The sequence below is a fragment of the Ochlerotatus camptorhynchus genome, unplaced genomic scaffold, assembly GCF_037179485.1.
Source record: "Ochlerotatus camptorhynchus isolate MF236.1 unplaced genomic scaffold, CSIRO-AGI_Acam_v1.1 ptg000569l, whole genome shotgun sequence".
Classification (NCBI taxonomy): domain Eukaryota; kingdom Metazoa; phylum Arthropoda; class Insecta; order Diptera; family Culicidae; genus Ochlerotatus; species Ochlerotatus camptorhynchus.
The window spans coordinates 790204-917500 of record NW_027041050.1 but is presented as its reverse complement, the minus strand read 5'-3'; the positions used below and the strand labels follow the sequence as shown (position 1 = coordinate 917500).

At 42.0% G+C, this 127297-nt stretch overlaps 2 protein-coding genes and 1 pseudogene across 2 annotated transcripts; all 3 read left to right on the top strand.

The window, feature by feature from the left end:
- The first annotated feature begins 11837 nt into the window (after positions 1–11837).
- On the top strand, positions 11838–12206 carry LOC135713582 (histone H2A-beta, sperm-like). The gene has a single exon (XM_065236713.1). It carries the CDS (start codon positions 11838–11840, stop codon positions 12204–12206), a length of 369 nt encoding a protein of 122 aa, XP_065092785.1.
- A 35949-nt stretch (positions 12207–48155) lies between these two features.
- LOC135713581 (uncharacterized) lies at positions 48156–51427 on the top strand. Its single transcript, XM_065236712.1, has 3 exons — positions 48156–48512; positions 48580–49136; positions 51343–51427. The coding sequence occupies exons 1-3, from the start codon at positions 48156–48158 to the stop codon at positions 51425–51427; spliced, it is 999 nt and encodes a 332-aa protein (XP_065092784.1).
- A 10532-nt stretch (positions 51428–61959) lies between these two features.
- On the top strand, positions 61960–113166 carry LOC135713580 (uncharacterized; annotated as a pseudogene).
- Positions 113167–127297: the final 14131 nt, after the last annotated feature.

The window sequence follows — 127297 nt, the reverse complement described above, 5'->3', positions numbered from 1 at the left end:
AGATGTCGGGATGCTTCACCAGTGATGGACATTTATTGATGAAAGATCAAAGAATTGTAATTCCTCGAATCCTACAAACCCAAATTTTGAAGCTTGCACACGAACCTCACCTTGTAATTGCAGCAATGAAACGTCGACTACGATCTAAAGTATGGTGGACTAGGATGGACTCTATGGTAGAGAAATTCGTCCAATCTTGCACAGGATGTACGCTTGTATCAGAACCTGATACACTTCCTATAACAAGAACCGAGATGCCTAACGGACCGTGGAAGAAAATAGCGGTGGATTTCATGGAAATTCCTGGCGGTTACCATTTGCTTGTAGCGACAGACTACTACTCCCGGTACGTTGAAGTTGCTATACTTACTTCAATGACAGCAAAAGTAACAGTCACTAAAATGAGGGAAATTTTTGCAAGGTTCGGCTATCCTATTGAAGTTGTTTGCGATAATGGTCAGCCATTTTCTTCAGCAGAATTCTTGAATTTTTGTCAGACAAATGCAATCTCAATCAAGCATACAGTTCCTTATGCAGCTTTTCAAAATGGATTGGTCGAGAGGCAAAACAGAACTTTATTGAAGACCTTGAAAATAAGCTGTACTATGGGACGTAATTGGCGGTATGATCTACAAGATTTTCTTCACTCTTACCGAGCAACACCTCACAGCATAACAAAGTTTTCACCGTCGGAATTGATGTTTGGGTGGAACATTCGGGATAAAATACCAGGAAACTCAAGACCAGTCAATGAAACTAAAGCAAGAGAAAACGATAGAAAGGCGAAAGAAAAAGGAAGAATGTATGCGGATTCAAAAAGGAGAGCTAAGCAATGCAATATCGATGTTGGAGATTATGTGATTGTGAAAAATTTTGTCAAGAAAAATAAGCTAACAACCACTTTCAACCCCGAACCTCATCTTGTGATACAACGCGATGGATCACGGCTCCACTTGAAGAACATTAAAAGCAGTGTGATCTCCAATCGACACGTGAACCACACCAAACGAATCCTAAATACGAATCCCATGATGAAACAGGAGAATGACGCAGATAATCATAAACCCTCTGAGGGCACACAAGAAGAAGATGACATGGGACCAGCCATTCCAACTGCTGCTGAACGTACTACGAATCCAACGGAACAACCCTCTACCAGCCAAACTACTACGGAACCTCAGATGGTCTCACGATGCGATGGTCGAAAACGCCCTTTTGAGACTAGCCGAGCTACCAGCAAGCGCTCGAAACATGTACCTAAATACTTAGCAGATTACAAACTTTGAATATATTAAATTTTTTAAATATTAAACGTAAGGAGGGAATGTAAGATCTAAGCAACCATTGGTTTTGTAACAACCTTAAAGCATGAGAATAAATATTCATTATCAGTTGTACCTCGGACCGAACCAGACGTTTCTACACTAATATAGAAGACAAATAGATTTCATTCGGCGTTGGAATTTTTAAAGTTGGTGTAGTGGCTGCTAAGGTTGCTCAAGAAGAGTAATAAGGATAAAAAGTACTATATTCTGAGCTAAATGTGTATCGCTTTCCCCATCCAAGTCATTGACTGGCCACCCTAAGCTCAGCTGATTATTGTTGTAGCTTATTTCCGCTGTTACTAGTTGATTTTGCGCCAAGATAAAAGGCTTGGGTTGAATTTGATTAGCTTTCCTCATTCCTTATGCCTTCATAATGCTTCGACCGACCGCAGGAGGAGGAACGGGAAACGTATCGAGGTGGCAAATAAAAACTATTAGGAATAACTAATCTCTCTATATGTTGTGCTAAATTCCTGCCCCTTGTGCCGTTGAGTTGAGGCAATAGTTTTTCGCTCCTCTCGTTGCTCAGAACTATGGTGGAACCGATGTAAGCCATTTATATCGATCCACAAGGCTGCCGCCGCCGCCGTCGTTGCCGTCGCTCCAATCAAGATAAGACGCCTTGGATTTATGTATGGCCGCACGACCCGTGTGGGGCCAAGTTATGGATGAGGAGCTATCGGTACGAGGAGGGCCTCTGATACGCGAGATTTTTATCACCAATTGTTGCTTGATTGGCGCGCTGTGTCGACGGGAATTTATAAGGTCGAATGTAGCTGCTGCCTGTTGTCGTACTTAACGTAACAAATTTCACAATGGAATGTCGCGTCGTGAGGATTGGTTTATGCAATCAACGATGTCCCAATAAAACATGGCAACAAAACAGTTCCTTTCTGGTTTGTTTTGAAGTTCCACTTAATCATGACGGAAGAATTTGGTAACTGATTTGAAAAAAAAGTAGGCCTAAATCATGTACTTCCATCACGTTTGATTAACAGCTAAACCCATTGAGAAAAAGTCCCACTTTTAATTGCTCACCAATTACACTGACGACTCACGATCAGGGGAGGAAAAAAGCTGACACTCACGAGATTCTCCATCGTCGACACTCTTTTGTCGGCGACAGCACGACGACGACGGCTTGCTTTGACGAACAAAGAAATTATTCACAATTTGTCGTCAATTTTATTTCACTCACTCGCCACTCGCGCGAGAATCAATCCTGATCCCAAAGCAACCGACGACATGGATAGTTGCCCGGAGTAACCTTAAAAGGTAAAGATCGATGTCGTGAGAGGAAAGATTTCTCACTTCATTACCAACCAGCAAAAGAGCAACCCGAGAGGCGGTATATCTGTAGGTAAGCGGCTTAAGTCCAAAGTCCCAAAGCTGATCTGATCCGATCCCCTTTTTTGGGATGCTCTCCCTGCGCGGTCCTGGTAGGAAAATCAAAAGGAAAAACGGAAAGAAGTGACTTGCCGCACTCCAGTGTGAAGGGTGCTAATGATTTTATAAAGTGTTTTTGTCCATATAACTACGTTTAGCGACGTCGCCATTGGAGATGTGCGAGGAATTGCGAAAGATTGATTTTAAATTGGTTGAAAGTGATACCCATGTCCACTGGGAGGTTCGTTTGAAGTGACATGTCTAAAGCCGGCGTGAATTACCTATTTGAGATTGAAATTGGCTGATACGGTTTCCAGCTGGTCAACGGAGAAAGTAATACTTATTGCATCATAGGTATACGTGAGTTTCAGGAGCATAATAGGTACTTTTATCAACCCAAGTGTAATGATGGTGTGTTTGAAGGAATAACTTTAAAACAAAAATAAACAGCGTTTCTGAAATCTTCACCATTTGAAAAAAAAAGCTTTTCCCTTCATTTTGAGGCATTTCTGTCACTCCATGAGAGCCATCCAACGCTTCGTCATGCAAGTTGCAGTCCTGTTCCAGGAAAAATATCATCAGCTGAAGCCTAACGATGTTTTTTTGACGTAGGACTACGGCTGTGATTTCTATATGGGGGTACACTTTGTGAAAACCAAAAATGGAACATGTAACAAAATTATGAAAGATTTTGAAAATTAATAGGTCAGCTGCCCCTGGACTAATTTTAATAATTTTATCACCAATCGAACAGAAATTTTTCCATGCATCAATAACAATGCTGCCGATTGATGATTTTTTTTAACAAGAAACTATTGGATAAATGGTAATGTCAAGCATTTTTTTTTTTTTTTTGCCATTTAAATGATCTTTATTTCTTGTGATTGTGTGGTTTACATGTATGAATTTGTTAAGTGACACAGATGCGTCTTTTCAACTTTAGTACATTTGAGATTTTAATTATTATTTACAGTTCCTAGTCCTATCAGGCCTATTTTAAAGTATGACCACCTTGGTGGGATTGGTTTGATTTGAATTGGAAAAATGAGACTACTTATAACTACTATTTACAACTACAACTAACCTACAACTACTATGTACACCTAACCTACTATATACAAATTGCTTATCAAAGCATGTTCTGATAAATTACATTTTTGTGCAAATTTAGTCTTAATTTCGTTAATTTTGGAATCTATTTTGGCAATGCCTGCCTCTTCATGTAAATTTGTTATTCTAGTGTCGAAAGGACGATCAAGAACCATCCTCAGCACTCTATTCTGAGCTACCTGAATTTTGTTCCTGTGAGTCTGTGCACATGATTCCCACACCGGAGCTGCGTAGAGGATCGCAGGTGCTATGATTTGTTTGTAGACGGCCAGTTTGTTCACCCTTGAGAGGCGGGATCTGCGGCAAATCAGCGGATACAGACACCTAACCAAGGCGGAACATTTGACTACGGTTTTCTCCACATGCGAGCGGAATAGGAGCTTTTCGTCAAACAACATCCCGAGATAGGTTACTTCGGCGGACCACTCAACCCTTGTGCCATCCATGATTACAGTACAAGAGGGAGCCGGTTTTAGTTTGGGTGATTGTCGATGGAGGAACATGATTGTTTGTGTTTTGGAAGCATTGATTTTGATTTTCCACGTGGTGGCATAATCAGCAAAGGCGTTAAGGCATCGTTGAAGTTTGTTCGTTATTTCGCGAGGCATCCTTCCTTTGACGGCTATTGCGGTATCATCTGCGAACAGGAAAAACATGCAACCGTCTCCAAGGGGAGGAATGTCGGAAGTGTAAATGCTGTAGAGCAAGGGGCCCAGCAGACTGCCTTGCGGGACTCCTGCAGGGATGGAAAACGTGTCTGAAAGACAACCATTCAACGATACCTTAAACGACCTTTGCTGGAGGTAGCTACGGGTGATTTTAACCAGATGTAATGGAAAGTTGAAGTTACAGAGCTTGTATACAAGCCCATTGTGCCAGACATTATCAAACGCTTTCTCAACGTCTAACAATGCCATGGCTGTGGACTTGGATACAGCTTTGTTACTTCGGATGTTATTCATCACCCGCACTAGCTGGTGATTGGTGGAGTGCCCCTTTCTGAACCCAAACTGTTCCGGAAGGAGAATGTTATTTTCCTCGACAAACTTGAGCAAACGATTGAGAATGAGTTTCTCGAACAATTTGCTCAGCGCTGAAAGGAGGCTGATTGGTCTGTAGCTTGAAGCTAGCGTTGGGTCCTTCCCGGGTTTGCGGATAGGTATGATTTTCGCTGTCTTCCAGATGCTTGGAAAGTAGTGCAGTTCCAAGCATCTGTTGAAGACAGCAGCCAGCAGAGAGTGAACCTTCATGCTGAGATTTTTCAACACTAGGTTGAATATTCCGTCAAACCCGGGGGCCTTCATGTTTTTGGTGCATTTCAGCGCTGAGCAAATCTGTTCAACTGTGATTCTATCCTACGGAGGGATGGCACAAGGAGAGGAATCAAGGTTGAGTACGCATTGCTCAACCTGAACTTCGAGCGGACTTTGGATGTTGGAGCCAAGCAAGTGCGATTTGGCAATATGCTCACCAATCGCATTTGCTTTCTCCTGAGGGGTGATTATGAGCCGATCGTCATCATTTTCATCTTTTAGTGGCGGAATGGGTTTAGGGTGCGTCTTTAAGACCTTGGCAACTTTCCAGAATGGTCTGGAGCGGTCGTCCAGATTCTGGACAAGCCGCCCGAAACTTTCGTTCCGGAGTGAGACCATTCTGGAAGCAATCTCCTTGTTCAGATCGGCCATTTCACGTTTCATCGCTTGATCTCCAGTCCTCTGAAACTGGCGTCTACGAACATTTCTCAGGCGAATTAAGAGTTGGGTGTGGGAATCAATAGCAATAAACTTACCCCTCACAGGAACTCGTCGGATGCACGCCTCGTCAGCCACGGTTATGGCTTGGTGGAGTCCCTCCAACGCTCGGTCGATGTCCTCCACGGTGTCAAGCGGCGGGTTGTCGATGATGTGCCTGTCTACCACGCGTCCAAACTGGGCCCAGTTTACGCGATGGTAGTCCTTGCGCAGGTTTGAAGCAGGAGCCACGTTGCAGCCCAGCTCAGACACCACCGGTTGGTGGTCGGAACTGAGTTCGTTCAAGGCTACCGGCTTGGACAAGCCGATATTTGTCAGGAACAGGTCTAGCGTCGATGGGTTGCCCGCCGGTGAGATAAATGTTGGCTCATCCGAAAACCAAACGGAGTACAGCCCATGCTGTGAGTGGTCGAACAGGAGACGACCGTTCTGGTTCTGCTGGTAGTTCCGCCAGGCCTCATGGCGAGCATTCAGATCTCCTCCAACTACGAAGCGGGAACCGGTACGGGTGATGGTGGACAGGTCCTTCTTGAATTTAGCCGCTAGTCCACTGCTGGCGGCACACTGTCGAGGGCAGTAGACGGCGATGAACTGGACGTATCCAGTCGACGACTCCACCTCCACACCAAGGGCCTCGATGATAGTGGTGCGGATATGGGACAGAGTGTGGTATTTTATTCCTTTCTTGACGACGACCGCAACACCACCCCCCCTGGAGCTGGTGCGATCAAGCCGGATAATGTTGTGGTCAGGCAACCAGAAGCTGTCACCGGACTTTAGATGGGTCTCGGTTAGAAGGCCCACGTCGATGCTGTGCTTGCGGAGGAAGTCGGCAAGCTCAATTTCTTTTGCTCTTACAGAGCAAGCATTCCAGGTGACGATACTTAGCGGTTTAGACGCCATACTGGATGATGAACTTACCGAGCACTTGGATCTGTTCGGGCTTATTGCGGCACTTACGAAGAGCACCGGACATGTTGACGAAGATTTCCATCAGTTCATCCGCTGAGAACAGATCGGGGTTGTTGTTTTGCGCTGTTGGTTGTCTCCAGAATCCAGGGGGGGATGGAGAGCTTTGGCCAGCAGAATCACCGGAAGTTGCTTGAGCGGAATGCACCCGCGAATTCACTTGCCTTTGCTGAGGAGCACGAAGGGGCGGGAAATCCTCCGTCCAAAATGCCGGGACTTTGTCCTTCTTGCGTCCTGGTTGGTTGTTAGTTGCCGCCTGTTTTCGGATGCGTTTGAAGTCCTCGCGTTTGGAGCACTGTCTGTCGGAACCTTGATGAGCACCACCACAGTTGGCGCATTTTAACGCCACGGCTCCATCCGCAGGGCAGTTGGAAGTGGCGTGTTCTTGAGCGCAGTTGCTACAGCGTGGCTTGATGTTGCAGTTGCGAGTGCCGTGTCCAAAGTTCAGACATCGTTGGCACTGGGTCACATCGCGATGGCCTCCACGGTATGGCTCCCATCGTACGATTATGGAGTAGATTGAGCGGATAGCCTGCAGCGCATTCAGCGTCACCGTTCCCTTCTGGAAGTGCACCAGGAAAAGACAATCCGGGTACGTCTTCACGTTTTCGTCTCGCCTCGTCATCCGAAAGACAGCGATTGGGGCCAGCTTGTACCGGTCCTTGAGTTCTTCTTCGATCGCCTTGGGATCAACATCCGGAAGACCCCTGATGACTACCTTGAAGGGCTTTTCACCGGGGATGTCGTGCGTGAAGTATTCCGCATTGGAATCCTTCAGGAATTTGACTGCGATTTCGTATTCCGCTTTCGTCCGGAGCATCACCTTAGTGCCGATCCTGCTGATCTTGTACTCAGCTGCGATGCCCAGCGATGCGAAATCGCCAATGAGCGTCTTGAGTGGCACTACCTTCACCACCAGTGGAGGAAGCTTGATTTTCGCCGCACTCGGGCCGGCAGAATTCTCGGTTTCGACGGCGTCGCCGAAATCACCGATGTCGCTGGCGTTCGTCGCGGTAACATCGTCGCGTCCGCTCGTACCATCGGACTGACCTTGGTTCTTCTTCCTCTTTTTCGTCCGCTTCACCGGGACTGGGTTGGTATTTCCAACATCGGTGGGCAGAGTAGCGTACCTATTTGAGGTAGGTACCGAGCTACCCTCACCACTGTTCTTCTTCTCCGCTTGTTCACGAAGTCGGCTCCGAGAGCGCTGTCTTCCCATCACGCGATGCGACCGACACTACTGACGACGCGACGTGCAGTATATCTGCAAACGTTTGTAACAAACTATAGATTTATCGAACAACTCGACAAAGCGAGCAAAGACCGAACTCAACTGCTTGACGTTCAAGCAGAGAATCTAATGTCAAGCATTGTCCAATGTACAAATAAAAAGGAATAATTTTATCATCGTTTCCATGAAATAAACGTTCTTCCCAAACCCAGTCGTCATAATCGAGGAGGACTTGGGTGCACATCATTCTGCTTTAACCTAAAAAGATATAAAAGAGCGCTGCTGTCTAGCCTCAACCCATTTTCGCTTCTGACGGCGTGGTGAGTAGGCTGCAGAAGCAGCAATTGCAGCAGTAGGAAGGTGGTGGCAGGTTAGGTAGTCCAGTTTTCTACTTAACAAGCAACAATGACTGGTCGTGGCAAAGGAGGAAAAGGTCTTGGCAAAGAAGGCGCCAAGCGTCATCGCAAGGTTCTTCGTGATAACCGCCATCTGTCGTCTGACTCGCCGTGGCGGTGTCAAACGTATCTCTGGTCTGATCTACGAGGTGTGCTGAAGGTGTTCCTGGAAAATTTGATCCGTGATGCTGTCACCTACTCTGAACACGCCAAGCGTAAGCGGTCATGGATGTCATCTACGCTTTGAAGTGACAGGCACACTCTGTTCGGTTTCGGCGCTTAAATCATCACCAACTTTGACAACAAAACGGCCCTTTTCAGGGCCAACAAGCTTATTACAGTAAAGAGTTGGAATAGAATTTATCTGTGCCTGTTTGTCCACATTCAGAACCACACGCCCTCAACGACAACACAAAATGCTCCCCAGAGTTGTAATCTTGTAACCAAACATGGAAGCAGAGGGGTGCAAGTGATTTTGATCGATTCTCCTCATCAATTTTCTCATTGAAAAAAAAAATACTACAAATTTGGTACGCCTACAATTCAAAAACGGAAATAATAATAAGATCATATATTAAATTACCTAAATCCGGAGAACTTTGAGACCTAAATCCGGAGAACTTTGAGATTTGGGCGTAATTGCTTTTGTAAACAAACACGTCAATCACCGATTACTGGCGAATAAAAGTTTAATCTTGCAAACAAACTATACCAAACGATAGAGTTAGTAATTCCTCTACCTGTTTGTGTTGTTAGTATTCGAGATTGAGCTTTAACTCGCGAGAAATCAGACCAATTTCACGGATGTTGTCTCCAGGATCCATATATAGAAACCATGACTTATTTATTCTGACTAATTATGAACATTTGTACCTATTAATATAATTTATAGATATTAGGCCACTTGCAAAACCCATAAACACTCCTTTAAAAAAACTGTGTAACGACTCTTTTCGCTTTTGAATAAAGTAGACGAACCAATTTTTAATCTTTTTACAATCAAAATAATCTACAGATCCTAGGATTTCTAGGAGTACCACAATTTTTTGAAATTCATCAATAAATGGCTAAGTTATGCCATTGCACAATTTGCCGTTACACGTTTTTCGGAGGCATCGTATTCGGAGTGTTAAGAAGCATTCAACTGGAAAACTAATCAAGTTTCATGGTTTGGCAATGGAAGTGACCATGGCTACCGGATACCGAAGATATTCCAGATTTTTCGGAGGGCATGTCGAAGTTGCTAAATTTGTGATGAGTTTTTCTCAGGGTGCCCGTTACTAATCTGTGTTTTTTGTTCATTTGCCAAAAATAGAACCATTTTCAAAGCGAATAACGCATCAAGAGCTAAAAGTGGGCCAAAATGAACCGGGATATGGCCATTTTCCTGGAATCGGTCCTGACGGAGGGTTCTGAGTGCGGTCAGTTCATTTATTCACTCAAAACATGCCATGCGACACATCTTTCTTCATGGTTTTTACCAATAGGCTTTTTATAGACTTTAAATGGATCATTGACCACATTAGCCACTTCCAGAGCCACCGAAATGCCCCCGGGGGAACCTGTAGTAGGGGACAATTTCATTTTTACACCAAAACATGCCGTACGACACCTCTTTTTTCGTGGTTTTTCATCAGTAGGATATCTATAGACTTTAAATGGATCATTGACCACATTTGCCACTTCCGGGATAACCGAAGTACCTCCTGGGAACCTGTAGTAGAGGACAACTTCATTTTTACACCAAATCATGCCGTGCGACACCTCTTTCTTCATGGTTTTTTACCAATAGGCTTTCTATAGACTTTAAATGGATCATTGACCACATTGGCAACTTCCGGAACCACCAAAGTATCCCCGAGGAACCTGTAGTAAGGAACAATTTCATGTTTACACCATCAGTAGGCTTTCTATAGACTTTGAATCGATCATTGACCATTGAATTGCTTGAGTAAGGTTAGTTGGGAAATTTGATGAAACTGTCACTTCTTGAAACGTAACCTAACGTATTTCTTTCATTCTCTTTTTGCACTTTACATATAACACCATCTAATCTCTACATTGATTAAATGATGTACTCTGTACCGCTCATTCAAAGTGCTCGCTGGAACAGTTTTTAGACCAGATGACCATGACAATGCAAGAAAATTTGTTTTCGTTGAAGAAAGTATCACAACACAGGTAGGTAAGGGAGAACAGCCCATAATGCACCCCTGGGGTAAAATGCCCACTTATAGAAAAACAGCGATAACTTTTCCTCAGATGCATTTTCCGGGTAACGGTTTGTGATTGTTTTCAACTGGAGGTTTAACAAATAATTCTTGATCATAAAATCATGTATTGACCTACTGATTCCTTAAAAAAATTGCATTTTGTGCAAAACAGGACACAGTTGTTAAAATCATCGACTTTAAATTAAGCTTTTATCATCATGTATCACAAAAAAAAATTAAAAAAAGTTGGAAGGGTTGTATACTAGATACGACCGCAGGGTTGGCGTTGGATAACGTCTGTTATGTGTTGTATTTAATTGTGTATATTATATTTTAGGAATATTCCTTAATAACTCTTTTGCGAAAGTTTGGTGGCCCTGAAAAGGGCCGTTTTGTTGGGCTGATTATGTTGGGTTTGCTCTACTCTGTCGCCCTGGAGGAGCTTTGGAATGATGTTGGTAGTTCGAAGACAGACAGCATCTCCCCTTCCAGCGTTCCTACACCCCAGTATAGTCCCCAAATTTTAGTGTAACTGTGATATTCTGGATAGAAATTGTCTTCAAAACTAACTCTTTGTCGAATTACAAATGATAGACTGAATAAATGATTATGTTTGAAAAATTTCAGTTTTTGCTCCGATCAACAACCATACGGGGCAATATGAGCACCCTAGTAAAAGTTAAGGTTTTGACAGGTTTTCACTAGAAAATAACATGCAGGAATCAAGTGAAATAGAAACATAAGTTCTTTTAGCAACAGTTACGTGTATTGCTCGCTGTAGAACCAGCGGATCAGTAAAATGTAATATAGTGAATGCGATGCTTGTTTTCTTGATTGCATATCTTATAATATTTTAGAGATTTTGAGCTAATGTTACAATTCCATTATTATCTTAGACATGTAATTGAATTTTGATACGGTTTTCATGGAGATGCATATTAGAAGCATTTTCAACAAGTTTGTAAAAAAAAATAGATTGAGTTAATAGGTATTATGCCCAAACGAACGGTGGCCCATCTCATCCCGTATAGTCTTCTTGCCCTCATCGCCTCTATTGGACTGAATTCGGAAACGCTCATGTCCAACCGGTTTTCGTTTTGGGCTGCAAATTCTCTAAAGCAACATATTTAAAAAATCTGGGAAAATCCGGAACATAATTAAAAATTCTTGAAATAAACGTAATAACATATAAGTGAATTATATCTGGGTAAGTATCTGGCAAGACGATTGAAAATCTGGAAAATCAAATAAATCAGGAATACTGGCAACGCTGTCTCGTTTCATGCCCGTAGAGACAACCGACACTCATCCCATTTTCAGTATTTTGCTACCCACAGTATTTATTGTACCGTCCCTGTATTCATAATATGCTACTCGACGCAGGTATAAAACCACTCTCGACGGTCGAAATGTCATCATTACAGTTTCAGCTTCGAACTGTTCGTGTCGTTCGCATTATGTCTGGACGTGGAAAAGGAGGCAAAGTCAAGGGAAAGGCAAAGTCCCGTTCGAGCCGCGCTGGATTGCAGTTTCCAGTCGGTCGTATTCACCGTCTACTCCGAAAGGGCAACTATGCCGAGCGTGTTGGAGCCGGTGCTCCCGTCTACCTGGCTGCCGTGATGGAGTATCTGGCCGCTGAAGTTCTCGAGTTGGCAGGAAATGCCGCTCGTGACAACAAGAAAACCCGAATTATCCCACGTCAACCTTCGCAACGACGAAGAGCTGAACAAACTTCTTTTCGGAGTGACCATCGCTCAGGGTGGTGTCCTGCCAAACATCCAATGTTGGACATCCTGTTGCCCAAGAAGACCGAAAAGAAGGCCTAAATTCGATCGAAGTTCCCACCCTTTAACAAAAACCGTCCTTTTCAGGACGACCAATTTGATGGTAAAGAGTTTCGTTTTCAAAACAGTTTCCTTCGTGGTGCGCAAGGAGTGATAAAATGAATCCATTAAAAACATGGTTGAATCTTTCTGTCATGCTCTCCCTAGTTAATTGATATCCTCATCGAGTAAGTTCGATGATGGTTGATTAGTGTAGGCGTGTCTTGAATTCCAAGAAATTAACCAGTGCAGTGTTATCATTCCATCCATATCTAAAATTAAACTAACGACTAAATTTTCAAGCGCCCTAAAATATCCATCAGTACCGTCCCAACGACGCGTTCATATAGATAAGATTGGTAAATAGCAGATTTTTAGCGATGGGCCCAATCTTATAGCGAATTCGTTTATTTTTCAGTTCCAACCTGGATCGGGTATCAAGATTGGATCTGCTTGTTTTCTGACAAACGTCAGTTTGCTCGTTTGTTTTTAAAACCTAGCTCAGGTTGAGGTTCGCACTGACAAAAAGTTCGGTTTCGCACTAATATACGCTAATAAACGAATTCGCTATTAGATCCATTTCCCCTACCTTGCAGAGCTGCGGTGGCCCTGGACTTATGGCCTACATTGATGCAGCGGAATGAAATTCATTAGCAAATTACGGTTGAGATTTCAGAAATGATCGTGGTGTGCGTCCAATTTGAAGTGTGGTGTGATTTCTGATAAGGTATTAGTACCTCTGGAAGTGAATTAACTACCTACGTGCAGCGAATCCAAAAACATAAAGCAACCAACGATACAGACAAAACGGTAGCTACGACTACCATGACAAACTGGCTCTGTAACATAGCTCGATCCGCGTGGTAGAAGGATAATGATATATTGCTTGCCTGCTTTGTTGCAATATACACGGATGAGGACATAGCTTGATATGAATCGAGAAAAGAAATAACAAAAAAATTCCCATTAACACACGTGTATCATCTTCGGCTTTGCTTCGTGAAGCAGCTTGCCAACAATTTGATCGTTTTGTTCTACCGCCCCGAGTGAGTTGTGTCACACGGGCTGCTAGTCATGAAAAAGAAGGAAGAAGATTATATCATTATTGCTTTCAACTTCTGACATAGCGTTATTATTCGGTTCGTTGATCGCTTGTCATTTTGTCATTTGGAGATATTTTTGATTTCTTGCCTACGTGACATCGGTTTACTGGATCCCGGTAAATGTACCTTACTCTCCGCTTTGGACGTGAACTGCTTGCCTTCAATAAATTGAGTGATTTGACTAGTAACTTCAAAAGAGGTTTTCCTCGGACCGCTGATTCTGAACTGTATTGTTCCTTCATTGCTCAACATTTACCGTTACCGTTGGGACTTCCGGTCTTCTTTGCTTAGTCAACCGGTTAATCGTATTGAAGCGATACTTCTAGATTATTATTACGCCTATACTGTGGGCTCATAGAACAATAAAACCGAGCCTGGTTAGTAGGTGAACACAAAATACTAAAGTAGAACATTCTACCAACATATAGAGTCCAAGAGATTCCTTCAAAAAGGCACAATATATGCGACCGAAACTTCGGATGAAATCCAAACAGATATTTTGAGAGGAACCAGTCGATCACAATCCTCTTATTGAGTTTAACCGGTATTAACAGAGAAATAAGACGCGTTAACCACGAATCCTTGGGAATGATCGTGACACGCTTCATATGGATGACGAATCGTCCTCATCTCATCCTCAGAAAATGGTACCCATTATTTTAATCGGCATCCTTTTGAAAAATTTCCCTAACAAAAAGGCTTTTTATGTACTGCCAGAGGGTAGGGTGAGAGGGGCAATTTAATTATTACTAAAATGAACGAAATTTACGATGTGCGCTTCCATCGTGCAAACTTTATTTTGATTGCCGAAGCATACACTCAAAAAATTTACCACATAGGTATCTAATGGATGAAAACCATGTGAATTTCACATAGCTAAAAATCCCACCACAAAATCACATGAATATCAGGAGGACGATGAAAGTCATGAAAAAAGTGTCGGAAAGGCATTAGAAAATTAATCGTTAAACTCTTTCTTGATAATGTTGTGGCCCTGAAAAGGGCCATTTTTCCAATGCGCTCGGCATAGTTGCCCTTGCGGAGCATACGGTGAATACGACCGACTGAGAACTGCAGCAGCTGGGCATTCCATGACGGCGGCCCAGTATACCGGAGCACTGGCACCAACGCACTAGACGTAGTTGCCCTTTCGCCCCCAGGCTCTGCTGCCGTTGCTCTACTTCCGCTGCTCTGGTACTACTGCTCTGCTGCTCTACTGCTCTGCTGCTGGGTCAACGATCGGATAGACAATGATGGAACGGGCGACCATGTTGGACACTTATATAGTAGAACAGAAAATATCAGAGGTGTCAGATACTCGCATCTGATGTCTCGGTTGGAGAAAGTATAAGAATATAAAAAATCAATCGATTTTCACCATCTTTAGACAATGGTTTACTTTTAACCATTTTTCAATAGTTTGCAGAATGAAATCAATAGTTTTGAAACATTCAGCAAATTGCTAGAAATATTTCCAATCGATTGATGCTATTATCTCGTAAATCTATCGAGAGACGGTTGAGTTATTATCGTTCAAAATCTTTTAATTTTTCGTAACGCATCCAAAATGACTGTTTTCAATTTTTTACCCCCGTATGTTGCCGAAAGACGTTATCCAACGTCAAAAATTACGTTTCGTATATTTTTTAGATATTTTACTTGATGAATCCCAGTTTAACATTCTATTGAGATTTTGAGACCTTATTTCTGATGTAACATAAAGAAATAATCATTTGAAATACCGCATCCCTTTGCATTATCTACTTGCAGGGGTTATGGTTTGTTTACCATGGGGTGCATTTTACCCCAATGTTGTGGTGCGTTTTGGCCATTGTTGTCGTGCGTCTTGTCCCAATGTTGTGGTGCATATTGCATCATGAATCAGGCGTTTTGCCCCGCTATCATTTTGGAAGCAATTTAAAAAATACCTTGAAAGTCATGGAAAATCATCCTTTTGTAGTTCTAAATCACTTGATCTTTGTAGAAAACATGGTAATGAACCAAACGCCATTACTTTCTTCTTAATTTTAGCTTCCATTCGCCAGACAATAAAACAACACCCTGGTCAAGACAGCTTTGCCTTTAATACATCCACCAAAACCTCATTAAGACTAGAATCTGTCTAGTTGGTCCACCCTGGAGAAGGTTTTGAAGGGCATATTTTCGAGGCACTTAAAGGTTGATTTGCTACAAAAAGGTGGTACGACGAAAGCATTGAGAACCATTTGAAATCCTTATTAAAGCTACAATAAAAGCCATTTGGCATCAATACTAGAGCCATTTGCCTTTGACTAAAAATAAAGCATCAATCAAGATAAAAAGGGGTACTATAAATATCATCCGATCTTGACAAAATCATTGTTCGTAAATGGATCTGTCAAAAATCCTCATAAATGTCCTCATCATTAAAGGGAAAGAATTACAAAAATCCTCGAAACAGTTCTCATATTGTGGTCTATTTTTAGATGACGGATTAAATCTAATGTGAAATGTGCTTCGAAAGATCGGAGAAAAATAAGTCCGCCTTCGGAAAATGAAGCAAAATATAATTATTTTTATATTAATCATTGTGCCCAGCCAAGAGAGCCGATTGATAATTTTCGTTATCTCTATTACTGCTCATTGATGAATTGATGAGAATAATGTTGTTTCCAAGGAAAAACCTTCTTGAAAACCGTAGGTTATATAAAAAAATGCAATTGTTTCAATATGGCGACAACATAAACATTAACTTCCCTTTACCTAAATCTTTGGTTTTTATTAGTTAATTGAGTTCCGACATTTGTTTCTGATCTGGAGAAGGATGGTCTGTTTTTATTCAGAACCACTTCTACTATATAACTATATCACCGACAAACCGACATGAAACTTAAACTTAACTCTTGATCGAGAATCCATAACGGCGGTTTCAAATGTGCAGCAATCTCATCTGTCAAAACCATAGAAATTTGTTATCTAGATAAAAATAATTTGGCCGGAATAGGGTCAATGACGGCTTCGGCATGACAGACTATTTTCGGCACACAAATTGAAACACTATTTTCACTGGATTTTTTTACGAAAACACTTCGCTGAATGCATGCAAACGATTCTTTATGCTTTCAGCTTCAATTTGACTATATTTTTACCACTTAGAAAAAGCAATCTAGCAAGGTTTTCTTGAAATGCAACACACGCACTACAAATTGTAGCTGATTTCGAGTTGCCGATAATAGAACAGCAGATTTACATGCAGTTCAAATGGAACGGTTGCCGAAGAAAAACTGGTTGCCGACAATACTCGCTCTCCCTAGAGAAGATTGAAGCTTTGTAAAAGCGTTTCAAAACAGTTTTTGACAATTCTTTCGACTAAAATTGTTAGAGCAGCTGGCAGCAAAAGATTGTAAACAAACCAATACTGCATATGTGTGCGTTCCTTAGAGAAAAAGGCTATATAAAGAAGGTCGCTGCTTAGGTTGCCGAGAATACGTAAATTCCCCTATATATTTAGTAAATACAACGAAAGGAGAACCATTTTTAAAGCGAATCATATGCCAAGAACTAAAATCGGCTTATAATCAACCGAGTTATGGCCATTTCCCTGGAATCGGTTCTGGTGGAGGGTTCTGAATGCGGGCAGATCATTTAATCACTCAAAACATGCCGTACGACAGCTCTTTCTTCATGGTTTCTCGTCAATAGACTTTCGATAAACTTTAAATGCATCATTGACCACATTGGCTACTCTCGGAACATCCAGTATGCCCCCGGGGAAACCTGGAGCAGGGGACAATTGCGTTTTTACACCAATACATGCCGTGCGACAGCTTTTTCTGCAAGCTTTTTCATGAATAGGCTTTTGATAGACTTTAAATGGATTAGTGACCACATTGGCAGCTCTCGGAATCACGGGATACCCCCGGGGGAACCTGTAGTAGGGGGCAATTGCGTTTTTACTCAAAAACATGCCGTGCGACAGCTCTTTCTTCATAGATTTTCATGAATATGCTATCTATAGACTTAAAGTGAATCATTTACCACATTGGCCGCTCTCGGAACCACTGGTATGCCCCGAGAGAACCTGTAGCAGGGGACAATTTCGTTTTAACTCAAAAACGTGCCGTGCGACAGCTCTTTCTTAATGGATTTTCATGAATATGCTTTCTATAGACTTAAAGTGAATCATTTACCACATTGGCCGCTCTCGGGACCTCCGGTATGCCCCCGGGGGAACCTGGAGCAGAGGACAATTGCGTTTTTACACCAAAACAAGCCGTGCGACAGCTCTGTCTTCATGGATTTTCATGAATAGGCATTCATTAAACTTCAAATGGATCAGTGACTAAATTGGCCGCTCTCGGAACCACTGGGATGCCCCGAGAGAACCTGCAGCAGCGGCAATTTCGTTTTAACTCAAAAATGTGCCGTGCGACAGCTCTATCTTCATGGATTTTCATGAATATTCTTTCTATAGACTTAAAATGAATCATTGACCACATTGGCCGCTCTCAAAACCACTGGGTACCCCCGGGGGAACCTGTAGCAGGGGACAATTGCGTTTTTACTCAAAAACGTGCCGTGCGACAGCTCTTTCTTCATGGATTTTCATGAATATGCTTTCTATAGAATTGAAGTGGATCATTGACCACATTGACCTTTTCTGGGATGACCACATTGACTGAACATCTTCTGATCCAAGAATGGTACAACATTCCACTAGAAGCCATCCAAAAACTTTATGAATCAATTCCCAGACGAAACCAAGCTGTTATTGAAGCAAATGGTGGTCCAATATCATATTAGACGGTGTAAATAGCATTCATAATTTATAAATAACAATTAATTAATAATACATAGCTTTGCAAATAGCAAATAGCTTTGGAACCCAGATTAAAAGCGCAACTTTTCAAATAAGAATGGTTTATTCGCACTGTCACTATTGTTTATTAGAAATGCAGGAAATGGCACTAACTGATGGTCACTAGCGAGCACAAAAGTGCTGGCGAACATCTCCAGAGCTGACGTCGACAGTCATTTTGTTTATTAAAGAGTTGTTGTTGTGCTCTTGCTACACCATACATTAATACAAGAGAGAGACTTTTATTGATCTACAACCAGAGTTTAAAGACCTAATCTCCCTATCCACTGCTAGTAGTCAATGGTCCATTTCAAGACTTCAGATAGTTCGAGCTGTCGAACGGCATTGTGAAGTGAAAATACAATTTTCCTCTAACATGTTATCCTGGGGCATCTGCTGGTTCCAGAATAAGCTCCCCAATGGCATTGTTTTGTGTAAAAATGTGATTGCATCCTACTACAGGTTCCCCCCAGGGCATTCCAGTGACTCCGGAAAGGTCAATGTGGTCAATGATCCACTTCAATTCTATAGAAAGCATATTCATGAAAATCCATGAAGAAAGAGCTGTCGCACGGCACGTTTTTGAGTTAAAACGAAATTGTCCCCTGCTACAGGTTCCCCCGGGGGTACCCAGTGGTTCCGAGAGCGGCCAATGTGGTCAATGATTCACTTTAAGTCTATAGAAAGCATATTCATGAAAATCCATGAAGAAAGAGCTGTCGCACGGCACATTTTTGAGTTAAAACGAAATTGCCGCTGCTACAGGTTCTCTCGGGGCATCCCAGTGATTCCGAGAGTGGCCAATGTGGTCACTGATCCATTTGAAGTTTAATGAATGCCTATTCATGAAATACCATGAAGAATGAGCTGTCGCTCGGCATGTTTTGGTGTATTTTTTTTTTTTTTTTTTTTTTTAATTATAGTCACTTTAACACTCTTGGGTCATTCGTGACTTGTCCGGGGGTGAGATTTGAACTCGTGACTTTGGCGTGAGAGGTAAGGATGTTAACCACTACGCCGGGGTCGCCCCCTGTTTTGGTGTACAAATGCAATTGTCCTCTGCTCCAGGTTCCCCCGGGGGCATACTGGAGGTCCCGAGAGCGGCCAATGTGGTAAATGATTCACTTTAAGGCTATAGAAAGAATATTCATGAAAATCCATGAAAAAAGAGCTGTCGCACGGCATGTTTTTGAGTTAAAACAAAATTGTCCCTTGCTACAGGTTCTCTCGGGGCATCCCAGTGGTTCCGAGAGCGGTCAATGTGGTAAATGATTCACTTTAAGTCTATAGAAAGAATATTCCTTAAAATCTATGAAGAAAGAGCTGTCGCACGGCATGTTTTTGAGTAAAAACAGAATTGCCCCCTGCTACAGGTTCCCCCGGGGATATCCCGTGATTCCGAGAGCTACGAATGTGGTCACTGATCCATTTGAAGTTTAATGAATGCCTATGCATGAAAAACCATGAAGAATGAGCTGTCACACGGCATGTTTTGGTTTAAAAATGCAATTGTCCTCTGCTCCAGGTTCCCCCGGGGGCATACCGGAGGTCCCGAGAGCAGCCAATGTGGTCACTAATCCATTTAAAGTCTATCAAAAGCCTATTCATGAAAAAGCTTGCAGAAAAAGCTGTCGTACGGCATGTATTGGTGTAAAAACGCAATTGACCCCTGCTACAGGATCCCTCGGGGATATCCCGTGATTCCAAGAGCCGCCAATGTGGCCAATGATTCATTTGAAGTTTATGGAAAGCCGATTCTTGAAAAACCATGAAGAATGAGCTGTCGCACGGCATGTTTTGGTGTAAAAATGCAATTGTCCCCTGCTCCAGGTTCCCCCGGGGGCATACTGGATGTTCCGAGAGTGGCCAATGTGGTCAATGATGCATTTAAAGTTTATCGAAAGTCTATTGACGAGAAACCATGAAGAAAGAGCTGTCGCACGGCATGTTTTGAGTGATTAAATGATCTGCCCGCATTCAGAACCCTCCACCAGAACCGATTCCAGGGAAATGACCATATCTCGGTTTATTATAGGCCGATTTTAGTTCTTGGCATATGATTTGCTTTAAAAATGGTTCTCCTTTCGTTGTATTTACTAAAAATATATATATATTTAACGAACATCATATATAAAATTTCACCAAAAATTTAGTAAGTTAGACAAGCCCTCCGAAAACCCGGAATTTCTCCGGTATCCGGTGACCAGGATTATTTTCGTGGCCACCCGTAGAACAATATTAGTTTTCCAGTTAAATGCTCTTAGAAGATTTAAAATCGGATCATATTTGACGAAGTTACAACACTCCAAAGTTGACCAAAAATTTGCCTATCCTAGTTATTTTGAGTAACCCCTGTACATCATAACAATTAAGGCTGGTAAGTTCCTCCAGTAGCTGGAGAACGTAGGTTAAAATAATATGATTTTCATGGAGAAAATAATATTATTGTGAGGAATCCTGAAAGATAAAGTAATTCTGAAGGCATTCTGAAAGATCCTGTGGAAAACCTTAAGAAAATTTAAGATATTCTGAGATAAGTTTAAAAAAAATAAATACATTTAGTCAAGTTCTAATGTTAGAATTTAAGTACAAAAAATTCCAATATCACATAAGATAAAATAAACTGTCAAGATCCTGAGACGTTAGTTACGAACACATTTCATGATTCTGGTATTAGAAACCTGTTCAAGATCGTGGGGCCAGATTTCAAAAAAAACTAAGAAAAATATTCAAGATACCAAACTTTATTGACAAATAATGCATTTAGAGTCCCAATCACAGTCCTGGCTATTTTCCAGCTGTTTACGATTCCTAGTTTTCTAAGTTTTCCCAGTTCATTGGCCATCTTGCTATACCATTTTTCACTTCTGCTTGAGTGCGTCGGTTTGTATCAAAGATTTTATTTATTAACATTAAAAGTAGTGTACAAAAATCACATACCCTTAGTCCCACTAATGCCAATGCCAATAATCAAGTCACCCACATTGAGACCAGCTCTAACCTTTTGCTATTGTCGATCCGCGGAACAAAGCGCAGCCCAAATATTCCAACTTAATTTCACAGGATCGTTACGCCGAACGTAAGTTCTCACCATGAAAGAAATACGACGTCCACGAAATAAACAAAAAACGAAAAAACCAATTCTTATTCCAAAAGTGCCATGAATAGAGCTTCAACAGACAGACTTGAAGCGTGATCCTTTAATTGTTCTGCTCCATCGTAAATCAACCGACCGCTTGTGCTCGCATAGAAAAGTGACCGTATGTTCCATTCCGAAATTTAGAAGATCGAAATAAAATTAATTGATGTCCAGCTTTGGTTTCATCAATGAAGTAATCTCTCCAATTCTCTTTTTCTCTTCTTGGATTCAATGAATGAAAATCGTTTGAGAAGAAATTCATTCATTGATAGAGCATGGTAAAACGCTGAGTTGAAAAGTAATAAAAAACGACCATTATGTGGCCACTTCGTTATCGGCAATAAATTTTTACGACCTGTCTCTTTCCGTGTGCTTTCTATTTTACTCCTCAAAGGACATTCATTGATCCGTTCGTTCATTTACTCATTGTGCAGACACAGGTTGGAAACTCAAAAATGCGAACTGGTTGCAATTTAATGGTAACAAGTTGATTTACTGAATCTACCTGGATCTGGATCATATTTTTTTTTTTAATAAAAAGGATCCGTGGGAAAGCAGATCAAATATCTAGTTCTTTTGTCAAACGTTTTCAAAAAAAAAGTCTAAACGCGATTCCTAATCACATAAAGGCAGAGCATGAGACGCTTGCTAGGAGGTAATTTACCACCCCTTACGAATCGGCGGAGAGGCCGCTATCTGTCTGCAGTCGATAAATTTCGAATCACAAAAGCCATGTCACGAGGGAAAATATTGAATTAAATGTCCGTTTTATAGACTATAGTATTATCACCATCGCCCTCCTGCTGCCCATCGTAAAAGATTTGCACAAGGATATCGGGCGGTTAAGTGTGAAGGCTGCCAACTTGTATCTCAATTTAACTTCATTTATCAGTATGGTTCTCCCTCCTTCGGGAAACGGATAGGGGATGATCACTAGGGTTGGAAGTGAATTTAATCCATTTAGACCAAGTAAATTTGATAATAATGACAGTGTTAGAAAAATAAACTACTGTTGCGTCATTAAAAAGGGGAATCGTTCAATTTAAAATGAAATGTAGAGAATTTGTGTTTTCCTAAAGTGGTTCAATGATACAGTGAACCGGTTGGCCAATTGCTTCTGCTACCGTTTTGTGTGAATGTATAGTACAAGGCGATAATGCTCTCGGCTATCGTTTTTCGACTTATTACCACGTTAACGCGTTAAGGATGGGCCTTATTACGGGTGTCGCTTTACGGAAGTTAAATTACAACTTTTTACTCACGGTGAAGTGAATCCCATTCGATTTCCCTGGGAATTACTTCGCCGTGAATGACAACTTGTCACTTCACTTCGTTTTCATCGTGAAGTTACATCCGTAATATTTTTAATATTTCATATATATCAAATTATTCAAACCAATATAACGCAAAGAAAGAGAGAAGAATTTGATTTGGAAGATACCTTGAATTAGTAGTGAGTTTATTGGTGTAATATCGTGGATTCGTGTGCATTGCTGAAAATTATGATAGCATCATAATATAGCGGGTTTGCTAATGTAATAGAATGCTTTGTTGATTATTCATGAACCCTTGATCGCTGGGAATGCTTGTGAATAGTTAAGATGAACAAAAGGGTGAACAAGGATGTGAACGCCTAAGCGTTTTCACATTTATATCGTTGTTTATCATTGTTTGCTAATCTGGTTAAGATAGCATACTTCATTATCTTAAATATAAATTGTCCAGCACAAACCTTTGTATGGGTAAGAGGTAGAGCCATTATCAACATCAGTATTAGGCACTGAAGAAGTTTTCACATTGTAGACGAAATACGTGAAATACCTTTCTTTATATCATCATCATCATCATCATCATCATGATCATCATCATCATCATCATCATCATCATCATCATCATCATCATCATCATCATCATCATCATCATTATAATCTTAGATTTTTTTGCCGAGATGGGCACCACCGTGCAGCTTGTCAATTTTTCCGAGATCTCAGCAAGCAAACATAAATGATGGAATAATGAAAACTTGAAGAATTTAAGTTGAAATAAAGGGTGTCCCACATCACATTGCATCACAAAAAAAAAAACGCTGTGGAAAATTACCTAGTTGACCGATCTTTTTCAAACTTTCCAATACCATAAACGTACGCTCACACATCACGCTTAACTCCACTCATTAGGTTATGTACAACATCTGGCTGCAGCTTCTTCTGTACGGAAACCCACTTTTTCTTCATGTCTTCCTCAGATTTGTCCTTCTTGAGATGCTTCCGTAGTGCCTGCTTAACAATAGCCCAGTATTTTTCGATGGGCCTTAGTTCCGGTGCGTGGGGGGGGGGGTCATGTCCTTGGGTACGAAAGTGACCCCGTTGGCTTCGTACCATTCCAGGACAACATTTGAATAGTGGCACGAAGCTAGATCCGGCCAGAAGATCGTAGGGCCCTCGTGTTGCTTCAACAGAGGAAGCAGACGCATATGTACCTAGACACTCCTTGAGGTATATCTCTCCGTTTACAGTCCCGGTAGTCACGAACGGCACACTCCGTTTGCCACATGAGCAGATCGCTTGCCAAATGATGTATTTCTTGTCAAACTTGGAAAGTTTCTGCTTCCTTTTTTTAACTTTATTAAAGAGATTTTTAGCCTTAGGCTAGTTCATCTCTAGTTTCTGCTTCCTTACTTCCTCCGGAACATCACACTTGTGCAGGGCGGTGAAGAACAGCAGCCCCGGAAGCTGCCGGAAGTACGCCTTGACGTTAGTCTCATTATCCATGATGAGACAATGAGGCTTCGTCAGCATCTGGGTATACAGTTTCCGGGTCCGTGACTTTCCCACGTATTTTGCCGTTCGTCACGATTTGGGGCCTTCTGAACTTTGTACGTATGTAGTCCCTCCCGGTCCTTGGTTCTCTGAACGAAAGACTTGGACAGATTCAACTTTTTGCCACATCCCTGACCGAAGCATTGGGATTCCGCTTAAACGCTTTCACGACACTCTTGTGATCCTGATCACTAATAGAACATCCATTCTGACCGCATTTCGACTCACCGTTGACCACCGTTGACTGCACGATTCCGAGTTGTTTTGCAATGTCCTGATGAGAGAGTTGAGGATTTTCCAGGTGCTTGTGCAAAAGCAATTCGCGACGTTGCTTTTCGGATGACGCCATTTTTTCCAACTTTCGAAAAACTGACAGCGATAAAAATACAGTGTAAACAATATTACTAAACTACTTCTACCCAAATTTTTAAGAGAAAATATCCAATGGGTAATTTTCTACAGCGTTTTTTCCGTCATGCAATTTGATGTGGGACACCCTTTATCAGTGGTGCTCATATTGCCCCGAATGGACGTGAGCAATATTTTTTTAAAGAAAATCTTTAATGTTTATGAAAATTTAGAAAAAAAACATCGTGTCATATAAGGAACCAATGATCATTTATGAAGCGAATACAGAAAAGTGTGTTGTTAGACTTAAACGAAATGGATAGTTGAAGTAGGCTCCAAGCAGTAAGTCTGCAACAGATTTTTTTGATAAAATATGTTCAATAAGTTAATTTTTAAGCGGGTGGCCACTTTCCCCTATTCTGCATAAAAAATACATATTAAGTTTTTTCTTTTTTTCCAATTTCCAAAAAAAAATTCTAAGCCCCGCCCCTGATAGAATTTCCCGCCGTTTTTTTGAGAATGGGATGGGGCAAACAGTATCTTTTGTGTAGAATGTGTAAAAAGGGATGGGGAAGGGATGATCTCACCGGTGGACTCACTGGCTATCTTGCAAAAGTTCCTCGAGAAATTGATCCGGTACCCTTTCTTTCAAATACGGCTCACTGAGAGCAGGTTGACCGCTAGGTCTGGAACGAACAGAACATCAGCGAGTATTGCACATATTTTTACATCGGCATCCAGTTTGACACTGCAGACGGCCGGAACAGGAACTTTGGTTGAATTGGCCACAAAAATGCTCTCCGAGACTTCTTTCTTGTTAATAAGCCCTTGCTCAAATTTACACATGTGCCGTCCTGCTCCTGAATCCAAAATCCAGTCTTCCGTCTCCAGCTTCGATTTCATGCACACCATCAAAGCCGTTTGCTTTCCATGGAATCCTTTCTCCGGCTTCGACTTCACCTGGCACTCGGACGCATAGTGCCCAAGCCCCCAATTGTCGCATTTGAAACATTTTACACCGGACTTATCCTTCTTCTTCTTCTGGAACTTTGGGCTACAAAATGGTGAGTTGACAACCTGGAAGGAGCGGAATACCTAGCCCTGGTCCTCACAAGTTCCTACTTCACGCCTCCTCGAGTCATATGATAACAAAAGACAACCAGCTGAAACATGGACACAGCTGGGTGGCGTAGCCTGGGCAATGTTGCCAGTCCGGCAATAGCAAAGTGAAGAGGTGCGACGCGAACACTGGCGCGGTAACCATAGTACGGTGATAGAGGAAATGCTTCACCAAACCCGAGCGTCTGTTCACCATGGAGGTGCGGCTCAAAACGGCGTCTGTTCTCCATGTAAGGAGCGGCTGATCACCGTCCTAGTGCCAGCGTGGGACTCTAAACAGAGCTGTGCACGATGGTCCCCCGGTGAGACAGGGGGTTGGGGCAGGCCCAACAAGCCACCCTGAAAAACAAAAACAAAGTTGCAAATACCGAAGAAAGAAATACGGATCGGAACAATCGGCACAGACCTACGCGACGAAATAAGGACTACGATTGAAAACTCGGAACATGGAACTGCAAATCGCTTGGCTTCCCGGGTTGCGATAGATTAATTTATGACGAACTTCAACCACGCAACTTCGAAGTCGTAGCACTGCAGGAACTTTGCTGGACGGGACAAAAGTTATGGAAAAGCGGGCATCGAGCGGCTACTTTCTACCAGAGCTGTTGCACCACCAACGAGCTGGGAACCGGCTTTGTAAGATGCGCCAACGCGTGATTGGTTTTGCAACCGATCAATGCGAGGATGTGCAAGTTGAGGATTAAGGGCCGTTTCTTCAACTATAGCATCATCAACGTGCACTGCCCACACGAAGGGAGACCCGACGACGAGAAAGAAGCGTTCTATGCGCAGTTGGAGCAGGTGTACGACGGCTGTTTGCAACGGGACGTCAAAATCGTCATCGGCGACATGAACGCTCAGGTAGGACGGGAGGCAATGTACAGAACGGCAATCGGGCCAAACAGCCTGCATGCCGTATCGAACGACAACGGCCAACGATGCGTGAACTTTGCAGCCTCCCGGGGTATGGTAGTTCGAAGTACCTTTTTCCCCCGCAAGGATATCCACAAAGCCACCTGGAGATCACCTGACCAACACACAGAAAATCAAATCGATCACGTTCTAATCGACGGGAAATTCTTCTCCGACATTATCAACGTCCGCACGTACCGCAGTGCGAACATAGATTCGGACCACTACCTAGTTGCAGTATGCATGCGCTCAAAACTCTCGACGGTTCATAACACCCGTCGAAGTCGAACGCCGCGACCCAACATTGAGCAACTACGGGACGCCGGAGTTGCCCAGGACTACGCGCAGCATCTGGAAGTTGCACTACCCACGGAAGAGCAGCTTGGCGCAGCTTCTCTTGAAGATGGCTGGAGGGACATCCGTTCAGCCATAGGTAGTACTGCTGCAGCGGCACTAGGTACTGCAATCCCGGACCGAAGAAATGACTGGTTTGACGGCGAATGCAAACTGTTAGTAGAGGAGAAGAATGCAGCAAAGGCGAGAATACTGCAACACCGCACGAGATTGAATGTGGAGCGATACAGACAAGCGCGGAACAGACAAAACTCGGTTTTCCGAAGGAAGAAGCGTCAGCAGGAAGACCGAGATCGCGAGGCGATGGAAAATCTGTACCGCTTAAACGACACACGGAAGTTCTACGAGAAGCTAAATAGTTCGCGCAAAGGCTACGTGCCGCAAGCCGATATGTGCAAGGACTTGGACGGTAACCTTCTCACGAACGAGTGTGAGGTTATTGAGAAGTGGAAGCAGTACTATGACGAGCACCTCAACGATGAAGCAGCAGAAAACGAAGGTGGCACGGCAACAGTCCTTGGAGCACGCGCAGAAGACGACCGGCTACCGGCCCCTGATCTTCAAGAAGTTAAGGAGGAGATCGGTCGGCTAAAGAACAACAAAGCAACTGGTGTAGATCAACTACCAAGTGAGCTATTAAAATACGGTGGTGAAGCACTGGCTAGAGTGCTGCACTGGGTAATTGCCAAGATTTGGGAGGAGGAGATATTACCGGAGGAGTGGATGGAAGGTGTCGTATGCCCAATCTACGAAAAGGGCGACAAGTTGGATTGCTGAAACTACCGCGCGATCACACTGCTGAGCGCCGCCTACAAGGTACTCTCCCAAATTCTATGCCGCCGTCTGTCACCATATGCAAGAGAGTTCGTGGGGCAATACCAAGCGGGATTCATGGGTGCCCACACTACAACGGACCAGATTTTCGCGATTCGGCAGGTTCTGTAGAAATGCCGCGAATGCAACGTGCCCACACATCATTTGTTCATCGATTTCAAATCCGCATACGACACAATCGATCGAGATTAGCTATGGCAGAAATAAGTACCTTTGAATCTCGAAGGGGGTTACGGCAAGGTGATGGACTTTCGTGTCTGCTATTCAACATCGCGTTAAAAGGTGTGATCAGAAGACCTGGGATAGACACGAGTGGCACGATATTCAGCTCCTTGGCTTCACCGATGACATCGTACGGGTTCGGCAAAAAGTGTGCGTTTGACTTGCACTGTCGCATTAATGGCCGCTCATTTTCAACTTCTATTCAATTTTCATACTGCCGTACTCTAACGGAAATATCTACCCACCCTCTTCTAATACCATTCTCTAGCTAATGAATTGTCACACTAATACCAACAATCAATACGAAACTAACGATTTTAAATTGGCTCACTACTTGACTAGCCTATTGGTCCCAAGCAAACGATTAACGTACCCCATTCTAGTCGAAATTCTAGTACTATGCAATGTTTGTTTTGATTCGCTATGAAAGTTTGACAGATAAAATGAGGGGTTATTGGTTTTTCCTATATTTCGAGGGGTGAATCGATTAGCTTGGGACCGAAGAGAGTACCAGAGCTGAGCCAATAAGTTGAGCACATTATTTCGGGACCTTCTAGTCTTAGAGTTACCTCTATGCTAATACCCCGGACAGACTATGGCTTATATCATGTAATATAGACTGTCTTGCAATGAGCACTCATACATAGGATTTCCAGTGAAAACTAGATGTATGAGTGCTCATTGCAAGACAGCCTATATTACATGATATAAGCCATATTCTGTACGGGGTATAAAGCTTCATGTTATACCCCGTTCACATTACAACCTATATCACGTAATATAGGCTGTCTTGCAATGAACACTCATACATAGGATTTCCAGTGAAAACTAGATGTATGAGTGCTCATTGCAATACAGCCTATATTACGTGGTATTGGCTGTAATGTGAACGGGGTATTATAGTAAAAATAGCATTTTTCGCGTTTCGTAATATTTGAACGCGACTCAAAAGGGAAATAATATTGTAGTCTCACTGAAAATCGGTCAACACCACTGATTTATCCCAGGAACATAAGTCTTTCTGTAAAAAATTGTGGTCCTCAGAAGGAACGATTGTTCGATCACCATTACGTTATTCGTCGCAAAAATTCACACCTGCTAGAATGTTCAGCACAACGGCAGAGAGAAAGGGAGAAAATCTACCTCTTGCTCTTGCTTGCTGCTTGCACCACACCGTCCGAAGCGAAAATGATCAGAGGTATTAGTAGTAAAATTTACATTTATGTGTTGATTCATTATGTTTTAACATTGGTTTTGCAGTACAATTGATTAGCCTTTGGCTCTTCATCTTTGTTTGGTTTAATTGATTATCCTAGTATGACGATTGCGTTAAGCGCTAATCCTTTAAAGGGTTTGTTAAGTTTGAGTTTTAAAAAATTGATAACCTACCTACTTAACCTAAAGCTTAACCTAACGTACCAGATCCCTGATGATCTGCTGATCGGATCGCCTACAGCCTTTGAACCTTTCGATGGTAGCAGTTCTCCGTAACTCCAGCGTCTGAAGACCAGCCAAGCGATGAACCTCAGAAATTAGAGTGCGTGGAGGACAGTTGAGGACCATCCTCAGGATCTTGTTTTGGATCCTTTGTAGTTTTAGGTGATGGCAATCCACGATACTCTCCCAGACTGGGACCCCGTATTCTATCATGGGAAGGATTATTTGCTTATAGGCAGCAAACTTGTTTTTCAGGGACAGAGTGGATCTCCTATTGATGAGTGGAAACTGGGATCTCATCAGGATGTTGCATTTGGTTTTCGTTTTGTCAACGTCTTCCCTGAAAAGCAGCTTGCTGTCGAGTGTAAGGCCAAGGTAGACTACCTCTTTGGACCATTCCACCACTGTGCCGTTTAAGTTGATCTTGGAATGAGGAAAGATGATGACCTGGGTCTTTGCTGCGTTGATATGGATCTTGTTGGATCTGTTGAAATATTCTGACAGGACATTTAGGCTTCTCTAAAGTTTGGTGGTCAAAGCACCGATGATCCTACCGTTAAAGATGATGGATGTGTCATCTGCGAGAACAGAGACTGCGATCTACCATCAGGGAGAGCCGGCATATCGGAGGTGAACAGGTTGAATAAATGAGAGGATGGATTTTTCCCAGGTATCCGGATGGGGAAGACTTTAACTGACTTCCAGCTCGAGGGAAGTAGTCAAGTCTGAAGCAATGATTAAAAATCAGTGCCAGATGGTTGAAGAATCTGGAACTCAGGTGTTTGAGTTCGGGATTAAGTCGAAACCTTGGGCCTTCATATTTTTAGATGATTTAGTGTAGGTTAACAGTTCGTCAGCCGTAGCCTCGGATTCTACAGGAAAGTTGGAATTCTAGTTCGTTTATTTGGAAGGCTCAATCGCGTTAGCTTTACGGAGAAGATAATTCATTGTAAAGTTGGAATTCGATGGAGGTTGGTTGCATTCACCGCAGTTTCGAATGGACTAGGCAAGTTCAGCCCGAGATTATGAGAGCTGACGAAGTGTTGACCTATAGCATCAGCCTTCTCTTCAGGGGTAATCAGATGGGCGATTAAACCATTGGGTTCATTCAACGGCACCAGTGGTGGAATGGGTCTTGGCTTATTTTGAGATGCGGCGTGAACAGCGTTAAAAATTTATATCTTTTTTAATTTTGTACTAGTACTCAACCTAAAAGGTGGAACGAGCAAAAAGAAATTAATCAATTCGTCCGACCACTTTCCACAGAGATGGCGCTGTTCCGCTGGTAGGAAGTGATAAAAATCCCCTTATAGAAATTGTGAGAAGTGGGAATAATTCGCTTTCGGTGCATATTCAGTTCAAAAAAAGTGAACGACAATCTAAAGAAATTAGTCAGGGACTTTGTCGTTCACTTTTTTCCCGGAAATTATTGTTAAACAAGCTACAACTAAAAAAAACGATTTTTCCCCATACAGTTTTACCTGCGTTACTACCAGTCCCCAGAGAACCAACAAATTCAAATTTGAGAGAGAAAATTTGCTCTCACGACCTCAATCTCTCAACATGCCATGTATTTTGATGACACTCGATTTGTCATTTCCCTTTCACAGATTACAAAATAGAGTACCTGACACTACAAAACATGTATGGTACCTCTATATACGCATTTACTTTAACATTTGTAGTCCCTCCTTTTTTACATATTCTCCGCAAAAGATACTTTCTGCCCCGCCTCATTCATAAAAAAATGGCGGGAAATTCTGTGAGGGGTGAGCTATTTTGTGTGCAGAATGTGTAAAAAAGGAGGGACATCGAATATTATTCTAAATGGATATATAGAGGTACCAGACATGTTTTGCACTGCAGTGTCCTCTGTGAACAATTAACGGAAAACAGATTCCCAACAAACAATTCAAAGTCACAAATATGCATACACATTGAATAAATGCTGTATATTTAACAGTGTAAAATGCTGAATAAAAAGAGTTGTCGAATTATGTGTTGAAAAAGCTCATTGTTCCACTGTTTGCTCTGATCTGATTAATTTACTTTTTAAAAGCTGTAAAAGTGTTAAATGTCTTCCCAATTCAACGCCAGAAGTTCGAGCTTATAACAAACTGAATAAGTGTAATTTGTACATACATTGACACTTCAATTCGACTGTTTTCAATTGATTTAATAACATGCTTTATTAGACGTCTAATAAATTTTCTCCAGCTCCTTTATTAGATTTCATTGCATTACTTTACAATATTGCTGATTAAAGGTGAATACAGTCAGCATAATAGCTCTTATACCACTATGCGTCCATGTTGTAATCACATGATTTGTAAATGCTTTATAAACGACGTATTAGATTCATTATTCGACAACACTGATTCAGTCTTACAACAAGGTGAAATCAGTAGAGTAGTGGTTACCGTTTCCGCTTTCCAATTAGAAGGTCGTGAGTTCAATCCCAAGCTCAACCGTTTTTTTATTTGTGTAGAACTCATGACTCACGATAATGAATGCATTGATCTAGTTTAAAATATAACCGAGCATCCTTTCTTTCGACTTGGAAATGTGAAGAGGCAACATTGGTCTCATTTAAAAAAACGATGAACTAATTAATCATTCCCACTGGGCCTTGAAGGAGCTAGAGTTGCGATCGGGAGTGCTGATAGGTATTTACTTTAACGCAACCTTTTATAGATTATTGAGTTGCCCATATGATGAATTCTAGGATAGCTCAGATGACAAGGCAAGCGGCTGGTAATCGGAAGGTACATGGTTTGATTCCCATACAACGGCATGTATTTATAAGTATTTAATAAATTTTATGATGTCTGTGTGGTGCGAGCCACGTCAGAAATATTGAAAAACAATACACAAGAAACAACACACACACCCTTCCCTTGTCCCTGTCCTCTTTTTTCGGGTTAATTTTCCCACAGTTGAATAATCGTTTAATAAATGTATAATAATGTCTAAATAAACGTTACTTCACACGAGAATCAAGCGTATACAGAGTATCACTGTTTTAAGGAAGCATTGATGTGTCTAATAAACGCTGAATAATCAAAAAATTTATCGTATAAACTCTGTTACAACACAATATAAGTCGAATAAAAGCTTCTCAACATACCTTATACAACACCAGTAGTTCAATGTTGTGGTTGAATAAATTCTCCAGATTTGTGTGAACAAAGCCTGAACAGAAGTTATTATTAAAAATAGTACAAGTACTATTAAGCATGCAGTTGAATAAAATGGCCAAGAAGTCGTTTCTTCAATAGACGATTGTTTGTTGGGTTGTGTGCATTTTCCGATACACTGCAAATAACAGCAGTGACATCTGATGGAACATGAATGCAGAAGCTTGACAAAATGATTAATTAAGTGTCGAAAAATTATATTAATAAATTAATCATCTGATTTATATAGTTGAAGATGCTAATTTCAAAAAACAGACTAAAGTGGACATTTTTATACGATAGATGAGGAGATGAAAGTATAGAGTTGATAGTTCCGTTAGAGTACGGCAGTGTGATCATTGTATATAGAGAGTAGAAAGCGAGCAAAGACAACTTTGAGGAAGGTACGAATCGGATTGATCATCTCTCTTTACCAAACTCCCCAGTTGGAGAGGAATGGTGAGGGGTATTTGTCAGCCTCCTGATGAATTTAGGCGATTTTGTCAGCCTCCTGATGAATTTAGAGCTGACAAAAACGGGTAACTGACAAAATCGGGACATTTTTTTTCGCTTAATTTTTTTAACATGATATCTTTAAATGCTGTTTGATAATGCACGATTTATGTTTTAGGAATCATTCACTATATACGACCGCATTTAGGGGGGGCGGGAGGAGCTGAAATTTCAAACTTTTCGTAAGTGTCATATAAGGAAAGACATTCTTACATTGATGGTGCGGACGGGGGGGGGGGTCTGTCTGAATGGACTTAGGTAAGAATTGAATGGCCACTCAATGCATGTGGTTATGCATTTTCTGTAAGAACAACAATAATAATACATAGTGCATAATAAAGACTTGCATATGTCCCATGGACCCTATATTAAAATTCTCTGAATGAAATGTGTAGAGATTTTCACACACACACACACACACACACACACACACACACACACACACACACACACACACACACACACACACACACACACACACACACACACACACACACACACACACACACACACACTTTTTCATAAAGTTATTGAATATGATTAAATAATCAATTGACCATTTCATCTCATGGGCGAAAATCGTCCCAAACTACGCTACCAACATTTCGAGCCACGAAATACGAGGAATTGTTCACAAAATAAATGGTTCTGCTATCCACTGTCGCACTCTTCTCTTTTGCTCTGCATTTTCTGCCATATAGGCTATAGGCTCTACCCCTTAGGGGTCATGCACAAAGTATGTCACGCTGTCGTGCATAGTGTGAGGTCATTCGCTGAGCTGTGTGTGTGAAAGTCCACAAATTTATGTTTCTGTACACCAATACAGACCAATTTTTGGAAGTTATTTTTACGATTGCGTCGTGTTGGGCTTGCATGAATCGTTGTGAACAGGTGTTGCTTTCGCTCACGGAGAATTTGTGGACTTTCACACTCTAATAAAGCGTATTTCGTTTGTATCGAAACATTCACAGTTTGTTCTGAGCCTTACATGAAAATTCAGTGGAATCGAAATCAATTTCAATAATTACAGAAAGTCTTGAGCACCGCTGAAAGAAAACAGAGGTTTGTAGTTTGTACATAGTGAAAAGAAAATCTATACATAAGTGAATTGTAATTCGAAATTTTAAACTGTTCTTCAACATGAAACACCCAACAAACAATTTTGGCTGCAGATTAGCTTATGCCGCCAAAAATTGGCTTATACAGCTAATGTTTGCCTTTATAAGCTAGTCTGCAGCGAAATTTGTTTGTTGGGCAGGTAAATATGGAGAAGAAGAAGCGTAATTCGTTGAGCCTCATGGATAAAGTAAGCATTCTTCGAAATCTGAAGGACAAGGGAACGACAAAGGCAGCCATCGCTAAAAAGTTCAACATCCACCCGACAACTGTATGAAAAATACAAAAGAACGCAGAATCCATACTTCGAGCAGCTTCAAACCGGAACTTTCGGTGAACTACCAACTTCAAATATGTTTCGTCAGGTGCGTACAAGGATTTGGAAAACACTTTGTTCTTGTGGTTCCTTAATCAAAGGCGTGCTAACAAAACTGTATCCACAACAATGATCATTTTAAAAGCCAAGTCATTTTCTGCACGTTGTGGTGTTCCTGAAACTTTTAAGTTTCCACGGCACTGGGTTCAAAATTTTAAGGTTAGATATGGAATTCGAAAACTTAAAATCTGTGGGAAAGTACTGTCAAGTGATTCAGGAAGCATGATCACGGTGTACTTTTTGCCTCCAAATGTGACAGCCATGATCCAACCCATGGATCAAAATGTCTTTCAAAACTGCAAGCTACGATATCGTGAAAAGCTTTTGCTTAATGTTATGGCTCACAGTAACGAAATTGACATAGACCAATGTTTGAAGCAAATTTCATTGAAGGATGTATGTTTCTGGATGCACGATGCCTGGACTGAATTGCGAAGTACAGTGATCCAACAGTCCTGGAAAAAATCGGTATTATTTTCGATGATAAGCTTGTTCATGAAGACGATGTTCCCTTTTCATTTTTGCTGAACGTCAAAAATCACGAGAATACCATCATCATGCTACATAATACGGAGGAGCGCTATGCTAGTAAACCATACACGGATGAAGACATTTTGAAAATGGTGCTGGATGATCAGTCAGCAATGGAAGAAGCACTGGAACCAGAACTAAACCTGTCGGAAACAGCACCAGATCCAGAATCAACAGCATCGACCTCTCATGAACTAAGTGAATCACCTGGAGTTATCAACGATATTGAAGCAGTACACATGTTTGACAAAATAATTGATTGGGCTGATTCCTCAACTCTCTCAATCGAAGACATCATTTTCTTACGACGCATTAGGGAGCTTGCTATGAGGAAATCGATTGAAGGTTAACTTTCAAGTGACTCGTCATGCACATTTTCGGTTATGTTTTTAATAATGAAGTGTTGTTTCTTTTATATCATTGACTGAAGGTTCGAATGTAGTTGAAATTTCATCTGGAGAATAAAACATAAAATCTCATTATTTTTGTATTACATCGCAATTGTCACTGGTTTCTGCTAAAATTCATGAATCTGTTAACCTACACAGTTTTGCACAAAACGTCTTTAGAATTACAACTCGACAATCTAAGGCTTTAGTTTTAATCAATTTTCAACCATAAACTATCCTAATTGAACTTTTCTAATCTTTTAAACAACTCAAGACCCTCATGTGGAATGGGTGTACACCTACATTCACTGAAAATGTATTTTCGTTATTTCTCTGAAAACCGTTTCGTAAAAATGAATATCGTACATACAACACATCTTTCATAAATGGTACGAAACATTCGTTTTTCCTGTCATCTGGCGCAATGTCAATATTACGCCTTATTCGTATAATATACAAATACATCTTCGTACAATCAAACCAACAACTTCGCTTATTGTCTCTTAAAGTGCTGATTGTGTGTTGGAGATGGGATATTTTTTTTTTAGAAATATTGTCGGTTTGACCAATACATGCAAGCTACCACAATAAATCAAATTACTCGTCGCGGTGGTTTTATGTTAGAGAAAAAAAATACATGCAAGCAGCAGAAAAAGCAAGAGAAATAGAAGTACCGCTCCATGAGTGCTTCTTATTTGTCTTTAGCTTTACCATTTCTAATAGCAAAGATAGAGCGATGGATAAAGCACAGATCTAACGATCGCGCAATGTTCATGAGTCGAGTCCGGTCTGAAGCTTATTTTTATTTTTTGTCATATTTATTCCTTCCAATGATGAAGTTATTTTTACCCAGCCTCACTAACACACTCCACATTTTTCGGTGTCCACAACCAACACTTTGAGGATCGCTGGTTGGGTGTAGCGATAGCGAGTGTGGCAGTTCTAACGAAACTAGCTTCATCCAATGTACAAATCCATTTCGTTGCAGAAAACAACGAATAAATTCGCAGAACAAACGAGCGATTTCGTTGTATAAACGAAATTTTATTTTCAGTGTTCTAAAAGATGTTTCTAAATAAACCTTAGCAAAGTTGAACTTTCCCGAAGATGTTGTCAGTTTGCGGGGCGCCTACAAAAGTTTGTTTACAAAAAGCTTGTAGATCTTGAACGTTAGATTGATTCAGAAACATAGTTTACATGCAAACATATGTCAGTCAGCACAACTGTACTTTATTCACATTGCACACACGTCGCAAGTTAAGTTTCAGATGCAATAAAGAAGTAGCCATTTTCATGGGCGTTTTGGGTCCAATGAATTACGTAAGTTTTCAAATGAACACGCTGATGTTTTGCTGATTCAAGATTTTAACACACACAAACACACACACACACACACACACACACACACACACACATACACACACACGCACACATACACACACACACACAGTCACAAACACACACACACACACACACACACACACACACACACACGCGCGCGCACACACACACACACACACACACACACACACACACACACGCGTACAGGGCTACAAATGGTGAATTGACAACCTGGGAAGAGCGTTTTTCCTATCTCTGGTCCTCACAAGTTCCTACCTCACACCTCCCCGTGGTGTAGCCTGGGCAATGTTGTCCTTCTGACAATAGCAAAGTGAGGGGGTGCGACGCGAACACTGGCGCGGTAACCATAACACGGCGATCGAGGAAATGCTTCGTCAACCCGCAGGAGTGCCAACCGGCACATTAGGATCGACGCCAGTAAGATCCTTATTATGGCATACTGGATACGGCATGGAACTATGGACACGACACGGTACAATGGATTGGATACCACGCTACAGGGCTGACAGTCGTGCTATTCTGCTCCCTAAGTAAAGAAGGGTGACACCTTCTTGAAATGGCGAGTGGGCTAATAGTGCGGCTGCCCCCGTCCCGGTAAAACCTTGGCAGGCCTCCGGATACGTTCAAAACTCGTCACCAATTGGTGATTGGTGAGTAGTAGACTCAGATGTAACATTCCTGACTTACGCCGATCTGGCTCTGAACACGGCCCCCATGAAGGACCGTGTCAACCCTAGCATGGCCTCCCTGCTTGCATAGATAACCATGGGATCACGATAGGCGACTACATACAACGAGTGGAGATAGCGGCCCGGAGGGGGGACCCAACAGAATGGAGAAAAACGGAGAAAAAAACAAAAAAGAAGAAAATGAGAAAACCCAAAAAAATATGAAGGACGACGGCAAGACGCCAGAAATTGAAAACGGAGGAGCGAACGTGTTCGCAAGGAGCGGGATATTGCAGAGATCACCAGTGTTGAACCTGGAGGCAACAGCGAGTTCCAACAGCAGCAGTAAGCCCCAAGGTGAGCAGCAAGGACACCAAGGAGAGCTAGGTCTTATGCTAAGCCAGGTGTTCACACCGAAATCCAGCAGTAGCACACCCCAAGAAGGATTGCAGCTTGGGAAGACCAAATTGATGGAGGTCAGGAGGAGGATCAATGAACTCCATGACTTCATCAAGGATAAGAGCAATGTCCACAAGGCAATAAAGGAAATGGTGACGGGCATCAAATCCGCCATTATTGCTGCCGAACGTGAACAGGATGCGCTGAGGACGAGGTCCGTAACTGCCGAAAGGGCACTGATCGAGGCCAAGGAGAAAGCAGCAGCTGAAATACAGGAGACGCCAAAGGGACCTCGAAATCCACGCTCGGAGAAGAGGAAAAGGGAAACTCCAGGAGAGGAAGAGGAGTTGAAAAAAGTCAAGAACGACAAAGAAGACAACAAGGAGGAAGGCTGGCGTACCGTCGAGAAGCCAAAGGAGAAGTGGAAAAAACGGAAGGAAAAAGACATGAAGAAGAAAGCTGAACAGAAGAAGGTGATACCCAGGACTCGTCGGGAGCGAAGTAAGGGCGATGCTCTGATCGTCGAAGCTAAGGACAAAACGTCGTATGCAGCACTCCTCCGGAAGGTACGAGAGGATCCGGAGTTGAAGCAACTAGGAGAGAACGTGGTGAAAACCAGGCGAACCCAGAAAGGCGAGATCCTCTTTGAGCTGAAGAAGGATCCTGCTATCAAGAGCTCAGCCTTCAAGGAGCTCGTCGAAAAGTCTCTTGGCGAAGGGGCGAGCGTAAGAGCTCTATCCCAGGAGACAGTGGTCGAGTGCAGGGACCTGGACGAGATCACCACAGAAGAGGAGCTAAGAAGTGCGTTGAGAGTGCACTGCGATCTGGGAGATGTCCCGATGTCAATCCGCATGAGGAAGGCGTACGGCGGCATGCAAACGGCGGTTATACGGCTTTCGACAGCTGCAGCGAATAAGCTGTTGGAGACGGGCAAGGTCAAGGTTGGCTGGTCATTGTGCTCGCTGAAAGCCACTCCTCGGGTTACCAAGCAATTGGAGCGATGCTTCAAGTGCATGGGATTCGGTCACCAGGCGAGGAACTGCAATGGCCCTGACAGATCTGATCTGTGCAGGAAATGCGGAGAGAAAGGCCATATTGCAAGAGGCTGCACGAAGCATCCGAGGTGTATGCTCTGCAAAAAAGAGGACGGTAACGATCATACGACGGGAGGCTTCAAATGCCTAGCATACAAAAAGGCGATGGCAGGCCAACAGTAATGGAGGTAACCCAAATAAACCTCAATCATTGCGACATTGCTCAGCAACTGTTGTGGCAGTCGACAACAGAAACAAACTGCGACGTTGCAATCATTGCGGAACCGTATCGAGTCCCTCCCGATAACGGTAACTGGGTTGCGGATAGAGCTGGGATGGCAGCTATACAAGTTATGGGCAGATACCCCATTCAAGAAGTGGTTGCGAGCTCATACGAAGGCTTCGTCATCGCCAAAATCAACGGAATCTTCATGTGTAGTTGTTACGCACCCCCCAGATGGACGATTGAGAAGTTCTACGAGATGCTTGATGGACTTACCGAAGAGCTGGTCGGACGACGACCGGTAGTCATCGGAGGAGACTTCAATGCTTGGGCAGTGGAGTGGGGAAGCAGGTGTTCCAATGCAAGAGGGCACAGTCTGCTGGAAGCTCTGGCAAAACTGGAAGTTATGCTGGCCAATAAAGGCACCAGCAGCACTTTTCGCAGAGATGGCCGAGAATCCATTATCGACGTTACTTTCTGCAGTCCGTCGCTGATGGCAAACATGGATTGGAGAGTGTGCGAAGGATATACCCATAGCGACCATCAGGCGATACGATATGGCATCGGTCAACGGAATACTGTGGCAGTACGGAGGACGAGAACTTGTGACCGAAAGTGGAAGACGAAAGCTTTCGACAAGGATTTGTTCGTTGAGGCACTTCGTGTGGACGGGAGTCCCGTAGATCTAAATGCGGACGAGCTGACAGAAACGTTAGTGAGAGCATGTGACACGACCATGCCGAGGAAACTGGAGCCAAATAACAGACGGCGTCCAGTCTACTGGTGGAACGAGGCACTTAGTACTCTCCGCGCTAGTTGTCTCAGAGCCAGAAGACGTGTTCAGAGAGCAAGAACGGAAGCAGACAGAGAGGAACGAAGAGAAGTGTTTCGAGCGGCCAGGGCCGCTTTTAAACGAGTGATTAAGCAGAGCAAGTCGAACTGTTTTAAGGAGCTGTGTCAAGACGCTGATGCCAACCCCTGGGGCGACGCATACCGAGTCGTGATGGCGAAGATCAGAGGTCCAACGATGCCCGCTGAAATGTGCCCAGAGAAGCTGAAAGTCATCGTGGAAGGACTTTTCCCGAAGCACGACATAACAACCTGGCCACCTACACCGTACGGAGAAAGAGAGGGAGATAACGTCGAAATCACCAACGAGGAGCTCGTAGTAGTGGCGAAAGGATTGAAGGTGAAGAAAGCTCCCGGTCCGGATGGAATCCCCAACGTAGCGTTGAAAGCGGCGATCCAGTCATCCCCGGACATGTTCAGGATGGTGCTGCAGAAATGCCTGAACGAGGGTCACTTCCCTGACAGGTGGAAGATACAGAAGCTAGTGTTGCTGCCGAAACCAGGAAAACCGCCGGGGGATCCAGCATCATACAGGCCTATATGCCTGCTGGATACACTCGGAAAACTCTTGGAGAGGATCATCCTAAACAGGCTGACGAAATACACGGAGAGTGAGCACGGATTGTCGGAGAGGCAGTTCGGATTCCGGAAAGGGAGATCGACGGTGGATGCAATTCGTGTGGAGATCCAATGGTTACGCCCTTTCCTAAACCTACTCCACATCGCCCACCCCTGGGAACCAAGAGCCGGTGACATCAAGGTAATGTTGTTAGCATTTTACTTTCAGTGTAAACTGATCGCTCATCGCGCATAGAACGTGTTGTATTCTTTCTCCCGATTAAATACCTTTTTACAAAGTATTCCGCGTGTGTAAAGTTATTTCCACTGTGCTTCCGAATTCCCGGTGACCCTCCCGTTCCACTGACACCTGATTCTGTCCATCAGGTTATGGGCCCAGTGGTCAAGCCGCGTCGGGAATCGGAAAAGTGAATTGTAAAAGTTCTGGCTGGCCGAGCCGCCATTGCTGCTGTTCCGCCGTGTGTGCGAGGAGTGGAAAAAAAAAGACGAAAAGACCGCGCGAAGACTGCCCGCTGCTCGAGCGGCTGTGTGTGTTGGTGAGCGTTGTTTTGATTTCCCACCGTCGGTCGGGTGGAAGACGTTTCGTGACGAACGTAGAGCAAACGTGCGGTGCCGGCGCCGAGACAAGAAGAAGACTTTGTTTACGTTCGGCAAGTGAAAGTGAAATTCGCGAAAATGGTCGATGCCAGGTTCTCTATTCCGAAGTTGCGCGGACAGAACTGGCAGACCTGGAAAATTCGCGTCGAAATGCTGCTGTGTCGTGAAGACCTGTGGTTTGTTATCGAAGACGACCCTCCGGATGAAAACGAAGTGGTGGAATATGCTCGCTGGAAGAACGCCGACCGAAAGGCAAAAGCAACCATCGTGCTATTGCTAGAAGATAGCCAGCTCGCGCTGGTGAAGAACAGTGCTTCCGCGCGCGATGTTTACAACTCGTTGAAAGCGTACCACCAGAAAACGAGTCGGTCTGTGCGTGTGTCCCTCCTAAAGAAATTGTGCGCGATGAATCTTCCGGAGCGCGGCGATCTGGATCGGCATTTGTGTGAAATTGACGAGCTGTTTGATCGGCTCGATGCTGCAGGCACGGAGCTCGATAAAGATACGAAGATTTGCATGCTCCTGCGAAGCTTGCCGCCGTCGTTCGATGGAATCGTCTCTGCGTTGGATGGTCGTTCCGATGACGATATCTCTATGGACGTGGTGAAATCTAAACTGACGGATGAGTACCTCCGGCGCATGGAGAGGGATGGTTCCTCCAGCAAGACGGAGAAGGCGATGCGATCTTCCGAAGGTAAGAAGGAACCGGGTTCGAGAACGTGCCACTTTTGTAAGTTGCCGGGCCACATTCGCCGGAACTGCAGAAAGTTTCTGGCGCTGAAGAAGGCGGAAAATTCCAAGAAGGAGGGGGCAAAAGCGAAGACCGCCCAGGGCGGCGAAAAAGAAGTGGCCTTTACGTTGGGCGAAGAAGCTGGCTCGTCCGCCTGGGTAATCGATAGTGGTGCCAGCACACACATGACCGGAGACAAGTCGTTCTTCGGTACGCTGCGGGAATTCGCCGGAGGGTGGATCACCATGGCAAACGGTGAGAAAACCCAGATTCGTGGTGAAGGGTGTGGTGTGCTAAACGGCATTGATGATGAAGGTGAACATGTTAAAATCACAATGGCCGAAGTGAAATACGTGCCGGGTCTCGCGACGAGCCTGATTTCCGTGGGGCGCTTGGCACAGAAGAACCTGAAAGTGTTGTTCGAAGAGGATTTGTGTAAGATTTGCGATGGAAGAGGTACCGTTGTGGCGACAGGAGTTCGCACCGGCGGACTGTATCGACTGCGTCTCGGTCATTCGTCGATGAATGCTACGGCTGGGCAACATCTGGAAAACTGCCAGCACCAGTGGCACCGACGATTGGGCCATCGCGACTGGGCGGCTGCGGAGCGTTTGCTGAAGGAGGAGCTTGCAACCGGAATTAGGGTAAGCAACTGTGGATTGAAAGTTGTATGTGAGTGTTGCATGGAGGGAAAGTCTGCCCGCGTCCCCTTCCCTGCGGTCGTTGAACGAAAATCGAACCAAATTCTCGACATCGTTCACACAGACCTTTGCGGTCCGATGAAAAACGAGACCCCGAGTGGCAACCGCTATGTCATGCATATTATTGATGACTATAGTCGGTTTACCGTAACATACCTGCTCAAGGCCAAGTCCGAAGCGGCGGGCAATATTAAAGACTATGTTCGTTGGGTTGAGACTCTAACAGGGCGCAAGCCGCGCGTAGTTAGGTCTGACGGTGGCGGCGAGTTCGATAATGCCGAGTTGAGACGGTTTTATAAGGAGGAGGGAATAAAACCACAATACACAACCGCATATTCTCCGCAATCCAACGGAGTGGCCGAGCGGAAGAATCGGTCGATCACCGAGATGGCGACCTGCATGTTGATCGACGCCAACCTGGAGAAGCGGTACTGGGGTGAAGCGGTGCTCACCGCCACGTACCTCCAGAATCGACTCCCGTCAAGGACACTCACGAAGACGCCCTTCGAACTGTGGTGGGGTCGGAAGCCGGATCTCAGCCACCTTCGAGTGTTTGGCGCTGAAGCTTTTGTGCACATTCCGGAAACCAAGCGAAGCAAGATGGAGAGCAAAGCCCGGAAGATGCTCTTCGTAGGATATTCCATGGAGCACAAAGGATATCGATTCCTCGATCGTGAAACGGACCGTATCATTGTGAGCCGCGATGCTCGATTCGTTGAGCTCGGCAATGGGTCATCGTCGTCGGAGATTCCGGTTGCTGTTTCCGTTCCTGAAAAACGTGGATCTGCTGAAGAAGAGGAAGAAGAGAAACCAGTGATCAGTGATGAAGAAGAAGGAAGCGGAGAAGATCCGTCGCAGCAAGAAGAAGAGGAAAGAAGTGATGATGAACAAAGCCAATACGATTCGTTCAGTGACAATTCCGAGAACAGAGTGCAACTCCCAGTTCGTCAATCTTCACGCCAAAACCGTGGGGCAATCCCCAAATATTTGAACGATTATGTGCTAGACTTTTCTGTGGGTATCGCGGCGTGTGCGGTCGAAGAGCCGACGGACATTAGTGAAGCGAAACAGAAACGTGAGTGGAGAGACGCTATGGCTGATGAACTTGAGTCCCATCGGCGAAATGACACTTGGGAGCTGGTTGCATTGCCTCCGGGAAAGAGGGCGATAGGCTCCAAGTGGGTGTATAAAGTGAAGAAGGACGAACTGGGACGAGTAGTGAAATACAAGGCAAGAATAGTGGCGCAAGGATTTGCGCAAAAGTTCGGAGTGGACTTTAACCAAGTGTTCGCTCCAGTGACGCACCAAGCGACGCTTCGTACGTTCCTTGCGGTAGCTGTGAAGCAGAAGATGGTTGTGCGGCATGTTGACGTTAAGACAGCATACCTCAACGGGGAGCTGGATGAGGAACTGTACATGCGCCAACCTCCTGGCTACGAGCTGCCGGGGCAGGAGGAGTTCGTCTGCCGTCTGAAGCGTAGCATCTACGGTCTACGGCAGGCCGCACGCTGCTGGAACAAGAAGCTCCAAGAGGTGTTGGCGAAACTTGGATTTCGTGCGTCTCACGCGGACCAGTGCTTGTTTGTGAAGAAAGTAGGCAGCTTGAAGATTTTCATTCTGGTTTACGTCGACGATATGCTGGTGGCATCAACGGACGACAAAGAGATCCAGCGAATCGTCGGAAGCCTCAAGAACGAATTCGAGTTGACAAATCTCGGAGATGTACGCCACTTCCTAGGCATGGAGGTGCTTCGAGATAGTGGCGGATTCAAGCTGCGTCTTCCGGTGTACATCGACCAACTGATTGCCAAGTTTAGTATGGATCAAGCGAAAACGGCGAACTCCCCTATGGATCCGGGGTTCTTGAAGACGGCGGACACGAGTGCAGATCTGGTTGACGCAACGAAGTACCGAAGCTTAGTGGGTGGAATCCTGTATTTGGCCGTTAGTGTGCGACCAGATTTGGCCGTCAGTGCAGCGATTCTAGGCAGGAAGTTCGCTAAGCCGAGTGAACGTGACTGGTCAGCAGCGAAGCGTGTACTCCGCTATTTGAAATCGACACGCAACTTCTATCTTCATCTTGGCGGAGGCGAGGATCAAGTTCTGTCCGGTTACATGGACTCCGACTGGGCTGACGATATCGAGACAAGACGATCAACTTCCGGATTCGTCTTTATGTTCGGAGACGGTGCGGTCTCCTGGGCCAGTCGACGGCAGTCCTGCGTCACACTCTCCTCTATGGAGGCTGAGTATGTGGCGCTTAGCGAAGCCTGTCAAGAGGCTTTGTGGCTGAGGAAACTTCTGCGAGATTTCGACGAAGAGCAACGGAAGCCAACCGTGCTGCGAGAAGACAACCAAGGCTGCATTTCGTTCGTTACAACTGAAAGAGCCAGCCGTAGGTCGAAACACATCGACACGCGTGAAAGATTCGTCGAAGAACTGTGTATTTCGAAGCAAGTAGCTTTGGAGTATTGCCCAACTGATTTGATGGCAGCGGATGCGTTCACAAAACCGTTGGGACCTCTGAAGCTGGAACGATTCCGACAGATTCTCGGGATCAAGGAGTAGCAGAAAGGACGCGACATTGAGGAGGAGTGTGGAGATCCAATGGTTACGCCCTTTCCTAAACCTACTCCACATCGCCCACCCCTGGGAACCAAGAGCCGGTGACATCAAGGTAATGTTGTTAGCATTTTACTTTCAGTGTAAACTGATCGCTCATCGCGCATAGAACGTGTTGTATTCTTTCTCCCGATTAAATACCTTTTTACAAAGTATTCCGCGTGTGTAAAGTTATTTCCACTGTGCTTCCGAATTCCCGGTGACCCTCCCGTTCCACTGACACCTGATTCTGTCCATCAATTCGGACAGTGGTCGAGAGAGCTGAAAAGGCGTCCAAACAGAAGCGGAGAGGAGATCGATATTGCGCCGTCATAACGATCGACGTCAAGAATGCGTTCAACAGCGCCAGCTGGGAGGCCATCGCCGAAGCACTGCATAGAATGAGGGTCCCTGACTACCTGTGCAGGATCCTGAGGAGTTATTTCCAGAACCGGGTTCTGGTCTACGAGACAGACATGGGACAGAGATCGATTAGGATCACAGCGGGAGTTCCACAAGGCTCCATCCTTGGTCCAACGCTCTGGAACGGGATGTACAACGGCGTGCTAACGCTGAAACTGCCCAAAGGAGTTGAGATCGTTGGCTTTGCGGACGACGTCGTCTTGACGGTAACAGGCGAGACGCTGGAAGAGGTGGAAGTGTTGTCAACCGAGGCAATCGACATGATTGGTAACTGGATGAAAGGAGCGAAGCTGCAAATAGCCCACCACAAAACGGAAGTGTTATTGGTCAGTAACTGTAAAGCGGTACAGCGGGCGGAAATCACCGTCGGGGAGCACACCATAGCCTCGAAGCGTGTGTTAAAATACCTGGGAGTGATGATCGATGACCGGCTAAACTTCAACAGCCACGTCGAATATGCCTGTGAGAAGGCTTCGAAGGCCATCAACGCGATAGCTAGAATCATGCCGAACAACGCTGGTCCCAGCAGTAGCAAGAGGCGTCTTCTGGCCAGCGTGTCATCATCGATACTGAGATATGGAGGTCCAGCCTGGGTTCCAGCGCTGGAAACAGAACCAAAGGAAACTGAGCAGTACGTTCCGGCTCATGGCCATGCGAGTCGTGAGTGCGTACAGAACCATCTCGTCGGAAGCAGTATGCGTTATCGCCGGTATGATCCCTATCGGCATCACCCTGGCGGAGGACAGTGAGTGCTACAGGCAGAGAGAAGCCGGAAGAGTACGGAAAGTTGTGAGAGTGGAGTCATTGGCTAAGTGGCAACAGGAGTGGAACACGACGGAGAACGGTAGATGGACACATAGACTAATACCGATTCTTTCGACCTGGGTGAACAGAAAACACGGAGAAGTCAATTTCCACCTAACGCAGTTCCTGTCTGGCCACGGCTGCTTCAGGAAATACCTGCATCGGTTCGGACACGCAGCGTCACCCCTCTGTCCGGAGTGTGGCAACGTCGATGAAACGCCGGAGCATGTGGTCTTTGACTGTCCAAGGTTCGAGGCAGTGCGAACGGAGATGCCCGTCCTTAACGTGGAGAATGTCGTTGATGAAATGTGTCGAGAGGAGGACTCTTGGAATGCCGTCAGCAGGGCAGTCACACAGATTATGTCAGAGCTGCAGCGTAAATGGAGAGAAGAGCAGCGATCTAGCAACGCCAGCTAGCGCTGAGAGTACGACAAGTGCATGAGCACAGCCACCCCCCGAAGTAGTCGCTTCACAGTGGTCCCGGGGGGATCCAGGCAGAGGAGAGAGTAAGGAATGGGTTTAAGTGGAGCTGCACTAGGCAACTAGTGGATACCACACCGTGCCACCTTCACTACAGGCCAGGCTTCTTGAAGCTTTCCTAAACCTTACTATAAAAAAAAAAAAAAAAAAAAAAAAAAAAAACACACGCGTACACACACACACACACACATACACACACATACACACACACACACACACACACACACACACACACACACACACACACACACACACACACAACACTCGCATACACACACGCACACACACGCACACACACACACACACACACACACACATATATACACACACACACACACACACACAGGGCTACCAATGGTGAGTTGACAACCTAGCTGTGGTTCTCACAAGTTCCTACCTTACACCTCCCCGTGGTGTAGCCTGGGCAATGTTGTCCTTCTGACAATAGCAAAGTGAGGGGGTGCGACGCGAACACTGGCGCGGTAACCATAACACGGCGATAAAGGAAATGCTTCGTCAACCCGCAGGAGTGCCAACCGGCACATTAGGATCGACGCCAGTAAGATCCTTATTACGGCATACTGGATACGGCATGGAACTATGGACACGACACGGCACAATGGATTGGATACCACGCTACAGGGCTGACAGTCGTGCTATTCTGCTCCCTAAGTAAAGAAGGGTGACACCTTCTTGAAATGGCGAGTGGGCTAATAGTGCGGCTGCCCCCGTCCCGCTAAAACCTTGGCAGGCCTCCGGATACGTTCAAAACTCGTCACCAATTGGTGATTGGTGAGTAGTAGACTCAGATGTAAGATTCCTGATTTACACCGATGTGGCTCTGAACACGGCCCCCATGAAGGACCGTGTCAACCCTAGCACGGCCTCCCTGCTTGCAAATATAACCATGAGATCACGATAGGAGACTACATACAACGAGTGGAGATAGCGGCCCGGAGGGACGACCCATCAGAATGGATAACATTGGAGAAAAAAAAAACAAAAAAGACGAAAACGAAAAAACCAAAAAAAAAAAAAAGGATGGCGGCAAGACGCCGGATAGGGAAAACGGAGGAGCGAACGTGTTCGCAAAAACCAGAAAGCTGCAGAGATCACCAGCGTCAAACCAGGTGACCACAGCGAGTTCCAGTAGTAGCATACCCCAAGTGGAACAGCATGGACCCCAAGGAGAGCAGCTAGGTGCGGTGCCATGCCAAATATTCACACCAAAATCTAGCAGTGGCAAACAGCAAGAATTGCAGCTTGGGAGAATCAAAATGACGGAGTTTAGAAGGAAGATCGAAGAACTCTATGTGTTCGTGAAGGATAAGAACAACATACACAAGGAGGTCAAGCTACTAGCGACGGTCATCAAATCCGGCATAGCTGTGGCAGATCGGGAACTGCAAGAATGGAGAAGAAGAGCCGAAGCGGCCGAAAAGGCTCTGCTTGAGGCCAAGGAGAATGCAATGCTGGCTGTAGCGCAGGAGACGCCGAAGGGACCAACGAACTCACGTCCGGAAAAAAGAGATAGGGAAACGCCAGGAGACGAAGAGGACCCCAAAAAACACAAGGACGACGAATACGGAGACAAGGAGCAAGAAGATGGAGAAGACAATGATTGGCGTAAAGTCGTAAACCAGAAGGAGAAGAGGAAAAAAACTGAAGGAAGAGGAAAAAAGGAAGACGGAACAGAAGTAGAAGGAAGAGAAGGAAAAGAAGAATGAAGAGGAAGAGAAAAAGAAGAAGACGGAAGAGAGGAAGAAGGAAGTCAAGAAGAAGGAAAACCCCAGGCATCATAGGGAGAGAAGTAAGGGCGACGCTCTGGTTATCGAGGCGAAAGATAAAACGACATACGCAGCACTCCTCCGGAAAATGAGAGAGGATCCGGAGTTGAAGCAACTGGGCGAGAACGTGGTGAAAACCAGGCGCACCCAGAAAGGCGAGATGCTCTTTGAGCTGAAGAAGGACCCGTCGGTGAGGAGTTCAGCCTTCAAGGAACTCGTCGAAAAATCTCTTGGCGAGGACGCGAACGTAAGAGCCTTATCGCAGGAGTCAGTGGTCGAGTGCAAGGATCTGGATGAGATCACAACGGAAGACGAGGTACGATGTGCGCTGAAGGTGCAAGGCAATCTGGGAGATGTGCCTATGACAATCCGGTTGAGGAAGGCGTACGGTGGTACACAAATGGCGTCGATACGACTTGCGACGGACGCAGCTAACGAGTTGCTGAAGACAGGACGAGTCAAAGTTGGGTGGTCAGTATGCTCCCTGAAAACTATCCCTCGGGTTACCAAGCAAATGGAGAGATGCTATAAATGCATGAACTTTGGTCACCAGGCGAGAAACTGTAAAGGCCCTGATAGATCGGATCTGTGCAGGAAATGCGGAGAGAAGGGGCACGTTGCTAAAGACTGTATGAAGCAACCGAGGTGCATGCTATGCAGAAAAGAGGACGGAAACGGTCATATGACGGGAAGTTTCAGGTGCCCAGCTTACAAAAAGGCGATAGCGGGCCAATAGTAATGGAGATAACCCAAATAAATCTCAATCATTGTGACACAGCACAGCAACTGTTGTGGCAGTCGACTACGGAAACAAAGTGCGACGTTGCAATGATTGCGGAGCCGTATCGAGTCCCTCCCGATAACGATAACTGGGTGGCCGATAGAGCAGGGATGGCGGCAATACATGTTATGGGCAGGTATCCCATACAAGAAGTGGTGACGAGGTCTTACGAAGGTTTTGTGATCGCCAAAATTAATGGAACCTTCGTATGTAGTTGCTATGCACCCCCGAGATGGACAATGGAACAGTTTCACCAGATGCTAGATGGACTCACCGGAGAGCTCACCGGGCGGAGACCAATCGTCATTGGAGGAAATTTCAATGCTTGGGCAGTGGACTGGGGAAGCAGATGTACCAACGCAAGAGGGTATAGCCTGCTGGAAGCTCTGGCAAAGTTGGACGTCAGTCTGGCCAACGAAGGAACCATCAGTACCTTCCGCAAAGATGGTAGGGAATCCATTATCGACGTCACTTTCTGCAGTCCGTCGTTAGTGACAAGTATGAACTGGAGAGTGTGTGAGGAGTACACTCATAGTGACCATCAGCAAGGTTGCAAATACTCATTTCAGCTTAAACAATGTTTTTTTTTAAATTATGAAGTAATTAGATGCCATGATCATATTTTGAATTGGTAGGATACAAGAAGAGGTTGCAAAGAATGTGTTTGACATATTAAACCTGTTTATTTCACTTCATGAGAGTCACAATCAGCGATTTTTCACAAACTCACTAACTCACTCACTCACTCACTCACTCACTCACTCAGCGATCCGAAAATCGCTGATTGTGACTCATAGAATGCAAAATTTACAGGTTTTATATTTCAAACGCATACTTTGTAACCTCTTCTTGTAAGTTACAAGTAAAACATACCATCATACCATCTTTTGGTTTTATTATTCCGAAAAACATTATTTTAGCTGAAATGAGTATTTGCAACCTTGACCATCAGGCGATTAGGTACAGCTTTGGCCAACGGATACCTATGGCAATGTGGAAAACGAAAGTAAGCAAGCGGAGGTGGCCGTCTGTGTCATAGCAGGGATGATGTCAATCAGCCTTATCATTAAGGAGGATGTGGCGTGTTATGACGCGAGGACCGTTCGAGGGGTGCGCAACAACGCGCGAGTTGTGTCGACCGCGAGATGGCAATTGGAGTGGGAAAACTCCACAAAGGGGAGGTGGACTTACCGCTTGATACCTTCCGTATCAAGCTGGGTCAACAGGCGCCATGGGGAAGTAAACTTCCACCTGACACAGTTCCTGTCAGGCCATGGCTGCTTTAGGAGCTATCTGCATAGGTTCGGACATGCAAGTACTCCCACCTGCCCCACATGTGCTGGCGTCGAGGAGACCGCCGAACACGTCGTGTTTGCCTGTCCACGTTTCGAGCCAGTATCGAGCGCTATGCTAGCGATATGCGGAGCGGATACCAGTCCGGACAACATCGTTCATAGGATGTGTGGTACCACCGAGAACTGGAGCGCGGTGGTGACTGCGGTCACCCACATAGTTTCGGTATTACAACGACAGTGGCGAGCCGAGCAGCAGTTACCTACTGCCCGACCAGATCGTTAGAGTATTGCTAGAGAGGCGCCATAGCGCTACAGCGGCCCCTCCCACGAAGTAATGCCTTCGGGCGGTTCCGGGGAGGCCAAGGGCCAAGCGCACAGGGTAAGGTTTAGTGGGTCGGGAGTGAAATTCTCCCATCCCCACACCCTGAGTTCCTTCTCAGGTGTCTGTGAGCAGATTCCCCCCTGTATAAAAAAAAAAAAAAAAAAAAAAAAAAAAAAAAAAAAAAAAAAAAAAAAAAAAAAAAAAAAAGCGGAGGTGGAAGACGAAGGCATTCGACAAGGATCTCTTTGTAGAAGCTCTCCGGGTTGACCGAATCGTTAGCGAGGGCATGCGACACAACCATGCCGAGGAAATCGGAACCAAGGAACAGACGGCGCCCAGCTTACTGGTGGAACGAGGCACTTAGCACTCTCCGCGATAGCTGTCTCCGAACCAGAAAGCGAGGGGGGCGACACATCTAAATTTTAATTTTAGATGCTCAAAAAATCTCACACTAGCGAATCAATCTTCGAAAAATCTTCTTGCATTTCTCGTATCTACTTGCACCGCGCATCGTCTTTTTGCAGGAAATCTTCAGAATCATCATCAATCTTCTTTATATCTACTGAGCGTGCGAGCAGCTAGCCACAGCACAACACAATCTTTCCTGCAGCGTAGATAGAGTCGTCCCCCTCGCCAGAAAGCGCGTTCAGAGAGCAAGAACTGATGCAGACAGAGCAGAGCGAAGGGTGGTGTTTCGAGCAGCCAAGGCCGCTCTAAAACGGGAGATAAAGCTGAGCAAGTCAAACTGCTTCAAGGAGCTGTGTCGAGACGCTGATGCCAACCCCTGGGGTGACGCATACCGAGTCGCGATGGCGAAGATTAAAGGTCCAACGATGCCCGTTGAAATGTGCCCAGACAAGCTGAAAATCATCATGGAGGGACTTTTCCCGAAGCACGACCAAATGACCTGGCCACCTACACCGTACGGCGAGGCAGAGGCAGACAACACCGAAGGTAGACAAGTCTCCAACGAGGAACTCGTAGCAGTGGCGAAAGGACTGAAGACGAAGAAAGCTCCCGGTCCGGATGGAATCCCCAACGTGGCGTTGAAGGCGGCGATCCAGGCGTTCCCGGACATGTTCAGGATAGTGCTGCAGAAGTGTCTGGATGAAGGTCACTTCCCGGACCGATGGAAGATACAGAAGCTAGTGCTGCTGCCGAAACCCAGAAAACCACCGGGGGATCCGGCATCGTATAGGCCTATATGCTTGCTGGATACAGTCGGAAAGCTATTGGAGAAGATCATCCTCAACAGGCTAACGAAATTCACGGAGAGTGAGCATGGATTGTCGGTGAGGCAGTTCGGATTCCGGAAAGGGAGATCAACGGTGGATGCAATTCGGACAGTCGTCGAGAGTGCCGAGAAAGCGTCTAAACAGAAGCGGAGAGGAGATCGATATTGCGCCGTGATAACGATCGACGTGAAGAACGCATTCAACAGCCATCGAGGCCATCGCCGAAGCACTGCATGGAATGAGGGTTCCTGATTACCTGTGTAGCATTATAAGGAGTTACTTCCAGAACCGGGTTCTAGTCTACGAGACGGACATGGGAGAAAAATCAATCCGGATCACGACGGGTGTGACACAAGGCTCCATCCTTGGCCCAACGCTCTGGAACGTGATGTATGTACAACGGCGTGCTAACGCTGAAGTTGCCCAAATGAGTTGAGATCGTAGGATTTGCGGACGACGTCGTGTTGGCGGTAGTAGGCGAGACGTTAGAAGAGGTAGAAATGCTGGCAACCGAGGCGATCGACACGGTTTACAACTGGATGCAAGGAGCGAAGCTGCAGATAGCCCACCACAAAACGGAAGTGCTATTTGTCAGTAACTGCAAAGCTGTTCAGCGAGCAGAAATTACCGTTGGGGAGAACGCCATAGCATCAAAGCGCGTGCTGAAGTATCTTTGAGCGATGATCGATGACCGGCTAAACTTCAATAACCACGTCGACTACGCATGTGAGAAGGCGGCGAAGGCCAACAATGCGATAGCCACCCAACAAACAATTTTAGCTGCAGATCAGCTAATACAGACAAAAAATAGCTGCATAAGGTAATTTTCGGCTGTATAAGCTAGTCTGCCGCTAAAATTGTTAGTTGGGCAGAATCATGCCTAACAATTCTGGACCAAGCAGCAGCAAGAGGCGTCTTCTGGCTAGTGTATTGTCGTCGATACTGAGGTATGGAGGTCCAGCCTGGGATGCAGCGCTGAAAACGAAGAAGAACCAAAGAAAATTGAACAGTACGTTCCGCCTCATGGCCATGCGAGTCGTGAGTGCGTACAGAACAATTTCGACGGAAGCAGTATGCGTTATCGCCGGTATGATACGCCATCACCTTGGCGGAGGACACCGAATGCTATATGCGCAGAGATACCAGAGGAGTTCGAAAAATGGTGAGAACGGAGTCGATGGTTAAGTGGCAACAGGAGTGGGACGCAGCGGAGAACGGTAGATGGACACACAGGCTAATATCGATTCTTTCGACCTGGGTGAACAGGAAGCATGGAGAAGTCAACTTCCACTTGACGCAGTTCCTGTCTGGTCATGGTTGCTTCAGGAAGTACCTGCATCGCTTTGGACACACAACGTCACCCCTCTGTCCGGAGTGTGGCAACGTAGACGAAACGCCGGAGCACGTGGTTTTTTACTGCCCAAGATTTGAGGCAGTGCGAGTGGAGATGTCGGCTCTTAGCGCGAGAAATGTCGTCAGTGAAATGTGCCGGGATGAGAGGACGTGGAGCGTCGTCAGCAGGGCAGTGACGCAAATTTTGTCGGAGCTGCAGCGAAAATGGAGAGATGATCAGCGAGTTAGCAACGCCGGCAAGCTGAGCTAAAGAGAAGTGCTTGAGCACAGCCCCCCCCCCCCCCGACGAAATACTCTAAGGGAGTTCCGGGGGGATAGTGGCTAGAGGCGAGTAAGGTTTTAGTGATTAAAAGTCTCACACTGTGCCAGAAGGAGAACAAACACGCAACACAGTGACAGGCCGGGCTTTTGAAGCTTTCCTTACTATAAAAAAACACACACACACACACACACACACACACACACACACACACACACACACACACACACACACACACACACACACAGCCATCTTAAAAACTGAATGCAAAATCCCAAAACCACAAATGACAAGAATTTTCGTAGACGCACACATAAGAAAATCATTTTTTTTGTGCCCGCTAAACAGAAATGCACTCAATTTGAGTTGACTTCTTTTTGCTTGTTTCACCCTTTAACGTTTACATATGCATGATATTTTCAGAGAAGTTTTATGTATTTATTACCTCTAAAATTCTTTTGAACATTGTACACCGAAAAAAAAACTGATCCGCGAAAGTTACAAGCAAAAATCTCCAACCGCAATGACAGCGGCAGCAGAAAAGCCCGATCTGAGTAAGCCTACTTGTCTGATTGAAAACTACTTAAAACCAAATCGACTTCGGTTAGTTAGGCATTTTGATGTCATTTGTGACAACTGTTAAACTTGTCGTTTTCTTCCGCTTCTGTGACTGTTTTGTAATTCTACAATGTTTAAGAAAGAAAAAAAAAACTTTTATTAGAATAAGTCTGTCTCGGTCACAACGACGCAACGACACCATAAACCTATTGAACCAGTTTTACTCAGGTGAGTAACCTACCAACCGAGGGGCCGCATCCGGTTGAATTGGTCCGTTATGTCTCGATTCAGCGACCAAAACAACGCACGCGAAACAACAATCAAAAATTACAATTCCTGCCTAATTTATTGCAATTTCGTGTGGAACTTTAATGCTGAAAATTCCAGCTGAAATATTAATGAATTTCCTCCTTACAATCACTGTCGAACAAACAGCAGGGCCTGATTTGTCGCTCGAGTGATGGACAGGCAGACAAGATTTCTTCTTCTACTATTATTCCCCCTGAGCCACAAATTGTTCCAGCATTCTGGTCCGGTCAGCAGTCTACAAAAATACAGGAAAGAACAAATCGAAAACAAGAGTAAAAACTTTAATTTATACCCCGATTTCAATTGTTGCTTGTTTTGTCCGCTCCGTTCATTGCGCGGAACGAGAAGAGAACGCATTTTTGTCGTAATTTGTCATTTGTTTAATTGGACAATCTTTCCACATAAGTTCACGCGCACGATTCAGCTACACCGCGGACGGATTCAAGATGGCGACCGAAGGCATTTTTATAATTTTATTTCGATGTACGATTTTTGCGCTCGAAGTGAACAAAAAGCAAAACACAAAAGATGAAAGCGGATTCGTCATTTTCAGTTCACGCGTTCTGGACTGGAAGCTGACGAAATTGTGGTTCTCCAATTTTGCCACTCTCCTCACTTATTGCGCGGTTTAGGAAGGTGACTTCCGAATGGTTGCAGCTCAGTGTATGAGTGTGTATGTGTGTGAGGCAAAAAGTGCGGAATTTTAACAAGATGTTTATTTTTATTTCAAACAATAAGAGAATGCCAGTTGCATTTTAAGTTGACTTGGTCAGAATTCGGTGGCAGTTTCCCCGGTTTTGAGCGTTGAATTTGATAATTGCCAACTGTTTTGTCAGTTTGTTATTTGTAGATTTTGTCATTGCTACACCAAACCGGGCAATGAAAGATTCCCTTCTGTTTGCACAAAATACATGCGGCGTAAATGCAGTACGATATTTTCGTTTCAAATCGAATTTGATTATCAAAATCATGATCAGATTTTCATGAAACTTAGTAAATTTGTTCGGTATGGCAATCATTCAAACTTGTGCTCAAATTAAGTCATTTTTGATTATTATTATTATTATTTTTTTGTTCCATAAACAATCAATATGAAACTAACGATTTTAAATTGGCTCATTACCGAGGGCGACGACTCTATCTACGATGCAGGAAATATTGTGTTTTGCTGTGGCTAGCTGCGCGCACGCTGAGTAGATAGAGAGAAGATTGATAACGATTCTGAAGATTTCCTGCAAAAAGATGATGCGCGATGCAAGTAGATGCAACAAATGAAAGAAGATTTTTAGAAGATTGATTTGCTAGTGTCAGATTTGTTGAGCAATGGGACTAGCCTATTGGTCGAATGTACATCTATAAGCTTACCTCATTATCATACTAGAATCTGTGTTTATTTTGATTTGCCTTATAAATTAACCACTTCATTCGAGCAGTTAAAATGACATTTACTACCACTCGAACTTTGAAATAAAACATTATTTTGAGATGTTTTCTTCTAGAACCACGAGGAATGTAGCCATTGTTTGTACGTTTCATAAAAAAAATAGAAATTGGTTGGTCCAGTTTTATGGAATCGCTGGTAGAAAGTCACGCCAAAACTGCTTGACAAAGTGGTCAATTTGACAGAGTTTAATGAGCGGTTCGTGGATTTTCCTACGTTTCGAGGGGTGCTTCAATCAGTTTGGGACCGACGGTCTGGTACTTCCTGAGTCAAAAGATTGAGCATGTTTCTTCGGGATCCCTTGGTCTTTGTGTTAGTGTTTCATGATATTCAGCGAAGTCTCGAGTTCAGAGCTTCAGAGAAATCTCATTAAATTAAGGAATTTTTTCAGAGACTTACAAAAAGTTCCGTGGAATCATGGGATATTCCGAGAATTGTATGAATGATCCGAAAACTGCATAAGCGTCAGGGAAAGTTAGTGAAAATTCGTGATTTAAGGTAAAGTTCCGTGAGCGTTCATGAAGTTTCCAAAACTTTAGGAAAATTATTGAAAATTTGAAGGCAATTCTATTAACTTCAGTAAAATCTTGGGTACTTTTAAAAACTTTTTGATAACTCCTTACTTGAAATAGACAAAAACTCACAAACAGGCTGCTTTTTCATGGTATATAGAGTGCTAATTCAATAATCAATTAATTACCTCAACATTATGCCTCTAATGTTGGCTGATACATAAATTCAGCAATCGACTAAATTTTCAAAAGCAACCAAAAATATCCATTAGTACCGTCCCAATGACGCGTTTATGTGGATAAAATTGATAAATAGAAGATTTTTTGCGATGGGCCCAATCTTAGATCCACATTAGAGCCAATTCCCCTACAAAAAATTCTATAACCCATATTAAATTTCCTATGTAAGCGCCGATCGAAACAAACATTTTGACGTCACTACAAGGGTGATTGAGTAAAAACCGAATCATGCGAAGCGGAATGAAAGCCGAGGGAAAATCGGATTAATCATTTTGTCAAGCTTCTGCTTTCATGTTCCATCAGATGTCACTGCTGTTGTTGGCGGTGGCATCGATCGGAAACTACACATAATTTGTTTTCCAATAATTGTTCACAGAGAACAGTGCAGTACAAAACATGTCTGGTACCTCTATATATGCATTTAGATTAACAACCGAAGTCCGAAGCTCACCCCTCACAGGATTTCCTTCCGAATTGTATGAATGGGGCGGGGCAGAAAGTATCGTTTGAGCAGAATATGTAAAAAAGGAGGGACTTAGAATGTTAATCTAAATGCGGTACCAGACATGTTTTGTAGTGTCAGATAGGGTTAACTACCCCATTTCCGGCTTATTAAGCACAACCCGCAATTATTCTTTCTTAATCTAGTGCAGTTTAGCACCAAACGGAATGTTATTGTTACTTGCTCTGTGTTTTTATGGTTTTTATCAATTTGAACGATTAAAAAAACTCTAAAATTGATGGTGTAAAAAAAAAAAGATCTTATTCCGGATTTGTATCTGAAGGGCGAAAAGTGGAAGAGGCTGATAGGCAAACAGAAGGTCATCAAGATGGAGTGAATCAAGCGGGCCGCCATCCGGGAAGTTGAAGCATTTGAGTAAGGGTTGGTCGCCGGTAAGGGCCAGTAAGTGCTGCCAGCAGATGAATCAAGAGGTATTCGAAACAAAATTGGTAAGAAATGTCCATTCAAATCGATTTAATACAGTTGAACAAATTTCAAAACTATATACGTGCCAGATTTGGAAATAATATTTTTGAATCTGGAAATGTGTTTATGATACCATTATCCATTTGATAAAGGTAGAGTGAACATGCGGGGCTTATTGTAAGTAAAAGTGACCTCGGAGTGGTCGTGAATTACCAGGCATTCTGAAATGAGTCACTGCAATAGAGCTAACACCTTCTAACTCCCGGACTAAACCTGCTTTAATTTAATGGTAATAAAACGCAGTTTTCTTCCATAATAACACTGCCGGACAGTGGGGGTTAGATTGTACACACACACACACACAAACGGAATGTTATTGTTACTTATGGCTTCCAAATTTTACCTTTCTGTACGTACCGTAAGATTTGATATACACACTTAGATTTTTTTGCCGAGATGGGCACCACCGAGCAGCTCGGCATTTTATTTTGCTGGAAATTCAGCAAAAAATATGTTTGTTAGCTGAGATCTCGGCGAAATTCCCGTTTGTTAGCTGAATCTCGGCAAGTTTTTCACTGAGATCCAGCAAAATAAAATGCCGAGCTGCTCGGTGGTGCCCATCTCGGCGAAAAATCTAAGTGTGTAGAGAAACAAATTATTTAGATATTGTTAAAAGTCTAACACTGCTTCTTGACGCCAAACTCGGCCTTACGCATTGAAACGCCAATGAATTCACTTCGGCCTATCGGATAAAGAAAAAAATTGATTCGGTCGGAGAACTTCTTTTGTTTTTTTGGGATTTATGGGTGCAAACCTTCATATCACGCGTTCTCATTGACTTTATTCGGTAGCTTATTAACTAAATTATCGTACCAAACGTCTAATTGACTTGTTAACTCTGAAATCATGGATTTATTTGAAGTTTTCTGCTCGATAGGCCCAAAATCGGCGATTAGACCCAAGTAGTTCTCTAGCCTACCCTACTCTATTTTGTAATCTATGAAAGGAAATCACAAATTGGGTGTCATAAAAAACATGGCAATTGAGAGATTGAGCTCGTGAGAACTAATTTTCTCACAAATTTGAATTTTTTGGCTTTCTGGGGATTGGTAGTAAAGCAGGTAAAACTGTAAGAAGAAAAATGTATTTCCGGTAAACAGTATTTTCAAATACTAATTAATTTACAAATTAACTTAACTTGGCTAATTAATTTAACTTGTCGTTCACTTTTATACCTTAATATGCACCTAAAGCGAATTATTCCCACTTCTTTCAAATTCTATACGTGGATTTTTATCACTTCCTATCAGTGGAACAGCGCCATCTTTGGAAAATGGCCGGACGATATGATTAATCTCACCAATACAATCAGGCCTGCCTACAATTCCACACCTTCTATAGACAGGTTGATAACTTGATAGCTAGCTGGTTGCGGGAACTGATGTCCTTGACAAATGTCCAAATAATACTCTTTAACAAATTTGTGGTGGTCCGGACCGTTTAGTCGTGATGGTTGAGTAATGCTGAGCTATTAGGGTGAGGCTGGCGAGCTGTTAATTGTTTGGAGCAAGGTTGACACGCTTGGCATAGATGACCCACAGCTACTCACGAGGAAACTGATTTCGATCCAGCGGCTTCTTCCTCCTTCTATGGGTGGGCTCTGCAGCTCACTGTTTGCAGGCTGTCTTTCGTGGGGTACTGGAAAAATATGTTAACGCCACACGCTAAGCACTGCAGCTGCTGATGCTGCTGCTGCTGACGTTGACGACCGGACACCACCACACACGGTGATTGAATGAGCACCGTTCAGTGAGACAGGATCGAATTCGATTTTTAAATCTGTGTTAGGAAATGCGCTGTTAGGTAATCGGTGATAATTTTGATCACCATTGCAACAGTTGGACATTGTGTATTTTTCAATAGTGACTTAATGAAAATTAATAAAGTGTTCAATTGAGCAGATTGGAAGATAAATTCCCAATTCTTTGGCTTGTTTAGAATTAAAATTCATCCGCTATTGACAGAGGTATATGTGGTCAAAACCTGACCTATTCTCGTCCCGCGGTCGATTTTGGTTTTTTTGAAATTGCACCCCCAATATGTTGCCGAAAGACGTAATCCTACGTCAAAAAAACATTTCAAGCTTCTGAATTTTTAAAATTTGATTTGTGCCCGAAGAATTTTTTTTCTCATGATCTATTATGTTATATTACTGAATGAAAATAATGCATTATGTTCTTCGAAATATCCCTAGTAAGAGAATTGGAAATATCTCTGTGAAATGATCAGATTCCCTGAAAATTCCAGCTGTTTTCAGGAAATATCAAATTCCTGTTGAATTCCCGGTCACATAACCTTTTATGAATTGACGATTATGAAGTATTATAAACTATTAAGATTTGTCACTCAGGCAAAATGATCAGTGGCAAAACGTCATGCGGTGAAATTGGCAGCGCAATATCTTCCGGCGAAATTAACTTCGGCGAATGACTTCCGGTGAAAATTACCTCACCCGTTTGAACTTCAATGTGCAACCAGTTGGTTTAAATCCTAAGATTTTAAGTTTCACGCTAAGACTTCCTTAGAGTATCACCTTAATCTAGATGACCGCGTCATTGGGACGGTTGTTACCGTTGGGACATAATATCCCTTGTTTGTCAGTCAAAAAGTAGTTCAATTGTAAAACTTTTATTGTTGCTAAGTGTTTATTGTTTATTTATTTACATATTGAATATTATATGCAGTTATATTAAATAATTCATAAATAAAAGCCTAGCTAGGATTAAATTAATTGCATGCACACTCAAGAAACAAATTCAAATTGATAACCTAAGAACACAATTTGTTACACTACACTACACGAAAACCTATACCCTTGGGAAAAGCTGATGCAGAGCTAAATGCATTACCACAGAGGAGGCAAAGGACTACGATGAAAAATGATATATCTGAAAGGGAGAGGCTACTGGTGGTCCTATTAGTGATGGCATGTTCTTTTTCCAAGTAACACCTCAAGTGAGAAACATCTCGAAACTAGACCAGTTGTGCACAGTGAAGTGGAAAAGTGACTATAATCTCAATTTATATTGTTAAATTGGAGAAAGTCGAACCAGGACCCATTGTATTCCGGTTGAAGTCGTTCCGTTACCGGTTAGCTAAGGCAGCTGACCTGGAATAAAAGTCCCGTGCGAGGTGCGTAGCCAAACCCAAACCTCGACCAGCCAAAGGTCCATTGTGATCGCAGGTTCACGAATAGACCCACAGCCCACGTGGCCTCCGTCCGCAGAGGTTAGGCCAGGGGTACCGACGCCGTCGTATCCAGCCAGCAGATCAACGAACGCAGCCGATCAGGTGCTTTTCGGTCCGCATGACCAACAACCGATCGCGAACCTACGACGTCCCACCACGCTCTTCTGCAGCAGCAGCCGGCCGGCCCATCATACCCACAAACACACATACCATTGCTGTAAGTCAGAATAAAAATGTGTTTAACTTTAGTTTGCGTTGTGTAGTTTTTTTATCTGGTGACTGGACTCTTGTTAGGCAGATTCCCTTGATAAAAGCCGACCCTGAGCGCAAAAGTGCCTCAAGCTCGAGCTTGCCGGAAGCAATCAAAAGAGGCCTTGAGAGCCCACCTTCAATGGTTCCCGTGGCTAGAGAAGGAATCGAAGGCATTGTAGGAGGGTCCGTCTGATCCCCTATTAACACGGTACTAATGGATAATTTTGGTCACTATTGAAAACTATCGATTGTTGAATTTATGTATGGGCCAAGGGGTGGTCACTCTACACACTTATTTTGCGCCAACATTTTTCTCAGTGTACCTCAGTGTGCCGCAGCTATGTCGGCAGTGCCAAGAAGTCATTGAACTGACTTTTGTTTGCTTGTGAATAATGCCTTGTTTGGCACCCCGGTATTTTAACAGCTCTTGTTTTTTTTTTATTTTCAATGTTTTCAAAAACATGCATCTTCGGCGGAAGGCCGACCCCGCACAACGAACGTCAATCATTAGTCAACCAGCCCTTCTGAAAGCCGGCGGAGGAAACGGATTTGCACCGAATATGTCACCGCCCGAGTATCATCCGTCGGAAAACTGGAAACCAACACCGGCCGGAACACACGTCGAACTGATGAAGGATGCACCGCTGACCCGAAACGGACCAGCCAACTTCATTCAACCGGCACAGCAACAGGGCGCAGTGATGATGGTCTACGGACTCGAAAACAACACAGCCAACACCGATAAGCTGTTCAATCTGCCATGGTCTAGATGGGAGACGCAATCGCAGACGAACGTACACCCTGCCGGACAATCACTTCCCAGGCCAGCAAAAATCAGTATGCCGTATGTCGTCCGAGGATCTGCTGCTGACTGCATTCACCACCAAGGACTGCCACCCGTCGCAAGTGCGAATGTTCCCGCTGAAATCGGAAATTTCCTCCTCCGGATTGGTCGAGTACCCGAGCGTAGCCCTGGCGGTGAACGCCATCATGAAGTGCAACCACAGCGCGATCGATCACAAATGCACAAAATTTCCGTTCATTAAGAAGCTGTGCTTCTCCTCCTCCAAGAAGATGACCGGTGCGTGGAGCAACGAGAACATCGAAAACACGTTAGCTTTCTTTTTCTGAGAAAAGAAAGGATTTTCCGGTTTCTGTGTAGTTAATGTTATGATTCTTAATGTGTTAGTTGGAAGTGCAAAAAGGCAGGAGAGTACAAATAATTTGTTGAACTATTTGAGGTTTTGCCAAGATGGTCCTCCAACATTATATGTTGGACGATGGAACGGTTGGTGTAGCAGTCACCGCCATGGATGTATTCGAGCAGTTCGAATGGTCGGATGTTATAGTTATTGTTTGGTTGTAGACTTTCCGATTAAAGCTCAAGCACTGCTTGTCGTGACCGGCCCGATATTTCCAGCGTCCGCCACGACTACACGAATTAGCGATGCAGCTCCCACGGCTGCGGCTGATTCCAATGCTGCTGCTGCTGCTGTTCCTTCTGCTGGTCCGTCTCCTCTAAAACTCATAAAACAAGACGGACCAGCAGCAGCCGTGTGAGCTGCATCGCTATTTCGTGTAGCCATGGTCGGAAACCTCGGTTAGGTCAAGATACCGCTGTCAGCTGTTCTTCGTCTGATGGAAGGAAATGTGGATGCGACTGCCGTCACGGGTGTAACGATTTTGAGAATCCATGGCGAGACTTGGTGGAGATTCACGGTTGTTTTGAAAATAATTTGATTATATTGTGGCAACATCAATAACAAATTTTGCACACTGCGTAAGCGCAGAAAAAGTTCAGTGTTGCCAGTAACTTTAAAGATCATAAAAATTGTAAGCATGGGTGCCAAACAGCGTCAATGACGACGCACGGGTGTGCCCAAGTTTGATTTTGGCACACTGTGTAGAGTGACCAACCCCTTGGTATGGGCCCATATTAGGGGCATTTAGGCCGACATTACATCCATTTCTCCTAAATATAAAAAAATAATTATCTAAAATTTGGGATTTTTCATATCAAATTCGGAAGTATAAATTTCGGATTCAAAACAGAGAAAATATCTGATCAGCCATAAAAAAAAACCATCACCTGTTCCTATTTTTTCCGGAAAGTATTAAAATGTTGTTCATTTCAACAATTTTAAATACACTGCATACATAATCAAATTTAGTTTTATGCCGTTTTCATTGGAGCTGCGTGCCATCTCGGACCATTTTAGCGAGCAAAAGGGGACGACGTGCAAATGCAAATAGGTTTCGAATTAATAATCGAGTTCAATTTTTAATAAGCTGTTTAACAAGCGGTCACCACCACACTCGGAAGTGGCTCAGGGAGACGAATGAACGCTAAGTGTTGCTTTTTGACATTTTCGTCGATGACGGTAACGTGGCGTGATAATGTTTATTCTACCCATATAAAATAAAAAACGATTTATTTATGAATAATTAATAGGTTTATATTTGCTTTTCAATATGCTGTTCTATATGGAATAGGCTAAAGAGGTCAATAAGTTGGTAGTGTTTTCAGTTGATTGTTTCTGAACCAAGCATTGGAAATTTACAATGAATCATTGGTGAGAACTTTCAACCCATTGTGTTACTTTGGTTGGCTAAATAGTCCGTTAAGCTTGGACAAAGTTAACAATTGTTTCCGTTTTGGTGAATCGTAATTGATGCAAAATTGCACTGACCGTTTAAAGATAGTTCAATAGTGACGCAACAAGTCTTGTTAGAGTTATGTCTTTTTATTTGATTTTTGGTGATGAGACCATATTCTTCGGTGCACGGTTAAAAAATATTTGCATTATTTGACAAATCCAAGGTGATCAGGACATTTGATTATTGAGGAAGAAGAAAAGAAACCTACTGCTTTTATGATCTCGATGACGCCTATTCTGCACCACGAGTGAGGTGAGGTGACCCGCTGTCATTAGTGAGGTGCCAATAATCACCGCGAGTGAGGTGACTCTTTATTGGATTTGCACGGAGAGTCTCCTCACTTGCAATGACTTTTGACACCTCAGTAAGGCAGTGACCAGTTCCAGGCCAAATAGGATTAAAAAATAAAAATGTTGACTCGACCTTCTCCGCTTTGAATGAAACTTTGTTTAATTGTGTGTTATGGGCAATCATTCACATTTTTTGCAAAAAAAAAACAGCCATTTTGGATCTTGTAATATATTTTTTCAAAATGGCGTCTTTAACATTTTCAATAAATTGTAGCAGAAAACGTCACTTATGCAGACAAAGTTGTTTTAGACAAGTGAAGTCTTCTCATCCCTCTCCAACTGGGGAATTTGGTGAAGAGAAATGATCAACCCGATTTGTACCTTCCTCAAAGTTGTCCTTGCTCGCTTTCTACTCTCTATATACAATGTTCACACTGCCGTACTCTAACGGAACTATCAACTCTATACTTTCATCTTCTCATCTATCGTATAAAAATGACCACATTAGTATGTTATTTGAAATCAGCCAGTCGGGCATGGTCGTCACTCAATCTCTCTTTCGTGTCCGTCTCGTCAAATTTTTCAGAGAACAGCTGACAGATATCTTGCTTAGATAAGGCCACGTTACCATTATGTATCATAGGCGATGGCAGACCAGCTTTTTTTTTCTTTTCTTTATTTAACGTCGGTCTCTGTTCCGCAATCTAGTGCCAATCACCGACGGACATCGATTGCCATCCATTAACGGCAATCGAATGTGCAGCAAGGCAGCTTCCACACCTGCGTAGGATATCGCACCCATTCAACACACATGGGCCGGGACCAACGGCTTTACTTCCCTTCCGAAGGAAGACGTGACCAGAGATTTTTATGCCTCAGAAAAATCCCACCGACCTCGGCTGGGATTGAACCCAGACCCATCGGGGTGTTAGAAAGCAGTCACGCTTACCACTGCACCACCGGCGCCGGCGGTGGCAGACCAGCTTCACGACGTTGTTCGTTGACAAACTTCCAAAACTGCTTGGGACGTGACTTAAGCTTTCTCTGCAATCCACGATCCTGACATAGTGACATTGAAGGGATAGTGTGCGGTGCTTTGTGAATTTCCTAAGCACGGTTCTCTTTCTGGATTTCAGTCGACGAAATTCGCTCGTATGCTATGGTGGATGGGTCGTATGATGATGATTCTTTTTCGGAACGTGTCTGTCAATGACAAATGCCAAGACATTGGAAATAGTTTGAGCGGCGGACTTAATGTCAACGGTGTCTAATAAGTCATCCCAATCTCAACTGGAGAGTAACTCGGTGATGCCCCGTAATGTATGTACACGCAAACCAAAAATCTATTACAATAAATGTTAGTTCCGTTTCCTATCATCCTCTGTTCATGAACATCGCAACGAATGTTAGGAATTGACCATGCAAGCGATGTAATGGTTTTTTGTCTTTTTTTATTTCGTGTTAGCGTGGATATTTCTACTATACCAGTAAGATTGTAGAACAACGCACGTTGTAGAACATTGTAGAACGACGCACACACTTGCCTCGAATGCCTCTATTACAATGAATGTTAGTTCCGTAAAGCTGGGTTTAGATTAGGCAAGTCAAATGATCAACTCAGTTTAATTCAATTGGCTTGAAAAGTTGAGCCTGGTTCAACTTTTTTCAATTCAAATGAGTTGATCAAGTCAGTTGAATGGCATGGTTTACACGTTCAATTCGCGTTCAAGTCAGTTGAATTCAACTGACTTGATCAATTGGCTTGCCCTGTCTAAACCCAGCTTAATGGTTTTTTGTCTTTTTCATTTCGTGTTCTATCTACGCTTTCGACTATACCAGTAAGCTTGTAGAACGACGCACATTGTAGAACATTGTAGAACGACGCACACACTTGTCTCGAATCTCTCCAGCAGAAAAAGCATACGAAGTCGAGCATTTTTATTTCGTGTTCCATCTACGCTTTCGACTATACCAGTAAGCTTGTAGAACGACGCACACATTTGTCTTGTCTCGAATCTCTCCAGCAGAAAAAGCATACGAAGTCGAGCATGCGAGAAAATGAGCGCTTCATATTTGCTTTTAGGCTATCCTTATTCAGGAGCATGGAGAGAGCAGTGGAGAAAGCACGGGTCTGATAATCGCAACGTTTGTGGTTCGAGTCCAGTCAGCAACCAAACTCCTATTTTTTTTCAACACAATAAATTTACCTCACTAATACACTCTACATTTTTCGGTCTCCAATTTTCTTGCATTGGACCGCAGCTAGGTATATCGCATCCTCGGTTCATGCGGTCTCCACTAACATCCTCTGATGATGAATCCCACATACTTGTAAGCGAATCTTACATCCACCGGTTGGGTGTAGATCACCTTTTCGTGGTACGTTACGGGATGTAAGATCTACCACCGATTCCTAGTCCTGACTACTTCAAACTAGGGGAACAGGATTTTTCAGTAATCAAATGAACACATCTTAGTCCTTGTTACTTTTGATGCCTTGTTGATAGTGATAAGTCCTTGGATTGCTTGGACCGAGGATGATCTAGAAAGGGGCTGTTCATTAACTACGTACACACTAAGATTATTTCACCGAAATCTGTGAAATTTTACCGAAATCTCAACAGCTGAACATTCGGTAAACAGTTCGGTGATTTTTCACAGATTTCCTGTAACTTTTCATCGAATATCTGTGAAAAATCACCGAACTGTTTACCAAACGTTCAGCTGTTGAGATTTCAGTAAAATTTCACAGATTTCGGTAAAATAATCTCAGTGTGTACGTAGTTTATGAACAGCCCCAAACAAGGATAAAAATGAGTTAGTTAGTCTTCATCTATGTGATTCCTAATCTTCTATACGTTGTTCCCTAGTTTGAAGTGGTTAAGACTAGGGTTCTGAAGCATGGTCATTATCGGTGTCATTGTTAATTTTGTTTCTATGAAATCCAATTTGGACTTACAAATGGGGCGCGGCTGTGGAGGGTGTTTCAACACTCTAAAGGTTATAAGTAGCGGGACCTTTCAATTAGAGCCGGATCTTTGCGATAAATGCAAGAATGACAACTGTAAAAAAATACTTCATCATCATTTAATTTACACGTGACGAGATCTTTGGCATAAATGATGAGACGTAAACAAACATGTCATGCAGCACGTAACAGCATCAAGGCCCAGGCAGCAGTCTCCGCTGTAGCCAGGTGGGCCAGCGCGGTAGGTTTCCAGCTTTCAGCCACCAAAAGCGTCAGGTGCCACGTGTGTCCATCCCGGCACCGTGTCAGCGGGCCACCTATTAAAGTTCAAAGCCAGCCCATACCACTGAAGAAGACGGTCCGTATTCTGGGGGTACTTGTTAACCGGTCCCTCAACTTCGAGCAGCACTTTAAGGCATTCAAGAACGACTGCCGCAGTAGGATCAACTTGATCGGCACTATCTCTCGCCTCCACCGGTATAACAATCGCGACACTCGTTTCCGAGTTGCAAGAGCCATCATCGATAGTCACCTACTGTACGGTCTTGAGATGACGTGCTTCGCCCCCGAAAAGCTCGTGCAGATACTAGCACCAACTTTCAACACCTACGTTCGGATTGTCTCCGGTCTTCTTCCGTCAACGCCCGTCGATGCCGCATGCATCGAAGCGGGTATTCTGTCCTTCCGCCATCGTATAACCGCAGCAATTGCAACGAAAGCCGCTGCCTTTACCGCAATGGCCTCCCGAAATGACAGGGGAACAGACTTCCGCATGACTGCCAATTCGGAGCTCCCCCAGTGGCCAAGGTCCACTGGTACGGAGAGAAAAGTTGGCGCATACCTCCACCAAAAATCGAGAGTCGGATAAAGAGCAGGTTCAAGACTGGAGATAACTCTGCAGCGCTGAAGAGAACAGTAGCCGAACTGCTAGGCTCAGACTACCCAACCCATGCCCACATATACACGGACGGATCGCTTTCCCGAGCCGGGGTCAGAATTGGAGTAGCCGGAATTTCAGCACCGATGAGTAGCAGCCTACCGCCACAATGCTCGTTCTCCGCTGAAGCTGCGGCCATCTTTGTTGCCGTTACAACACCCTCGGACCGGCCCATACTGGTGCTATCCGATTTGTACAGCATGATACAAGCCCTTACATCGGAGACCCTGACTCACCCCTGGATACAGGGTATTGTGGAGGCCACACCTCCGAACACAGTGTTTTTCTGGATCCCTGGGCACTGCGGTATCCCAGGAAACAGCGAAGCCGACAGCCTGGCAGGGTCTGGACCAGCTGGCCCCCGTTACACCGACCAAGTGCCACTACAGGACGTAAAGCGATGGATAGTCAGCAAAATGTGGGAAGTCTGGGAAGCAGAGTGGTGCCAATCCCAATCCCTCTTCATCCAAAGAATCAAAGGAACGACGAGCAAGTGGACGGATATGTCGAAACTAAGGGACCAGAAGGTGGTTTCTCGTCTTAGGACAGGCCATACAAGGATTTCACAAAGTTTTGATGGGACGAAGTTCCACAGAATGTGCTACGTTTGCGGAATCACTGCATCGGTGGAACACATCCTATGCCTGTGTCTGCAATACCAACAACTACGGGAGCAGTGCGCACTTTCCAACAGCATTAGGGACATACTGGGCGACGAAGCTTCCACTTTAGCGACAGTTATTTATTTCCTCAAGGACGCTGGGCTATACAACAACATTAAGGTCCTTTTAACTTTCTTTTGGCTGACGGGACATCTCTGCCGGACGAGGTATTACCCCTCCTACTGTGGAGCTCCGATCTCTTTCAAAACCCTGCATACCTTAGATGTGCCAGATTGTTTTTTTTTTTTCTCGTTGCCTGTATTGTTAGTGTTTTTACTAGAATCTGTTTTAATTGCTTCTATTTGAGTACATGTGAATTGTAAGCCAACTCCGTAACAAAATTTTCAGGCAGAACCCTCCTCTGGGGCCTCCTATTTTATTGAGATGAACTAGCCAACGACTAAAAATCTCTCTAATAAAGTCACAAAAAAAAATCATGCAAAATTAAGTGCTCCGAAACTGAAAAGTTCGAAAGCACGTTTAATTGAGCTGAATTTTGCGTCTATTATGACTCAATTTTATGTCAAAATTGACGCTCGTATATGTCAAGCTTAGGGCACTTAAATTTACATCAATTTGTGTGTGTAGTACACACTTAGAAATAGCTAATTTTACACGTGACGGAATCCATTTTGACATAAATCATGATACGTAAACAAACATGGCATGACAAATTAAGTGCTCCGAGACCAAAAAATTCGTTACTCAATGGAAAACACTATTGATTGAGCTGAATTTTGCGTTTATTATGACTAAACTTTTGTCAAAATTGACGCTCGTATATGTCAGTCTCAAGGCACCTAAATTTACATGGTTGTTTCTAAGTGTGTAGAAAAGATCAAATTACTGGTCGCAGTAAACTAACACCGGTCCCGAACAGAGGAAAAAAACCTCGGCGATACTACCATAGAGGTAACTCTAAGACCAGAAGGTCCCGAAGAAGAAGAAGAAGAAAGGTCCCGAAGAAACGTGCTCAACTTTTTGGCTCAGCTCTGGTACTCTCTTTGGTTCCAAGCTAATCGATGCACCCCTCGAAACATAAGAAAATCCACGAACCCCTCATTTTATCTGTCAAACTTTTATAGCAAATCAAAACAAACATTGTGTAGTACTATTTGCTATCGATTTGCTTGGGACCAATAGGCTAGTCAAGTGAGCCAATTTTGAATCGTTAGTTTCCACTGGTTGATACTACCATGGTCAGCGTTGTGAAAATCGTAGGAAACGGTGGCAGGTGAAGTATTAAAATCATGCATCAGCTTAGTACTTAACGTCACCAGTAGCAGCGGGTGGTGACGATCCAGTCTCACCAAAGGAGTGGGCACCTCGCATAAGAAAGGAGTTATGTCCTGGGTGCTTACAAAGCAAAGATCCAAACTGCGGTTGGTCTGGTTAATAACATGATTGATTTGAGTAAGAGTGACTGAGCTGTAATTATCCAGAAGGAGCGAAGGGTTGGGATTGATGACAGAGTGATCCATATCAGGATAGAGGAAGCCGTTGTGAGCTTGTTTTTCCATTAAATCCCCGGCAGATTGAAGTCACCAAACACAATAACTTTATCGGTTGCTTTAGCGGTATCCAGAACAGAGAAACTCGATTGGCAATGGGTTTCGATGAGGTCACGCTAGCGTAACCGGTCGAGAGGAAAGTACACCGCACAGAGAAACAAGGTGCGATCGCCCGGTTTGATCCACACTAAGCATTATTTTCTAGAAACCTCGCTTTAAACCTAGAATTTACAGTCACTAAAACACCTCCACCTTTAACTTTCCACCTATCAGTAGCATTCCTACCGCAACGGAAAACTTCGTAATCGTCGTCGAACACCTGACGAGAGATCGTGCGTGAATCTAACCATGTCTCCGTGAGAATAATGATGTCGTAGTAAAGATCCAAGGTAACGACGCGAAAATCATCAACATCACAGTTGATACCACGGACGTTCTGGTAGTAGACGGATATCTCATGCTGACAGTTGACAGGACGGATGCATGGACATGATGTGGTTAGTGCGGAGGCCGCAGAACCGGAAACACAACTAGAAGTTAAAGCTGGACTGAGGCAGAGAAATCGGGGGCTGGTGATGGTGGTGGTCCAGAAACAGTAGAGGTAGCGTTTCGTATGAACGGTGTACAAGTAGGTCCGTTGTCGGGCAAAAAATTTCGGAAGACACCGTTTCTCGACTCAAGCGCAGGACCGGGATGTCTGCTAGTCGCTGGCGGGAAGGGTTCGAATGCAGAGAGTGGAAAAGGGGCTTCCTCAAGGCGAGTGACAAGAATGCGTCCCGGTCTCCGGCTAGCAGAGGAGGCTCCGGGAAACCAACTGGCACTGAAATTCGGCTCCGAAAGCTCGAAATTACAGTAGTGTTTGCCTGATGTAGTAAGCTGAGAACCATCAGCTCACATCTAGACTCAGGGCCAAGATGACTTGACTGAACGCAGGCATGCTTTCTACGGTGCGTCCTGGTGCAGCATTATTCTTGAAGATCGTGGAAACATGTACGGTGAGCAGATTGACCAGTCGAGGACAACGAAGGCGCATCGTTTAGTCTCGAGGGATTCGGGAGTACCTAAATGCGGGAAAACTCAACACACAACATGAACGAAGGTGGCATTACGCAGGACTGAATTGGGGTTATTGGGAGCTTCCATCAGGATTTCTACGGTGCGTCACGGATGCTGAGAGTATGTTAGGCCGTCACTCAATAGAGGCAGGATAGTTTAATTTGGTGACTTTCAGTGTTCGTGAATCTTCAAATTCGTGAAACCAGATACTCTCCGGTCAAGAATCGCAGCAAAGTGCCGAATCACGTAGATCCTCCTTAGTACCAATCTTGACCGACACGAAGTTCAACGTGGATGGATCTCCCCCTCTTGGTACCAGCTTAGTCACCATTACAGCATCACTGGGCCCCAATGCCAAACAGTCGCGAATGAGTGTCGCAATTTCATCGTTCGTAGTGCTGAGGTGAAATGCCACCCACACTTTGTGCGAATTCTGGTAAACAGTTTTGATCGCTAGGAGGCTTCGTACTGCTTAGAATAGGCTTGTCGTTCGTACTAATCCAAGTCCGGTGACGCTTTGGAGTATTTCGAACGGAGTTAAGCCGATTGGATCGGGGCCAAGACAATGTCGAAGTAGATGACAGCTTCGAATCAACTTTGGCTACAAGGGCGAACGCTACCGAGTTCAACTTTTCAATACCCGCCTTCATTGAGTCGACAGCTTCAGGTATCATCGAGTCCTGCACATTATCACGACTCGTGATGTTGCGAAAATGCCCGTTAGTGAACAGCTCAGCACAGTGATCGCACATCCAAAAAACGTTTTTCTCATGCATTCCTAGCTTTGAAAAACAATGTGGTTTCTATGGCAATAATGTGGTTTCAATGTACACCCAACAGCCCACGGCTGAAAGCCTCTTGAATAAATAAATCAATAAATCAAAGTACACCCTACCGGAAAATGAAAAATTCCTATGAAAGAAATTAAATATTTGCAATAAACCTTCACATGAAAACTAATTCCACCATTGCATATGTGAAAATTCTGAGAACTTTCTGCGATCTGATTTGACCATGAATTTTAAACTCTAAACTTAAATTTCTCCCGAATCCACCAAATTGACACCCGAAGTATATCTCCTTCACCGAAGCGATCGATCCCGGCTGATAGCAACCGGTAGCCTTTTTCGGACCACATGAGCAAATTCCAGAAGCTCGAACCGTTCAAGGAAATTCTGGACCGGTAGGATTCAATTTTTAATTGTTCCCGTGTCTGCGTCTCTTGGCTTCTGGCCAAAATTTCACGCGGAGCAACAGAAAGAAGCCGCGTGTGGAATTCGGAATTCTCCCAACTGACCGCGGTGCAACAAACCGATAATTTGCTAGTGTTTTGCTTTAGGCTCCCGTTCGGAACCCCATGCTGGCTCATTTTAAGCCAAAATATACCTGCCTCCTGCCTTTGCCTACGTCGACGAGAAGAAGCGCTTTGTTGCGTGCTAAATTGGAATACGGCACGAAACAACAGCAGGCACTGCACGACTGCCGATTGGTGGTGGTTATGAAAAATGACACGACCTACCGCACCTCGATTCTTGAATTAGGTTTATCCTCATTCCGTTCATAACTCTATCGCGGAAATTAATATTTACAAGCAAATTATCTCTATAGAGGTACGAATGATAAATATGCGAGATTGAAGTTGCTGACTGTTGCCGCCTTTACAGGGTGGATAAGCATTTGCGTGCATCAAGCGCGTAAATAATAGGAGAAGTATGATTGCATGAACCAGTACTTAGTTCAAGATATTAGCGATAAGCCATGATGAATGCGTGTATTTTATTATCATGATTGTAAAGTACAAATAGACTGTTATATGCTGGAATAATTGAAACCTTCCATCGTTGAACATTCAACGAAAGTTCTCAGTAACTGAATTCAGGACAATGAAAAAAGATATCGTCACTGACTAATCTTAAACTGACACTCTCTCGTTGTTTTCAAGCGAATGAGGGCATATTGACCACACGAAGAATCAGCAAGCATCGAAAAAAATTCACCGAAATTAGCAGGCCATTCCCAAACTGTCAGCTACTGTTTTCGCTAATTAATAACATTGGTTCGATCGCAGTTGGCATGCTCGTTCGAAAACCATGAGAAGCAAGCGTGAGATCGTTGATACTGAGTATGGTATTTTCTTCCCGCTTGCTTCATTGTTATCCAATCCATGGGATTGAGAGATTGAAAAATCTGTCCGGTTTGAGACGGATTAATTTTTATCTACTCAAACGATATCCAATGCAAAACAGTGGCTAATTTGATGCGGAACCAGTTATGTTAAAGCAACAGACATAGTTTTGATCGTTAATTAATTACTATTTCAACTATTTTGACAGATCCTCTATCAAATGCTGTGAATTCTTTTACCACCAGTTCGAAAATTAACATACATCTTTTTTTTTCAATTTGATAGTTATAAAATGTTGATGTGCCGTTGTGCAAAATAAAATGAAACCTATTTAACTCACATCTTTATCTTGTTGTCTTTGATAAGCCGAGATTTCAAGGAAACGCTACTCGATATAAAATCGCTCAAAAAGGCACCTCATACGAATATAAAGGTGCAAGATTGATCGACAGAACAAGTTACCCAATGGGCAAGTAAATGGACGGACTAATTAATGGCGAAGAGTTCGTGATCACCGTTTTGCAGCGGATTGCGGGTTCATCATCAATTGATTTCGAATTATGTAGGTAGGTAGGTAGGGTACAGCTGGATCCTCGCAAATGGAATGGTCAGCAAGAATCGAACTAACGCGCTACTTCTTTAAGGTACCGATTAGAGACCATCGTCGTCCATTTTGGATCGGTGATCGAGCGCTCACGCAATAAGATTGCTCGAATAGCCGCATGTGCATGCTCGGAGCATTAAACCAAGAGACCGTGCCCATTATGGGCACTTTTCTGCTCATTACCATTGTGAAATCACCAGGTAGGCGATGATTCCATCGTATCACGCAGAATGGTGGTAATTAACACCGCATGGGAGTGTGATGATAATGATATCTGAAAATGCCCACAATTGTAATTTAATAGGAGCTTCGGTTCATCTTTGCGCAATGAAGCTTCGTTAACTATTTGAGCGGTGCATGTCAACATACCGAGTCATGTACGTGAACAAATTTTGTGATAAACGCAATTTAAAATAATTTATAAAAAAAAAATGCGTTGAGGTTTGATTCATAGGAAGGTTATTTATTTACATAGGAAGATGATTTATTTCATTTTAATTCAGAGGAAGTATCTGCTTCTTATTTTCCTCAGATATCATGTCCCAACAGAAAGCTTGTGCCTGCATGTGCAATTTTTGCATTCATATATTGAGTGGCAACTAAAGGTATGCGATATAAGATATTTTCATTCCGAAACTAGTTGAAACGATATCTTAAGAACTTAAAATTTTCTGCGATATTCGCGAAACCAAAATTAGACAAAAACTATCCGGAATTTACACAAAAAACTATGCCGGATTACCATGGAACTTAACGGTTAACAATATTTGTCGTTATACCTCGCAAATTGCGTGAAATTTCAGCAGATTTGTTTGATTTCTAAACACTGCGAAAAACTCATTTAAATTTTGGAGCACTGACATGTATGCAAGTTGTAACCGATGGTTCCAAAAATAGGGCGACTCGATCGCAAGACAGCTGTATAACAGTTTACTTGAGATTTGCCACCAAAATCCTACTCCAATGCAACTGCTCACTTTCCCGTACCTTTCCAGTCTCCCACGGCACCACTCACTCTCATCGAATTTGCTGTCAAAGACTCTCAGCCGAAGCGGTTGTCTGTAAACGTGGTGAGGGGAGAGGTCGAGACGGTTTTATGACAGGTGGGCAGGAACTCACGGTCTCCCAGTGTTGGTGAGTTCTTTGCCGTTAATGTTCACGAAAAGTTCACTATTGTGCTATACAGAAGTTCAAAACAAAATTTTTTTATCTGCGGATTTGGACTGTTTTGGACCTGTTTCATACCACCGGAAGGTGTATGCTGGTCACAAATGCCGTGCCAAACTGATTTCCTACGCAATTAATCTAGCTTTGATGTGAATTTCGCTAATAAACACGAGGAGCATTTCTTATAGCAAAACTTGCCATAACAAAATGGGCTATTCATTTTAGTAAACAAACTAACACTTCTTCCGACTGTGGCACCTATGTATTAGGCGCCTAGGGGAGAGGTAATGCAGATTATTTATAAATATAAAAGTAAATACGGCGAAATTCAGGTTCGTTCGTAGGAGGACATGGTTTTGTCGGTCTTGCTTGGCTTGTTAGCAGGAGTAAAATTCATTGCAGTCGTGACCGCACTCGGGAATAGTCTCAGTGCGCGCCGTGCTAGATTTTTTCGTAAATTCGCTGGAAGGGCGAAACGGTAGTGAAATTGTTAATCATTGTGTTTGGTTTTCCAATTATAGGGTCGAGTGCGTGTAAAAACATGTTAGTAAAGTTAGTACTGACCTAAAGCTAAAACTAGTTGATAAGCTTAAAAGTGGTTAGTATTGTTAGTCAGGGAAATACGGTGAAATTAATGGTGTTCCCTTTGTTCTCCAACTAGGGTAGTTTGACCTATTGTCACCTACGTTGAATGTTCATTGTCACGGAACATTGTCGTCTGTAAGAAAAAGGTAATTTATGGTAAATTGTATTGTTACATTGTGAAATTTTTGACGTAGTACTAGGGTAACCAACTTGAATTGGACCCCTACATATTTTGGACCCTCTTCATATATTTTCCTCGCTTACTGTCTAGTTTCTTCAAATTCATCTGGGTTGATGTTGTAATTACATTCTTTCAATTACTTGCTATGTCTCAAGATCATTAGTTCACCTCAAATTGCTTACAATTGCTCAATTTATGCAGTTTTAGAAAATGTTATCGAAAAAGTTTCATGTTTCGACGTTTGTCAAGAGGAATCGGCGTTAGTGTACTTGTTTTAAATTTGGTCTAAAATATACAATTCAATGATTTTTTTTATCAAATCAGTTTATCTGACTTTGGAAGATGTATTTCACGTGTTTATAAAGATTTTACTTAAAAAGTATTAAATAAAAAGTGTCCAAAAAAGATCGTAAAAAAATGTTCCCAACTTATTTTGGACACTTATCAAATGAGAATCATCAAAAGAGCGACAAACAAAATTCCGGTTGGTCGATCGTGCTATTATTTTAGATTTCTGATTAAATTGGTAAGTAAATCAATCAAAATTATATGAATTCATTGTTTTTAAATATATTTCTTGTTTATCAGGCGATTCAAAATGGGAAAAACAGCAAAACACGTAGAGTGGTCCACTCTGAGTTTTCCTAGTTTTCCTAGTTCCTAGTTTTCCACAAAAGTATTCCTATCTCCCTAACGCATTTAACTAAGGGGCTGTTCATAAACTACGTAGACGCTTTTGGGGGGTGGGAGCGCTTGGCAGATGTCTACGGTCCGTACAATTTTTTAAATTTTGTGTTTGAGACTGTCTTCTACGGAAGGGGGGGGGGTGAAATCTCTCAAAAACCGTCTACGTAGTTTATGAACAGCCCATACAAAAAATAATATGGACTGCAAGCATAGAGTCAGGTCTCCGTATTAAGATTTACTTCTGAATGATTTTTTTATGGTATGATCAGTTGTTTCCTTATGTTATATTATATTTCCTCCTTTACTCGCGCCAACTTTTGTAACACGAGTACTCACGCGTTGTACTTTGTACAACAGTGTGAGTTTTCCATTTCCATTTTGCAGCCGAGCTACCAATCGATCCTCTGAACAACTTTGCCCAAGACGTGTATACTAGAACTACATAGTGAGAAAATTCTGAACTATTCTACACCAAGCAATAGGCTTTGACCTCCTGAACAACTTTTTCAAAGACAGTAACTTTTTATTTGATCAGGATCTCGAGATATATCATATGCGAGAAGTGTATATGTATACAAACGCCACGTGGTGAGAAAATTCTGAACTACTGTCTACCAGTCGAAAAGTCTTGACCCCCTGAACAAGTTTGCCCAGTACAGTAACTTTCTAGCTGGTCAAGAACTCGAGCTATTGTATATGCGAGAATTACACGTATATACTAGCGCCTCGTAGTGTGAAATTTCTGAACAACTCCACCAACGAAAAGAGCTTGACTTCCTGAACAACTTTGCTGAAGGCATTTACTTTCTATCTGGTCAGGATCTAGAGATATTTTATACACGAGAATTTCACATGTATACTAGCACCACGAAGTGAGATAATTCTGAACTATTGTACACTAAGAAATAGGCTTTGACCTCCTGAACAACTTTGCCGAAGACAGTAACTTTCTATCTGGTCAGGATCTCGAGATATTCCATGTTGTAACCAATTAAGTCAATCCCACGTAGTATGGACACCGTTTACGCGGTTTCCATTTACATTTTCTCTATTATCCGCATTTTGGGAATTAATTGTTATCAAAGTTTAGCTTTTTTAGTTCAAAACAAGTTTTTTGAGGAATACAAGTTGGTTTCAGATCGATTGGCAGCAAGAAAATGGCAATGGAAAACTCATATGTGTTGTACAAAGTACAACAGCGCGAGTAACGGGGAGTTAACTTTTATGCATACCGTAAAACGGGGTGTAATTGATCAGCGGGGCAAAATTGTTCGCTGAAATTTCTCGTGTTATTTTTTCATGTGTAACATGTTTTTCGTTACTAAGCGTACGAATGTATCTTTGTATACATTGTAAAAATATTATGCATAAGTACAATATTGGGTATACTCAGCGATTAAATTCACCCCGCTGATCAATTTCACCCCGTTTTACGGCACCTTCTTTGAAAATTTTCCCACCTAGACGGACCTAACATATGCGAGATAGGAAGAAGTGACCGTCGTAATTAATTTTAGACTCATAGGTTGAAAGAACTTCAGCATGTCCAAAATATATTCGTTCCTATTCAGTGTGTTCAAAATATATTATGGACACTGTCCAAAATCAAGTGGAAGGGTCCAAAATATGTGAATATCATGATGTGAAAAGAATTATTTTTCGAATATATATCAATAAATAAAACATCTAGTGACATTTTACATCGAAGATGAGTAGCTTTCGAACACAACCGCATGTAAATTGCATAATAATAATAAACAAATAATATTATTTTGACATAAACGTGATCTCACTTCGTCTAGGGGTCCAAAATCAGTTGGTTACCCTACGTCTTTGTGGACTATACTGGGGTGCAAATCGGAAAATATGTGTGGTGAAATAGTGTTAGGTTTTGATCGCTTGTAACTGTGTCATTTATAGAGCAAATTAAAATCCAAATACGCCAATCGATAGGATGTTGCATTACAAACCTATTAAAATAAATACTTTTCAAATTTCCAATAAAAAAAATTTGGAAAAATTTACAAATGATAATTTTATTACTGTTTTCATGAAATAAACGTTTTTTCCCAAACCCAGTCGTCATAGTCTAGTACCACTTGGTTGCACATCGTTCTGCTTGAACCTGTAAAGATATAAAACAGCGCTGTTACCGTGCCACTGCTTACAATCCGTTTGACAACCCACAATTATTGCGGCAAAACTCGTTTTTATTTTTTCAACATTTTGGAAAACCGCAGTGCGGTTGAGCGGCAACCTGAGAAGTGCTCAATGTTTTCAGATGTATTTTTTTTTTTAAATTTTGAACTAACCAGACACTTCAAGACGTGAACCAAATAATCATCCAAGGTAGTAAGTAGTCAGAAAAATGTTGGCCGCGTCCGGACATGTTCTGGGTATCCCCGAGGAAGTGGTCAGTTTCTTCTTGTAACACCCTCATGCGACACAACAAACTACATCAGAATTCAAAAATATGTCCATTTTTGTTCACATAAAGTACTGGCCGGATCCGGACAGGTTCCGGACACCCCCGGAGAAGTGAAATTTGGACCTACAGCCTCATGTGACACATCAAACTACATGAGAATTCAAAAATAAGAACATTGGAACATTCCTTAAGCTCTCGCAGTTTTCCTAATATTCATAATTCTTCTCCGAAGCCCTAATAAAAAATACCATTGAGGAATGAAACCCCAAATGGTTTTGCATGATGCCCGGAACACGTCGTTAAGCAAAATAACCATAACAATTTTATCAGGGAGTTCTCGATATTTCCCCACGGTTCATGGTACTTCATCAAAGTGCTCCCAAATTTTTTGAAGGTAATGCAAATTCTGAGACGATCACTGAACTTTGGAGAATTTCAAAGCCCCTTGGATATTTTTACAAGGTTGATCAATTATTCAGAAGACCTTCTAATGTTCAACTATTCAATCAGATAATCCCTCACAATATTTCTTCACTATGTCAGCTGAATCAGAGGTAACCTATGACTTCATGACGATTAGCTAGTTTGAAGATCTTCAATTGATTGAAAGTGCAAGAAACGACTCTACTTATCTACAAAACCATTCGAAAATCATAATAATGTATACCATTTCCGATAAACGTGTACTTTTCAAAGGTATCACACAGCTCCATGATTGCTAGAATGAAAAAGCTACAAGCGGTCTGATTATGTGCTGTATGACGGTGTTTTACGTGTTTTTCTCAATCCGAAATTAGTTGCCCAAACTCAAAACTGCAATCACAATTATCACGTTTCCATTTACGTACAAAATGCAGCGGAAGAGGAAAAATAAATAGATTTTGTGCGCATGCATTGTGGATAGGAATGCGGCAAAGTGGCAGCGGCACAACCATAGAGGTAACTCTAAGACCAGAAGGTCCTAACAAAACGAGCTCAACTTTTTGCCTCAGCTCTGGTACTATCTTCGGTCCCAAGCTAATCGATGCACCCCTCGGAACATAGGAAAATCCACTAACCCCTCATTTTACCTGTCAAACTTTCATAGCGAATCAAAACAAACATAGTGTAGTACTAGAATTTCGACTATAATGGGGTACGTTAATCGATTTGCTTGGGACCAATAGGCTAGTCAAGTAGTGAGCCAATTTAAAATCGTTAGCTTCCGGTTAGCGCAATTTGAGTACTTTTCGCGTTTGCCGCTGTACCGCTATGCCGCTATGCCGCTATGCCGCTGTTATTGTGTTGGCCTTGCCCTTGAGACAACCAGCGATGGGGTGGCTGTTCATTAATCACGTAGACAGTTTAGATGGGGGGAGGGGTTGGCAATCATCCACGGCCCATACAAATTTAAAAAAAAAAAATCGATAGTTGTCTATCCGGGGGAGGGAGGGGGCTAGAATCCCAAAAAAATGTCGACGTAGTTAATGAACAGCCCCTAATACGAAACGCGGAACAGTTATTTCGACAGTGAGCATTCATAAGGGCGTATACGCGATGATCGATTCTCTTCATTGATTTTCTTTTTTGTTAATAACTCGCTAGATTTAACGTTTGTCGGTGCGTTTGCTGTTGCTTTTGATAGGCAATGCAACCTGTTACAACTCTACATTGAACAAATTCTACAAAATTGTTCCGCTTAGCTGTAGCAATGCAAAGAGAAAATCGATTAAGAGAAACTTAATATGGTAATATCAACAATCAATACGAAACTAACGATTTTAAATTGGCTCACCACTTTAGTAGCCTATTGGTCCCAAGCAAACGATTAACGTACCCTATTCTAGTTGAAATTCTATTACTACACTATGTTTGTTTTGATTCGCTATGAAAGTTTGACAGATAACATCAGGGGTGTGTGGATTCATGCAGAACATGCAGGGGTGAGTGAAATAGCTTGGGACTGCTTGGGACCGTTGTTCTGGTACTGAGTGAGCCAAAAATAATAATGATTTTCTTCGGGACCCAGTGGTCTTAGAGTTACCTCTATGGTAATATGGAAGCGTTCTGCACGATATGCAATAAGGTCTTCACAATGGCCAAAGGTTTCCAAGCTTTCGAGCAGCACGCGAATACTGCGAAACATAAGGAAGGATGGATGGTTCTTCGTGGTTGAAGTCAACTGCGGCTTTGCAGGGATCGCGAATCAAAATTGATCGGCAACGCGCAGTCATCTTCATCTGCGGCATCCATTCGTCAAGTGCAGCTTTTAAGTACACGAGATGTAGCTACTAAGGCCGAACTAATCTGGTTACTAAAATGCATTGCATCAGATTTCCCGGCTGTATCCTGTGATGGCATTCGAGATACCTTCAACGCTATGTTTGCGATGGCGGTGCCTGGTGATTTTTCGTTGAGCAGAACTAAAGCTCGTTATTTAGTGACCGATGCTTTGGCACCTTTCTTCCGAGAGGTTGCACTGGACGATGCACGCGATTCTCTATACACGTTGTGCTACGATGAGACAACCAATTCGGCTGGGAGAAAAAAAATTGCAAACAGCCATCCGCTACTGGTCCAAATCGAAGTCACAGGTTATTTCAATGCATCTACAAACGTTCTTCATTGGTTCTGCTAAAGCAGAGGACATCCTTCAAAAGTTAAATGATGCTTTGCAAAATGCTGCATTGCCGCGGAAGAATCTTCTCATGCTTGGTAAATATTTTATGAATACTATGAAATAGAAAAAAATACTACCCACTTTTTCAGTAAATAAGCTTTGCAGTATTTTGTTTCGTTCGTTTTCCTTTTTAACACTTTTTATTACCGAAAAATAGTACTAAAACAATGTATTCATATTCTGCAGGAAGTGATGGTCCGAACGTCAACAAAAAAGTTGAGCGGCTTATGAATGATCAACTTCTAGAGGATCACCGAAAACCTTTGCTGAATATCGGATCCTGCAATATACACACCTTACATAACGGATTCTTAAAAGGCATTGAAGAGTTAGGAGAAGCCGCATCGGAACTCATCATAGCAGTGTACTACTTCTTTAAAAGCTGGCCGTCAAGACTAGAAGATTTTGAGAAAATACAGCAACAGCTCGGATTACCCACCAACCGTTTCATCAAGCACGTCACGTCACAGTGGCTAACTTTGAAACAAGCAGCAGAACGGATTATTCAGCAATGGCCTGCACTGGTGAATTAATTCACAAATTTCGTTCCCAAGAAACGTATACCAACAATCAATACGAAACCTAGCCTATTGGTCCCAAGCAAACGATTAACGTACCCTATTCTAGTTGAAATTCTATTACTACACTATGTTTGTTTTGATTCGCTATGAAAGTTTGACAGATAACATCAGGGGTGTGTGGATTCATGCAGAACATGCAAGGGTGAGTGAAATAGCTTGGGACTGCTTGGGACCGTTGTTCTGGTACTGAGTGAGCCAAAAATAATAATGATTTTCTTCGGGACCCAGGGGTCTTAGAGTTACCTCTATGCGTATACCGCTGACGAAGACTTTTGTCTTGCTAAATTCCAATCCTGGACCACTGTGTATTCTTTCGTTCTTTATGAACTGGTGTGATCGGATAAGAGTGCAGGCCTTTATGAACGTTCACGGTGAGTCAGTTTAATACTCGCGGTGAGTGCTACCAGTTGCCAATATGAGCGAACCGTGGAAGTTTAAAACGGAAGATACGCGACGCGGTGGAAGAAATAAAAGATGGCGGTGGGTGCAAATCTCGTTGCCTCGCCGATATAGACGCAGATCGCAAATGCGTCCACATACAAAAGGTGTTCAACCCGGGGAATTTCAAACGGCACATTAATGCTTACCACCCGGAAGTGGCCCAGAGGCTAGATATAGTGGAGGAGACTATTAACCGGCAACAAAAAACTGCAAAACGTGTAAAATCAGCAAAAGTGCAAGTGGACACCACTAGGGGCGATGTGCTTCTGGGTACGTTAGAAATGGTAACGGAGCACAACCTTCCCATAAGGTATCGAGAATGGGAAGGTGCAAATTTGCTTTTGGGCCCCTTGTGGAAGGCATGCGGTCTAAAAATCTCCCGGAATACTCTGCCTCCGTTAATTCACAGAGGCGCTGAAATTATGCGGCAAATTATGTCTGCCACATTTCGGCAAAAGGTAGTTTGCCTTAAGGTTGGTGCGGCCACCCGGCATTCGAAGTCGGTATTTGGAATAAACTTATCATTCACGGACGAGGATGGCATTGTTCAAATTATGCATTTTGGTAAGTATATTGCAATTAAATAAACCTATGGTGCCAATATAACAAATTCCATTTAGGATTATTTAAAATCATCGAACACAATAAGGCTCTGTGCGTAACCCCTTAGAGAGAGGTGATCGAAGGGGCTTACGGCAAGTATGGACTTTCGTGTCTGCTATTCAACATCGCGTTAGAAGGTGTGATCAGAAGAGCTGGGATAAACACGAGTGGCACGATCTTCAGTAAGTCCATCCAGTTTCTTGGCTTTGCCGATGACATCGACATCATGGCACGGAACTTTGAGACGATGTCGGAAACCTACATCAGACTGAAGGCTGAAACTAGTCGGATTGGATTTGCCATCAACGCATAAGACGAAATACATAAGAGGAAGTGGTTCTAGGGAAGACAATGTTAGTCTCCCACCTCGACGGTGACGAAATCAAGGTGGTCGATGAGTTCGTGTATTTGGGCTCACTAGTGACCGCCAAAAATGATACCAGCAGAGAAATACAAAGACGCATTATGGCAGGTAATCGTGTCTACTTTGGACTCCAAAGGACGATCCGGTCGAATAAAATTCGCCGCCGCACGAAGTTGACGATTTACAAGACGCTGATTAGAGCGGTGGTCCTATGCTTGGTGTTTTCGAATGGAAGGTGTTGCGTACCATCTACGGTAGAGTGCAGATGGATGACGGGATGTCCACATTGCGAAAATTGGGTCACGTCGTAAGAATGCCGCACGACGACCAGTGAAAATGGTTTTCAAAAGCGACACACGCGTGGATCTCGCGAGTCTGAACAATACAGAAAAAAATTGCCAGGTTCTAGGACAATTTTATATAAACGGCCACTTCATCGGCCCTTCCGGATCCTCCGTTGTGCCCTAGGGGTAAGACAGCTTGAGTAACTCTGAGTAACTCGAGTTGCTCAATATTCAATGCACGGTGACATAGCACCCTGTTTGTTTTGTGTGCATTCCACGATTGTCAAGCATAGACGTTTGACGAGAAAAATCTACGTCCATCATTCAACAACATTAAATACCGAATTGCCATTCACAAAACCTGTGTCGCAGCATGCAAAATTTGTATGTACGTTGACGATGATAATTATTGGCTTTTCAAGTGAACATGGAGTTGTTCATAATTTAACGTCTTGATGATGGACATGGTACACAGCAAAAAAATAATTTTGATATCACATCAAAGTGGATGCACTACAATCATGTCGAAAATTTCATGTAATTTTTATGACCACATAAATAAACAAATGCAGTAAAAGCAGCGTAATGTCAGTTCATGCATTGCATTAATGATAATTTTGTCCTTTTTAGCAAGTAATATTACACCATATTTTCGACATGATTGTAGTGCATCCACTTTGACGTGATATCAAAATTATTTTTTTGCTGTGTAGGCATTCTATTGTGAAGATTTTGCCAGATTGCATACCCACCAACAATATTTGTTTGATGTTTCAGTGCCCCATAAAAGTTTCACTTCACGTGGCTTCAAAGACTACGGCTTTGTGATTCCAGGATTGTCCACGAATGGAAACCAAAGTTTTTGACGGAAGTACTTTTTGTCTTCCTTCGCATCGCGTTTCACTCGCGACTGTCAATAGGGCAATAAATCATTGAGAAGTTGTACTTTTCCATGAAGGGCATCTGTTAATATTAAAACCTTTTCACTAAGTTTAAACCGGGATTGATGAAAAGATCATTGTCTAGTCACTTATACAAATTTACTGCTCTATCAGAACAATTAAAACTAGAATTCGCTACTCATTTTTAATTTATTTATATAAAATGCTGAAATTAACAATTGAAATAATACATCCTTGGCAACCCATCATAAATCACGCCAAATGACGGGTTCGTTTCTCAGGATCATATCAGAAATATCTATTTTTTTTAGATTTTCAACTTTATTGTCCCACCATAGTTGAGACCACGCAAATAAGAGTAAAAATTCACACTGAAAAGAAATACACACGGAATAATGAGTATTTTATGTAAGAATACAAAATAAATTACGGATAGGATCACTCCGACACTCTGACAGATAATGTATGTTTATACTGATTTAATTTTTAATGTATGGATGAATATGAGACTGCTTTGATCACTTTTGAGTAAATATGAGTTACTCAAATTTACTCGCTGTGAAAATATTAACTCTGAGTACAGCCGTCTTGCCCCTAGGTTGTGCCAGTAAAGGTTCGCTACCCAAGTAGCATTGCAAGTTTTATTAAGGTTTTAAAGTACTCTACGAGTCTAAATCATGGTCTCCAGAACCCTCATAAAACCCAAATTGCTACATGGGTAAGGTAGTTACACCATGTATACTTAGTACCTGGCGGACTCGTAATGGATTTCGAACCAATTTGAACTGTCAAAATCGAACCATTATTTACTGTTCTTATAATAGCTCATATGGAAGAAACAGATAGGGAGTATTGTAATCTGAGTAAAACGTAGTTGTTATTATTTTTGGAAACATATTCATATTTTGATGAACAAACGTATTTTTGTTTTTTTTTTATTTATTAAAACAAATTTAAACAAATGAAGTACAAAAAAAATAGCATGAAGATCTTACAGCATCATAGATTTGCTACTGAATCGTCTCTTCTTCACTTTCATCTTCTGCATGCTTTTCAAACGATATGTTATAAATGAACGGATCAATTTTGCAATTTTGCAAACTCGACCGACAATAACAACGAACTACAACAGACTACAACTACCAATCGATATTTCAAGAGAGTCACTCACAATCTTGCACACACACCACTAAAAAGTCATGTAAATTTCGGTTCCCTGAGACCGACACATGTAAGCGGGCTTTTTGACATAAGAATCAGTTGAAAGAAACGTGAAAATCAATTCATTCAAACGTTCTCTTCGTCGACTAGCTTTTGTTTTGGAACACTTAATTTTACATGAAATGTTTGTTTACGTTCTATGATTTACGTCCAAAATGGATTCCGTCTCGTGTAAAAGTAGTTATTTCTAAGTGTGCACATTTGCTTTGTTTATCAATTTGACAACCGTTCGAACAGAGTAAAGCTTGCTGCAATGCGTCTTGGATAGTGTCTGAAGCTGGCTGCGATTCGACTTCGCCAGATCCAGCTTAGTACTATCAATTTCTAGTAATATGCCTAAAATAAGATGTAAAACTATGTCGATAGATAGTAGCATTTCCTATTTTACCGCTTTTTTGGGTTGATTTCGGCCCTCTACCTCGGCACGCAGAAGTCTCAAATGTCGTGAAAACAACACAACGGAGCCAAGTTACATGAAATTAAAAAAAAAACTAAATTGTATTCAAAGTACATATTATTACAACCACTCCGAGCTCATTTTCCTCCAGCCAGTACCTCCAACCCTTTCTCCGTTCTCTGGTTGTTGTTGTCCAAGGACGCACCTTCCGCCACCAGGCATGGAAAATCATTTGCATTCATTTCATACATTCATTTACATTCATTTGCCTCTAACTTTTTTCATCAACAGCATTCCGCAAAATAATGTATAGAGCTTTTGTAGGTTTTGTACTACTGCTGCTTTGTTTTCCGTTGTGTTGCTGCTTTCCTTTGTCCTTTGTCCTCACAGTTAAAATTATTTTGTAATTTTACACGTATTTCCATGCACATAAAAAGAGCATGCATATTCATGTAAAATTAAATTGGTTTTAAAATTTACACGACTTGAAATTTACATGCATGTAAAATTAAACGTCACTTGAATTTTACATGGATGGCTTAATATGGGCTCACCTTGTAATTCTACACAGCAAAAAATAAATAATATTACATGACGTGTAAACCAAAACCATTTTAAAATTACATGGCTTTAAACTATGTTTTAATTTAATTTTTCATTAAAAATCATGCACATAATAAAATCATGATAAAACTCATATCATTACACGTTTATTCGTTTAATTTTCTCTTATGGTGTAATATCACCACGTGATGTAAAAACTTATCGAAGAACATCGGATTTTCAACGATAAAACCTATAAATTTACATGCTCGTGTAAATTTAAATCAACAAACATTGAGAAAGCTAATATGGCAGACCGACCGATTATTCGATCAGTTTTTTCTCCGCTCGGTTTGTTTTGTTTTGTTTTGGTTATGTGGAAAGATTTATCGTGCATACGCGCGTCCACAAATAGCAAATGGATGACAGACAAAATATTGATTAAAGTGGTTTTATACAGAGAGCACTTTAAATTCGTGCATAAAATCAAAAATTTGGAGATGGAAAAATATAAAAACATTAAAAAATGCGCTCGTGGTTCCTTTTTTTCCTGACTGATCGTTTTGATGCAGCGGTGGAAGTGTGGGGTATGTATTGTGCCGTAAAGGCGGGTTATTTCACGTGGGTGACAATTCCACGTACTTGACAATCAGTTCGATGTTTTTTTTTTTTCCTTTGGTTTGTTTTTTCCTTTTCCGTCGATCTTGTTTTCCGTGCTGAGCACCAATGCTACCGACGTGCCAAGAAGGCAGCTCCCACACCTGGACCCTACCTATCGACCCATCAACTCATGAACCGGGGACCAACGGCTTTACTTCCCATCCGAAGGAAGACGCGATCAGAGATGTTATGCCTCAGAACATCCCGGCAGCGCCGACTGGGATTGAACCCAGGCCTGCTGGGGTAAGAGGTAATCACGCTTACCACTACACCACCGGCGCCGTTTATAGTTCGATGTTATGCAAATTCATTCAAAAAGCCAAATGCGTGTAATTCTAAATGTCCTGTAGAATTACAAAGTGAGGCCATCTTAAGCCATCCATGTAAAATTCAAGTGACGTTTAATTTCACATGCATGTAAATTTCAAGTCGTGCAAATTTAAAAACCAATTTAATTTTACATGAATATGCATGCTCGTTTTATGTGCATGGAAATTCATGTAAAATTACAAAATAATTTTAACTGTGTACAGGACATTTAGAATTACACGTATTTGGCTTTTTGAACGAATTTGCATAAAATCGAACTGATTGACAAGTACGCCGAATTATCACCTACGGGGAATAACCCGCCTTCACGGCACAGTACATACCCTACATTTCCATCGCTGCATCAAAACGATCAGTCAGGAGAAAAAAGGAACCACGAGCGCATATTTGAATGCTTTTCTATTTTTCTATATCCACATTTATGATTTTCTGCACGAACTAAAAGTGCTCTCTGTATAAAACCGCTTTAATCCATATTTTGTATGTCATCTATTTTCTATTTGTGGACACGCGTATGCACGATAAATCGTTCCACTTGTTATAACCAAAACTGAGCGCACAAAACAAAACAAACCAAGCGGAGAAAAAACTGATCGAACCGTCCGCCATATTAGCTTTCTCAATGTTTGTTGATTTAAATTTACACGAGCATGTAAATTTATAGGTTTTATCGTTGAAAATCCGATGTTCTTCGATAAGTTTTTTCATCACGTGGTGATATTACACTGCAAGAGAAAATTAATCGAATTAACGTGTAATTTTATGAGTTTTATCATGTTTTTATTATGTGCATGATTTTTAATGTAAAATTAAATTGAAACATAGTTTAAAGCGATGTAACTTTAAAATGGTTTTGGTTTACATATCATGTAATATTCCTTATTTTTTGCTGTGTATGAATCCTGATGAATGTGGGCGTGTTAGTGGAATACCTGTATAATGAGAGAGAGAAGGATTAAATAGTATTTTCCATTTAATTCCACTACTTTATTTGCTTATCCTTGACAGATACGCTTATTTCGTCTACAATGTGCAGACTTCTTCAGTGTCTTGTACTAATACTTGTACTAATAGTCGAGTATTAGTACAAGATACTGAAGAAGTCTGCACATTGTAGACGAAATACGCGTATCTGTCAAGGATAAGCAAATAAAGTAGTGGAATTAAATGGAAAATACTAATCCTTCTCTCTCTCATTATTATGATTATGCTCAATCAACTGTTCAGCAGGCAACATTGGTGTTGATGGCGCGTAGAATAGAGGACAAAAATCATGACTACTATGTCACACTGCAGAATATAGTGTTGCCCACAATACAGTTGCTTAATCTTGCCATAAGATTATCAATCTCTTAAACAATTAATAACTATTTAATTTGACGTTTGGCTGCAAAACGATTTTCTGCAAAGCTGTAGCTGATAAACATTCCCATAAGAATAGTAAAAGAATTTGTTAACAGTACAATATATATAAAGGCTAGAAGACAATGAAAAAAAAGTTTTGTTTCCCATAGTAATTTCCATATAAACTTCAAATGGTTTGTGCCAAGTCAGTTTCTTTTCTTATCAAATGAGTTTAAACTTTCGGAGGCTACCCCCAACTAACAATTTTCACAATGTAAACGCTTTACTCATTTCATTTATACAGCCTCAAGCTGTATTCAAACGTTATACGATATGAGGAAACTTTTACTCAACCTCTATACAAGCAAATCTGGCGAACTTAGTCAGCTACTTATGGCTGTTGGAACGGTCGGGAGAAGCTCTTATTGCATATCCATTAACGCTTCTATACAGCTGTTACCCTGCTGTTTAGTTGTGTGTGAACTTGAAAGGCGCTTATTCAACCTTTTCCCGGTTATCCAATAATCACTACACAGCTTTCTCTTGAAGCCGAGTTAAATACTGTTTACGCTTTTTTATGAAGGAATTTATTGAGTTTATTTTGTTGTGTATCAAAATTAATCGAAATTAGTTACAAATCATCACCAAATTATTTACCCTGCATCGGAACCTAGAATCGAACTCGAGACGACCTCATTGGCAAACCTTGACACTACCAACTGTGCTACGCCAACACTTTGAACTTATGTTAACAAATCAACATTCCCTTCTACAACAAAATCGCTGAGTATACTCTATAAAGGCTTTATAATAGTACACATGAATCAATTTTCTCGACTAGTTATAAAAGAGCAGAGTAAAAGCTGTAAAACTGCACACGTCTAAAAATAAACCTAGTTGACTGTGAAAATGCTTCCGAATTTGCTCTAACACAGTTAATAAGCTGAGTACAGGTTGTTTAGTTGTTGAAAAAACACTTTTGATGTTTATGTTATTCAGCAAGAGTGGTTGGTTGTGTAGAAGCCATCAATTGAGTAATATATTCACTTTGTTAGCTTTGTTTTGCAGCTACAAGTTGAAAGTTGGGTAGTGTGTGTATACAAGTGACATTAGCGTTGATTGGCTGATGTTATTCAGTGCGACTGACAAATTGAATAATGGTTGCGAGAAAGTTGAGTAAACGCTCTCCAAAACTATTTTGCTAGCTTTTGCTTGTAGCTGTATCTGCAGCTTCTTTTCAGCTACTTTACAGCACAACGCTGGAAAAGTTGGCTTACCAAGCTGAAAATGTTACTTGGGTAATCAGGACCCGATTTGGAACCGTTTGAACACTATGGAGCAAAAATTTCAAATTTTGCATCAGTCTAATGGAGCATCGATTCCTGCAATTTCAACTTTTTGAAGATTCCCATTTCACACATATCGTTTCTAACGGCAGCTGACAAAAGCGACCGAGCAGCTGACAATGAACAAAGAGCAACTATATTCAATATCTAGTATCGAATAGCTGGATTTAGCGTGGTTTACACCGAAAAACAGTCAGCTTCTGCTGTCCACTGCTGAGGGACAAGTCAAGGGGAAATCATGTTTAAATATTTAGGAAATTCAGTTCAAAAGGCCTTCTTCTTCTTTTTCTTTTTCTTTCCTTAACGTAAGTCTCTGTTCCGTAATCTAGTGCCAATCACCGACCGACATTGACGGCAATCGAATGTGCAGGAAGGGAGCTTCCACACCTGCGTAGGAGATATCACACCCATTCAACACATATGGGCCGGGACCAATAGCTTTAATTACTTCCCTTGCCTCAGAAAAATCACCCGACTGCGGCTGGGATTGAACCCAGGACCCATTGGGGTGAGAAAGCAGTCACTCTTACCACTAAACCACCGGCGCCGACTCAAACCTGTTCAAATCCGTCCGTATTTTGTATTGTTTTGGCATTTCTTATGGCAACATAGTGAACTTTTCATGCACATGCGGTGAAGAACTCACTACCACTGGCTAACCGTGAGTTCCTACCCACCATTTTTTGTATTTTCCTTCGCCCGGCAAGCTAATTGGTACCCTTTTAGTAAGCTAGTGCATTGTAAATTTTTGCTTTCGTTCGTTTTTACTTGTGTCTTTGTAGTGTTGCATGTAAAGTTTATGTGTATAGGTGATATATATATGGCTGAGTGTGCAATATGTAATTTGGGGATTTTGGTAAGTGATTTGCCGGTTATCTGTGTGGGTAAGTGTGCTCGTGTATTTCATTGCAAGTGCACTACACTCACGCGGACTCAGGCAAAACTTATCACAGATAATGCAAATGTTCTATTCAAGTGTAGTAATTGTCTGTCAGATCAGAGTTGTGACGAGCAGAATGTATCGGTTTCGGATACCAAAATGCTGGGGGAAGCAATGAAGCAATTGTCTTCTGTTGCTGACTCTATCACTGGTATACGAAACAACGTTGCTGCTCAGATAGACAACGCGTTGAGAATTGGCATGGAAAAAATGCAACAAAATATGAACGATTCTTTAAGTTGCTTTGAAAAATTAATTAGTGAGAAATGGAATACGATGACTAGTTCATGTTTTGAAATTAGTACGGAAAAAAATTTAGCTGCAACGAATGGTGCATCTAGGACGGTTCATTCTGAATCGGACCGAAATCCCAGACGCAAAAAACGTAAATTTCAAAATAGTGACAACGATTCGACTGATGATGTTTTCAAGAAAATGCGAGTTTTGCGGATGTTGTAAAAAGATCTAGTCATGCAAGTAAAAGTAAAAATATTAGTAACAGTAATAGTAACATTAACAGTAACAGTAACATTAACAGTAACAGTAACAAACAGAGTAATCGTAAGACTCGTCCGGTCATTGTGATCAAACCAAAAGAGTCCAAACAAGCTTGCGAAGATACTCGTAAGTTTTTGAAAACTCAGTTGGATCCAAAAACACACAAAATCAGTAATTTTAGGAATGGTAAAGATGGCTCTATTATTGTTGAGTGTGCAACAGGAGCTAATCTTAATGATGTAAAAACTGGTATTGAAAGCAATCTGGGTGAACAATATAGTGCTGTTGTTCCCACTTCGGTGCCAAGATTGAAAATAGTGGGCATGAGCGATCAGTTTTCCTCCGATGTCTTCATTGACTACTTAAAAAGTCAAAATGAAGACATCGCTATAAATGATGTTAAAGTAGTGAACATGTTTGAAAATCCACGCTTCACTTACAACAAGTTTAGTGTTGTAATTGAAGTCGATGTCGATACTTATAAATGTTTGTTATGTGCGAAAAAAGTAAATGTAGGGTTTGATCGGTGCTCGATAGTTCCCGCGATTAATGTGTTGAGATGCTTCAAATGTGGAGAATTTGGGCACAAGAGCATGGATTGCAAAAATTGTGATAGATGCTCTAGGTGCAGCCAACAACACAAAACGTCGGAGTGTACGTCAACTGTATTGAAATGTATTAATTGTTTGAAAATGAATAAAGAACGAAAAATGAACTTGGACGTCAACCATGCCGCATTTAGCTCGGAATGTTTGCTCTATAAAAGACTTTTTGATCAGAAGAAAAGCAGCTTGCGTTTCAATAAATAGCAGCCAAGTTCCAGGAATGTGAATCAATTCGATTTTTTATATTTGAATATTGCGGGGTTGTCAACAAACTACGTAGCATTACGTCAGATTGTTGAGGAAAAACGTCCTCTTTTAGTTTTATTATCTGAAACTCATATTGTAGAAACTGAAGCTTTTGATCAGTATAGTATTCCGGGATATATTGTTGCTGCTTGTTTATCACATTCTAGACACACTGGCGGTGTTGCTATTTATGTCAAAGAATCAGTTCAATTCAACCTTCGTACCAACGAAGTTATTGATGGCAACTGGTTCTTGGGCATTACAGTTGTACGTGGCATGAAGATGGGTAATTATGGTGTTTTGTATCATTCTCCCAGTTCTAGTGACCAGCGTTTTGTTGAAGTTTTAGAGAACTGGTTTGAGACATTCCTTGATTCTAGTAAATTAAATATATTGGCTGGTGATTTTAATATTAATTGGCGTGATAACCATAATTCGAATCATTTGAAGTGTTTAGCTGAGTTTTTTAATTTAAAGCAAACGGTAAATGAGTATACGCGTATTTCCAGGCACAGTAGAACTTTAATTGACCACGTTTATTCCAATTTTGATTCCATTTGTTCAGTTACGGATACTGATTTGAAAATAACCGATCATGAGACTTTAGTGATTAATGTCTTAGACCATGTTAACGATAACGATAATTTTGTAAAATTGAAGTGCTGGAGGAAATATTCGAAGCAAGCTGTTTCAAACCTTGTTGAGAGAAGCCTGGATTTTCCATTCGCGGCCGGTAACTTAGATGAATCTACAGCTGTTCTTAATAACGCTTTGAAAACGTGTACCAATCAACTATTTGAGCAAAAGTTTGTTTCTTTGAAAAACTCGAACAGCTGGTACAATTTGGATCTTTTGCGTCTTAAACGGAAAAGGGACAAATTGTACAAAAAGTTTTGTAGATCTAATAATGACAATCATTGGACTAGGTACACAATCGCGCGTAATAAGTATTCACAATCGATAAAGAAAACTCGTTGTGAATATGTTCAAAAGAAGATTGATCAGCATCAAAACAACAGCAATGAGTTATGGAAAATTTTGAAATCTTTATTAAAACCTAGTAATTGCAAACCACGGTTCATAACTTTTAATAGCACATTAGAACAGTCAGAACAAGTAATTGCAGCTAAGTTTAATGATTATTTCGTAGATAGCGTTTCATTGATTAATCAATCTATTGAATTGGTCGATGAACCTGACGAAATAAAACAGCCAGTTAATAGTAGTTGTAGATTTGAAGTTTTTCACCCAATCACATTAGATGAACTTAGAGTTATTTGTTTTTCATTAGGAAAATCGGCTGGAGTAGATAATGTTAATGCTAGAGTTATTCAAGATTGCTTTCATGTCATTGGCCACATCTTGCTGGACCTTATTAATGAATCATTACAAACTGGACATGTGCCACAAATTTGGAAGGAATCCTTAGTGGTCCCTATTCAAAAAGTTGCTGGAACGATTAAAACCGAAGAGTTTCGTCACATCAACATGTTGCACACATTAGAGAAAATTTTAGAACTTGTTGTTAAAGGTCAGCTGTTGGAGTATTTAAATAGTAATAGTTTGTTGATACCAGAACAATCGGGATATCGGGAAGGTCATTCTTGTGAAACCGCGTTTAATTTGGTATTAGCGAAGTGGAAAAATAACTTGGAGTGTAAAGATACGATTGTTGCTGTTTTTTTGGATCTTAAACGCGCTTTTGAAACAATTTCTAGGCCCTTATTGTTAAGATCAATCAAGCGCTTTGGAATTACGAGTACTGCATATAAATGGTTTGAAAGCTATTTGTCTGACAGAACTCAACGGACTGTTTTTAATGATTCTGTTTCCAGTCCCGTGGGGAATAACCTTGGAGTGCCCCAGGGAAGTGTATTAGGGCCCCTGTTATTTATTATGTATATTAATGACTTGCGACGTGTTTTACGATTTTGCGACATTAATCTTTTTGCAGATGATACTGTGTTGGAAGATGTCAGTAGAGTTGTTGTTATTCACATCGTCGTGATTGTGCGCTGCTAAAATTGTCGATTTTTTATCACACGGGCTATCGTTATTCGTTTTTTTCCGTTCGGTATACCTGTAATATTGTACTGGTTGTTAGTGGAAAGTGCAGTTCGTTGCGATAATCAGCTAATTAGAGCATATTTTGTGTTGTGAAAACAGTGAAAAAGTTATCCAATCAGACATATTGTCTAGCATTGGGCGATCTTGAGAATCCAATTCCTCTTTGCGTATTAGAGCATCTCCACCGCTGTTTCTAAATCACTTTTGGAAACTGAGTCAGCATGACTTTCGCCTGTGACCAATGCGCTAAACCAGTTAAAGGCGATGAAGAATCCGTCTCCTGCATGGCTTTTTTGCGACAGGATGATTCACCTAAAGTGCGGGTGCAGTTTCGAACGCCTTTGGATACGGTTGTGTTTTAAGTTTGTTCTCTGTTTTGTGCGTGCGTTCGCTCTCATAGTTTTCGGCTGCAATTAACGGATTATCGCTGGCGCTCTACCTCCCGGACGTTTATACGTGCGTGATTGGTAGTTTTCTCGCTTTCCGGGAAGTTTTAGAATAGAGAAAGAAAACGTGATTCAACATGTTTGCAAGCATCAGAAGAGATGTCGCGATCTGCGTTGTTTGATTTTCTCCCGGACCAGAAATTAGTGGCATCGCGAGTGATAATTTTTAATTTCAGTTTATTTACGCGCTGCAAGGTGAGTGAAAGAGCTCGCCACATTCGGTGTTGATGTTGGCTCGCTTGTAAGTGTTTTGGTTGTGTTTTCCAAAGAAATTGATCGAAATTGTACCAAAAGTGCTTCTGAACGTGTTTCGCAGTTGGGGGTGGTGAAATTCGTGAATTCGCGGTTTATGGTCAGTGAAAATTCCGTGTCACAAAATTGCTCACCGAGTTTCCTTTTTTTGCCGTTCGACGACGACGGGTTTGCGAGAGAAAAATAAGCATCGGGAATTTGCTCCCGGATGTATTGATTTGGTGAGTACGTTCCAGTTGAAGATTGTTCTTATACATATCTCGATTGCATTTTCGAGGGGACGTTCGGAGAGCTTTGAGATTTAGGCGTTGTTGCATTTGCGGGCAGATGAGTTGGTCGCCGGTAAGGGCCAGCAAGTGCTGCCAGCAGATGAATCAAGAGGTATTCGAAACAAAATTGATAAGAAATGTCCATTCAAATCGATTTAATACAGTTGAACAAATTTCAAAACTATATACGTGCCAGATTTGGAAATAATATTTTTTGAATCTGGAAGTGTGTTTATGATACCATTATCCATTTGATAAAGGTAGAGTGAACATGCGGGGCTTATTGTAAGTAAAAGTGACCTCGGAGTGGTCGTGAATTACCAGGCATTCTGAAATGGGTCACTGGAGCTGCAATAGAGCTAACACCTTCTAACTCCCGGACTAAACCTACTTTAATTTAAGGGTAATAAAAAGCAGTTTTCTTCCATAATAACACTGCCGGACAGTGGGGGTTAGATTGTACACACACACACACACACATTAATCTTTTTGCAGATGATACTGTGTTATTCATTGCAGCTAAGGATTTAGATGATGCCGTTTTACACTTGAATGAAGATTTGCGTTCTCTAAGTAGATGGTTGAAGTATAAGCAGTTAAAATTGAATACAAGTAAAACTAAATTTATGGTAATTTCGCGGAATCGAGTAAATGAGAACGTCTCTGTTGTAATTGATGATGAGGCTATTGATCGCGTTCGGGAGATTAAATATCTTTACGTGACTATTGATGACACACTTAAGTTCAACTCTCACATTGACAATGTCATCAAGAAAATTGCCAAGAAGTATGGAATTCTATGTCGACTAAAAAACGATTTAACTATTGCCAGTAAAATACAGCTTTACAAATCAATCATCTCCCCTCATCTAGACTTTTGCCCTTCCATTTTATTTTTGGCCAATGAAACACAAATATCGAGATTACAGCGTTTGCAGAGTAAAGTAATGCGTTTGATTTTGAGATGTAATAGATTCACTTCCTCAACTTTGATGTTAGACGCCTTACAATGGTTGTCGGTGAAGCAAAGAATTGTATATTTGACTATGGTGTTCATTTTTAAAGTAGTTAACGGTTTGCTGCCTCGATATTTGTGTGATCGAATTGAAAGAGGAAGTGACTTTCATAGATATAATACTAGAAACGCGGTTGAAATAAGAACACCACATTTCTTGACTTGTGCTTCACAAAATTCATTATATTATAAAGGAATAAATGTTTTCAATTCGATGCCTAGACATATCAAACGTTTAGCAACACTTACAGAATTTAAAAGACACTGCATTTCACACGTTAAAACTGTCTTTTGAACAGTTATCCAGTGATTTTTTTTTTTATGAATTGACAAATTATGTATCTTGACGAAGTTATCTCTAACGGATTATTTTATATGGATAGCTGTCATAACGACTTTTTAATAATTATTGTAGCACTGCAAAAACTATTTCTGTTCGCCACGAGGGTGATGATGGATTTTTAATATTTGATTTTATAGTAGATTAATTAAAAAAAAAAAGTAGTCTACAAAGGTTTGAGCCTCGCGCGCGTATTACGGATATAGCTTATTTGAAAGATACCTTGAGTTAGTAGTAAGTTTTCTGGCAAATGTTAGGGGTTCGTGAGCATTCCTGACATTGCTGAAAATTATGATAGCATCAGATTGCGGGGTTACTAGTGTAATAGGATGCTTTGTTGATTGTTCATTAACTCTTGATTGCTTGTAATACTTATGAATATTTTAGGTGGACAAAAAGGCGAACTAAGAGGTGGACGCCTGAGCTTTTCCACATTTATATCGCTGTGAAGCAACTGTAAACTTTAGAGGGAATCTATATCTGTAACTGAAACCAGTTCGATTTTGTTTGCCAACCTGGTTAAAATGTCATATTCAATTATCTTAAAGATAAATCGTCCAGCTCAAACCTTTGTAGGGGTAAGAGGTGGGACCATCATCATCATCACCTATAATAACCCGCCTTGATGTGGCCGGTAGAGTGGACTAAACAAACTGGTTACCTACACTCAAAATAATCCACACATCAATGCTACGTGAAAAATCACGTAGATTCAAAAAAATGCTTTTTTACTCCAGTTTATCTGACAAAGGTAACTATCATTGAACTTTGGTTGTAAATGAAATGGAGCGCCAGTTACTTTTACTGCAGTTGCCCCATCTGTCTTACGTGAAAATCACGTATTTTTTAAAATTCATTATGACAGCTGCATTCCGCGCAGAATAAGCAAAATGGCGTCTGTTGAATACAAACTGAAAGAGCTGCTAGTTGATCTAAACATCATGCAACATTTGTTAGAAATATTTAATGGTAAGAACGGTTTAATGTGAGATTGTATCTTAGATTGCTGTGTCTTTTTTGATTTGAATAGAATGTGGAGTCAATTTTGTCGATTTGCTCAGGATTACGACTGATCAACTTCGCAAGTCTTTGGAACCAACAAAAATACCTTGTTAATATCATGTGTTGCATGAATTGATTTCCTCTTGGCAAACACGAAATGTAAAAGAATCTAAATATTCTAAAAAAGAACAATTCTAGATAAAGCTGGAATTACGGCGTAACAGCTTTTGTAAACAATGACTTCTATCGACGATTTCTAGGAACTCAAGGCACGGCCACGCAAACCAACATAACCGTCGGATAGGGGAAGTCTTCTCCTACCCGATGGTGTTGTTGATTTGCGTTGGTGAGCCTTAGCTTTCTAGAAATCATCGAAAGAAGTCATTGCTTACAAATGCTGTTTCGCCCTAATTCCAGCTCTATCTAGAATAATTCATCCGTTAACTTTTTTCCTCTTTTCTACAGGAGTCCAAAATCGTTAGTTTACTAACGTCGCTGAAACCAGGGTACCGCCTGCGACTTACCGGAGCAATTAATATTGCTTCTTCAACGGTTGCATCTACCGAGATCAGATCGATCAAAATTTCTCTCAGTTCTCATCTAACGAGGCTTCCAAAGGAAGCGATTCGGATTATGAACATGGTTCAACCACAGACAAACAGACATAACACTCATAAGTTGTTCATCGAACAAACATTTAACGGTCAATTTGAAAGTATCTCAGTTGGTAGTACTGCCACCTGTCGCGCGCATAGAAAATTCTTTTGCGTTTGACGTTTACACACTACCGCCATCTATGCAGCGTACTACCCACCACAGTGTACTCAACAGGTGGCGGTAATGTTTTAGCGACGATGTTTTACAATAATAAATATTCAATGTGTTATGTCTGTTTGTCTGTGGTTCAACCTCAACATCAACAATTCTGGAATATGTCTTTACATCGTTTAATTTGGGCCTACGTAATTATTTTACTAAGTTACTACAAACATTAAATATAGATTCAGATTTAAATATGCAGATTGCAAGTAGCGTCGAGTACAAAGGAACTCAGTATAGGCAAAGACAAACAGACATAACACTCACAATCACATTCATCGCAAATAATGTTTTAGTTGGGAATGTGCTTGCATTTGTCATGGTGGCGCCACTGAAGCATTGAGCAAGCCACCAAATTTCGAACTTATCAGTGATGCCAGTTCTTTTTCACGTCTAGGTAGTAGATGTCAGCTCTTGAAAATGATAAGTGATCAAGGCATCCCACTGGAGACACACACCACATCTGACGAATACAGAAAAAATAGTTGTTGAATATTACATCGAAAATGCTGGACATTAGTCATTCCGTTCCTAATATTACGCTGCACGATTAACACAGAATTCGAGAACAAATCATGTTGATGACTGTAATATTCTATCAACTTTTACCCCTTTTACCAGTAATTGATGTTCAATACTTCACCATGAATTTCATTGATTGATAAATATTATATTTTTTTGCTGTACACATATTAAAGTGATGAGCGGTGGTGGAAAGGGCACTAATTAGCGATGCGTTACCTCGTTTAAAAACTTCTTTCCAGCAAAAGAAAAAGCACACTAAGCAAACAAAACAAATCCCTAAAAAAGTCTTAGCTTCTGTGAACTTTTCCTACGGATCCGTATTTCTGCAGAATTCAATCAATTCTATAGATCTACGGAAAATTTAGTAGAACCGACATCACTGACTTCCATCTGTTTTGTTTTTATTAAACACAGCTGACGCGTTGACAGAACGAGGGAAAAGCAACTAGTGGAAAAATGGCATGAACGAGGGATGCTCTAGTTGCACATCAATGCTTGGGAATGTGGATGATAGATGGTGCTAGTGCGCATGCAAAATACGCTTGACGATATTTTTTGAAGAATTTTCTTCTAAGAGTTATGTCTGTTTGTCTGTGGTATAGGGCTGGATATTTTATGACTCTGTTCGAAAATCATATAATGTACATACTTATTTGAAATCATCGAGTTCATCATGCACAATAACGAGTTACATTTAATAAGCCAACACTGGCAAGTTCGAAATTATTGCGAACATTTTCTGGCGTATGAAGTTACAAGATCTTTATCTGTAGTAGATATGCTAAAAATTGAGTTGTTTGATAGTTCTCCAGTATCAGTACATAAAATCGGTGATCAGTCTAAAATGTATTTCCGAGTTAAAAATAGTTCCAATGTTATTCCTGTAGAAGCTAAGTATGTATAGATTGTAATAAAATTTGATAAATATTGTTCATATTGTTTTATTGCATGAATATATGTTGCATTATTTCCAATTATGTATTTTAGTTAGGAACATGCAAATTGGAAAATAATGCAATCATTGCAATAATGGACTGTGAATCAATCAGATTATAAAAAAAAGGTAAAAATCAACGCAAAACAACGTGCTTTCCACAGAATTTTTTGATAAAATTTACTGGATTATCATCTAGGTTCAACTTATACACTTCGTAAAAGATACGGGAGAAGTCACGTAGCTATTACGTGAAATTCCAGTGGGATGAGAGTTCATTAGTTCATGCTGTGCTACCTATGATCCGCGTGAGTGCTACGTGAAAAGTGCGATGGAAAAAGCCACGTATGTTTTCACGTAGCATTGAAGTGTGGATTATTTTGAGTGTACCGGATTTATTGAAGATGCTGAGGTATCACAAATGAATTCAGTTTGACACATGGTCTCTGCTTCATCACCGTTGCGATTGCAGCGCCACGGTGGCCGATTCAAACTTGGATTTCCACTTTAGGTTCTTTAAAAGATGTAAAAGGCTGTTTCGACTGTGAACACAAGTGACGCAGGCGCATCAAACAAATTACCAACGGCTATGCTTCTTATTTTATGCTTTCAACATATTCGAAGCAACAGAAGAGACGGTATTCAGCTGATCGTTTAACAACATTCGATCAGTTGGAGAAACGGGTCGAATTGATTCAATATCACCCTTGGATGCATTTTTCGTCCTGTGCTCTGATGCGACGTTGACGAGATTTCGCCCGCGCAAGTTCTACCTACAGTCGCGACTCGCGAGTACCTTTGCCAACTGAACGCGAACGACAACGGTGGAATTCCGGTAATGTTGAAGTCATTAAAAATTAAAGATTTTCGTTTTATGGCTTATTAAAAGGAGAAGCCGTACCAGCAAAAGTGAGCGAGCGAGGCGTAGGTATGCGTTGAAATGTTAATAGGCAAAAGACTACCAAATTGAAACATATAATAACAATTGGCTGAATGGCAAGTTGGGAGAGCAAAAACGATAACAACGGCAACCTACTTGAAACGGGAGTGCAATTATGTCCCCCGGGTGATCGAATTGAGCGACTGCTGGGTTGGCTACAGCAAGATGTCGGTAATAATCCTTTCCAGCCTGGTTTCTACTTGTTAATTACCTCTTCAAGCACACCAAAAGGTAAAAAAAAACGAAAGGGCCCATGGTTTCCATTCACAGAAGGCGGCACTAGACACACTCACTTCAAAGGTGAGTAAACCGCGTGACGTGAGTCAGCATACTTCTTTGCCTTTGCATTAAACTGAGGCGGCTGCCCTTTAGCAGGAGTTTTAATTCTCGAGGTGTTTGTGTAAGGTAAATACTGCATGAATTGGATCGTAAATGGCTAGTTTGTTATGGATACCCTCTCTTCAAGAATTTATGTTATTGGTCACTTTTAACTCGAAGCTTTCAACGAACTGAAGTGATTGTGAATCAATTGAAGAGGATACACTGTCCACAGCAACGTGTATGCCTAATTGTGTCCTGCTGAAGGGAACTCCCACATTCAAAGAAATTCCGCATTTCATCCTCTGTCGAATTCGAAGGCAATGATGAAAACCAACCACTCGAGTCTCGAGTCACAGTGAAAGCTGAAAAATATTAACGAATGACCGGGCACCGGGCTCAAAAGGATCCTGCATCGGTTCGGGAAAACACGATTAGCTTCATTTCTACATTTGTTCAATGAAAACTGGAAATCACCACGTCATCATGTTTATTTGTCAATGATTAGCCACCCTTAGGTGCATCGTTAATGTTATAGGATTTCTCAAGCGTTTGTTCTTTTGATTACCAAGTTTAAGATTAATGATCAACACACCAATGAAGTCAATTGACTATAGAGGATAACAGTGCTAGGAGTTTTCCTGAAATTATGAATGAACCGTTCTCAAGTACGCTGAATGAACTCTTTTGTGAATGAAAGAGTTGACTTTCCATCACGGCAAGGAATGTTAATCCTTGATGATAAATCGTCTCCGACCGTGTTGAGAGGGAAACCGTTTACTCACGGTTTGATAATTGAAATCAAGCCGCTTTTGGATGAAACGAAACGGAAGAATACCCAGCAAATAGACCCAAGAAGTGGAAAGTGATTGTATGACCATGAGAGACAAGATTTTCCTAGGATGGCAATTCAAGCGCGACCAACTCGTTCAGGTAATAAATTATGAAATCATGTGTAGAGAGCCCTCCAAAAAGGAATGCCCAGCTCTCGAGCAAAGAAATCATTAATCAATTATAGCAATAAATTTCAACTTTTATAAATTTGTACAAAAGCACCTCTGCCCGATCTCGAGCTCAAACATTATTTGGAGAGTTGATTTCGTTTTGTTGGTGAAACTCGATCTCCTGACCATTCTCTATTTCTTCTAATTAAAGTGTTACTTTGCCGCTCATGATCGTTCGGGTGCATCTTCTTGGAACTGCACCGCACACTTAAAGCATTCAACGACGTACAGCATACAGTCGAAGCGTTGGCTGTCAGCGAAAATTGCACGTAATTAATTAAACTGACTTATTTATGATAATGTAATAAAATTTCAATTGAGTGCAATTAGTAAACCGCTTGTGCTTTCGTTCGTCCTCATCTTCCACCACTTGATCAACGAATTTGCAATTGTGTGTCCGGAATCGTTTTCAGGCCCAGCAATTGAATTGTAAATTTATGTGATTTAATTAGAGCCACTTGACGGGGATGTATTTGCTCGGGATTGCAAATATAGAACAAGCAGCAATTAATCCGTTGTCGGCTTACGCTTTGCAGTGCAGTGTCTGGTATGTTATTTTCTTTCATTGCAGTACGCTAAGGCCAATATCGACCAGTACCTATCAGCTGCAGCAATTAACGTCGCTGGCATTCTTGGAGATATTTCAGTAAGAATCTACAATTAATGACCGTTGACAGTGAAATGTCAAGGAAAATATTAGACAGTTTTTCAGGTGGTTTTTACTATTGATACTATAGATTCCATAGGTAAGCGGAGGCACAAAAAGTGTTTTTGGCAACCATGAAAAATAAATGCTCTTACTCTGAAAAATAAATGCTCTTAAATTTTCATGCCATCATAGAGCTCTTCGTTGAGCAGTTTTGATTTATTTTGTGCGTAAAAGTTCAAAATAAAGTGCCAAGCAAATCTTTGCAGCAATGAATCAAGGAGTACACAGTGGGCAAAAATTTACAAAACCACGACTAAATTGAATATCTTGGCTACCAAATGGTTTCAGTCAACACGTCATACATATTTTTAAAGGAAAAACTCTGTTCCACTATCTATCGACATAGTTTTACATCTTACTTTACGTAAAGGAAGATTTATCAGCATCAAAACAACAGCAAAGAGTTATCGAAAATTTTGAAAAATTTTATATTTCTGGAAATTGATAGTACTAAGTATATACGGAGTATCGACGCCATAGACGCCCGCAGGGAACCTCTAATGGCTCAAACGAGGATCCGGAACGACCGATAAAGTGGCCATACTTTGGGATATAGTGGTCATATCCTGGTTCTCCGGAAAATCCGGATTAACCGATAAAGTTACCACATTACAAACATAGTCTTAGAACCTTTTGATCTTTTTCTATATTGTTCAGAATCACGAGATCAAAGCGAGTTTAATAATGATTTTATATTTTTGGGTATAGTGGCCATATCCTGGTTCTTCGGATAATCAGGACTGACTGAAAAAGTGGCTTAGTTATAAATAAAAATCCCAGATCCTTGAGATTTATTCTATATTGGCCAGATGTAACAAGTACGCTTTCCATTAATTTAGTTATTTATTTAGTAAGTTATTTATTTGTACATAATTCATATTTATACAATTTACTTATTTAATCAAATTGCATGAAGTTGCGATTTTACAACTAAATTCATATATTTGTTCCCCGCCAAGGAATGTCCACTCATGTAGAACTACACTTGTCATACAATTATCAATGAGTTCCCAATACGTTCAGCTAATTCATTTCATGTGACCCGAATCCCAACTAACAATTTTCACAATGTAAAAGCTATACTCATTTCATTTAAACAGCCTCAAGCTGTATTCAAACGTTATACGATATGAGGCAACCTTTACTCAACCTCTATACAAGCAAATCTGACGAACTTAGTCAGATACTAATGGCTGTTGGGACGGTTGGAACAAGCTCTTATTGCACTTCCATTTACGCTTCTAAACAGCTGTTATCCTTCCGTTTAGTTGTGTGCGAACTTGAAAGCCGCTTATTCAACCTTTTCCCGGTTATCCAATAATCACTACACAGCTTTCACTTGAAGCCGGGTTAAATATTATTTACGCTTTTTTTGTTGGAGAATCAAATTAATCGACATTATTTATAAACGCACCACCAAGAGATAGCAGGCTGTGCTTGTGAACGAACGTCACGTTTATTTTTGCTGTTCTAATTTTGACGTAGGACTACGTCTTTGATTTCTATATGGGGGTACACTTTGTGAAAACCGAAAATGGAACATGTAACAATTTAAGAAAGATTTTGAACGTCAATAACTCAGCTGCCCCTGGTCCAATTTCAATAATTTTATCACCAATCGATCAGAAATATGGCTACGCATCGATAACAATTCAACAAGAAACTTTTGAAAAACTGGTAAATGTCCAGCATTGTCCAAAAGCGTCGAATTAACTAACAAATCCACCAATTACCTACATGCATATGCTGCTTCCCCAGCACAGTCGTCAGAGAGTAGTAAGTAGACGAAACAAGTCGAAGTGGCATTCGCCTCCGATCCTCGGGCGCGTGCGAATAGGGAGGATGGAATTGCGTAATATTTTGCACACTCATATCGCCATACTCAGAACCACACGCTCCCAACGACCACACCACTGTGTGGTGGTGTTCGGTCGTAGAAATTAGTAGCAGCAGTAGCAGCAGTAGCAGTGCTTTCGGCGTGTGGCGTTCAAAATTGTTCTCCAGTAACAACGAAAGGCTGCCTGCAAGCAGCGAGTTGCAGAGCCCACATAAGCAACCATCAAAGGAGGAAGGCGGTGCAGCTATGGATTGGAATCAGTAGCTCTTCGTGAGTCGCTGCGGGTCGGTCATCTATGACAAGCGTGTCACCCTCGCCCCAATCGACATACAGCTCGACAGCCTCATCCGTGTTGAACACCCAGCTCAGAATTACTCAACCATCACTGCAAAACGGTCCTTTTCAGGGCCACCAAAAATTTGTTAAAGGGTGATACGGTCAAAATTTGGTCAATATCAACTTGACGTATTTCTTTCAATTTTGCATTTAAAAAACCTGAACACCCCTCATTTTGAAGGTGTGTGTGTGTAGAATGTTGCTCCTATTTTGATTTTGGAATTCACTCTTCAGTTGTCAAAATGCCGTCCAAGCAAGAAGAGCAGCGTATCAAAATTTTGCTCGTGCATCGCGAAAATCCGAGCTACTCGCACGCAAAGTTGGCAAAATCGCTAAAAGTTGCCAAATCAACCGTTACAAATGTAATTAAAGTGTTTGGGGAACGTTTGTCGACAGCCAGGAAGTCTGGATCGGGGGGAAATCGAAAACCGGAAGCCGCTGAGACGACAAAGAGAGTTGCCGGTAGTTTCAAGCGAAACCCTAACCTCTCTCTCCGAGATGCCGCAAATAAGCTGGGTGTATCGTCTACAACCGTGCATCGAACCAAAAAAACGAGCCGGACTATCGACTTACAAGAAGGTAGTGACTCCAAATCGCGATGATAAACAAAATACGACGACCAAACCGACGACGAAACCTACGTCAAAGCCGACTACAAGCAGCTTCCGGGACAGGAGTTTTATACGGCAAAAGGAAGGGGAAAGGTAGCAGATGTTTTCAAGCACATGAAACTGTCAAAGTTCGCAAAGAAATATCTGGTTTGGCAAGCCATCTGTACCTGTGGCTTGAAAAGCAGCATTTTCATAGCTTCCAGGACCAAGAAATTTACGTGAAAGAGTGTTTGAATAAACGTCTGCTGCCTTTCCTGAAGAAACACGGTTGTTCCGTACTGTTTTGGCCGGATTTGGCATCTTGCCATTACGGTAAAAAGGCCATGGAGTGGTACGCCGCCAACAACGTGCAGGTGGTTCCCAAGGACAAGAACCTTCCCAACACGCCAGAGCTCCGCCCAATTGAGAAATACTGGGCTATTGTCAAGCGGAACCTAAAGAAGACCAAAAAACTGCTAAGGGCGAGCAGCAGTTCAAGGCAAACTGGCTTTCTGCGGCGAAGAAGGTGGACAAGGTGGCTGTACAAAATCTGATGGCAGGGGTCAAGCGTAAGGCCCGGCAATTCGGATTTGGAAAAGCGGAAGCCTAACTGAATATTTTTCCTGAATTTTATACTAATTGAACTTGAAAAAGAAATTTAATTTGATTTTTTAAATAAACGATTTCACCGATTTACACGCGTTTTCCCTTGACCAAATTTTGACCGTATCACCCTTTAAAGAGTATTAATTGGACATTGGTCAAGGTCATCAGTTCCCGCAAGCAGCTAGCTATCAAGGCTCAACCTGTCTATAGAAGGTGTGGAATTGTAGGCCTGAATATATTGATGCAATTAGTTTTTCCTCGGCTTTCATTCCGCACGATTCGTTTCTTTCGTTTAATCAATCACCCTTGTAGTGACGCCGAAAAGATTGTTTCAATCGGCGCTTACATATGAAATTTAATGTGGAACTTTTTGTATGTTTCCAAAATTTATGAATGGTTTGCCACTAAATGTTGAGATAATTAGATTATTGAATTATCACACTGTATACCATGAAAGAGCAACCTGTTTGTGAGTTTTTTCCTGTTTTCAAGGAAGGAGTTATCATAAAAAACAAATCGCCAGCTGGTATTACGGCGAATTAACAAATAAATAAATTCAAACAAAATCATCATGCAGAACTAGCTAGGATTTGTTTTACTGCATATTTCACAAAATTGCTTTCGAGTGTTAAGACATCGTCTCCCGCAAAGTTTACATTTTTCCCTCTACCAACACATACATCAGGGCTAGATAGATCTCCACAGGATCTTTAGAATCCACGCAATTCCAAAAAACCAAAATGCACAGCACTACGAAAAGAGGTCAGGTTTCGACCAATAGCACATAGATTTTAATTCTAAACAAGCCAAACGATTGGAAATTTATCTACCAATCAGCTAAAATGAACACTTAGTTAATTTTCAATAGGTCACTATTGAAAAATACCAAATGTCCAACTGTTGCAATGGTGATCAAAATTATCACCGAATGTCTGAAAACAGCACATTCCCTATCACAGACTTAAAAATCGAATTCGATGCGGTCCCACTGAACGGTGCTCATTCAATCACCAGCAGCAGCAGTAAGTATTTCTTGGTACATACAAAACAATTTATTAAACAAATACAAAAACAAAAAAAAAATTCCACGTCGATTTACAGCACAAAATAAACTTTTTCCACGAAAATTTACAACACAAAATAAACTTTTTCCACGACAATTTACAGACAATTTAGAGCTCCATCCCGCTGTCATCCGCGCGCTGCCGGAATTGGCCGATAGGGACCAGGCGCTGGATACTCTCTACTCGACCGGTTCTGAAAACATTCTCCTCCGGGGCGCCCCTGGTCCTCAGCGCCGACAGCGTATATGAAAAGCGGCTATTAAGCCAAGCCCACGAGATATTTGCTTCGTTGCCATGTGGCACAGCGGTGACCCATCGGGCCACCGCGTGTGACAGCACCATACCAACAATCAATACGAAACTAACGATTTTAAATTGGCTCACCACTTTAGTAGCCTATTGGTCCCAAGCAAACGATTAACGTACCCTATTCTAGTTGAAATTCTATTACTACACTATGTTTGTTTTGATTCGCTATGAAAGTTTGACAGATAACATCAGGGGTGTGTGGATTCATGCAGAACATGCAGGGGTGAGTGAAATAACTTGGGACTGCTTGGGACCGTTGTTCTGGTACTGAGTGAGCCGAAAATAATAATGATTTTCTTCGGGACCCAGTGGTCTTACAGTTACCTCTATGACCATACTACGTCGTGGGGGATTTCGGTAAGGGACTTCAACCTATATGTGTTCGGGTACATCACAACTAAAATCTTACGCAGAAATGTGGGGAGCATTTCTGGGTACGCGCATTTCGACAGTACCGCGTCGAAATGCTCCCCAAGATAATGCGGCACTCATTCCCTTGTTGTTAATGATGTTCTGATGAATTCGACGTACGTCTCCGCCGGCTGCCGGTAGCGCTGTAATATATAATAAATGATTATTAGTATTAGGTTAAGGTTTAGGTTAAGATTAGGTTAAGGTTACTTACAGCATTTTGCAGCTCAGCTGACTGCGGCGGCAGCGGCGGGCGCGCGTCGAACAGCTCGGTCAATCGGTTTACCTCTCCGACCACAGCATTAAGCTGGTTGGTAAGGCCGTCGATTTGCCCTGTCAACGCGCCTATTTCATCCTTGTGCTGCCTGGACATGGTGTCCATTCGCAGCGCCATCGCCGCCATGTCTTGCTGTAACGACGACGGGGACTGGAAGCCTGTACTCGGGGATGCGGGGTACTCGCCCTCACTCTCTTCCGTGCCGAGGAAGGATCGCGATCCCTCCTAGAGTGGCGTGTCGCCGGAACAGGCGACGGGCCCCGACTTTTCCACTGAGCGCGGGTTGTTGGCATTATCGGACTTTCTTCCTCACTTGACTTTAAAAGATAAACAACAGGTTACTTCGATTGATCGATTCAGAGAACATTTAACACACACTGCCACTGTTATTCTATAATAGCAGTGGCAGTGTGTGTTAATTGCTCGCTGAATCGATCAACACAAACCAAACACGTGTAAACAAACGGAGCAGTGGTGAAGCTCCACTTGTCCTCCTCCTCTTCCGCAAAACTTTTTTTCCATGCTTGTTGCGTTGCGTCAAATCGAATACTAACTCTCTTGTCCTGACATGTAGCTAGTTATAGCTATATGATCGGTATGGAGAAGTTATTGTTCGGTTCGACGTTAATGCATAGACACAGCATGAACAATAGTGTGTGGAAGAGAGGGAAGCGAAGTGGAGCTTTCCCCTACCCGACCCCGACACAGCCGTCGCAGATACCATAGAGAAGGAGCAAGAAGTCCCACCGCTAGCCTAGGATCGGAATCAGTAGCTCGTCGTGCTCAGTTCAGCATTACTCAACCATTACTACAAAACGGTCCTTTTCAGGACCACCATAATGTATTGGTATGATTAATCATCGTCCGACCATTTTCCAGAACACGCTGGTAGGAAGTGTTAAAAATCCAATAGAATTTGAGAGAAGTGGGAATAATTCGCTTTGGGTGTATATTTAGTCCCCAGAAAGCCAATAAAATCAAATTAGAAAATTAGCTCTCACGAGTTCAATCTCTCGAAGTCCCTCCTTTTTTACATATTCTGCACAAACGATACTTTCCGCCTCGCCCCATTCATATAATTCGGAAGGAAATCTTGTGAGGGGTGAATTGAATACACTTTAATACCAAAATGCACAAAACTTAAAAATTCATAAATAACAAAAAATTCAAAATACACCTTTTAAAGCCAGGTAGATGAATCGGAAATACTCAAGTTGGCAGTCCCTTGGATTTTCTTCATCACCTTTCTCTTTGAAATAAATACTACAAATTTGATACGCTTACAAATAAAAAAAACGAAAAGAGTTAAGATAATTGATGATTGATCAATTAAAAGAACCAAATGTTCACATTTGTTCCGTCCACTAGCGGTCCTACGTCAAGCTTCCGTTCGTGCCCCTAGGCACAGACATTTCTACTTTTTTTCTCTACTTGGGTGCTGCTCGAGTGATTTTTTTTTTTCAGGATATCAAGACTTTGGCTCCACAAATACAAGTCAAGCAAATAGAGATCTGAAGTTTGTGAAATGTGAATCTGAACCATGAAGTCTGAGCAGTGATACTCAAATTGGATCGTCTTCATAAAGGCTGTACTGCAATGGCTGCTTCTGAGCCCCGGACAGCGTGTATTTTTACAAGTGGCTTTGAAACCAAGGTGGAGCCTCAAACGAACTCGTGACTTCCCGATATTATGATGGAGGTATGGCGGATCGCTGAACCTATCAAAGGAGAACATTACTCGTGGAATTTCAGACCGATGAACCGGAATGGTATATGTTGGTTCCTGTCAAGAAGTGGATCATCTTCAATTGGGATTGCTACGCTGTTGCAGACTTGGTGAGATCGTTCTTTTTATCGTTTTTTGTCAGTTTGTTCTTTGTTTCCGTGAATCCATGTTTGAGGTTGATGATATGCCCACGATTTGAAAAGGAGTAGACTGTGCGTGTGAACGAACGTGACGTTTTTTTTTCGCGGAGTTTTTTTTTATTATCTATAATCAGTTGCTGATCTGGTCAAAACCAGGCCCAGGAGACGATTTCTAGTTTGTCAGTGAGTTCATTAAGATAGAAGAAGTCCTGCGAGAGCTGCATCTCATTGTATCTATTTCTACCTCTCTGTTATTTCCCGCTGAGAAGCTGTTCCGAAGACAAGTAGAACCTCCATCATTCGTCCCATCATTCGTCCCATCATTAGTTCCATCATTCGTCTCAGCGTTGAGTCGCAGCGCTGAACCTGACACGAAAAGGCTTACCAATGCACATACACTTAGAAAAATTAATGTAATTTAGATGCTCTGAGTGCCACATATACGAGCATCAATTTTGACATAAATTTGAGTCATAACAGATGCGAAATATAGCTCAATCAAACGTACTCTTCGTCGAGCAACGAAGTTTTCAGTCTCGGGGTACGACATGTTTGTTTACGTGTCATCTTTTATGTCAAAAATGGATTCCGTCACGTGTAAAATAAGTTATTTCCAAGTGTGCATCAAAAATCGACTACATACATCCGATCTTTTTTATCTCAAATCGAGGGAAGACATTCCGCTCACCTACCATAAACTGAAACTAGTTTATGTCATCAAGCTTCGTCTACAATTTGGACTTCTACATCAACACATGTCAAGCTGCCTTCAGGTTCAATTGGCTAAACTTGGTGAGTTCGTTCCATTTTGTTAATTTTTATCTTTTCAAACCAGTAACGTTGGGAGATCACCTTTTACCATCTACCACCGAACCCTAGTCGTGATAATTTCAAACTGGGGAATCAGGATTTTCCAGTAATCAAAGGATCACATTTTAGTTCTTGTTACTTTTTATGACTTGATAATAGTGACAAGACTCGGGTAGTGACCACCGCCGTTATGCATTTCTATACTGTATATTTCAATTCAAAAATATTGTTTATGTTCATAGAGTTTACATAATCCTTTTCCCTTTGTCCTTCTCCTTTTCATTTCCCTCTTCTCTCTTTTCAGAAAGCGAGTAATGGCGCTATAGCCATAAGCCACAAAAGGCTAGGACAAGAGTTAGTGCTGATGTCCCAACCGTCAGAAGGAAATGGAGCATCACTTAACCTTTCTAGCTTTGATGCTTCCAACGACCAACCAATCACATAATTACCAAAATCGGAACGTTTATTGGATTCTGAAGCATCGTGTTTAAATCTTCGATACGAACAGGCCCGATGTTTTCTGAATCATCTTGCCCCTTAAATGCTGCACAGTAGGCCTGGCCGTTTTGATATGTGTGACGCATCTTCGATGTGAAACATATACCAAATAGACAAGAAAAATGATGGAGGTATATCCATCATTTTCCAGGATGCTTTCAAGAACTGGCTGTGTTGGTGTTAGACAAGGGGTTGGTCACTCTACACAGTGTGCCAAAATCAAACTTGGGCACCCCCGGGCGTCGTCATTGACGCTGTTTGGCACCCATGGTTACAATTTTTATGATCTTTAAAGTTACTGGCAACACTGAACTTTTTCTGTACTTCAGTGTGCATGTGTCAAAATTTGTTATTGATGTTGCCACAATATAATCAAATTATTTTCAAAACAACCGTGAATCTCCACCAAGTCTCGCCATGGATTCTCAAAATCGTTACACCCGTGACGGCAGTCGCATCCGCATTTCCTCCCAGACGAAGAACAGATGACAGCGGTATCTTGACCTGACCGAGGTTTCGGCCATGGCTACATGAACTAGCGATGCAGCTCTCACGGCTGTGGTTGCTTCCAATTCTGCTGCTGATCCGTCTTTTTTTAATGAATTTTAGAGGAGACGGACCAGCAGAAGGAACAGCAGCAGCAACAACTAAAGCAGAAGCAGCATAGGAAGCAGCCGCAGCCGTGGGAGCTGAATCGCTAATTCGTGTAGCTGTGGCCGACGCTGGAAATCTCGGGCCGGTCACGACAAGCGGTGCTTGAGTTTTAATCGGAAAGACAACCAAACAAAAACTATACCATCCGACCATAAGAACTGCTCGAATACATCCATCGCCACCGCTACTACACCACCAGCACTTCATGATGGCGTTCACCGCCAGGGCTACGCTCGGGAACTTGACCAATCCGTAGGAGGAAATTACCGATATCAGCGGGAACATTCGCACTTGCGACGGGTGGCAGTCCTTGGTGGTGAATGCAGTCAGCAGCAGATCCTCGGACGGCATACGGGTGGGGTATTGAAGAAGTGGAGAATGCGATTTTTGCTGGCCTGGGAAGTGATTGTTCTTGGAGGCGTTGTAGACCTTGAAGCTGATTGAATTGCGCGGCAGGGTGTACGTTCGACTGGTTCGACTGCGATGGCGTTCCCATCTAAATCATGGCGGCGCCCTCTTTGGTCTTCAGGAACTTTATTCTGACAACATTTTCATACAGGAAGGACAGATTGAACAGCTTATCGGTGTTGGCTGTGTTGTTATCGAGTCCGTAAACCATCATCACTGCGCCCTGTTGCTGTGCGGGTTGAATGAAGTTGACTGGTCCGTTTCGGGTCAGTGGTGCGTCCTTCATCAGTCCGAAGTGTGTTCCGGCCGGTGTTGGTTTCCAGTTCTCCGACGGTTGATACCCGGGCGGTGACAAATTCCGTGCAAATCCTCCGCCGGCTCCCAGAAGGACTGGTTGACTAATGATTGACTTTCGTTGTGCGGGGTCGGCCTTCCGCCAAAGATGGATGTTTTTGAAAACATTGAAAATCAAAACAAAAACAAGAGTTGTTAAAATACCGGGTTGCCAAACAAGGCATTATTCACAAGCAAACAAAAGTCAGTTCAATGACTTCTTCTACTTCATGGCACTGCCGATACAGTTGCGGCACACTGAGGTACACTGAGAAAAATGTTGACGCAAAATAAGTGTGTAGAGTGACCACCCCTTGGTGTTAGATTAGATTAGATTAGATTAGTTATAAACCCACCACCAAATTATTTACCCTGCTCCGGAACCTGGAATCGAACTCGAGACCTATGTGGTTTGTCTTATGGAATGTATAAGGCTGATGTTTTAGCAAAAATGTATAAGTGAAACACATGAATAAAATAATTGATTTTCGTTTCGTGTACCAACTTCGCTACGCCAAACATTTTGAACTGACATAAACAAATATACATGACTGTCTACAATAATACCAACAATCAATACGAAACTAACGATTTTAAATTGGCTCACTACTTGACTAGCCTATTGGTCCCAAGCAAACGATTAACGTACCCCATTCTAGTCGAAATTCTAGTACTACGTAATGTTTGTTTTGATTCGCTATGAAAGTTTGACAGATAACATCAGGGGTGTGTGGATTCATGCAGAACATGCAGGGGTGAGTGAAATAACTTGGGACTGCTTGGGACCGTTGTTCTGGTACTGAGTGAGCCAAAAATAATAATGATTTTCTTCGGGACCCAGTGGTCTTAGAGTTACCTCTATGATAATACCGTTGAGTAGAGGCTTTATAATAGTGCACATGAATCACTTTTCTTGACTTGTTACTTCAGCTTTGTAAAGAAGCAGAATAAAAGCTGTAAAACTGCACACGTATAAAAATAAACCTAGCTGAATGTAAAAATGCTTCAAAAGTAGCGCTAATACAGTTTATTATCCAAAATTATTTTACTAGCTTCTGCTTGTAGCTGTTTCTGCAGCTTTTTTCAGCTACTTTACAGCACAATGCTGGAAAAGTTGGCTTACAAAGCTGAAAATGTTAGTTGGGATGTGCTATCTGTCGTTATAGTCCGAGGTTCGAATCCAAACCGTTCTCTCTTATAAAAGAGTAACCGAAAATAGATTGAAGCAAGATAGTATACTGAAATTGCATTACAAGGAAAGATATGTAGCATTGAATGTTTGCGTGGGCGTACTTTAGTTCGTGTGTAAAGAGCCTTAGAAAGTTTTTTTTACAAATGCTTTTGTGCCGTTATCAAATGTTATGCCTGAAATAACTACTTTTACTTTACTTAACTTACTTTCACCGTGCACAAATCAATAATAGGTTTGTTCCGATGCGTTAGTTCATTAGCTACAACAAAAATCTTATTAGAGCGCATTTTATGAATATTTACGCTCAGTGTTTCCAAAACAAAAGAAGCGCTCCTAGCGAATCCCCTTTTTCTACGTTTATCAGTAGGACGAAGAAAATCTAATGGCGTTTCCATGCGTTTGGACGGAATTGAAACTCGTAGGACGGATTTAGAATCAAGAAGCAGTATTAGATTTTGAACAATATCTCAACAATTTGTGACTCTTTATCAAATCCAACGGTACGTATGGAAAGGTGTATAAATTTAGAAATCATCTGTGACAGAAATATTCAATTTTTTGTTCAAACCCGTTCAAAAAAGAGAGGTAAAGCGCGGGTTGTCCTTAGTAGGACGGAAATTAGATCAACAACCCTATGATTGAATTGATTTTCTCGTTTATTTCAACTGATTCTTATGTCAAAAGGGCCGCTTACCTGTTTAGGTCTCAGGGAACTGAAATGTACACGACTTTTTCATAGTGTGTAGTCACGAACGGTGCACTCCGTTTGCCGCATGAGCAGATCGCTTGCCAAATCATGTATTTCTTGGCAATCTTGGAAAGTTTCTGCTTCCTTACTTCCTCCGGAAGATCAAACTTGTGCTGGGCGGTGAAGAACAGTAGCCCGGAAGCTGCCGGAAGTCCGCCTTGACGTAAGTCTCATCATCCATGATGAGACAATGAGGCGATTTGGAGCCTTCTGCACTCTATACGTATGCAGTCCCTCCCGGTCCTTGGCTCTCTGAACGAAAGACTTGGATTGATTCAACTTTTTGGCCACATCCCTAACCGAAGCATTGGTATTCCGCTTAAACGCTTTCACGACACGCTTGTGATCCTGATCACTAATAGAACATCCATTCTGGCCGCATTTCTCCTCCCGAAAAAAAATAACAACAAAAATACAATAAAAAACAATGTAACAATAAGACGAAAATTATTGTCTTAACAATGATTTATATTGTTACGTCTACAATAAATTTACCTTGATTTATGTTGTACAAAACAGTAAATTTCATGGTAAATGGAAAATTTACAATAAAAAAGGGGGGTTGTTAAGTATCTTAACAATGAAATTTTCGTGATTTCCTCATATAATTTTTTTTCAATAACATTATATATTATTGTTATTTTACTGTTGGCTGGCGAATTTATTGATTAAAAAAATAACAGTGTACTTTAGAGTGTATGTGTTGGCTTGACAGATCTACTTTATCGACTTTAAAAATAAATCGAAAATATAACACATCGCCCCGGGAAGGGAGGGGGGTGGGTGGTATGTCTGTTACGGGTGAGTCCTTTTTTTACTGGTTATGGATTGAGATTCGATCCGGAACTTGTCAGAAATGGAGACCAACTCCCCTGCACTCGATCTCTCTAGGTCACGTCTCCTTGGTGGTTGAGCGTCGTTGATAAGTTAATGCATTCAACTAGAGAGAATCGCCCATGAAATATGCTTCCACCTGAGGGTTATTTCCTGACATCTTCAAGTGGTGGATTTTTTTAAAAGGTCTGCATTAAGCGGGATTTAGATGAGGCAGGAGAGTTGAGTTCAACTCAAACCGATCTGGTCGTAGGCGTTCAATTGACTTGGCAACGAATAGAGCAAGTCCGATATGGGTCAGCCAAACGAACTGTCAAAGCAAGAGCCATACGAGCAGCGCCTATCTTGATTACATTGGCAGTGTTGCTGAACCTCTCATAGTCTGCATGCTTCAATCATATTTATTTTTATTGTTCGTGAAGTAACCCACAATGAAAACACACCAATATTTAATGTAACAACAATTTTTATTGTAATAGAGTTGTTCATTATTGTTCGTGATCGAATCATGTTAACAATAAAATAAATGAAAAATACAATGAAAATCATTGTAACAACATTTTATTATGTACATTCATTGTACAGCTAGGTAGCAGTTTTGCCGTTTCCGGAAGGGTACAACATTATAACAATCATTTTTATTGTCGACAATAAATATTAATGTTAGTGCATTGTTTCCACTGAAAATATCACTGTAATTTTTTTTTCGGGCTTCCATTCGATGCTCAGAGTTTCGTAGCAACTTTTAATCACACGACTCACCGTTGACTGCACGATTCCGAGTTGTTTTCCGATGTCCCGATGAGAGAGTTGAGCATTTTCTTCTTCTTCTTCTTTCCTTTATTTAACGTCGGTCTCTGTTCCGCAATCTAGTGCCAATCACCGACGGACATCGATTGCCATCCATTGACGGCAATCGAATGTGCAGGAAGGCAGCTTCCACACCTGCTTAGGATATCGCACCCATTCACAACACACATGGGCCGGGACCAACGGCTTTACTTCCCTTCCGAAGGAAGACGTGACCAGAGATTTTTATGCCTCAGAAAAATCCCACCGACCTCGGCTGGAATTGAACCCAGACCCATTGGGGTGTCAGAAAGCAGTCACGCTTACCACTACACCACCGGCGTTTTAAAGAGAAAATACCCAATGGGTAATTTTCTACAGCGTTTTTTCCGTGATGCAATTTGATAGTTCGCTTGGTAGTTGGTCAGCATCAGCTGCTTTTGTTGTTTTATAGGGCAAATGGATGTAATGTCGGCCTAAATTCCCCTAATTTGGGCCCATACATAAATTCAGCAGTCGACTAAATTTTCAATAGCGACCAAAAATATCCATTAGTACAGTCCCAATGACGCGTTCATCTTAATAAAATTGATAAATAGCACATTTTTAGCAATTGGTCCAATCTTAGATCCATACACTCAAAAAATTAATCATATCTCGAATGGAAAATATCCATTATCCGTAATACAGCAGTTCCTACGTTATTTGGAAGTGATGTTGCAAAGATCGGGTATGTATTTGAAAAATTGGTTTCTCAAATTACTGGATGAAGAGTGCTAATGAACGTATTAATTTAATTCCAGTAACTCGACCGCTTTGGCCGCTTCGATCGCTTCGACTGTACCAACCACTGAATATGAAATGCATCTTAAAAGTATTCAGAATCCAGCTGTGCCGTCCTTGCAATCTAGATCTACAGGAACTGTTAGGTACATAGGAGACATCACCACGAATACCACAGGGGATCAGTTGGTAGCTGCTGTTCCAAAAATAAAATCGCGATTTGCACGAAACCAATCAAACTATTAAGGGCTCAGAACAGAAGGCTGAATGATAAGATGAAAGTATGGAACAATTCTGGATCAACAATAGAAAAGGGCCCATCAGCATTTGTAAACAAACCGTTCCAAAGCCCATTCCTCATAAATCGAAGGCCGCTCACACAAACCAACACCATCATCGTGTAGGTAGAAGTTTCTCCTATCCGATGATGGTGTTGGTTTGTGTGGGTGGCCTTCGCTTTGTGAGTAAAGGGCTTTGGAACAGTTTGTTTACAAATGCTGATGGGCCCTTTTCTATTGTTGATCCAGAATTGATGTCGACTCTCCAAAAAAGCAGCTAGTATGAGGAGCGATGCTCAGAATTTAAAAAAACTACTTGGTGAGGATAATAACTATGATATTCGGGAAGTATTTGCATTCGCGGAAGGTTACATCAGAAGTATAAAGTTACTGGATGGCACATTGATTTTGAAATTTATGTATAAGACTGGTTTACTTGGTTGGTTGTGGCCATGGAAATATTTCGTTATCTTTACACATAATACTGTGAAATGAATAAAAGCATGTCAGCTATATACACGTACCGTTTTAGCCAAGACCACCTGGAGATGTTCTTCGGAGCAATAAGATCGAAAAGCGGTTCAAATAATAATCCAAATGCTGGCCAGTTTCGAGCAAGCTATAAGAGGATGCTGATCCAAATCGAAATTCATCGTATGGTAATTGTACTGATTTCAATACTACGCCACTTCTACAATGCTGTGATATCATACCTGATACGCCTGATATGGATTCAAATCAACCCCTTCAAGAAACGGCTAGCCTGGAAACGGAGAATAAATTGGAACTATTCCGCAACGATGATATCACTCATTTTGCTATAAAAACAAACATTGAGCAACTTGGCAAGCAAATTGCTCTTAAAATCATCTGCGAGCAATGCATTGAAGTGATTTCTAATGTTGACACACTCCTTCTGATTTGCAAGGCAGCTGAATTTGAGTTTAGGGTAAGTATATGGGCTAAGATCATCATCATAAGTATTCGTGGATAAAAAATCATAATTTTACTTTTCAGAACCTTGTTGGAACCGATAAGAACGTGAATGTAGGATTGCATTTCGATAACATGGTCATAAATTCTGTTGCACGGAGCGCTGCAAATTTGGATTTCCTTTTGCCTTGTGACGACGATCATCAGCTCCACATGCTTCAACTGGTATCGGAAAAATATCTTCACACCAGAACTGCAGTTTACTCAAAGCAGATCATTCCATTCAAGCCTTCTAATCGCCAGAAGCTTACTAAAATAATTAGGACACCAGCAATAAACCTGTATTCATGTATGAGCATAAAGTAAAAAGCACAATAAAAACGATAAAACACCTTCAGATTTTGCATCAATGTTTGGTCATCAACGAGGTCATCAATCAGTATTTGCAACTGGCCTTGAAATCGGACACCGTTCCAGCAATTGGGATTCCGGAATTGAAAAAAAAAAACAACAAGCATTTGCAACTGAAACTCTTGTGAAGCATCATTTCAAAATACTTACTAGTCTTTTAAAGTTTTAGTTTCAAACACATAATGTAGGTACTGTTGTGTTTAGCAGTGTCTTAATGTTCCTATTCATCAGCAAGAATCTGATGTGATCAGGGTAGATGACTCGGTATATCCCGTATATCCAGACGATCAGTTTTTGTTTTCGGGAAATTGTCAGAGAAAACAAGTCTTGAAACGATAAAACCGTTTCGCCGAGACATTCTCTGCCACTGGCACATAATGTAGATCCGGAAAACGATGAAAATACGATGGAAAATATAATGAAAGTACCAAAATCATACGAATTACTTTAAATACTGCTTTTTTCTAGCTTTGCGCCGTAGCCCCAGCAGAACTTGTTGTATTTCGCGTCCAATCAAAACAAACCATTCTTCTTCTTCTTCTTCTTCTTCTTCTTCGACTATTTGACAGCTGACAGCGGGCCCAAATCAATTTGTGCCCGGGACATGGCGCCTACTTTCATTCACTGTTATTTGGTATAGGGATGTCAAGGGGCTGTTTACGTGGTACAGCTTTTCCATAGCACCGCGATCTCGGCCTTCCTGCTGGTGCTTCTTCCTTCAAATAACCGTGATTTGTCTATCCCAGGCTTGTGCAACTCGTGTGGTGCTGCAGCATTCTTGCCTGAGCTGCATTCTTCGCCTCTACTAACTGTTTGAATGGAAGTCCCTTCATCCATTTTCAAGAGTAGCTGCGCCAAATTGCTCTGCCGTGGACCGTGAGGTTTGAACCCTAAGCCCCTCTCCTTCGCTGCGCCACTGGCTCTCATCCAGCATGCTTCACTCAGCTCTATACCCCAACTAGAGCCACAGTTGTAAAAAAGATCAGCATATTGTACAGTCTCTTGATTTGAACTTGTAATGTCTCTTGATTTCCCTGATTGCCACAAACATGCTTTACAATAAAGCTTGCACTCAGCAACATTCCTACCCAAGTTCCAGTCGATCCTTACCAAACAAACCTAATGAGAGTTGAGAATCAATAGTCGATTTTATGGTCAAATTCCTCACATCAGTGCTCTGTCAATTATCGTTCCCTTGCGTGCCAATAATTAAAACGAGTTCAGAACAATCACGATCAATTGCACTTCTCCATAAATTTTGCCCAATTGGTAGCCCATCTAAAGTAAGGCAGAGTAGTTGGTAATAATTTCCATAAAATCGCACAACTCCCCTACAACCACATTGCATCGGGACTGGAAAGCTGAAACACGTGCTTCACCTTCCCCCAAGCTGCGATATTGTATCATTAACAGCTACATTATGCAAATTAACACCCATCCTTATTTTACCTCCGCTGAGATTGATCTCTGGTGGGACATTATTTTATTAAGAATGGTTCAGCTTTAACATTTTTTTATTACTTCTTGTATTCGTTCTCCCCGGAGCGGAGCCATGGTTATATTGATTCCCGATTGGCCACAGTTGTTGTATTGGCCAAATTAATATTCATGAGCTTCTGTGCTGCCCGGGTCTGGCCTTATACAGGAAATGCTGTCCAGACCAGAAGCAAAGAGTAAGGCTTGTGCCATGGCCATAATCGGAACCAGTAGTTCGTCCCGTCCCGTGGTTCATAAAACCGTAAAGTATCGGTGTATAAATAAGGCAGCTTGGTCCCGGTGTTAATCACCGTCCTAAACTACCGATCGATTGAACCTGAGGCAATAAAACTTCAATATCCTGTAAGGTCGTTAATGCTTCCGCTCAATGAGGAGACATTCAGTGCGAAGGAAGACCACGGATAATTTTGTGATAACCAAAAACTACCTGGAATTTACCCTTTGGCCGTCTTGCCAGCCGGGTTCAACTCTTTTTCCCGCACACCTTCATGCGTGGGATATTAAGCCACTGGAAAGCGGCTTGGAGTAAAGAGTAAGATATAATCGAGTTTGGAATCGACCATCTTGAAATGTCCCGAGCAAAAACGGCAATAACCAAAACAAACAAGCGCGAAGAAAAGACATAAAAGTGTAAAACTCCAATCGCTTTTGTTTCATTAGAATCATAAATTACGCGCTAATTGACGTTGACCAGAACGCGCGTTGGCTGTAGGTTGCAGCCGTACCTATACAATCGCGTTCTGCCGCTGGCTTTCGAATGTCCACTTCCCGAAAGAATCGAACCCTCCGGCACCAACCTCCGTGAGTAGTAGAAGGAAAGAAGAGTGTGGTCCAGCACCCCTTTCCACCATTATCTTGTTGTGTTGTCCGCGCGCCAGAGATGCGAACAAAAGATGGAAACGAGCAAATCGATTATCAACGATTTCTTCGTTCAATTTGCAATGCGCATCCACCATTTTTTTCACATTTCGTTTTGCTACTTTATATATATGTGGCCCGAAATATATTACATGAATCTGACGAAAACAGTGAAACTGGCAACACGATATGCACTGTGAACGATAGTGTGAAGCAATTAGTGCAGTCCACCAATCGCTAGGTTGCAGCACTGAGCTGATTTCCAATACACAAACATTATTCAGAGCACTCTAGTGTTGATAGTTAGAACTAATAATGATTCATGAACGGGGGGACGGAGAATGGAAAAAGCTACGAGATTTTTGTAATAGCCTTATTTTGTTTTTAGTTGGTAGGTTATCTTTTTTTTCAATTCAACCTGAACATTGCATTAGGTCCTAAGTAATATTGACAGATTCTCTTCGTCGACTTTCTCTTTGTATCCCCACGGCCATGTAAAGACATTCTCCGGTATTTTCAGGACACAGACCGATAAAAGAAGCTTTTATCTAGAATCTAATATAACAAACACAACAAGAAACGGTTATGTGCTCAAGTTATTAACGAAAGAGAAAGTCGACGAAGAGAATCGGTCAATGATACTTAGGACCTAATACAATGTTCAGCTTGAATTGGTTTGTTTAGGGCTATTGATGTAAATACATATTCGTCATCTGCATTAAAAATGGAACCGAAATCCAAAATTTCATCAATTTTGGTACACTGGAACTATTTTAAATAAGTTCGATTACATTAGCAAAAATCACCATCTTATCGCCCCTTGGTGGGACTTTGTATGGGAGTGAGCTGTCAACGATCAAAAATTTATATATTGATTTAAAAATCGAGATGAATGGGATAATGTCTACGGGATCGATAAAAATATCGTTGTGCTCAGGAATCGAAACTCTATCAGATGATGTATAAAAATCGGTATATTTTTCGAAGTTAAACAACCCAATTCAACCACAGAGAACAGACGTCCAACTTCCACCAGAAACTTGTGTGAAGATAAGTGGGAACGTCGCCGTTACGTAGCACTAGCATCGCCTGATTTTCTCTATAAATTTTCCGCTTTTGACTTTGGCGCTAGTATCGATAAATTTTCGGTTGAAAATTACCACTTGGCGCTACCGGCACTTAGTATCTAGTGTAAGTTGTGCAACGCCACTGCCATCATGTTGTCAAATAGGCTTTTTAAGTGGGGAAGTCGGTGTTGGTGACGCTAAAATCGAATAGGAATCTTTACACAAGTTTTTACAGAATTTTGTTTGAACCTCAACGTCTGTTCTCTGTGATTCAACCTAAACATGTCCCCAGGGGGAAGAACGCAAATATTAAATTTGAATAACCAATGAAACAGAGTTAGATAGGCAAATTGAAATGATAACTCAAATTTATTTTAACGTAGGACTACGTCTGTGATTTCTATATGGGCGTACACTTTGTGAAAACCTAAAATGGAACATGTAACGAAATTATGAAAGAGTTTGTATGTTAATAACTAAGCTGCCTCTGGACAAATTTCAATAATTTTATCGACAATCGATCAGAAATATTTCTACGGATCGATAGCAATGCTTTCGACTGTTGATTTTCAACAAGAAACTATTGTCCAAAAGCGTCAAAATAACTAACAAATCCACAAAGTACGTACATGTATATGTTGCTTCCCCAACACAGTTATCAGAGAGTCGTTAGTAGACGAAACAAGTATACTTCTATAGAAGTGGCATTCGCTTCCGATATTCGGGCGTGTGTGCAGAGGGAGTAATTGCGTAACATTTTGCACACTCATCGCCATGTTCAGAACACACACAAAATGCTCTCCATGCTGTTGTTCTGGATGATAGAAGAGCATAGCAGAAATAGTGCAAAATAGGCTAGTGAAGCCATGGTCATCAAAAAAGGAAATCGATGAAGAGAATTGGCTTTCTCTGCTTCTAAGCCCCTTAATTCAGTCGTCGTCATAGCAATGAAAACTAATATCGCACCACTTTTGATTCTTGGGTTACACTTGCTGGTTGCAATTCTGCTGTTCGAGATTTTCGAAGGACCAAAAAACATGAAATTTTAGATAAATATTTCAAAAGGTCCTATCTGCATTGATTGATTCTCTTCATCGACTTTCGCTTTCGTCAATAACTCAGCTGCAAAACCTTTCCCTGTTGTATTTGACGTTTTGGACGTTAGATGAAAAAAAAACTATGTAGTAGAATTAGCGCGCAATCTGTTTGCATAGCAGTGGTTATGAAAAGAGAAAGTCGATGAAGAGAATCGATCAAAGCAGATAGGACCATTTGAAATGATCATCGAGAATTACACTATTTTCTAGGGATGCCTAAAAGTCCAATTATTCGATTAACGACTAATCGTAAAGACTTTTCCAGCTATTCGATTAAATACTTATCGAATTTTCAATCATTCGAGCACGTAACCGGCATCCCTTCTTATTTCTACTCGTTTGATTTAGCGCAGTAGAGAAAATAAATAAAAGTACTAATTTATCTGAACAGGCATAGAGAAGAACCATGACGTGAAACAGGATCATAAATTCGCCGAAAAAAGTGTTAAGTGTCTTTCTGCTAAAGGCTAAGATTTACCAACTTGTTGAGATAAAGAGTTTAACGAGAAAAACTAAACAGGCGCTTTAGCTGGGTGGACACTTATATTCTGCGGCCTTCCAACCTGTCGCAGACACCAATTCAACCTCTGTCCAACAGCAGACGGGTCGAGACTCTTGCGAGTGCCCAATCATTAAACCGAAGAATATGCGATTGTCCGGTCCGATTTGCTTATCCAGCTCCCTACACGTCATCATCATCTTCCAAAGGCTTTATAAGCCTGTACTACCATCGGCCCTTTTCAGGGCCACAAAGATTTTCCAAAGAGTTAAATTTCTGAACATGTTCCAACTAGTATTCATATCAAAAGGTTCTTTTCAGGGCAATCATAGTCATACTAAAGAGTATAAACAGAGAGAACCTCGCTCAAATTCCTATTCCTACACAAAACACAAGCTCCTGCTGCAGTTAACAAATAACATATATTATATAATACCACGTAGTCCTACGTCACCATTTCGTACAACCCTATAGGCAACCGGTGGAAACTAACGATTTTAAATTGGCTCACTACTTGACTAGCCTATTGGTCCCAAGCAAATCGATTAACGAACCCCATTCTTTTTGGAATTCTAGCACTATGTTTGTTTTGATTCGCTATGAAAGTTTGACAGATAAAATGAGGGGTTTGTGGAAAATTCCTATGGTTTGAGGGGTGCATCGATTAGCTTGGGACCGAAGATAGTACTAGAGCTGAGCCAAAAAGTTGAGCACGTTTCTTCGGGACCTTCTGGTCTTAGAGTTACCTATATGCTATAGGGCTGTCCCTTGTAGATTTTTTTTAAATTATGGTCACTCTAACCACAGAGAACAGACGTCCTACTTCCACCAGAAACTTGTGTAAAGATAAGTGTGAACGTCACCATTACGTGGTGCTAGCATCTCCTGATTTTTTCTATAACTTTTCCACTTTCCACCAATTTGGAGCTAATATCGATAAATTTTCTGTTGAAAATTGCCACTTGACGCTACCGGCACTTAGTGTCTAGTGTAAGTTGTGCAACTCCAGTCGAATAAGATTCTTTACACTAGTTTTTACAGAAATTTTGTTCGAGTCTAAACTCTGTGGTATTGAGTTCTCCAAGCCGGATCTCACGAACACTAAACTAATAATAAAATTTTACACAAACTAGTGTATCCAGCATTTTACGAGCGCTCATGGCCGCCACAATCTGGTTGAGTTTCTGGTAGGAAACATATGTTTTAAAGTTTGGCTTATGTCGTTTGACCTGTAAACGGTCAAATTTAATCGTTTATACGTCAAACGACATAACCCAAATATCAAATCGAATGTTCCCTACCAGAAACTCAGCTAGATTATGGCGGCCATCAGCGCTCGTAAAATGTTGGATCGAGTGTTGGATACTGTCATGTACGCGGTAAGAATCAAACATCCATTTATGAGTAAAAGTTAACCCGTTTGTCGTGACCGGACTGAGGTTTCCAGCCTCGGCCACGGCTACACGAATTAATGGTCCAGCTCTCCCACGCAGGGATGCCACATTAACATATTATTCTGTATTTTACGGATTTTCTGGATCGTTTCAGGACCAAGAATCTGTATATACAGATACACAGATTTAAACCTAAAATACAGATTATACAGATTTTTCTCAATTCCAAATAAATTTCCTCATTATTTTGAAATCTAAGTATGATTTAAGGACAGACTGTCTGTGATTTAAATTTTCATTGAACATAAATTGTATTCAGTAAGCACAATATACATTACCAATTTTTTGATTGTTCTGTAAGTTAAAGCATTATTAGAGTGTAGACTTTATAGGACTTTATGTACTGAAAATTTACTAAGTATACATATATGTACAGCGAGAAATGTACTTAAATTAGCCCCAGCGTACCGTTAGACCCTTTCGTTATTGGCCCGTGAAACAAAAATTTCACAGGCCCTTTTGCTACGTTAAGGATAATGTCAGCTCTGATAGATTGTATCGCTACCGCAGTTATGACTTCAGAATAGACCCTATAAACATACATCTCCCGGGACCTACGAGGAAATCTACGTTAGTGATTGGTGCCAATTCACATGCAACGATCGGTTCGTGATTGGAAATGTAGCCGGATTTCAAGTCTGCCGAGGGGTAGGCAGGGCAAAAACCTATACCCTGGATCACGCCCCTGTCAAAGCGCCGAAGAATGCGACAATGAAAGGAATGTTTGTTTGTGCTAACTGGTTCAACCTTAGAAATAACGGATTTAATTTGGTTTCACATCCACCACGAAAACAGAATTACAATAGAAAATTATGTTAAGCACGTTTTGCCTCTTTTTTTTAAACCCCAAAATGTATGGTTAAGGGGAAGTTTACCGCTCCGAAAATATAGTTTTTTCGACACGGTTTTTTTTTTTAATAATGGGAAAAATTATCGAAAATTCAAGAAAATCAGTTTTTTCTTAGATTATGAACAAAATTTACATGTAAAAATATTA

Bases quoted from the DNA above. Each gene is read 5' to 3' on its own strand.
- LOC135713582 (XM_065236713.1), top strand. From the start codon at position 11,838: ATGTCTGGACGTGGAAAAGGAGGCAAAGTCAAGGGAAAGGCAAAGTCC.
- LOC135713581 (XM_065236712.1), top strand. From the start codon at position 48,156: ATGACGGAGTTTAGAAGGAAGATCGAAGAACTCTATGTGTTCGTGAAG. The intron at 48,513-48,579 runs GTAAACCAGAAG...GAACAGAAGTAG, and splicing joins ACAATGATTGGCGTAAAGTC to AAGGAAGAGAAGGAAAAGAA. The intron at 49,137-51,342 runs GTCAGTATGCTC...CCGAATCGTTAG, and splicing joins GGACGAGTCAAAGTTGGGTG to CGAGGGCATGCGACACAACC.